This window comes from Amphiura filiformis, chromosome 7, assembly GCF_039555335.1.
Source record: "Amphiura filiformis chromosome 7, Afil_fr2py, whole genome shotgun sequence".
Lineage (NCBI taxonomy): Eukaryota > Metazoa > Echinodermata > Ophiuroidea > Amphilepidida > Amphiuridae > Amphiura > Amphiura filiformis.
The window spans coordinates 1,426,135-1,570,313 of record NC_092634.1 but is presented as its reverse complement, the minus strand read 5'-3'; the positions used below and the strand labels follow the sequence as shown (position 1 = coordinate 1,570,313).

The following is a 144,179-nucleotide window of genomic DNA, read 5'->3' as shown; positions in this document are numbered from 1 at the left end:
TCTCTAGGTTGAAATCGGGTTGAAATCAGGTTAGGTTAGATTTCGACGTTGTATCAACGTTGATACAACGTCGAAATCCTAACCTGTGCCCACTGGGATAATAATATTGCCTATAATGTTACACACCATACCTATTGGGGTCAGTGAATTAAAATGTTTATGTTTCGTATTATGAAATAGCACATCTGGGGAAGGTCAGGTATGTCATCCCTACTTAAAACGGAGTAGAAGTATTGCTTGGGGAGAGAAAGAAAAAGAGAGACATGACAGTTGTATTCCTCGTTTGTAGATCATACCCAATTTAAGCTATAGTAAAGTATAAGATTTGAAATGAACTGCACTCTTATTTCAAGAGATTGCAAAATAAATATCAAATAGTCAATGAGCAATCAGATTTAATTTTGTAAATTTATGTCTCTAAGATTTAAACTTAAATCCAAAAGTATACACGTCGCACTGAAGTGTCATCAAAAACATACACCCAGGTCTCCTCACAACACTGACTTATTTTCATTTTTGACGAAAATGAGATTTTGTTTTAACAAATATATTTTTCATAGAATAGTAGCAACAAAGACTTATCAAGCCACAAACCAATGAAGCATAGCCTAAACTTCATAGTAAAATTCTTAATTAAGAAATTCTTAATAATTAAAACCATGGTATAATATCTAAAGTAAAATAATTATAAATATCAATATCAATAAAGCCCGCGGGCACTCCCACTTTTGAGGTGACACGTATGTAAGGCTATTAAGACCCCCTTTTCCAGCGTCGCTGTCACCTAAAGACCCCATATTTTTACGAACAAATGCTCTGTCACCCGAAAAACCCCTATTTTTCCATTAAAAGATCTATCACCCAAAGACCTTACAAGTTCAATATGAACAGGAACTTTCATTTATCACTGATTTTGTTACTTATTTTGAAAAAACAAAAAATTTGAAGCCATTTAGAACTAGCAATTCGATGTCCGAGGTTTTTGTAGCGCTGTTTCGGCTCTCACCCAAAGGTTTCATTAAAAAAAAATTTAAGGTCATGTTCTCACCCAATGACCCCATATTTTTTACATTTAGCTCTCACCGAATGCCAAAAATCATGCTCTCATCCAATGACCCCATATTTTGTACATTTTGCTCTCACCGAATGCCCCTTACTGCGAAAGTGCCACCCCTACACCTATATCCATTTCATATTGTAGTGCCCCTGGGCAATAAAGTAGATAGGCATTCTCGACGGAAATTCATAATACGTAATTTCTACAAGTACGGGGTACGCCGTCGGTTATCATAGTACTGGTGCACCCGGTCCCTGTGTGAGTGGTCGCACTTTCGTCAGATTTGTCATTGACTTCATCATGACCTCATCAGTCCCGGTGAAGTCAGATACACGTCTGACGAAAGCTCGATCACTCACTCAGGGACCAGTACAGTGGCAAGTGACGGCGTACTAGTAGAGATTCCATAACATAATTATAATACGTATTGGATAATGATTATTTTGAGGTGATAACCTGTTCGATACCAAAGCAATTATGAACCAAATGCCTATCATTCTGTGGTTTTATTAACGTGTTTTATGTATCCATAAACTCACATCCAATCAATTATACAAATTGGTTCACTGAATCTGTTACCTTTATTCTTTACCAGATTGTGCGCAATTGAATAAAAATTACCTCTATAAGAAATGTTTCTTTGATTAGAAAGTAGAAAAATTTAATCTGAAACTTTTAATTTATTAAAAACTGATTAGCAATTTGTTGGGGTTTTTCAATAACCCCTATTTTGAATATTACAATACGCAATATAACTACAATAACCAAAGTTACGATAATTTTAAGTATAAGTAAATAATTCCGATTTAAGTATTTCAAATTGCAACAGAGTATATTATGACATCTGTTATAGAGGTTATCCGTGTTCTATAAGCTGCATATCCTATCAACGACTGCTATACCTTGTTTAGGACTTTCAAAAGAAGTACCTGCCTGAGCAACCATGACTGTTTCGAGCCCGGCCAAAGTCACGCAGGTAACTCCGAGGTCATGCATTGAATTGGTTTGAATGAGGAATACTACGGGAACCATCGCCTTTTGTTCGAAATCACACATGAGTAAAGTGGATAACCTCTATTGTTAATTTTTTGTGTGTTCACTTTACTCATTAATTGATGATTGTGACTTATACACTTTCTTTGATAAAGTAAACTTCCAATTAAAAAAACTAAATCTAAAACTTTTTCTTGGTCACTTATAAGCAAGTTGTGGTTTTCAATACGCAATATATAATAACCCAAGTTTAAGTAAATAATTATGATTTAAATACTACAAATTTCCATAGGGTACATTTTAATGACATCCATTGTTATTGATTCTTAGTGTGTTCACCTTCCTAATAAAAAGCGACTTACAATAATGTATTTTTGTTGTAAATTGCCTTGGAGCAATGTTATCGTACTGTGCCCCTCATACTAATTACCACACCAAACACAAGTATGTTTTTAAAACGTTTTAAAACAAACTTTCAAACATTTAATAACATTAAATGTCGCGCTATTTTAAGACTAATATCAGCAGCAGATGGTTACTTCGTCCAGGCTAATATCAGCAGAAATGGCTATATATACTTCGTCCAGACTGATATCAGCAGCAGACTACTTCGGCCAGATTAATATATCCTGCAGCTGCCTGCTTAGTCCAAACTAATACCAGCAGTAGATGACTACTTCTACCAGACTAATATCAGCAGTAGATGACTACTTCTACCAGACTAATATCAGCAGTAGATGACTACTTCTACCAGACTAATATCAGCAGTAGATGACTACTTCTACCAGACTAATATCAGCAGTAGATGACTACTTCTACCAGACTAATATCAGCAGTAGATGACTACTTCTACCAGACTAATATCAGCAGTAGATGACTACTTCTACCAGACTAATATCAGCAGTAGATGACTACTTCTACCAGACTAATATCAGCAGTAGATGACTCACGGTATCTCGATTGCAGAAAAAAGATCGCCGGCGCTCATCGCTATCTGGGAGTTTCCACCGTTGGTGGCGCTATACGCACAGTGTCATCATTGAAATCGCAACGCTCCTTCGCCTCCGAAGGAGGCTAGAACGGCTTGTTATAGCGCGTTGGTGGGTACGCAGTGAAGTCGAAGGAATTTGTTTTGGTCTTTGCGTACTGAAATCAACAATTGCGACTTCGCATTGCACACGCATTGTTGTACGCCATGAGTGCTTTCTCCAGAGCGTACTGAAGCTAAACGCACTCAACTTACGTGTTGCCAGTGAAATTTGCCAAGTAATTTGATTGATATGTAGGCCCTAGGCTAGACCGTGTTTTGTTTGTTTGTTTTATTGTGGTTATTGGTTTTGGTTTATGTTTATGTTTGTTTCCTTGCTTGTTTTTGCTTTTTTACACAGCCGTGACGTTAGTCACGGCTGTGTCTTTTTTCTTACAGGTTCTTTACACAGCCGTGACGTTAGTCACGGCTGTGTCTTTTTTCTTACAGGATCTTCTTCTTACACAGCCGTGACGATAGTCACGGCTGTGTCTTTTTTCTTACAGGTTCTTCTTCTTTCTTCTTTCTTCTTCTTCTTCTGTCAACCATTACATTTGCTCTAGCACTCACATGCTTACATCGATTTTGACCTAACTTGGTCACAATGATCATTGACCGTGCCCCTACATGTCACATGAAACTCGTGGGGTCAAAGGTCACGCAGGGGTCACAGGGTCAAAATGTGATTTCAACTAAAATGCATCTTCTCCTACAACTTACGTAGGACAGCAACCCCACTTGCACACATGCATTGTTATTACCAAGTGTCTATGTGGTGTACACAGATTTGTGGTCAAAGGTCATTAAGGGGTCACTTCCGGTATAAAACGAAAAACCTTCAAACATTTTTATTAGCTAAGTAAAACATAGCACAGTAACGGTATGTTCACATATGATCTGCAGTCACCCAATGTATATGTGGTATTTTTTTACTTGGGGTCAAAGCTCATTAAGGGGTCACTTCCGGTACGAAAAGAAATACCTTAAAAATGCGTCTTCTGCCACAAATTATGTGGAACAGAGACGCCACTTGCACACATGTATTGTTATTACCCAGTGTCTATGGGGTGTACACAGATTTGGGGTCAAAGGTCATGAAGGGGTCACTTCCGGTAAAAACGAAATATCCTAAAAAAATTTATAAGCTAAGCAAAACATGGGACAGTAACGGTATGTTCACACGTGATCTGCAGTCACCCAATGTATATGTGGTATTTTTTTATTTGGGGTCAAATCTCATTAAGAGGTCACTTCCGGTATAAAACGAAATACCTTTAAAATGCATCTTCTTCCACAGATTCTGTAGGACAGTGACGCCACTTGCACACATGCATTGTTATTACCCAGTGTCTATGGGGTGTACACAGATTTTGGGTCAAAGGTCATTAAGGGGTCACTTCCGGTATTAAACGAAAAACCTTCGAAATTTTGTATTTGCTAAGATAAACATAGGACAGTAACGGTATGTTCACACATGAATTGTGGTTACCCAATTCATATGTGGTATTTTTTTTTTATTTGGGGTCAAATGTCATTAAGGGGTCACTTCCGGTCTGAGACGAAAAACCTTCAAAATGCCCTTCTGCCACAAATAACATGGCAAAGTGATGCCACGTGCACACATACATTGACATTAGCCAATGTCTATGGGGTTTTCATATATTTTGGGGTCAAAGGTCATTAAGGGGTAACAACACGGCTGTGTTCGTGGTCTTAGACCACAGCTAATTTCTGCTTCTTTCTTCTGGCAACAAATTTCAAAATGCTTTTTCTCCTACATGTTACATCCTACAGTGACGTCACTTGCACATATGCATCGGCTATATCTAGTGCCTATAAATTATTCACAAATTTGGGGTCAAAGGTCATTAAGGGTCATTTCCGGTATAAACCCAAATATCTTCAAAATGCTTCTTCTGCCACAAATTACATAGTACGATGATGTCACTTACACATATGCATCGGCTATATCCAGTGCCTATAAATTATTCACAGAATTTGGGTCAAAGGTCATTAAGGGGTCATTTCCGGTCTGAAAGCTAAAAATATTCAAAAAATCACTGTTTTACAAATTACATAGCAGAGTGTTGTCATTAGCACACATGCATTGCTACCAACCAGGGTCTTTGGGGCGTCTACAGTTTCGGGGTCAAAGGTCATTAAGGGTCGCTTCCGGTCAAAAACCAAAATCATCAAATATGTTCATTTTTTAAATCTCAAAACGTAACCAGACCAGAGTGACATAAACTTCATATATGCATTAGTGTTACCCGATGTATGCACGGTATTTTTATTTTTTTTGTTCAAAGGTCATTTAGACGTCATTTCCGGTTTTAAGCTAAATAACTTCAAGAATTTTTATCTCCATAACTAAGCATAGTAGATTTTTTTAATTTAAACTGTAACAATGCATTTTCGCGGTGTATATGAGGTTTTTTTTGTATTAGGGTCAAAGGTCATTAAGGAGGTCAAAACGTCAAATTTGCAAACAAATGTTTAAAATTACGGTAAAGTAGCCGTATCTTAGCCTATGGAAGACGGAAAAGCCCCTACATGCTACAGTGATGCACCATTAATGGTGTGAGATGTCCATAAACTTTAAGACTGGCATTTCCGGCCCCGGCTAGGTCCAGATCTGTAACCAGATCTAGTTCTTTCTTTCTTTCTTCTTTCTTCTGTCGACCATTAAATTTGCTCTAGCACTCACATGCTTACATCGATTTTGACCTAACTTGGTCACAATGATCATTGACCGTGCCCCTACATGTCACATGAAACTCGTGGGGTCAAAGGTCACGCAGGGGTCACAGAGGTCAAAAACGTGATTTTAGCTCAAAATGCATCTTCTCCTACAAATTACGTAGGACAGTGACGCCACTTGCACACATGCATTATAATTACCCAGTGTCTATGTGGTGTACACAGATTTGGGGTCAAAGGTCATTAAGGGGTCACTTCCGGCATAAAACGGAATACCTTCAAATTTTTTTATTAGCTAAGGAAAACATAGGACAGTAACGGTATGTTCACATATGAGTTGCAGTTACCCAATGTATATGTGGTATTTTTTTATTTGGGGTCAAAAGGTCATTAAGGGGTCACTTCCGGTATAAAACAAAATACCTTTAAAATGCATCTTCTCCCACAAATTACGTAGGACAGTGACACCACTTGCACACATGCATTGTTGTTACCCAGTGTCAATGTGGTGTACACAGATTTTGGGTCATAGGTCATTAATGGGTCACTTCCGGTATAAATTGAAATATCTTCAAAACATTTTATTAGCTAAGAAAACCACAGGAGAGTGATGGTATGTTCACACATGAATTGTGTTTACCCAATGTATATATGGTATTTTTTTATTTGGGGTCAAAGGTCATTAAGGGGTCATTTCCGGTATAAAATGAAAAACCTTTAAAATGCATCTTCTCCCACAAATTACGTAGGACAGTGATGCCACTTACACACATGCATTGTTGTTACCCAGTGTCTATGGGGTGTACACAGATTTGGGGTCAAAGGTCATTAAGGTGTCACTTCCGGTATAAATCGAAATATCTTCAAAATTTTATTAGCTAAGAAAAACATAGGAGAGTGATGGTATGTTCACACATGAATTGTGTTTACCCAATGTATATATGGTATTTTTTTATTTGGGGTCAAAGGTCATTAAGGGGTCATTTCCGGTATAAAACGAAATACTTTTAAAATGCACCTTCTCCCACAAATTACGTAGGGCAGTGATGCCACTTACACACATGCATTGTTATTACCCAGTGTCTATGGGGTGTACACAGATTTGGGGTCAAAGGTCATTAAGGGGTCACTTCCGGTCTGATACGAAAAACCTTCAAAATGCCCCTTCTGCCATAAATAACATGGCAAAGTAATGCCACGTGCACGCATACATTGACATTAGCCAATGTCTATGGGGTTTTCATATATTTTTGGGTCAACGGTCATTAAGGGGTCAAAACACGGCTGTGTTCGTGGTCTTAGACCACAGCTAAGTCTAGTTCTTCTTCTGTCAACCATTACATTTGCTCTAGCACTCACATGCTTACATCGATTTTGACCTAACTTGGTCACAATGATCATTGACCATGCCCCTACATGTCATATGAAACTCGCGGGGTCAAAGGTCACGCAGGGGTCACAAACGTGATTTCAACTAAAATGCATCTTCTCCTACAACTTACGTAGGACAGCGACCCCACTTGCACACATGCATTGTTATTACCCAGTGTCTATGTGGTGTACACAGATTTGTGGTCAAAGGTCATTAAGGGGTCACTTCCGGTATAAAACGAAAAACCTTCAAAAATTTTTATTAGCTAAATAAAACATAGCACAGTAACGGTATGTTCACATATGATCTGCATTCACCCAATGTATATGTGGTATTTTTTTATTTGGGGTCAAAGCTCATTAAGGGGTCACTTCCGGTATAAAACGAAATACCTTTAAAATGCATCTTCTTCCACAGATTCTGTAGGACAGTGACGCCACTTGCACACATGCATTGTTATTACCCAGTGTCTATGGGGTGTACACAGATTTGGGGTCAAAGGTCATTAAGGGGTCACTTCCGGTATAAAACGAAATAACTTCAAAAAATTTTATTAGCTAAGAAATACATAGGAGAGTGATGGTGTGCTCACACATGAATTGTGTTTACCCAATGTATATATGGTATTTTTTTATTTGGGGTCAAAGGTCATTAAGGGGTCATTTCCAGTATAAAACGAAATACCTTTAAAATGCATCTTCTCCCACAAATTACGTAGGACAGTGATGCCACTTGCACACATGCATTGTTATTACCCAGTGTCTATGGGGTGTACACAGATTTGGGGTCAAAGGTCATTAAGGGGTCACTTCCGGTATAAAACGAAATAACTTCAAAAAAAATTATCAGCCAAGAAAAATATAGCACAGATACGGTACATTCACACATAAATTGATGTTACTCAGTGTATACGTGGTATTTTTTTTATTTGCGGTGAAAGGTTATTTCCGGTCTGAGACAAAAACACTTCAAAATGCCCTTCTGCCACAAATAACATGGCAAAGTGATGCCATGTGCACACATACATTGACATTAGCCAATGTCTATGGGGTTTTCATATATTTTGGGGTCAAAGGTCATTAAGGGGTCACAACACGGCTGTGTTCGTGGTCTTAGACCACAGCTAAGTCTAGTTACACAGCCGTGACTAACGTCACGGCTGTGTCTTTTTTCTTACAGGTTCTTCTTTCTTTCTTTCTTCTTCTTCTGTCAACCATTACATTTGCTCTAGCACTCACATGCTTACATCGATTTTGACCTAACTTGGTCACAATGATCATTGACCATGCCCCTACATGTCACATGAAACTCGTGGGGTCAAAGGTCACGCAGAAGTCACAGGGGTCAAAAACGTGATTTCAACTAAAATGCATCTTCTCCTACAACTTACGTAGGACAGCGACCCCACTTGCACACATGCATTGTTATTACCCAGTGTCTATGTGGTGTACACAAATTTGGGGTCAAAGGTCATTAAGGGTCACTTCCGGTATAAAACGAAATATCTTAAAAAATTTGTATAAGCTAAGTAAAACATAGCACAGTAACGGTATGTTCACATATGATCTGCAGTCACCCAATGTATATGTGGTATTTTTTTTTCTTGGGGTCAAAGCTCATTAAGGGGTCACTTCCGGTATAAAAAGAAATACCTTTAAAATGCATCTTCTTCCACAAATTATGTGCGACAGAGACGCCACTTGCACACATGTATTGATATTACCCAGTGTCTATGGGGTGTACACAAATTTGGGGTCAAAGGTCATTAAGGGGTCACTTCCGGTAAAAAAACGAAATATTTTTAAAAATTTGTATAAGCTAAGTAAAACATGAGACAGTAACGGTATGTTCACACGTGATCTGCAGTCACCCAATGTATATGTGGTATTTTTTTTATTTGGGGTCAAATCTCATTAAGGGGTCACTTCCGGTATAAAACGAAATACCTTCAAAAATTTTTATTAGATAAGTAAAACATGGGACAGTAACGGTATGTTCACACATGATCTGCAGTCACCCAATGTATATGTGGTATTTTTTTATTTGGGGTCAAATCTCATTAAGGGTCACTTCCGGTATAAAACGAAATACCTTTAAAATGCATCTTCTTCCACAGATTCTGTAGGACAGTGACGCCACTTGCACACATGCATTGTTATTATCCAGTGTCAATGGGGTGTACACAGATTTGGGGTCAAAGGTCATTAAGGGGTCACTTCCGGTATAAAACGAAAATCTTTAAAATGCTTCTTCTTCCACTAATTACGTAGGACAGTGACGCCACTTGCACACATGCATTGTTATAACACAGTGTCTATATGGTGTACACATATTTGGGGTTAAAGGTCAGTAAGGGGTTACTTCCGGTATAAAACGATATACCTTCAAAATATCCCTTCTGCCACAAAAAGCATAGCAAAGTGATGCCACGTGGACACGTGCATTGACATTAACCAATGTCTATGGGGTTTTCATATATTTTGGGGTCAAAGGTGATTAAGGGGTCACAACACGGCTGTGTTCGTGGTCTTAGACCACAGCTAAGTCTAGTTCTTTCTTCTTCTTCTTCTGTCAACCATTACATTTGCTCTAGCACTCACATGCTTACATCGATTTTGACCTAACTTGGTCACAATGATCATTGACCGTGCCCCTACATGTCACATGAAACTTGTTGGGTCAAAGGTCACGCAGGGGTCACAGGGGTCAAAAACGTGATTTCAGCTCAAAATGCACCTTCTCCTACTAATTACGTAGGACAGAGACGCCACTTGCACACATGCATTGTAATTACCCAGTGTCTATAAGGTGTACACAGATTTGGGGTCAAAGGTCATTAAGGGTCACTTCCGGCATAAAACGAAAAACCTTCAAAAATTTTTATTAGCTCAGTAAAACATGGGACAGTAACGGTATGTTCACATATGATCTGCAGTCACCCAATGTATATGTGGTATTTTTTTTATTTGGGGTCAAAACTCATTAAGGGGTCATTTCCGGTATAAAAAGAAATACATTTAAAATGCATCTTCTTCCACAAATTATGTAGGACAGAGACGCCACTTGCACACATGCATTGTTATTACCCAGTGTCTATGGGGTGTACACAGATTTGGGGTCAAAGGTCATTAAGGGGTCACTTCCGGTATAAAACGAAATACCTGAAAAAATTCTATTAGCTAAGAAAAATATAGGAGAGTGATGGTATGTTCACACATGAATTATGTCTACCCAATGTATATATGGTATTTTTTTATTTGCGGTCAAAGGTCATTAAGGGGTAATTTCCGGTATAAAACGAAATACCTTTAAAATACATCTTCTCCCACAAATTACGTAGGACAGTGATGCCACTTGCACACATGTATTGTTATTACCCAGTGTCAATGGGGTGTACACAGATTTGGGGTCAAAGGTCATTAAGGGGTCATTTCCGGTATTAATCGAAATGTCTTCGAAAAATTTTGTTACCTAAGAAAAACATATGAGAGTGATGGTATGTTCACACATGAATTGTTATACCCAATGTATCATGTGGTATTTTTTATGGGGTTAAAGGTAATTTAGGAGTCACTTCCGGTATAAAATGATGATAGACATGTTACGCCATTTCATCTACCACAGTGGTGCTCCTCTTGAAAACGGGCTCTCCTTTCAAGCACATGATAAAATGGCAGCCTACTTGGAAAGTACGTACCGACAATGGAAGGTATAACCGGGAGGTATAAACATTGTTAAAGGACCCAAGCCTGGTGGTGAGTGTTGACTAAAACACATTAGTAATATTTTAAGGTCACATACATGTATAATATTGAGAACCGATTGCTAATTGTAGAGGTTTATACATGTATAGACGCGTAAAAAAGTTAGCAATGTGAATCACAATTATTCACATGCAGTGCATGCGGTAAGCGTTGGATTCCTGCACTTAGAAGGAGGTCATGAATATTTCTTTTTCTTTTGGTTAAGTCGGTAATTAAGGTGCACAATGTGCATATCACACCAACTGAAATGACCTGGTGACTCGCGTGAAGATTTAGTGACTTGCGAAATGCTTTGTTGCGTTGACTTTGAAGGCTTCCACTGTTTATGTTTACGTTTTCAATAACATTGGAAAACTTAAGCTTCTTACATTAGCTCAACTTAAAGCCATATTATAACATTTCTTTAAAAATAAATTAGTATTCATTTTCAATAAAATGTTAGCATTTACTGTCAGTAGGTATCTCAGGTAAACCTTAGTTAACACATTTGCTAGTCAGCGAAATTCGCCGAGACCGGGACCCAAACACAATGCATATTTACATAGAAATTTGAATTTTTTTCAAGAATAGGTCGGTGAAGGAAACCTACATAGATATGTTTTCTATAATTCACTTGGCCCAAATATATGATTTTTTATGGTGATAATCAAGTCGCACATGGAATTTTAGAGGGATTTTGATAGCAGTTCCATTAAAAAAAGCTGCTATCGCCATGAGACTAAGATCTAGAAACACCCCTAAATGCCGTTTTGGGAATTTTGCTATCTGAATCTTTTTGATGAAAGTCAATCTTTATGACAAGATGTAACTTTGTTACGGAAAGTGCTATGACAAAAATGTTTTCAGTTTTGGCTTTCTTTACTCAAGGGCTTTAATTTGATATGTAAAATGGTGCAGTTTGATGGCAAATTTGAATTCACCTACATGTAGCATACCTACTGTCAGATATCACGTTTTCAATAACATTGGAAAACTTAAGCTTAGCTCAACTTAAAGCCATTTATTATAACATTTCTTTAAAAATAAATTAGTATTCATTTTCAATAAAATGTTAGCATTTACTGTCAGATATCACTGAGATATGTCGACCCTTTTAATTTTGAGCCGAACAAGTGAGGTAAAGCAAAGAAAATCGAATTTAGTACTACGGTACAGCCGGTACTAGCGCCAATGCATGTTACTCCGGCGGTTGTAATATGGTACGATCCTCTGGCATGTGTGTGTGTCCCGCACGCCGTGTACGTAGTACTGTGTTGACATCGAATACACGTTCGATTCGAGTAATATTTCCATCGTGGTTCATTCAAAATCTCGGATTTTGACAAAACTACAGCACCTGCATGTGAAGTCTTTTTTGCAGAGAATCTTTGTTTACTAAAGTACATTACAATCGTGCAAAAGGGCGTTCTTCTCTGCAAATGTTATAATATGGCTTTAACTAAATCTTAAATAAATCTTCGAAAGTCTTGACAAAATTGTGGCCTCTGTTATATATATATCATATCAGCCCACCCCCACAAATTACTCATCATACAGAAATGTTTGCAGCCGATGCTCAGAACCAGGACAGTGATGTTAACTGATGTAGTGTATCAATATTCATTACCTCCTTCTAAGTGCAGGAATCCAACGCTTACCTGTGCATGCAGCATGTATGTAGGTATGCCAGGCAAACCTTGCCACATGCTACATGTAGTCAGATTCGCCTAGAACACACCTGGGGGGGCACATCAAAAAAATTTTGGTGGGTATGCTCCCCCGGATATTTGAGGTGGTGGGTCTTGGGAGCTGACGCTTTTGGAGCTGTGAGCAGTCAAAATCTAGGGTCTTTCTTGGCTAAGTACAGGGTTCGGTTTTTGCCTGGTTTAAACCGGCAAAATGGCAAAAACTCTGTTTTTGCCAGTTTTTGCCTGGTTTAAACCAGCAAAAATGGCAAAAACTGACAAAAACTTATGTATAGTCACTCAAATGTTAACAAGTACGGTACCGTAACGGTATACAGAAAGCTCATAAACAGTAAACACTAGATTTCGCTTACTTGGCCGTAATCTGGAAACCCATCGTTCGCCTCTTCCAAGCCCTGTCCTGCTACCACATATGAGCCCCCCCCCTAAAGAATACCCTGGAAATAGCCATGTTCTGAGTAATAGGCCTCTGCACGTGTGTGTTGAAAATAGGCCTATTGATCCCATGAGAGCCACACTGTAATGTTTTCCGATGCTCGCACTGCGCCCGACGGTACTCCGCGCACTAAGCGATAGCGCACCGCGCGCACGTGATTCGCACCGCGAGCACGCGTTAGTGAGCAGCGCGCCGATAGCAGCGGACAGAGGACGACGACGGACGGACGGACACGCCATAATTAGTATTAAGATACAACTTTTAATGAATCATTCAACATATTTTTTGTCTCATCAAGTCCTAAAATGAAAAAGTTTTGAATTTGATATATATGCCAGATGTCAGTTAAATGCACTAAGTGAGCAATGAAAATGCATGACTTTAATTTCTTAATATATTATTTTTAATTACAAAATCTGGCCTTGTTACACTCCGGAAAATAATTTTTTAATTTAATAATTCATTATGCATGAGATCAAAAATCTGAACTTTAAATCACTTTTTTAGTTTTTGCCATTTTTGCCAGCAAAAACTGCGGTAAAAACCTGCCAACCCTGGCTACGTATAATATGACGGGCAAACCTTAGTAGTTAATACATTCTTATCTTATCTTATATTTTAGATATTTGAAAAAATAAAAGTACACACGCGTACAGCCATACGGCTACTCTACGCGTCCATATAGCGAGGCTATCTGCGTACAACTGCTTACTACTTATGTTCCACGATGTACACAAACTTGATAATTTTTCTATATTAGACTCATCATGATTTACACTTTGCTAATTCCAAAGTTCAATATTATTTAAAACCCCATTTCTTTTCAATTTTGCCTCATTTTAGGCAGTTACTTGGGTCCACCAAAATGGTTCGCGACCTTTTCACAAATCAAGTGGGACGGTCCATTCTCAACTTATTCAGCAAAAAAAATCTGTCCTGCCATTTCAATTGTTATACCGTTCCGGTTATTGGACAGGGTCCATAGGTGACCGGTTTTTGTTGCACCAAATTAGGTTAAGCTCTGTGACTGTGAGGTGTGTGCGATTACGTTTTACATTATTCCGAGCATTATTTGTATTTTTTCCTAAACAATGACATTAAAATTATGGATTTCGATCTTATTTCAACTGCTTTCATCAATACAATGTAATTGAGTTTTGTTTAGGGACCGTTCACAAACACTAAGGGGGCATGATGCAAAAAAATTAATTGCGAAATTTTTTTGCCCCCCCCCCCTTTTTTGAGATCTCAAAATTTCAGGCCCCCTTTCTGACATGAAAATTATGGGTCAACCCCATAAACTCAATTTTTCCCAGGAAAATTTGGTCATTTTTTTCTGGCCCCCCTCTTAGGAGGGTCAAAAATTTTCAGGGCCCCCCTTTTTGCATCAAGCCCCCCCTAACAAGTGTTTGCGAACGGTCCCTTAATACCACCATTCTTTCCCAAGAATATCAGGATTTGCTTGACATTTTCAGATAGTGTGACTTTACAAGAATTGTTTTCAGTTACCTAAGGGAGTGTTCATAAATACTTAGTGGGGGTTGTTGGGAATGTTGGAACCTTGGACATCAAAAATTTTGGAATGAATTTGCGCGAAGTACAACAAATTTGGCACGTATTAGGTTTAAAAATGGCCAAATTGCCCAAATCAGGGTTAATTTGGTCAGAAACCCATATAGGCCTACAGGCATCAACATTGGGGGATGATTGTATGGACCACCCCCCTCTTTCAAAATATTGGGTGGGAATTTACCCCCCTTCCCCCCCAGTATCTACGCCTATATGGTCATTAACTTATTACTCATTGCAGTCATAGTGATAATACACCAAAATACACCAAAAACATTTTGTTGATTTGAAGCTTGAGAGTAGGCCCCTACACAATTGAATGAATACTTAACAATAATGCACGAGGAGCGCACAAAAAATTTAGAATGCACGCATGCCTTCTACCTGATTAGATTTTCAGGTCATTTTGGGGTCATCCAGGGTCATCTGAGGTCAAATTACTAATAACTGTTGTATGGGCATGAAATTTGGTGGGTACAGTCAACATTTAGAGTCAAATTTTTTGGAAGGTCATTTTGGGGTCATCCAGGGGTCAGATGAGGTCAAATTACTAAAAACTATTGTATAGGCATGAAACTTAGTGGATTCAGCCAAGATTTACATGTAGAGCCAAATTTTTGGAAGGTCATTTAGAGGTCGATCTTCATGGGTTGTTATGGGTTCATTTACTTAAAAGTTATCGCGAAAGCAGGCGGTCACAAAAGCAGGCGAGACTCATGGTTCGAGAACCGCCTTGTTTCAGTTCTTGCAGAGAATTACATCTTCTTTGATGAGATGCTATTTAGAATCAGGTGACGTTGGAGTGTGGAAATTTAGGCATGTAAAAAGTTGAGAAAATAGGAAAATTTGAGCTTTGACCTCTGCTAACAGTATCTATGTGTGCCATCAAAATCCCAAAAACTTGTTGCTGCAAAATTAAACTTATCCCAAGTCCCGGCCCTTACGCAGGCGGGGTGCGGGGGGGGGTGCGACCGCACCTCCCCAAATTTGCAAAATTATACAAAAAGTCCCAAAATATAAGAATTTGCGAGAGTAGCAAGCAAAAAATCAGTTTTTTACGTTAAATTTGGAGAAGAAAGTCCACTTTTCACAAAATCGCCCACCCCCCAAAAAATCCTGCGTACGGGCCTGCCCAAGTCTGAACAAGTTTGAAATTAAAGACCTCCATGGTTATGATGCTTAGAAGTTTGCACGAGGGCAATTTTGATCAAAACATTGGATTTGCTAGGATTTTTGCGCTATCAAAGATCCCATTTTTTTCCCCTTGGTTTTTGTGATGTAATCATTTGGTACGGTACTTCAAAAATGCAAAATGCAGGTTGGGATGATGATGGCTCACAATGTTATACATGATGTACATTATGCACCTCCAAAGTTTATCATTTGTAAGTAAGGCTCAGAGAGGCTGAGATTTCATGATTTTTTAAGGTGAATGAGGGCGCTGTGCACGCTAATGTATGTGAGTTGTTGGTGTTAATATTTATTTACCAAAATAATTTTAAACTTTTTTGTATCACAGATGTGTACATAGTAAGTAAGATTGGCTCTTAAAATCTTATGAAATGTATCTTCCGTTCGTGAACTTCATGCACACATTTAATATGCGATCTTTAGTATGTGAACTTACGTGGTGATTACATGTGCTTGTTTGCGTGTTACTTAAACGGGACGCATAAGCGGATTATTTATGTGAGTGATTGGAACAATCACGTTTAAATTGTAATTTAATTTTTATTTTCCCTTCATTCACAGGCTAAAATATGTCTTTCCTTCAGCATCAGCAAAATTTGCAAAGGTGTTTATTTTTAGGATGTGTGGCAGAGATTTCCGTAGGCCTGGATCAAAGTTGCCTGGAACAAGTTTTGACAGTAAGGGTGTGGATAAGTTATCAAACATCACTTGGAATACAAAACTGTTGCAATACTGCAATGTTGACATTACACATAACAACATTCACCCACCACGGTTTTGTCATAAATGCCATCGATTTATGAGAACCTGTGAAAAGAAGGAAGCATGTAGAGAGACGTGGATATCAAGTCGCACATCATCAGCCTATAATGGTGAGTTGCTTGATAAGCCTACCTTCAAATACCAGTGGGCTATATCGAAGCCAAAATGACTTTTTTGGTTATTTTTGTTTCTAAACAGTTTTTGTTTGTCCTATATAATCTATCTTAACATGAAATGACAAAATGTTTGGCCTCGTGTCTGAGAAAAAAGTATGCAGCGCCCTCTTGTGTCACCATACCTCATCAAGGCCCAAGATAACAAAATCATTAAAATCCAAATGTAAACATGAACAGGGTATTTAACATACATGTATATGCGTAATGCATTGCAAAAAATCGCAATACTGATCTACCGAAAAACGATAGCTTTGGACTCTAGTCAAAACTATTGTGTGCAATTTTGAAGCTGCAGTTCTCGAGTAAAGTGAGTGTCTGCCATGTAAACGTCACACTGCATGCACATAGCACAAAGAAAGAATTTAAACTGGGCACCCATAACGGTCACGGATATCTGGTTTAGCAATATGCACAAGCATGTATGATGTAGTAAATGGTTCCAAAAAATTAAGTCCCCCCTGACATATTTGGGCATAACTAAAAAACTGTTAGGCCCCTTAAGTTGATTTAAAGTGTGAAATGTAGCCTGATTAGTTACACATTACATGTGCGGTACTTTTTTGTTCAACATTTTGTCATTATGGTTTAAATCATGGCTGAGTGGTTATTGTCAATTGAATGTGATTAGCCAGGTTTCGAATGCACTGCTGGTCCAGGTGATTCCATGGAGGAATTGACCGAGTGACTGTAGTGCACTGCCAAGCCCCAGACTGTAACCCCATTGGACATCTCTGAGACCATCTGAAGCAAGCTGGAAACAAGAATGTAAATGACAACACAACACTGCAAGGGTTGCTGAGAATACTGCAACGTGCATGGAGTCACCTGCACAGCAATGCATTCGAAACCTGGTCAATAGAATGCAGAATCGTTGCAATGAAGGTGGACCAACACATTACTTAAAAGGAAAACAAAACTTTCACATTGCACAAGTCACTTTGAACCTTTGTAATCTTTCACATCCAGGGTCAGAATTTTGTTTCACAGTGCGAGAATCAATCTTGATTCTTGCAGAATAAATTTGCGGTAATCATTTGATTCTTGCAAATCAACTTCTGTGTAAGCTACAAAAGTTTGTGAGAATTTACTTTGATTCATGCAAATCTGTTTGCCAGAATGTTTCCGAGAATCAATTCTCGCCAAAATTCTGACCCTGATTTCCCACTTCTGAATATTATGTTTGTGTTTGTTCATAATGTAGTATTATTATCTTTTGTTTTTATACAGACTGCCCAAGTTGACCAGACAAACCAGGACACTACATGTAGTCTCTATTATATTATGATACTCAGGAACCATTCTGACGTTCAGAAAATACTTTCCAGCATCAAACATTCCATATGAAGCAGATTATGTTTTGTGCATGGATTTGGTAATAGCATTTGCCAATATTGTTGATCAAAGAGGCAGCAGGATTCCAAAGGATCACAGCTGCTGTGTTGTGTTCACCTTTTTGTGAAACTGAACTGTTTGGATTTTAGATTTATTCTCTCAGTAAGCAGCATCTATAGAGAGTAGAGATTGATATTTTTGATCGCATTATTAAAGAAGCAACAGGATTCTCAAGGATGTCATCTCTTTGTGAAACTGAACTGTTTGGATTTTAGATTTATTCACTCAATAGCATGTACAGAAATTGCACCACCTTTGCCAGTCAATGGATCATGTAAAATATCTAGATAGAGATGCTGTAGTATAGCAGGCCATTGCAGCACATGCCTGCACCCTCAAACTATGCCTATGAAGGCTAGCTGACATGAATGAATTACATCAACAAAACAAATTAAGAACTTTATTAAGTGGCTAGCTCATTCATCATGTGATGCATTCAAAACCAGTAGTAACTACTTTTCAAACAAAGCAGTTGCTGCTGCTTACTCCAATAGTACTTTCAATATAGATTATCAGCACAATTGGCTGAGCAATGAAGTTTACAAGAAACTGAATGAATTCCAAATTTAAATTAGACTAAAATCATCAGAAGATAAATGTCTGTCTTTAAGTGGTGACATCAATACATTAAAGTCAGGCTTTCACTTTACTTATGGTACATTTAGAATCAGGTACATGAACCATGAAAGTACATACCTAAGCCATCGGTCATAAATGATCCTGTGTCATATACTGGGGTACCCAAAAAGGTGGCTTTGTTACATTTTGATGTGCAGCTTGGAATTCTAAACACTCTCTCTTGAGTATTCCTTCACTTAGAAGATTCAATTAGGTCTTAAATTGAGGCTAATTTATTCTAAATTACTTGTGTTTTTATCCTGTTTAAAGATATTTTTAATTAGTTTCTTATGACGTTTGGCATGAAATGTGCCAATGGTGGCTGAGGATTAGGGGGAGGAGGATTAGGGGGAGGGATTCATATCGTAAATTTGATTTAAAACCCCCATTAAAAATTTGAATGTAGTAAAAAAATGTCTAAATGGACTCCTAGACATCTAAACCAAGTGAATAAATACAGAAGTTCATTTAAAAGACCAATACTTGCTCAGAATGATTGTAAATGTGGAAAAAAGAGGTGGGATAACATCCTCCCTACTTTGTGATTGTTTTTGCCCGCACTCTCTCATTTTTTAACCGATTCCATAAAAAAAGGTGTCAAAATGCTCAGGATCGAGGATGAACCACTTGAAATGAGATATGTAGGTAAAATGTTTGAACCATTTAATTTTTTTACTATGTAACACAAAGGTACCCCAGGTTGTGACACAAGACCAAATACAATTAGTTATTTGTAGATGATCACACAGTTGAAAAGAGTAATGTGTTAACCATGATTGTCATAATCCGGCCTCTATTCACAATCTTAAGATCAGGCTGCACTCATGGATGAATTGAAGTGATTCTGATTTTCAATCAACAGCATCACTTTATTAGACGTCCATACATAAAAAGGCACATAATATCGAATGAATGAATGAATGCTTCGCCCGTTGTATTTTACCATGTACACCGCTCTGTTAGAACTTAGAAGACATAATAACGTCCCATGATGGTATAGAGCTGATGTTCTACGCTGATGATACACAACTGTTACATGATCTTCAATCAGTCAACTGCCATCTCCAATCTGGAACTGCCAGACTTCAACTGCCATCTCCAATCTGGAACACTGCATCCATGATGTGAAAAACTGGATGTATGCAGACAATTAGATGAAACTGAGAAGCAAGACCGAATTCCTGCATATTACTTCCAAGTTCTTACGTAAAAGTAATACTATTCCAAGCCTTCATATTCTCTCGGAATCTGTTCATGCAGTTTCTTCAGCACAGAACCTTAGTGTGACCATTGATAAACACCTTAGTATATCCGTTCATGTGCATAAAATCTGCAAAGCATCTAACTTCGCTCTACGCTAAATTGGTCAAGTTCGAAAGTACCTCGATCATGCATGCACGGAGAAACTCTTCCATGCCTTCGTGAGTTCACTCTTAGACAGCAGCTGCAATAGCATAATTCTTTATGGACTACCGCCCCGGACTACCGCATTATGAAATCGGTAACTACAGGAAGTGAGAACACTGCAGCTAGGATGGTACCTCGTGTGAGAAAGTATGAACATATAACACTGGTTCTGCAACAGCTTCTTTGGTTACCAGTACGGAAGCGTATTATTATACATAAGATCTTGCTAATAACTTACAAATCACTAAATGGGTTTGCACCGGACTATATCTCTTAGTTGAGTGTGGAATACAAGTCCACTCGCTCGCTCAGGTCCGGTGCCAAATTCTTACTCCAGTGAAGACATTTAAATTGTATGGAAGCTGGTATTTCGCTGCTACAGCACAGCACTAATGCTGTGGAATGAACTGCCTTTACAAATCAAATGTTCTATGTCAATGACTAGTTTTAAAGCATCTTTAAATTAAAAACATACTTGTTTTCATTTTAATTATGTGTTTCAGTGTTTTTACCTGCTATGTATTGGCTATTGAACTGTGCTGTTTCATATGATTGTTTTACTTGCTGAGTTGTTGTATTTTTCATGTTATGCTTTTTATTACTCATGTACCGGAATCAGACTGGCTCCCTGGAATCATGTCAGTCCTAAGCTTCCCCTGATGCTACTGATTGTGTGTGCTTGAGAGAGGTCACACTTTGTGCAATGTTTTTTGTATTTAAAGAATGTATTATGTGTTACTTTGTATGTGAGGTACACCGACTGTCCCATCATCAGTGCTCAGTTGGTGGGCTTCTCATACATGATCATATTTTTACTGCCCTTTATAAGAAATATTTTCTTATAAATGTCTTCATTGCTATATTGTGTATAAATTTACTCGATTTGGTCCTGCGCCATGAGTTGGGATACCTAATTTGGCGGTGGAATAACACTTTTCCACTTTAAGTGATGATTATGTCATATTTTCCATAATACTAGTTATACAATAATAAAGTTTGTGTCATTTTAAAGAGTAATCTATACTCTTTCCATAGCAATAAATAAATGCTTAAGAAAACAAGCCATTGTAATGTTCAAAATTTCCCATGTGTTACCGAAAGGGGTCCCAACTTATGACACATGACCATTTATTAATTTTGTAATTATTGTTTGATGAATGGGGGCTATGCGAGGTGCACTGTTTCTGCTTTCTTGGAGTTGTGATAGTGGGCCTCTCATTTCATGATTGTTGGACTCACACAATTACTTCCTAGCAGCTATGTTGGGAAATGGTTGTGTGAACTCAGAATTGTTTCTGCTCTGTTCTGAAGTAATGTTTTTATTTGTTTCTCACATTTTGTAATTGTTGTTGCACTTATCTATTGATTGTTATTATTTGTACACATGTTGTGTGGGATGCATAGCTGTAGCTCTCAGGAGCCATATCTGTGCATCTAGCACTCATGGTATAATGGTGTTTGGGGGTATGTATGCGCGGTTGTATGCTGACGTGTCCCAGCCCTTTGTTTGGATACGGTCGTGTGCATTTCACCACTCTGTTATGATCATTGATATGATTGTATGTTTTGTGTATAATTGATCTGGTTTGAATGACTTTGTAATTGCTTATTTATTATTATTAATGAACAAGGCCATATAAGACAACTGCAATTGCAATTTGCAATTTCATATTATTAGATGTCAAATTCATGTAAGTTTTTGACATCAAATTATAATTGGTCATATCCTTACTTTGTCAAATGAATGGAGAATATCTGTAACAATTTCTGCATGTACATGTAGATTTATACCCGCATATCACAAAAAACAGCATTTTGAGAAAATTGCATTTGGAAATTTTCCCATTTATGTAGATTCACTGGAAATCACTAAAATCAACGTCAATCCAACATTGACCGAACTCTTAGTCCAAAAAAAAAGTTTGTCTCCGGACCACACACGTATAGCTTTTAAAATGAGATTTAGCACAATGTGCCAGTGCATTTTTTTAAAATGATAAAATCATTGAAGTTTCCAAGAAAATTAACATTTTGGGCACAAAACAATTTCCAATCATTTCAGACAAAATGTCAAAAATAAATACTCCAAAAACTGTATCATCGTTCGCTCTGAATATCGATCTATTGAAAGAGCATACAAGTCTTGGCTCTGTGAACGAAATAGAGGGAGAATCAACTCTACTTATAATAGATCTCCGCCTTGTATAACACCATCAATTTTTTACTGCTCGATTGATATTGGTATACCAGAGGAAAGATCACCTTTTCACTCATTTTCATGTCATGCTGAGTAAATATTAGGGTTTCCTCAACACATAAAATGCAACTTTTGTACTCCTACTTCGGTAATGTTTTAATATAGAATAAAATAACAGTAAATTAGTGTCGCACATCAACATTTGGGGTGCTGAATTTTGCACCATTGACATTACATTGTCACGTTGTTTGATCTTGATTTTTCAGAACTTTGCAAGTTTTTAAGGGTTTGAATTATTAAATGTTTGAATTATTTAGCAGATGTGTAGTTTTAGGTCAGGGTTACGGTTTAGTGAGCATAGGTTTGGGGTTTAGAAGTGACAGTTAGAATAGGCAAACTACATTTTCGTAGTAAGGCAATGTGTTCTAGCTTCTTGCTAAACAAAAAGCCCTAAAACAGGATTGCAAAAAAAAATCACATAGGACAGCTTTTTAGCCAAAAGGTTGAGACAAACTTTTTTTGGCCTATACATAATTTGTGGGCCAACATTATTAATCCATCCATTGACCCGAGTTGATCCAACCGTTAGCCAACGTTGACCCAACCATTAGCAAACCAGCTCAATGAGACAAAAATCTTTTTTTTTTTAAATGAGTTATTAGTGTATACTATGCTTACATTTAGTGTTATATTACCTGGTTCTCTATTTTACAACAAAGACAAATTATTGATTACCGTACCTTAATTTTATACAAGTCATTGAGCTAATGGGGTGTTTATAGTTGAAGAAGTGTTTTTAATATAAGATATATTTTAATGACTATTAACCACCCAAGTCCATCTTTTTAGGGATATTGATCAAAGTTTCTGTAAATATTGGTAACATTTACTATAAATGTTGATTTTTTTTCTTAAAAAGTAATATAAAATAGAATTCTCATTTTAAGGTTGGCACAACAACGTTAGTATGCCGACTGTCATTTTAAGATTGGCTGGCTACATTGGCTCGATGTAATGGGCATACTGACCATCATCTAAGGTTGGCACAACAACCTTGGCATGCCAACTGTCATGTTAAGATTGGCTGACTATGTTGGCATACCGACCATATTATAAGGTTAGCATAACAGCATTGACCCAACGTTGGCCAGATGTTCCCAATCTAGTCATTATTTAAGGTTGGCATGTCAACGTTGGTTTAACATAGGCTTGGCATCGGCTTACCGACTGACCATGACCATACCGACCATTGTCAACGTTGGGCCAATGTTGTCTTGATATCAAACTTGAATTGATGCTGACCGTCAGTGGCGTAGTGTGGGGGCACAAGCTGTGTCTTGGCAATTTTCCTATGGGATTTTCTAAATTGTGAGTGGACGCGGCGAATCAGCCGTAAACTCGGCAAATTGTATTTTGAGTTAAAGTGTCAAATGTATGTGAAGGTCTTATTCATAGGTGTATCAATTCGTTGCGACAAGTATCTTATCAAACGCTGTTTAAATCAATCAATAATACTACTGCTGAAGAGGATAATAAGCTTCTACCTATTTCTATAGAATAGTTCTTGTCTTTGTTTGCTTTGGCTAAATCCTGTTCAAGTGGTAGATAACAAAGCATTGTATTTTATCTAGGTATGTATAATCAACAATGAACAATGAGAGGATATTTCTGAACCTCGTTGACTTGGGTATTATTTGAAATGACCGCCAATTATGACTGTTGGATATTTATTACCAGAAATTTAGAAAAAAAGACACATGTAGAACCGATAAAAAATACAATTTTGTCGAAGGAACAGATCATAACCCCGCTTTTGGATATCGTTTGAAGTCAAATGATATACCATTTTAAAGCTTATGGTGTATATTTTCTAAACACGAAATAAAACAAACTTGACCGGGGGCGACTTTACGGCTGATTCGCCGCGTCCAGTCACAATTTTGCAATCGACGGAGGGGGGGGGGGGCACTTGCCCTATGACGCTACATCACTGCTGACTGTCATTTTAAGGATGGCTGCTTGACGTTAACATACCGACCATAATGTAAGGTTGGAATAACAACGTTGACCCAATGTTAGGCTGACGTTCCCATTGCAACCATAATTTAACAATGGTCTAACATTGTCTTGGTGTCAGCTTACCGACCGTGACCATGCTGAACATTGTTAATGTTGTCTTGCTATCTTGGGAGTTGCCTATTGTTCCTGATTTGTAGATAATCTCTTTGACAAGGGAGTTTCGTCGGAGGGGGGGCACTCAACTTTGGAAGTGACGGTGATGTCCGGATAGGTTTTAGAAAAAAGGGTCTTTCGGTGAGAGCCTAGACACCGAAAAAGTGGGTGGGGTCTTTCATTGGGAAGGTCCCAAAAATGGGAGTCTTTCCATGAGACTGGAAATTTGTGATAAATATGACCAAAACAGGAGGTTAATCAGTGAGACTAGGATAAACTTTGGGACATGATTCATGTATATAAAATTATATACAAAATTTTCAAAAATTCATCAAAATTTGAAAAAGTTGCTGGGACAGCATTCAAAATTTGACTTACTTATGGCGGACACACGTGTGAAAAAAATATTTCAGGGTGAAAACAGTCAAAATTATTGATTACCTGGTACTTAAATGTTTCTAGGGGTAAAATGTCACATATTTTCAGATTTTGGCACTTAAATCCCCTTATTTTCACTGATTTTGAGAAAAAAAATAATTTTTGGTCCAATTTTGGCCGAAAATGGCCGATTTAGGGTGATAAAAATGTTCACATGCTAATTTCCTGTGAGTGTATGAACATGAAAACTACTGAGTAGTACCTAATTGTTTATGCTAATTATGTGACAAGGGCACATTTGTGATATTCAAATCATTAAATGGAATAAATCAATTTCTTTATTTTTGTAACAGGGTTAGAAAGTTGGGGGTCAGGGTGACCATTGATTTGAGAAAAAATGCAAGAGAGTCCCAGTTTTGAAGGACTTATTTTTTTTGCGACAAGTTCCGCTCAAATTTGAGGACTTCGGGCAGAAATATGCCTGTACAGTACTATGGGGAAAATTTTCAAGTTGATAATTATGCATTTTTTTTATGTCAGATTCCGTTTCTACACAAAATTTCACCCTAGAAAATGTTCCTTTAAGAAGGATATCTTTCACTTCAAGTTCCCACCATTCTGACCACCAAACGTAAGTCAAAAGCTTGAACGCTGTCCTAGATCAGCGACAATTTCATTCATGTTATGTTTGTGTTTGTTATTGTTATATGTGACATGGTTACCTGCAGGCCATTGTGTTGTTTTTGTCCTCGTTATATGTCACGATTGCAGACGAACCACAGAGTTACCTATTGTTCTTGAATTGTAGGTAATCTCTTCGACAAGGGAGTTCTGGGGTCCGTCGGACTAGAGCTGGAACTGGACCTTGCACCCAACATAGATATACACGAATTGAGACTAAATGAGACGAATTGAGACTAAATGAGACGAATTGAGACTAAATGAGACGAATTGAGACTAAATGAGACGAATTGACACGAATTGAATTGAAGTGAAACGAAATCGAAGCGCATTGAATTGAAATGAAACATAAGTTGAACTGAATTGATAATGAACATGGCGAATGGAACTACCCAATTTATTCCATTACAATGTAAGTACATGTAATTTTAAATTACAATGATGTACCAAAGCATCATCTCAGGTAGGTAAACAAATAGACAAATAATTAGCAAAGCACAGTCAATCATAGGTCTACCATGTATAGCCAAAAATACCCAAGTAAGGCCTCGTAAATATTTATTAACATATTGATAATTTGAATTTCGTAATTTTTACATGGGACAGTTACCAAACACATAATGAATATGAAAAATTAAACGTAAACTAGCTTTTTGATTGCATAACAATAATATTTAAGAAGATTTTAATTACAGTATGATATAGCCAAGTCAAGGATAGTAAAATAGCTAAAGATGATTAAGCATAGGCCTACCCAAGCAATCTCGTAATTCTTACATTCATGAAACATTAACCAAAAACCTAATAATCAACATGGACAATGAAACAATATAAGTACATGTAAATTTTAATAACAATGATATACCAAAGCGTCGCCAAAGAATCAGGTTGGCCTAAACAAATTCAAGGAAAGGAAAATAATATATAGCAAAGCACAGTCAGTCATAGGACTATCCATACATAGCTAAAAATACGCAAGTGAAGCCCCGTTATGAGTAACCTTGATCATTTGCCTCTCGTAATTCTTACATGGGATAGTTACCAAAAACCTAATGAATATAGATAATTAAACGTAAACTGGTTTTTTTAGGATAGTAAATCATAGTCGAAGATGATTAAGTATAGGCGTACCCAAGCAATACACAATAACCCTGTTAATATACATTATTATAAGTCTATTATAATTCTAATGCATCTTGTGATTCTTTCATGCTTACACCAATGGATATGGATTATTAGTCATGTAATACCAGATTTAATTAACTAAAATGCGTAGTTATATTTTCTGTACAAATTTAGTGTTTATTATCAGATGTACATCATGATGTGTTTTCAAATATTAATTGTATCTCATGTATTTGATCTAATTTGTTGTACCAGCAATTAAAAAATAAATTCTCATCCAGAACGTCTCTTTTGCCTCTTGTGAGTACATCGTAATACAGGGAAAACAACGTCACTAAATTTATTGAAGTCGGGCGTAAAGAATCCGTTGTTTCAAATCAATACGGCATGATAGAAAACAATCCATGCACATGCTCGAGCTCGTTTTGTAACAAGTCAATCTGGACTTTGATAAATACAAATGGCGTTATTGAAGAATTCAAGCACCCTGGAAGTAGATTTGATTAGCAACACGAATAACATTAGGATTCGTAACGTACTATCTGCTACTATGTATTATAGGCCTACATGTGTTTCGCTTGACAAAGTTGACCCTAGATTGAAAATATCGGCTGAGTTCTTTTACAGTGCACCAAATTCGATTATACTCAATTATCATTGATTCAGAGCTTATGCAACAATATTTCACATCTCAGAAAGGTGAAAGACATTATCGCCGTTCATATTTCAAGAATTGCTTACTAATTTACCGAACGCATGTAAATAAGGCACATGGCATAAATTAGTTAATTGAGATATTTACAGTTTCATAATTATAAAGCAGTAAGTGTGGATTAAAATGATACCTTTGGGATATGTAGTTACAAAGTTATTATCAGTCAAAGGTCATGGAACTTGAATACAAAATACAGAGAAACAAGCCTTTAAAGTTGCAGCATATGTAGAAAAAAAAAGACATTCGCTGTTTTGAACATGTTAACATGGATTTCAGAAGATAAAATATGGTTTGAAAGAGATATCAAGGTATTTTCGGCCAAAAAAATGAATTTTTGAACACCTTAATGACGATTTATGGAAGTACAGTAAATTTTACATTTGCCAACATCAGCCTCAACACAGTATCTTCGACTGGAATAACAATGTTAAACTTTTTCTTCAAAAAAAAAGATCAATGAACATAATTATTATAGAATTTACGTTCTGTATTGGGAGTTAAAACCGAATTTGAAATGTGACTTTGAGAATAAACCAAAACTCAGGCCTAATTATGAAACTATTTTAAAACAAATGCAAGTACAACAATAATGTGAACAACACGGTTCTATTTATTGTCTATGGGGTCTGTAGATTGGTTCCGTATGATATAAAACAATTTGTAATAAGCGTACAACCGACCCTGGGTAATGCTAAAATCTACATTCGTACTTGACACGGAAATTGAATATCTAATACTAAACGTTAACTAGCGTTCTGTCTAAACTAGTGTTCTGTTCAAACATAAAAGTAACAATAAACGGATAGACCTTTTCTTGAGTCTTGACTCTTCGTGCAGTCCCGTTAAAGTAAGAATTTTACAGAATCATAAACGTTAACGACACGAATACGAATCTCTTTTGTAGAGCCGAATTACTTCAAAAACCAGTAGCTCAAAGTATATGTTGGACAATTTAAATTGTTTCATCATAAAGTAGTCCGATATTTGGGAATTTCCTTTTGTATATCAGTTTAAGCGTTAAGCGTTATTAACAATTCCTAGTTTTTATAGTGTTCTATTTATTATATACATAAACTTGTTTGTTTAAAAGTTACCTTTCATTGTTATAATTGTTGTATTCTTGTAGTTATAATTTTCTACTTTTTACGTATTTTAATAGATATCGTAAATATTTTTGCCGTTATATAGTATTAAAAGTTTCATTGTTTGTGTTTATTAAACTTACACTAATTAGCCTAAACGCTATTTATCACTTTTTATTCAATCACATTACTTCTTTGAAAATGCCTAAGCGTTCTAATAAAGCACGTGCCAAATTGGCATTTCACCAGAAATTACAGGATGATAATAATCATGATAATCCAGAAAGTAAAATCAAATGCAGCAAATCTGTTAGCTCATTTGACAAAAAAACGGATGTAACGAAGCCTACTGATGGCATTAGATTAATACGTGCCAAATTGGCATTACGCAAGAAATTACAGGATGATAATAAACATGATAATCCAGAAAGTAAAATCAAATGCAGCAAATCTGTTAGCTCAATTGACAAAAAACCGGATGTAACGAAGCCTACTGATGGCATTAGATTAACACGTGCCAAATTGGCATTACACAAGAAATTACAGGATGATAATAAACATGATAATCCAGAAAGTAATATCAAGTGCAGCAAATCTGTGAGCTCAATTGACAAAAAACCGGATGTAACGAAGCCTACGGGTGGCATTAGATTAACACGTGCCAAATTGGCATTACACAAGAAATTACAGGATGATAATAATCATGATAATTCAGAAAGTAAAATCAAATGCAGCAAATCTGTTAGCTCAATTGACAAAAAACCGGATGTAACGAAGCCTACTGGTGGCATTAGATTAACACGTGCCAAATTGGCATTACACAAGAAATTACAGGATGATAATAGTCGTGATAATCCAGAAAGTAAAATCAAATGCAGCAAATCTGTTAGCTCAATTGACAAAAAACCGGATGTAACGAAGCCTACTGGTGGCATTAGATTAACCTATACAAACAGAGTTTTGGCAAATTTTCATCAAGGAGATGTCCAATTCAGCGAAGAATCAAGGGCTGTACAATGTTCATGTAATGCATTAGTAATGTTATGCTACATACCGATTATTTCCCACAAATTGACATCCAATGATTTAGACCAAATTCTGATATATGGCGATGAATTGTACAAGATTACATCTCGGGAACTAAATGCAAATGGCCAACTTGATCGTAACAAGTATCTAGATAGTGAACAATTGCCGACGATTTGTACCTTTGCCAATTCATCTTTCCCGATTCGATATCTGATTCAAAGATGTGGAAGATTAGACGCTACTCCAGACAGTGCATTAGGACCACTTGATGTTGAATTACAGGACGCATTCAGTGTATCAAATTGTAACATTTTGATATTTGAACCTTACATGATGGCGATTTATAAGGACATTACATCCGGACAATATGTATTTTTTGATTCTCATTCTCGAGATGAATTCGGTTTTCCAACATCAGAAGGAACTGCGGTGGCATTGTATTTTGAAAACTTCGAAAACCTTCACAACTTCCTCGTTTTATTGGCTGAGAAATTGAATCTAAGATACAAAACGTTTGTCATTCAACCATTATCTATGAAAATCGATATATCTGTGACTGAAACCGACATTAGAGATACCAAGACTGTTAAAGTTGGCGTCGAAAATGAACCAGGATGTTCGACATGGACTGAACAAAATATCAAACCATGTAGAAGTAGCCACGATAGTTCCAGTTTGCCCAAACCAAGACAAAAACTAACGAAACATCAAAAATGGTTACAAAATCAACCAATAGAAGTACAAAATGAAATTCGTGCACAAAAAAGGAAAAGATCAAAGGAACAGTACTCATCACCTGAATACGCCCAAAGAAAACGACAAAAAGCGTGGGAGCAATATCAAAACCCTGAAAAGGCCGACATAAAACGACAACAAGCACGACTTCAGTATGAAGACCCTGAAAAGGCTGACATAAAACGACAACAAGCACGACTTCAGTATGATGACCCTGAAAAGGCCAACATAAAACGACAACAAGCACGACTTCAGTATGAAGACCCTGAAAAGGCTGACATAAAACGACAACAAGCACGACTTCAGTCTCGACTTCAGTATGAAGACCCTGAAAAGGCTGACATAAAACGACAACAAGCACGACTTCAGTCTCGACTTCAGTATGAAGACCCTGAAAAGGCCAACATAAAGCGACAACGTGTTCAGTCTAATAGATTAAAGAAGTCATCAGATATCGATACTGTTATTGCAAATTTCAAAAGATCGTGCAAAGAAGACCAACAACTGATATACATATGTCAAATATGCCAGCGAATCCTTTTCAAGCAACAGGTTAGAACATTATATCGAGACAAATATAATGAACGTATCCTACTCAAGAGTATACCAGCAAGTGTTGCAATTGCAGAATTACCTCTTACAACAGATAATGATAAGCAAAACAAATGGATATGTGAAGCCTGTCATAGAAATATGTTATCAAATTCTGTTCCTAGATTAGCAACAGTAAATAAGCTTAGCTTACATGACCAGCCACCTGAACTGGCTCAGTTAAATATGCTGGAAAGACATCTCATTTCGCCTGCCATACTATTCATGAAGATGATTTCACTTATAAAGGGTGCTCAAAAAGGAATCAATGGACAGGTTGTATGCGTCAAAACTAATGTCGATAATACTGCTCGATGTTTACCAAGACTGCCAACGGAACAAAGTCTAATCAGAGTGAAACTGAAAAAGAAATTAGAGTACAAAGGACATCACATGTGTCAGGACGTAAATCCAACAAAAGTAAGGCAAGCTCTTGTCTGGTTAAAACAAAACAATCCAGAGTATGAAAGTATTGATATAAATTTCGACGAGTTTGACACTATGTTAGACGATCAATTACTTCGCAATGAAGAACATCAGGCACAAAACGATGAGTTGGAAGAAACAATGTCGGAATCAAGTCACCACACTGATGCTTCTGATGAACCTTTCCATGTAACCTCGCAGAATGATGATGATCCATTCATACAAAATACCAACTATGACGGAAGCTCTAGTGAATGTTACGATGACCACGTTATTAATGAGAACAATGATCATGACTTCCATGATGATGATCTGGCCATTAGATTAACCTATGCAAACAGAATATTGGCAAATTTTCATCAAGGAGATGTCCAATTCAGCGAAGAATCAAGAGCTGTACAATGTTCGTGTAATGCATTAGTAATGTTATGCTATATACCGAGTATTTCCCACAAATTGACATCCGATGATTTAGACCAAATTCTGATATATGGCGATGAATTGTACAAGACAACATCTCAGGAACTAAATGCAAATGGCCAACTCGATCGTAGCAAGTATCTAGATAGTGAACAATTGCCGACGACTTGTACCTTTGGCAATTCATCTTTCCCGATTCGATATCTGATTCAAAGATGTGGAAGATTAGACGCTACTCCAGACAGTGCGTTAAGACCACTTGATGTTGAATTACAGGACGCATTCCATGTATCAAATTTTAACATTTTGATATTTGAACCTTACATGATGGCCATTTATAAGGACATTACATCAGGACAATATGTATTTTTTGATTCTCATTCACGAGATGAATTCGGTTTTCCAACATCAGAAGGAACTGCAGTTGCATTGTATTTTGAAAACTTTGAAAACCTTCACGACTATCTGCTTCTCTTGTCTGAGGAATTGCATCTAAGATACAAAACGTTTGTCATTCAACCACTAGCCATAGAAGTCGATACATATATGGTCGAATCCAACCAAAAGTGTCCACGGGCCAAAAATAAAAGTCCGAAATAAAAATGTCTCCACAATTTTTTCATTTTGCCCATTGATTGATGACATATTGGCCTTATAGGAACCAAAAGTGCCATTACTAATCTTGAAAAATAAATCCAGGACGTGTGATAGTAAATGTGATATCAAAACCCAATGTTACCTACGAATACCACTAGGATATTTTCACTATCGCAATACTAATCAACCTAAAACAAATGGAATATTCCCATTAACGCTTTTTACGTGTAATGTAGACCACAGGGTGTCAGGAAAATGCTAACTCAACCAGAAAATATTTGTTTTTATTTTTATAACGCGATCAATATGATCTTAGTCAATTTATGCTAGTTTATTTTTGAAAATGAAGTTTAGGTCAGTTTCTGTATTTTATTTGTCAAATGAGTATGAATCAATTTACACATTGTATAAGAACGAGTATGATATATGTTTTCAAGAATATCAGGAATTATACGCATACACCTAACGCTTTATACAATCAAAAGGTGAAGACACCCGGGTATTCGTAGGTAACATGAGCGATTTAACAATATCTATATTGAGTTTATAGGTTTAAATGTTGCTATTATGGTAATGAATTAATAAAATGGTAATTTTTAGATCCCTTTCAGATGGTACGTCCAAATGAATAAATGCTATTACCTTAGATCAAACATTTTTGATGCTTTTAGCAAGATTTTGACCACTTCATTTTGATATACAAGTAGTTAATCAGCAATTTTACATAACAAATAATTGTTGAATGAATCCGTATATGGGTAATAATAGTGTCCCGGGTACTGCTTAAAGTTTTTGACAATTAATTTCCATTGGTAGGGACACTTCATTACACATGTCATGTATTATGCTGTATTCGGAAGTAACATTTCAGTATTTGTAGGTAAGAATTAGACTTTTGGTGGATATCGCAATCAAAACTTCATTTTATAAAGCACTTTGAATGTATTATTTTCTTCATGTGCGTTTATTGATACTTTAGACCCTATCATGTATTAATAATGTCGGTTCACAGCGGTTGAAAGGGGATTGAAGTAAGAAACAAAGGCACTAAAGTGACTTTAATTTGCTTAATTGCACACAAATTGCTTAAAACCGTTATTGCAGACTTGTGAAGTCCATCTTGGAGTCAGTTACGTCTTGTGGCCTTTCGTTTGAGGGCAACTACAATTAGCTTTATACCAGGGTCCATCACTGTGTTGTCTAGATCATGAGACAATGAGAACAGTCATTTTTCCATGGTATTCGAAGGGTAACCTTAGCGAAAACGTCAAAAGTTACCTTCGAATAAATCAATTTGGACATAAATTACTAAGAAACCAGAAGGTCGGTAAACATTTAAAATGAAGCACACATGACAAGTTGACAAATCCAAGTATTTATCCCTTCTAATCTTCTTTGAATCTGATTTTTCTTTCAAATGAGCAGGCCGTCGTCTATTTCAGTACATATTTTCAACAATTGAGCCGTATTCAGTTTTGCATGGTGGGCATGTATGTGAATTCGCAACTTTCATTGACATATGATTTGATAGCAAACATACAGGCCTTCGTTATGTACCAATATGGGCATTGGCATGAATGGCGGTGTTTCACAATACTGTCATGATGTCAAAAGTGTATTCGTAGGTAACATTCGGTTACCGAAATTTACCTACGAATACTTGCTTTTATTGTTGACATCTCAGAAATATTTAAACGCAGGTTATTGAAACTTGGTAGAAATAAAGAGTGTATTACCCTGCACCTATTGCTTAACTATTGTTTACTATTCTCTCACTTTGTGGAAATGGCACAGCTTTTAACATGTATTCGGAGGTAATGCATATTTTTACCAAACCTACCTTTGTGCCATTTAGAATTTCTGGCAGCTAAACACAATAATAAAGATGTCCGAATGCAATGCATTTCAGTATTGGACATATCAAAGCTTCTATCAATTGCGCATTTATTAGTGATTTCCATTTTTTACAGATATATCTAGTGCTATGAAAAATTGTATTCGTAGGTAATGTAAAAAAATACCACTCAAAAAATTATCACAAAAAATTCATAATTATGTACAAATATGTGAAAAATTGACCAGGCAATCTTTGAATACACACCTTTCAGGAAATCAATTTAGATTCAATCCAATGACATCTTTTCATTACTGATTTAGATGTTTTTAAAAATACTTTAAGAAATATTTTGAAAAAATTGGTAAAAATAGCATGTTTTGGGGTCTCTGTGTCTAAGTTTTTCACAGAAGGGGTCTTATTATATATGGCGCGAAGCGTATGATCAAGGCGAATAAACACAATACAAAAACGAATGCCAATTGATTAATACTTTTAAGTTATGGCCCTGAACATGCCGTGTACACTTTTCGTTGGATTCGACCATATATCTGTGAGTGAAACAACAAACATTAGGTCTACCGATGTCAACCAAAATGAATCAGAATGTTCCAGTCAGCTGGCCAGTGACAATATGAGTAATGTTGAAGATCAACACAAAGATGATATTGCAAATAAAGATAGCCAAGCTACTAAAGACAATTCTGATATAGATCCTATGATGATAGATGAGCCTTTCAAATATAACCCTCCAGATGTATCAGAAAATAATGCGGAAACTGACTATGTTACAAATACCTCAGCACCACTTTTTTTTTTTTTTTTTCCAGTAGATTTTGCTCAATATGTTGCAGACAAACATGATGAATCAATAATGTGTCTTGCTCCTGGCGAAGGAAATATACCTGAAAAGGTTTTGGAAATGGAATCAAAGAGTTTTCCAACTGAATTTCCTGATGGCAAAAATACCTACATGGAAAAGAGAGAGAAAAGATATCACCTTCACGATACTTTAATGCTCGCTTGTGTTTTCAATGGACAACAGATTTGTCAGGAATCCGGAATATATATTTTTTGCTTTGTATGCAACAGAGGTTCACCAAATTCACACCGGTATTTCTATCGCAATTAGAGTAGGTAATACTAAGACAGCAGGAGGTAGAAAGATAACTGCATCTATGTTGCGAGACAAGGAACAAGTAAAAACCTACTCAAAAGGGACGAAGGATATAGATTCCTGACACAAATAAGAGGAACACCTGCTTATTGGGAAAGATCAAAGCGAGATCTGTTTGCAATGATACGTCAATTAGGAATCCCAACATTTTTCATGTCATTTAGTGCTGCAGACAGACGCTGGATCGAAATAACCAATGGTATCCTAATATCACAAGGCAAACCACCAATGACTGAAGAGCAACATAAGAACATGACGTGGGAAGATCACTGTACTATCATCATGTCTAATCCTGCAGCAGCAGCCAGAATGTTTGAACGAAGAGTGCACACTTTAATTAAAGATGTAATGTGCTCATCAGCTAACCCAATTGGTAAAGTTGAGGACTATTACTACAGGACAGAGTTCCAACAAAGAGGTTGGCCACACATTCACATGATGGTATGGATTAAAGATGCACCGAATTTTGATGAAGATTCCAATGAAGATATTACAGAGTTTGTTGACAAGTATATATCTTGTGAACTGCCCCCTGAGACTGATGAAGAATTACACGAACTAGTGACCAATGTGCAACTACACAGTAAAAGTCATTCGAAATCATGTCGGAAAACTGGAAAAGTATGTCGGTTTAATTTTCCAAAACCACCATCCAACAGAACATTTATCTCCAGACCAGTTGAAGGGATAGAAGGAAATGAAGAAGATCTCGAATATCAAGAAGCTCTTGAACATAGAAAAGAAGATGAGACAAAGGCAAAGGAAACTTTAAAGAAGATTTGGGAACTTGTCGAAGGTAACACTGACGCAGATTTTGAACAAATACTCCGTACCGCACAAGTTACACAATCTGAATTTGAAGAGTACTTAGCATTGGTTACAAGAAAAACACAATAAACCTGAAACGACGTATCCAAGATCAATGGATCAACAATTACAACCCACACTTGATTCGATGCTGGAATGGAAATATGGACATACAGTTCGTGTTAGATCCATTTGGTGCCGCCATGTACATGCTTTCCTACATTACCAAATCTGAAAGAGAAATGGGTGATTTGTTAAGAAATGCACAGAGAGAAGCAAGGGAATTAGGAAATGATGATGCTGTTTCGCAATTGAGAAAACTTGGAAGTGTTTATTTGCAACATAGAGAAATCAGTGTCATGGGCGCCATTTACCTAATCTGTAGCATGCCTCTACGAAATAGTACCAGAAAGGTCATCTTTGTTCAAACTGATTTGGACGGACACAAAATATCATTGCCATTGAAAGAGGTACAAGCAAACGCAGGAAATCTGAACAAGTTTGGAAAACATCCCAAATTGAAAAGTATATAGGTAGACCAAGAACCTCAAAGTATAATAACATGTGCATGGCTAAATTTTTCTCCAGTCATTATCAAGTATCAGGCAAATCAGATAATATCAATGCCAGTCCAGATGAATTAATTGATGACGAAACAGACAATGAAGAAGATAACGAAACAGATGCTGGAGATATTGAGCAAACTGAACCCGAGAATGAACAAGATGTACGTAATGACGAAACAAACAATGAAGCAGATAACGAAACAGATATTGAGCACACTGAATCAGAGAATGAACAAGATGTAGGTGATGAAGCAAGTAATGAGAAACAAGCAAAATCTTGCCAACGAAATAAACCAATCGAACTGCAAAATTGCTCCATCAAGATGAAAGAACGTACAAGAGGAAAGCCAGCTGTTATTCGTTACCCAAGAGTATCAGTTAAGAAAGATAGTGAGCGTTATCATATGAACATGCTACGCTTATATTTGCCACACAGAAATGAACAAATCAAGCCAAATGCCTTTACCAAATATGAAGATTATCATATGAAGGGTAATGTGAATATCAATGGCAAAAAGAGCACGAGTCAAAGATATAGTTAAAGAAAATATGCAAGAGTTTGAACCAGCAACTGATCAACTAGATGAAGCATGGGATGCGATTCAACATGTTGCAGACCTTCAAGATGCATGGGCAGCAATCAATCCACAAGGTGAACAACAACGTCTGGATGACCAATTAGACCGCAATTTAGTTCAAGATTCAGATGATGAATTTGCCGAAATGGAAGTTCCTGAACTGCAGTCACGACAAAATATACATCAGGGAGATCAACCTAGATGTGCGATTGAAACATGCGATCCTGAAATAACCGAAGAACAAGCACAACACATGATGCGCCAACTGAACGAAAAGCAACGTCAGGTATTTAATCATGTTTCAAAATGGTGTGACGATAAAGCAAGAGATCAGAGTGTCGACCCATTTCAAATGTTTCTTACTGGAGGTGCAGGAACCGGAAAGTCGCATGTTATCAAATGCATTCAATACTATGCAAAAAAAGTATTTGCACGCATGACAGAATCCGCCGAAGATATGACAGTCTTGTCACTTGCTCACCTTGGAACAGCTGCATTCAATATTTGTGGTCAAACAATCTGCTCCGGATTAAAAATTAATCCTAAATCTCAAAAAGAATACAAACCACTTGGTGAAGAATCACTAAACACTTTACGAGTCAAATATCGGCATTTGCAATTAGTAATTATAGACGAAATTTCAATGGTTAGTACAACTCAGCTGACATATATATTCGGACGGTTGCAGCAGATTAAAGGAACATATACTGACTTTGGCAATGTGTCAATCCTAGCAGTGGGAGATTTCTATCAATTGCCACCAATTAGCCCACCTACACCATTATGCTTTCCACACGACGAAATTTTGAAAGATATATGGAACCCACTCTTTCAAATAGTTGAGCTCAAAGAAATCATGCGCCAAAAAGATGATGCTATCTTTGCTCAAATGCTTAATCGGCTACGTGAACGGAAAAAGAAGCAACCACTGCAAAAGACAGACAAAGAATTGCTCGAATCACGAAGAGTTGAGGAAAATAATCTAACAGCGCCTCCTGATGCATTGCATTTGTTTTACCTTAACAAAGATGTCGATAGCCACAATGAAAGAAAACTTGCGTCACTGAACACTGAAATGTTCACCATTAAAGCTAATGACGTTGACCAAAGAGGTGGACGAATTATCCAAGTGCATGAAACGCCACATAGAACAACACGTGCAGATGATACTTCTTTAGCATCTTACCTGAAATTAGCAGTAGATGCTCGAGTTATGCTCATAGCAAATGTAGATGTTTCAGATGGACTATGTAACGGAGTTCCTGGCATAGTGAAAGGAATCGAGTTCTGCAATTCTCAAAATATGCCAATTGTTGTATATGTCAAATTTGACAGTGATCGAGTTGGAGCAAAAACACGAACTACCCAGTTTATTCCACCACACTATGCAGGATGTGTACCAATAAAGCCACGTAAAGAATCGTTCAAGGTTCGAGGTAGAACATTCACTACGACAAGAGAACAGATGCCATTGAAACTTGCATGGGCTGTTACTGTTCATAAAGTGCAGGGCCAAACGACAGATCAGGCAGTGATTTCTATGAAAGGTCTAAGAAAATCGATGGCTTACGTGGCACTCAGTCGAGTCACTCATCTTGAAGGAATGTATTTGATGGATTATGATGAATCCCGCATCTTTTGTAATGAAGATATCGAAGCAAACGTCGCCAAAATGCCTACATGTGATCTTTCCAAAGCAAACCCTTTGACAGAAATCGACCACAACACAAATTTTGTAATCGCTCATCACAACATACAGAGTTTACATCGACACATAGATGATCTCAAAAGAACCCAGAAATAAGAAAGGCCCATGTGATCTGTTTGTCTGAAACATGGCTTACCGACGACAGTAACCTCGACTCTGTTTCAATTGAAGGATACACATTGGAAGTAGTTAACTCTGGAAATGGTAGAGGTGTCGCTATGTATATTCAGAACGGCATCCGTTATACAGTAGTACCACTTTTCAGTAATGAATGTGATATACTTGCCATACGAACAAGTGGAAAAACAAACGTGCTGGTTGCGACAATATACAAGCCTATGGCAACAAGTACAAGCACGTTTAGCACAGAAATGAACAATATCACAGCCCAAATGGAAGTACTAGATACAGATTACAAAGTACTCGTCGGAGATTTCAATCGCAACTTGTTCAAAGAAACCATTTTACCCGCTTTCAGACAATACCATCAGGTCATCTCCAATTCTACCACCGCTAAAGGAACTCTGCTAGATCACATTTATGTCAAGCCCAAGCCCAAGCAATACCAAGCATCTGTAATGACAACATATTACAGCTACCATCAGCCAACATTTATTGCCATAACGTATTAGCAATTCTTTTCAGTTAAACATTTAGATTTACAAACAAAGACGATTCCCTTGTACTGAAACATTATATGCAAAAGCAAGTTTAAGAGCAGGATAACTGTTAACTTATGTCGAAATTAATATAAACCATGCACTTAGTAATGTCTTGCATAAGAATCTAAATTTTATATATCTTTTTTAAAAAGAATTGAGCTCAGTGAAACATCTTTATGTTAATCCAAGTATTTTGTTATACGCAATAATTGTGACATAGCAGATGTTAATTAATATCTATATAACATTGTTTAATTGTACAATGATCTATGAATGTTTCATGAATCGGATTATTTAAATATTGTGTTTTTCCTGCATATTTTATACTCGTCTTTAACAGTTTCAATACCTCATTTATCAAAAATAACATACATGAATCATGTCAATCAATTACCGAATTTCATCATACTATAACTTATATAATATAACGAACATCGTCATTCCATTGAACTACTTTTCAACATGTTCATATTCAAAGTGTAAAAAAATGCATTTTCATAATTTGTTAATGGTTCAGAGAATTGGTACACATATATGCCTCTATCTTAGTATAACTTTTAGAAAATGCAACGGGGCCTACAATAAAAATTATAAGCCTGCGTATTTCTGTGACATAACCTCGATAATTATGTTGTAATTCTATTTATGCTTTCACATTGTCCGGCCTATTATACATGACATCATTATATCAGATAATATTGTAGTCGCTTTTTATTCACTTTTTTGTAAATTATATATATACCTTCACTTTGTGCAATATCAATAAAATATTCTGTTTATATTTTAATAATGTATTAATGTCACTCTGTATATAGCCTACTTAAAATAATTTGTCATGAATCATAATAAATTATTTGCAATTATTGTATATACTATATGCTACATGCTAACCAATAATTATAATTGAGTCTTAGTTAAGACTCGTATGCCCAGGGTAGGGCAATTTGTGCGTAAGTTAGAAATGGGGCAACTTTGTCTTCTCTGCAGACAAAGTACACTGTTCTGGACCCCTTTCTATCTACAACAAAAATTGCACTAGTCAGAAACGAGTCTTAGTCTCCTACTTTGTCTTCTCTTGATTTGACAAAGTACAGTCTTGCGGGTCCTGGGCACTGAGGACGAATCCGCAAATCTCTTGCTGCTTCAAATTGTTTAGGAATATCATCATTTGCATAGCTGAACCACGTGGCTTCAGCAGAGTTGTGTTCGGAAAAACACGAACATCTATGCCCGTGACCCTACTTATCTCCTTTCCCTGCCCACAAACACAAATTTGGTAACCAACATTGCAACATGCCCCTTCTGCCACAAATAACATGGCAAAGTGATGCCACGTGCACACATACATTGACATTAGCCAATGTATACGGGGTTTTCATATATTTTGGGGTCAAAGGTCATTAAAAGCTATTAAAGGTTCACAACACGGCTGTGATCGTGGTCTTAGACCACAGCTAAGTCTAGTTTGTTTTGATTCCGAAGCATAATTGGGGGGAAAGATGCATTTAACATTTTGAAATTTAACACATCTTTTTTTTTTTATCTGTTTAGCCTAGGCAGTGTTTTGTTTGGTTGGGGTTGTTGCTGTTTTTTATTTTCTTTATTTTATTTTATTCTTTTGTTTGTGTGTGTTTTGGTGATTTTTTGTTTTGTTTTTATTTGTTTCCTTATTTTGTTATTTGTTTTTGTATGCTTGTTTGGTTGCTTGTTTTCGTTTGGCGAATGCGAAAAGCATTAAACGTTTAAAACCAAATTTATTTTTTTCCTTGAATACAACATTGTGTTTTGAAGTTGTGCGTCAAAAAAAATGAACGAGAACATTTAAATCCAAATACAAACAAATCACGAGCTGCATACAATTATTTCAATCGGACTTTTGAATTAGCATGATTTAAAGGCCATGATGCTAATGATGTGTGTCATAGCAATCATTAATTTTGTACTTAATTTAGGCCTATAGCCTACCGGTATATCATGTAGGCCTATTATAGAATTTATATTTAAACAATTACAGGCCGCAAGACAGTTTTGACATTATTTACCGGTAATAACAATAAATTCAAACAGTTATAAAGTAAAATGATGTTAGTGTATATTCATTCAGGAATTTGATATTTTTACTGCAAGTTTTTCACACTTTGGCCATTGATATTAGTAGAATATACATTTCAAATTTAATCCCCCCGAAAAAAAAATAATGAAATAAAATTAATTTCATATAATATAATAATAATATTTTCCTACTCATAGGTCGATGTAAGTATTATCATGTTCCTCTAACATGTCAAGTTCGTTCATGAGTTCGTTACATTTTTATTTACAACTTATACATATGAATCGGGATATATAAAACAGAGAAAAAATAGTATGGGCCTAACGTATCGATAAAACTGAAGAAATAATTATGAATAAAGAGCGTAGGCCAGAACGAAAACAAAGAAACGTGATGATTTTAACACTTGATAAAAGATCAAGAAATTATGCCTAAACTCTCGCAGAAACTCAATAGGCCTACATTAATCGGTAGGTGAAATTCTTTTAATGTCAATATATTGGATATTTCAAATAAAGTGCATATTCGTCGTGTAAGTCTAATTCGTCTAATTCGTCCACGCAAAAAGGACCCATTCATATACCAAAATAGGCTTTGAACAGGGCGGCTGCAGTTTTGCCATTATTTTGACACACCAGCGCGAGAAATACTTCGCGAATTCCGCTAACACCGTGTTGGCTAAACGCAAGCCACTACGCGAACGTTTCCGCGGACATTACGCACTCATCTGAGCTGGGTACTTTTTGGTACCCAGCTGCCAAGGACGTTTTTCGTCATAAGGGCGTAACGGATAGTTTGACCAATCTTTTGTTTCTTGCCAATTTTGTGTTCAAATCATAATGATTGCCTAAAAACAGCATGTATCTGTAAGAATAACATCCCAACAAAAAAGGAAATGCCTTTGAAATTTGGATTAAGACACAAAAACCTATGAAAATCTGCCATAAATGCGGACAAAACAACTGAAAATTGATGGCACTTTGTACCTTTTTGGGTGAGAGAAGTGTCACGACGCGGAGGAGCGCGCCTAACTTCATCAAATAAGCGTACTTTCCGATCTACGCTACGCTTAAATATCTATGCAGTGTCATAATGTAAACAAAACGTAATAAATCCTCTCGCGTAAATGTTGACAAGGTCCATTTAGTGAACTGTAAAATCAAATCTATGAGTTGTATACTGTTTGTGATGGTTTGAAATAAAATTGTATTGTTATTTGAGTTTATTTGGAAGGTTTTTGCTGCATTTTGACTCGTTTTTTTTCTTTTTTAAACTTTTAGAAAATGTGGCCGGTTCGATGTATGTGACTCATATTCCGCGGTGTCATATATACTTGAAGGCTTTAAAACATGCTGTTATCAGTTGTTATATTTTTTAAAGTCCAGATAATCATTTATTTATTAATATTTCACTTGATAAATATACTTTTTTCTTTCGAAAAACGTGAAAAACAGTGTATTGCCATGAAGTTCAAATAAAATATGCCTCACGTGAGGTACCGTCCTCTTAACTACGTCATCTTGTTGCCACACTCCACTTTGTATTGATTAGCGCCCAAAGGTGACGTATTGCTATACTTTTTGGGTGCTTTTTTTCATAGATCGGTTAGATTCATTCTGTGTTTACGAGAATTGGGCGTAGAAACGTAATTTGTGTACCAGTAAACCACCTAATCATGCTAATTGGGCGACAATACAACCCGGAATACAATCAATGAATGACGCTTTATTTATAGCAGCCAAGATTTGACGTTTAATTTGATGTTTAGCAATAAAAAATTAATAAAACACTAAAGGCGATGTAATAATATTTCGCCAAGTATGGTCGTTTTAAATAAAATAAATGCTTCTTTTAATAGTAGAATAAAGCCGACTTATTGTTTAGGAAGTCTTTATTTGATTACTTCACCTGGTAGTATTAGTAAAAAGGGATTCCCCATGACGTTGTTTATACCCGGGCTCGGTCATGTCTGGCCTTGAAAACAACAGGTGCGCGTACATTGTATACATGACGGTGAACGCAAACCACCTGTGACATGCATCGTGTACGAGTAGACATACTGTACACGTGAAGCATGCTCTTGTCGTCTGACCAGTTTGAACATCAAACGAACGAAGAGCTAGGAATGAGAGCAAAAAGTAGGAAGTCTCCACGGTACTTTCCATGGAAACTTTTACCAAACCGACAAAGTCTCCACGGAAGAAAAATCTAAAATCATAAAGTCACCACGGATATCGATCGTGAAGGACGCTATGGTGTCTTTTGAAATGTCCACGGAAACTATTACCAAACAGGCAAAGTCACCACGCTGATCGATCGCTATTTGCATAACAATGAAACAGGAAACGAGGGTGCTGGATGTAATGAGCTGAGCTTTGACTGTTGTGTGTTGTCACAAACAATCGTTGTTTTGAACTGAAAGCCGAAAAGTGCGCTACCGTCTAACATTAGATTTTTGTAAAATATACTCTCGAAATTTGTTTATAATATAAAGAAAGAAGCAATCAAGCATGCCTTTGACTCTGCCTACCCTGCATGCATGCAAATAAACGAAAAAGACTCGTATGTCATGGCGAGCTGCAAGCTTTTTGTTGTTTTTTGTTTTGTTTTATTTCTGTTTGCTTTTGTTTGTCTTTTTATGTTTTTTTTTTTTGTTGCAAAATACGGCACTTTTAAAATAGTATTTTGTTTAGAATGTTTGCATCAAGTTTTTAAAAAACTACCCAACAAACAGACTTTTACAAAAACGTTTAAATGTCTGGTTTTATAAAGGGTATAAAATCGTTTTTAGGGGTATGAACGTTTGGACAGTATTTATTGTGGGACATTAGAGCACATCAGACATATCGAATTGCATTCTGAATACGAAGAATGGCCTTCTGATATCAAATAATTTAGATTTTTGAAATTCGCAATGTAATACACATTTTATGGCAAATCATTAAAATTGATATTTAACAGTACTCGAAGTAAACTTTATAAATCTGATGATTTCTACCAAAGTGTATGTAGGTGGGATGAAAAGCCGACGATCAATTGAAAAATATGGATTTTTTCCCAAAAAGACCTAATTTTTTTTGGTGTTTTGGGGAAAAAAATCCATATCTTCAATACGTAAGGTCAAAATTTTAAATTGATCGTCGGCTTTTCCTCCCAGCTACATATACACTTTAAGACTATATCATTAAATTTATAAAAATTTACGTCGAGGACTGTTATATTTCAAAATGTGAAAAATATCAAATTTTAATAATTTGTCATAAAATTTGTATTATATCGTGAATTTCATGAAATAAAATTATATTCCATTATCAAGTTATGTTAGGTTCATTGGGGTTTTTTTCTAATGATTTAGTAATGTCCACATCTCACTTTGTATAACCTTTTCTATTATATTATAAGTTTTCTCGGTTAATTTAACACATATTTCGTTATATTTAATATCCCGTTAAGTTTGAATTCGTCCATAAAATTTTGAAGTGTCTATTTGTAAACTTAAATTTCGTCTTTGGTCAAATATATTCATATTTTGATCAAACATATTCATACAATGTTCATTTAATTTCGTCCAAATGTATTTAAATTTCGTCCAATGTTGGGGTTATCAACTTAATGTGTAAATATATTTCGTCTTTGGTTTTAAACTTTTGATATTCGGGTCATTTAATTTCGTCTTTAACATAAAGCATGTATAAGTAGGCCTGCATAATTATAGGTTTTCTCAGTTAATTTAACACATATTTCGTTATATTTAATATCCCGTTAAGTTTGAATTCGTCCATAAAATTTTGAAGTGTCTATTTTGTAAACATAATTTCGTCTTTGGTCAAATACATTCATATTTTGATCAAACATATTCGTACAATGTTCATTTAATTTCGTCCAAATGTATTTAAATTTCGTCCAATGTTGGGGTTATCAACTTAATGTGTAAATATATTTCGTCTTTGGTTTTAAACTTTTGATATTCGGGTCATTTAATTTCGTCTTTAACATAAAGCATGTAGAAGTAGGCCTGCATAATTATAGGTTTTCTCAGTTAATTTAACACATTTTTCGGTATATTTAATATCCCGTTAAGTTTGAATTCGTCCATAAAAATGGCTATTTTCACATCTGACTTACTTCGCATGCAAACTGACTTTATAATTTAATGATAAAACGAGAATGATAAGTAGATCGAACCAAGTTGTCCCAGCAAACACAAAAAACGTTAAAACGTTTAAAACATACGGGTTTTGATTTAAGTAAATTAAACGTCGGGTTATATAAAGGTTATGAAGTAGAGAAGAATTGAATTGAAATTGCATCAAAATGATTTTATATAATAAGAAAGTGAATCTGAATTGAATTGAAATTCATTTTCTGAATCGAAATAACACTAGTGAGAACTCTATACCAGTGGTTGAAATCTAAGATGTAATTAATGAAGGCCTACAATGCATTATGGAGGACGAATTGCTTTGATCAAAGCATGAAAATTAATGAACAAAGACGAGTTATATTTGTGCAAGTACTGTCTATGCAGCAGGTGAGACGATTTCAATGCTCTCTAGGACGAAATCAAATGAACATTGTATGAATCTTTTTGATCAAAATATGAATTTATTTGACCAAAGACGAAATTTAAGTTTACAAAATAGACACTTCCGATTTTTTAGGACAAATTCAAACTTAACGGGATACTAAATATAACGAAAAATATGTTAAATTAACTGAGAAAACCTATATTATTATATTATATTATATTATATTATATTATATTATATTATATTATATTATATTATATTATATTATATTATCTTATATCAGTAGGCCTACAGTTGTAATAGTATTATAATTATTCTTATATGTCTATTATAGCCTATGGAGGATAAAGTGGTCGGTGGTCAGAATCAAGAAAGTGTGACGTGATTCAGTAGGCCTATGCAAATTTTATATTGTATATGCATAAACAATAGCAACAATAGGAGGATATAATTTGATTATCAATAATATATATTGTTTGGTTCATATCTACTGATATAAGAGCTTTTAACTATAGAGTATCATGATTTGAAGTGGTCGGAAACCAGGAAATTTGATCAACTTGACCAAGGTAGGCCTAATCAGCTCATATGCAAATGCCGTACTATATGCATAAACAATAGCGGGGATATAATTCGATTATCAATAATATTCAATAATATTGTTTGGTTCATATCTACTGAAATAAAAACTTATGACTAAATAATAGAGGATAATTATTTGAAGTGGTCGGAATCCAGGAAATGTGATCAACTTGACCAATGTGATCAGCTCATATGCAAATGTCCTATTGTACACGCAAACAATGGGAACAATTGGGGGATATAATTCAATGAAGATAATTAGGCCTAGATATGAGAATATGCAAAATATAGGATAGGCTTTTACGACATCTAATTATTAAAATATGCACTGCATACATGAATAGAAAAAAATGATTTACAATATCTTGGTGTAGATTATTCATCCAGTAGTTCAAAACATTATTTTATATATTCAATCTAATAATAATACCGGGAACTAAAATTTGCAACTCACTTTGCTACGTTGCGTTCGATCAGATGCCTGATGAAATCCGTTTTCGGACGCAACACGAGCAAAGTGAGTTGCAAATTTTATAGTTCCAGTATTAGATTGAATTTATAAAATAATGATTTACAATCTTATAAGATGTAGTGTATCTTTAATGAATGAAGGAATGAATGAATTGTTGAATGAATGAATTGTTGAACGAGCGGATGGATGAATGAATGAACTTTGTGATGTGCCCTGAGTAATTTGATTTAATTTAATTATTTAACTTTGTTTACAAGCTGAAAGTATTTCATGAGATGGGAAACCCCCTTGTATTTTGGAATTCCCCCAAATTATTGTAAACAAATTCAGATCTATGTTTGGAACTTGGAAAGCCCCAGTTCATTGTTGCACCATCAGGAAAACCCCCAGGAAGTGATGTAATGTGAATGTAGTATAATTAATCTTGGGAAATCCCAAGATTGCAGTAATGTTGTGAAAATGTGATTGAAGTAATGGTTTATTAATAGATGATGGGTTTTTTGCATGAGTACTGCTATAAAAAGCTGGAGGCTTTTGTTGGGACTTTACAGAATGCCATGGGAGATTGAAAACTCCACATGTGTGTGATGGTCTTCGTGCTTCAAAAAAGAAGTACATTTTAACCAGTTTATATAGCCAATAATTGAGCTAATTTTAATACAGCAACGAAGAAGACAGCGAGCACACAAAAGTGCTCTTCCTCATCAAAGGATTAAAAGTTCTTCTGTCAAATTGCTGGAGTTTGCTGGGTTTGTGAAGGCCACGCATCTGTCAAGAAACAGTGGAGCTGTAGAAACCTGTTCCCTGGAAAAAGAGTGATTGGTGAAAGAAACACCATTTTTGGAGAAAGCAGCGCAAGGAGATATATTTGAGGAGAAAGCAGCGCAAGGAGATATATTTGTGGAGATAACAGCGCAAAGGAGATTGGAGAAAGCATCGTCATTTTCGTATGAGGATTTTATACGCAAGGATTTATAAGCGCAAGTGTACACTGGACTTCGCAGGACAAGCGAATAAGGATATATTACATCAGTCGTCCAGAACATTGCAAGAACTCTAGGATCACCAACAAGAAGACAGCTGGTTAAGTAGTCATAGAGTAAAACTGTCATTGTGTGATTTTATTGTATATGCGATATTGTTATTATATGTACCAATCATACTCTGTTCTCAATTAAAGACTTAGATTTTGTTAGCTTAAATAAACAGTGTATTTGTGTTGTGCATTCGTGTGAGTTCGAGTAAAAGGTGATTTTGGCCTTGAGTCAAGTACGACTCGTAACAACTTATATAATGAATGATAGACTATCACCACACCACCCCCCCCCCCAAAAAAAACCCAAACACCCCACCACCAAACACCAACAACATTATAAACAGCAATGATAAAATATAATGCATATTTATCGCACAAAACAGTATTATTCTTGAGGATTCGAATCCAGCATTACGATTTTCAACAAGCGTTTCAAAGCGACTGGATTGATAGACTATCGTGGTTACTTTTACAAAAATAGGGAAGTCACCATGTCTACTTTTACCAAAATGACAAAGTCACCATGGGTGTAAAATAATGTAAAGTGAGCTCAAACTCTATTTTTCTGAATTCTGCGCTCAAAATCAAAAGCTAATTAGGCCCTACATTAAAGATAATAGTTGATGAACGTGGGGTTCTGCAGGTATACATGTGTGGGATGTGTGGGTGTTTGTTGTTAGTGTGAATATATGCTTTATTATGCTTACTCCAAAAAAGTTAAGACCATTGTATACCGTACCACCAGAAACCCTCATCAGTGCTATCTACTGTAGATAGCATGCTATAGGCCTACACACACAATCTTACATACATGTGCTTTATAGGAAATTATACAAATGTGTATATTATGCCCTGGTCCCAGTATCTACAGCATGCAGTTCAATTTCGGTACCTCAGATTCGTATATAATTAATTTATAGGTTTTTTGGTGTCAAGTTGATCGCTAATCATAAGGGGCACTTCATATCAACATCATCATTCCCCATCATCATCTTGCTCCAAGGCCAAAAATGGTATATGATCTCACACCACCAAATCAGAGTCCCATAGAGATATGTGCTAAATTTGCCTTAAGAAAACGTCATTTTTTTCTTCACAGGAGCGACTCAGTTTTAAGCGACAGCTATGATGGTTGAAATCAGCCCTTGCCTGATCCCTCTGGCTGGGAAAAAATATAGGTTGACCGTCATTAGGCCAAGTAAAAAATAAAACATGTTTCACGTCCGGGTTTTCGAAAAAAAGGAGGAGGAGGGGGCTTTTTATTTTCTATTTTTTATCGCAAAATTGGTGTAAATACCCATACTTAGAGCTGTTTTAGCGTATATAATAATGCCTGGAAAAAGGAGGAGGCCCTTCACGGTTGTTTGATGTGATCATTTATTAGTTTTTCAAGCAAAACATTATGTACAACCCAATTTTAGGCTTAAACAGCTCAAAGCGATATCATGCTAATGTATACAGATACTTTTGAGTCATTCTCAACTTTAATTTGCCCTCGTTTACAAAATTATTCACTTTTAAAGCATTTTTAAAGCTTTTTTGGATATAAATGTATCTATTTATGACAAAAATTGGTGGCGCTATTTAGTTTCAGGAAATTACTCTTTCAAGCTTTTAATGTCAATAATTCCTTTTATTTTTTTGATGAAATGTATTTATAAAATTTCTTTATTGCTTGTTCCACCTATTCCATCTGCTTTAATAGCAGTATTGATCACCTACCTCTTGTAAATTAAGAAATATGATTTAGGATAAAATAGCGCCGCCTATAGTTTGCATTTAGTTAATAATGAAACCAATTCTATATACATCAAACAACCGTGCCTTTTTTATTTGTTGTTCTGAGAGTTACACCCCCTCCAAAGATATAGGGCGAACATGCCCCATCCTCAAAAGGGCGAACGTGCCCCTTGTGCACATTTTTGTATTTCCTTAAGGGTATGCAAAATACAAATCGAATAAGGAGTTTATAACTGCATTTAATCTTTGACAAATCCCATATGTTCCCAATACAGATTTCCATTAAAACCATCTGTATTTAGATGACACTCTAAACAAGGACGAGGGGGCCTACTCACTCAACAACATCTTTGACCAACTCATCACGCCCTCTATAGCGGTTCCTGTTGCCTATAAAAGGAAGCAGTCAGATGTGATGAGTTGCCAGTCTGATGAAACCACTAGTGTAGTGGTGAAACGTCACTAAAATGTGAGTTTAACATCTTCATTTTTATTGGATTTGTACAAAAAGAAATATGTCAACAGTGAAATCTAACAATCCAAATGAACTTGTTCAAAGACATCTGTATTTATGTATCAATGATAATACAACATTATTAATGCAAGAAAAAGTTACGTTTTGGTGTAAATTTTTTGTTTTGGCTGCAGTTCGATGAACACGTCCCTGTAGCTAATATGAGAAGTTTATAATGACCTTTGCCATCACCAAATTCCCCGATAGCCGTAGTGCTGAGAAACAAGGGGTGGGCGAACCTACCCCTAGGCCTAGGGCGAACACTCCCCGCTCTCCCCTATCATGGTATGGTATGTACTATAGAGACTTACTATCATGCTTATAGAAAATTAGGCTATAGGCCTAATATGTGAATGTATTGGTCCTAGACCCAGTGTTCACGTCACAGCATGCATTTTAAGTGTTCAATTGCGGTAGGCCTATCACTCTAGTCTAAGTTCACTGTATGATTTATTGGTCTTTTGGTGTCAAGTTTAATCTTAAAGGGGCACTTCGTAATCACTGACATCATCCCCCACCCATCTTGCTCCACAAAACTTATAATTTTATACCATCAGAAATCTATGAGTCATAGTTTTGTGCATGGACACGTGTAGCACAGTCATGACAGTACTTTGAGTACGGTACATCTTTGTAAAAGCGATCTGCTAGACACTAGGCGGCATACAGTAACTGCATGCGGTATGATAATATTAATCATTAGGCCTACTAGGCGGTTAGCCATATTTGGCGGTTCTCGGCCGGGCGCGATTACCTGGCTGATGGTGACTGTACCCACTAAGTTTCATGCCCAATATAATATGACAGTTTTTACAGATCTCAGAGACCCCTGGTGACCCCAAAATGACCTTCCAGAAATTTGGCTCTAAATGTTGACTGTAGGGCCTACCCACCAAGTTCCATGCCCATACGACAGTTTTTATTAATTTGACCTCAGATGACCCCTGGGTGACCTCGAATGACTCCAAAATGACCTTTTGACATTTTGGCTCTAAATGTTGTAGGCCTACCCACCACCTTTCACGCCCATACGACAGAATTTCCTAATTTGACCTCAGATGACCCGTGGTTGATCTCGGATGACCCCCAAATGACCTTCCAAAAATGTGGCTTTAAATGTTGATTGTACCTACCAAGTCTCATACCCATACGCCACTTTTTAGTAATTTGACCTGAGATGACCCCTGGGAGGGGGCTAGACTTGATCCACCAGTCCTTCAACTGCTTACCACATAATAGGCCTCGCCTGATTGGTTTGTCGCTTCGATGCGATGTTTAATTAATGTTGGTATATTTCTGCAGAATAGGCCTACTTGGCACAGGCGAAAGGCCTACAGTTTGTCATATCGCGAATTTCAAAAAAATCTAACTGATTTGATCAGAAGGCTGTTCTTCGTATTCAGAATGCAATTTGGCCGTCTGATGGCTCCACACCATACAAACGTTGTTGTCCAGTTAGCTCCAATTCCTTAAGCCTATTTCAATATTATACATACCATGTGGCCCTACTTTATATTCGGTTTATTATAAAACAAGTCTTGTCATGCTATATCACGCATCTTCCAACGTAGGCCTATTATAATTAGGGGAAGGTGGGGGCATAACGGACCCGCGGGGCAAAACGGAACCACCTGGGAAAATAGGCCTTCGCAATACTGCCGTCTATGCAAATTATATTGAGGAACACAAGTATGGCTACGAGGATTTACAACAAAAATTTTATCTGAAACAATCCACTGACATTCGAGCAAGAAAAAGTCAAAAAATTACTACCCGTCTGGTGTAAGATATGTAGATGTTTAATGCGCTGAAATTTTACTTCATTAATATCGGATTCCCAAATAATTGTGTATATTGTAAACACGAAGGTACTAGCCATGAGCTGTATTAAGTGCATGGCCTATATGCTACGATGTATTATGCATGCAACCTATTTCTAAAAAATCGGGTATGGGGCAAAACGGAACCCTGGGTGTGGGGCATAACGGAACAGGGTTCCGTTTTGCCCCGGGCGTTTTGTCCCACAGATGGGTTCCGTTTTGCCCCAATTGGACATAACTTGTCTTCACTCAAGGAAATGTAGGCGTTATCGAGGGGCCTACTCGAACATGGTAAACACTTCGCTGAAACATAGACATATAACTAGACCTACAGATAGAATTAATGATTAAAAGTTAACCACTTTAATACTCCACAGAGATGGTAGGCCTACTGAATATTTCTTTCTGATCAAATATTGGTCATACATATTATAGGCCTACTAGGCCTATAAGAAGTTAACCACTCACTCCACAGAGATGGTAGGCCCACTTAATATTGTAACTGAATATAGGCCTACATATAACTAGGCCTAGGGCCTACCGATGGAACAACTGATATAAGTTAACACCCAGGGTGCCGTTTTGCCCCATAGGGGGGTTCCGTTTTTTTTTTTTTGAAAATATTTCTTCATTTTTATAAAAAATTGTAAGATTCAAGTTATATTGGTTAATGGTATATTAAAGGTAAATACAAACTTCAACTGAACATATAATTTTTACAGTCATATTACTTATGGTGACGTCACAGAGCATCCTCAAAGTTAAGTGTTCCGTTATGCCCCACCTTCCCCTATTAGGCGTATTATAGCACTAACTGATTCATCACGAAGACAAAGCATAAGGATAATTATAGTGAAGTACCGGTATATCATGCAAATATCATTAATTGTATGCAATGTAAACGACAGGAGGATAAAATTCGATTGTCAATATAATAATTATATATTGTTCGCTTCATACTCAAATAAGAGTATATCCGTCCCTTTTAAGTTGAAAAATGTTGTCAAATCAATATTAAGTCCCTTCAGATTATACATGTATTTCTTAACAATTTTTGTCAATGATGTGTTACTATTTATCTTCAGGCCAGACTATTTTTTAATAACACATTATTTTCTTGAATGTTGAAGACTATATGAGCAACCAGTATTACGATTTTAATACGTTTTAAGCGACTGGGTCAATAGACTACCGTGTCTACTTTTACAAAAATGACAAAGTCACCATGGCGTAAAATAAAATGGACTTGTTATACCGCCCTCATACGCGATCACTCTCGTGGCGACTTAGCTATTTCTGTAGGAGTTTCCATGGCGTCTTTGCCATTTCTGTTTTATATTCCGTGGAAGCTTTTATGGAGACTATGTCATTTTAGTTAAATTTACTACCTGGAGCGAATGCATTCGATTTTACGGTCCAATTTTGCTGTACAATTAAAGGATAAAATGCTAGAATACATCAGTGACACCCGGCAGTCGGGCCGGCAGTGACATCAATGGTCATGGCAGTGATGCCGGCAAACTGTACCGCCGACGAGTGGAAATAATTCAAAGATCCACAATTGTCTCACAACCATGAAACATGCACAAATTCTCTGATCACCAGATTTTGCACACGTAATATTATGAGAATATCAAGAAATGAAGGAGATGTATATGATACAGACAGTATAAAAAGTAAGTTCCACTTCCATGTATATCTTAGTTTAAAACTTTAGTTTCAGCTCTCTCAACATGCTCAAGTCAAGTTTTAACATGTCAAAATAACGTTTACAAATGTAGTAAGCTTACAATTACATGTACATGCTCAAGCAATTGAATGAGGGGTGGTGCAATAATTATTTAGGGGGCTGGCATTTTCTTCGGAAGGGGGTCACAAATATGTCGGTGACCGAGTCAATTTTTTATGACCCCCCTATCGCGGGCAAATTTTTTTTACGACCCCCCCTATCGCGGATCGAAAAATTTTATGACCCCCCCCCCCCCCCCCTTCCAACTACACAGACTCAAGAAAAATTATTCATTGGCTGGAAGTTTTGACGCGAAGCGCATCAAAACTTAAAAGTGAAGAAAGTGTGTGGAGCGCGGTAAAATTTTTATTGTAAGTGTAAAGAAGGCGCGGAGCGTGTAAAAATTTTGCATATATATTACGCACATTTCGACTCGAAGGTTATATTTTAAGTCACCAGTCCTTGATAATTCTATAACCCCCCTATTTTGGGTGTTAAAACAATTATAAACCCCCCTATTTTTGGTCTGAAAATTCTATGAACCCCCTGTATTTTTGGGACCCCCCCTTCCGAAGAAAATGCCAGCCCCCTTATGTGTACCCGGGTGGTGAATTCCATTGGTCTGCCAAAATTGCCCCCCTTTTCGCCGTGCCAAAAATCTTTACCCCCGCCCTTTTGACGTGCCAAAAAACCTTTGCCTCCCTTTTGATGTGACAAAAAAAATGAGCCACCCCCCCCGGAGTAAAATTTCCAAACGGCTTGCCAAAAATCGCTTGCCCCCTCTCGCCCGCCAAAAATTGCTTGCCCCCTCCAAAAATTCTTCCCCTTGAACATGCCAAATTTTTTGGGATCCCAAATTGCAAACCTTAAATGGTCTAGATATATGTACATGTATGTTGCGAGTGCAGTGAGCAGGAAAATTTGCATATTTAGCCTAAGCCTTTTTTATTAATTAGAGCATTTTATTAAAAAGGTGTCCCATGAATGCGTGCCAAGAATTGCTTGCCCCCTCTCGGCTTGCCAAAATTGCTCCCCCCTTTCGGCTCGCCAAAAATTTCTTGCCCCCCCCAATTTCATTCTCCCCCAGGGCGAGCAGGAAATTTTGCATATTTTAACGTATTCATAACAATAATATAGGAATGGTGTCCAAAATATTTGTGCTAAAAATCACTTGCCCACCCCCACCCCTTTAGACCTGCCAAAAATCGCTTGACCCCCCCTTTCGACCTGCCAAATAATGCTTTCCCCCGCCCCTGCCTCTTTTGGCCCGCCAAAAAATCTTTGTCCCCCCCTATAATTCACCACCCGGGGTGTACACATTATTATTGCACCACCCCTAAATAGCTACAAAATCTACCATACGGGTGCACCATTTGATATGCTGGGGCATTGAGAGTGTTTTGAAAAAAAAAAAAATCGCTAGGGCGAAAAAAAAAAAAAAAGCCTGTTCTACGGGCTGAATCGACCCAGATTTTCCAAAATTTGCAAATTTTCCTTACAAATGAATGCAGACCCAAATTTCAAAAAAATCAGGAACATTTTTTTTTTGTAATTCCCCAAATTGCAAAATATTACAGATTTTGTTGATTTTTGGTGCCGGTCATTTTGCAAAAAAAAGCCAGACCGAACGACCTTACTTGAAAGGTCCATCTGCCCATAGAACAAGATTTTTTTTTTTCTGTAGCCTTACTACCGGTATATCATTTTCCATGCAGCCATATCACGGTTAAAAATGGTATAGTGAGACAAACTTATACAAATTTGACCACTGCTGAGTAAAAAAAGAAAAAAAATCCCCCACCCAACTCTGCATTTATAAAGATTATACGGTATTTAAATTGAAAAAAAAAAAAAAATGCCACCCTAGGCGGCGCAAAAAAAAAAAAAATTGTAGCCGCCATACCAAGCTCCCATGCACCCCCAAAATAATTTAGCTCAATAATCCTTTTGGCTATTTGCACTTGTTGCCTTGTTTTTTTTTTTTTTTTTTTTTTTTTTTTTTTTTTGTTTTCTCTGCCACAACACTTCCTGGTAATTCTAATAAAAAAAATAAATAAATAAATAAATGTAGATATTTATATAGCGCTTTATGCATAAACAGCCTCAAAGCACTTTTACATTTATTCCGCCGTTATTAGAATATGTCGGAACCACGCTTGCTGCCTACAAATGGCGCAGGGTTCATCAGTACAACGACTGTGACTACCCCTAACAGCTTCCCATTGCACCTGGGTGGGGTGAAGCAAGCGAGACAAAGCGCCTTGCCCAAGGGCGCAACACGGTGGCAGTGACGGGGCTCGAACCCACGCACGTAAAGCAAGCTCTCAGATTATGAGTCCAAGGTCAGAACCACTGAGCTACCGTGCCTCTAAATACTGTAAAACCATTTAATTTCGCTACAGGCCTTAATTCGTGAAATTAAATACCCGCAAATTTGGCATATTTACATTGAATTGTAATATGAATTCCTGGATTACCCTTGTAGCAAAATTAGATTCCCATGAAAATGGTGATCATTACTGCAATTAGCTAAATTAAGTACTAGCAAATTACCCATAAACCCATTAAAGGGGCACTCTTATGATTTACAGCATGCACTCAGTGATTTCAACTAGATTTTTGAATGCAATGGTCTCTAGCCTTTAAGTTAGCAAATTCGTGGCTAGACTAACTTTTTGAGCAATCATGTCCTGTATTTACAGAGATGGAAACTAGTTGCCAGGGTACCAGAGAGCCAGTCATACAATTGAAAGCCGCATTAATGTTGATGAGGTACCGTACGCGTAACAACAACAAAGAGTGTACATTTTTTGCACTTTTATTTACAGTATATGCTCCATTTGCCTTATTGTTATTTTCAGGTGTCATCCAATAATGGAAAGTTATAGTCGCCATACCAGAAGAGGCCTACTGCAAATTGATGGAGTATGATTAATACGTTTATGATACCGGTATGTAAATGCAAGTTAAAATTAGCAATGTGTTGCAATCTTTTTGAAACAATAATTTTAGACAACAAAAAAAACCCTGTTCTACTGGCCCAACGGTCCCATCAGATTTTTTAGGGTGAGAAATTATATAAAATCCTGACAGACCAACCCTTAGACCACGACCAAGGCCTAATTACGCAGTAGAGCAGGGTTTTTTTGGTCGCCTTACATTTTTCGGGAGGGTAATCGGGTACCTGAAATTGAATAAGTGTGTCCCTATCTAGAGCTAAATGCCAGGATCATTCATGGCTGATGACTTACCCCCCCAGAAAAAAATGTACCCCCCAAAAAGTTCAATGCATTTTGCATGTTAAAAGAGTACGATGAACACAAATTATCACTTTGCATATTATAAAACACTAACATTTTTTTGGTAAGTCAACCACGAATGAGCGTAGCATTTTAGCAACTACATGTAAGTCACTTGGGAAACTCACTGCGGGCCGGGATTTAGTCTATGACTTGCCATTCGATGATGTCCTGCTCTGCGTAGAAGTTGACAGGGCCTAGCGGTGGATTTGTAAATTTTCAAAATTGACCCTGTCCAGGTCCCTGTAGCCCAGGGAACAATGCAGTGTTACAATAAATTGAGAAGGTGCATTATACAATGTACATGGGACAATTTTCAGTCGGTACCCATAGCTAGGGAATAGAGATTCATTAATGAAACTTATATTGCATTGGTTAGATATGTTTGGGTTCTTACAGTATTGGTTTACATGTACAAGAAATTTACTAATTTCCATTTTTATCCTTTTCATTTACACATGATGCAGGTGTCCAGAAGTTGATATTGATTCAGCATGAGTGTGGCTCGACATCTCTGTATTCCTGACACCATTGGGCGCTGGTCTGGTCTGTTACCAATATGAGACTTGTTTGGTCTTAACTCGCAATACACATGATACAAGCAGCAAGCACAGTCAATTACAGTCATGGATGTACCATCGATAGCTGCAAATATGAACTACAGATACATGTACCATATTCGCTCCATTAACAGCCCATGCCCCTATATAAGTATATAATCCTTTATCATTATGTGCATGATGCATGCAACTACTTGTGTATCCAACACATGCAGAGCTTTCTACACACAAGGTCCATATTCTGGGCTATTTTTTACATATTCATGTAATTATGTAAACAATGTAAAAAATAAGGGCACGCCCAAAATGACTTTGTCAAGTACCGTGTGTGGTTAATGGAATGAATACGGTAGGAGAAAATTGTGCACAGTGGATTATGTTGAAAATTTTCAAATATTCCTATTTTCAAAGGAAAAATATTATCAACTTTTAAAATTCAGTAACAAGTTAGACATTCTTCCTTCAGTTCAAGTTTATGTCGCTCACCCAGTTGTGACCAAGTATACATTGTATACTGCCCTATGCATGTGTGTATTGACACCGTCAGCTATGGGGCCTATTTTGCGAATTCAACAACCATACATTTAGCGGCTACAGGAACATAAGAAAGAATAGATGAGAAGACAACAAACCAATTTTATTTGAGAACATTTCAGGAGAGATAATGCAATATACGATATACCCGGTATACTTGAAAAATGAATGTGAAGCAATGTACAATGCATTTTAAAACTCATTTTATATAAAATTGGAAGACAAGCATATTGTGTTTTGTATTTTAAATTATGTAGTGATTATAATTAATATGAAGGATACAATCTTAATAATAAATATATTGAACAGTCTAAAAGCCTGCCCCATGTTTACTCTGCTTGGCTTATAATTATTGGTATTTACTTATTTTGAGATATTAACAGTACGGATTGATATAGCAAGGCATGCATACCTGTACGCAGTCTGGCAAAGCATTTTTGCTATTCAATACAAATAATTTTACCAATTATTATTAGCCACACAAATAACACGCTGTAATACTTATAAACACTATACCAATTTCACACTGATGTGGCAGTGACGCTAGTGCGCATTTCTTTGTGTGCAGCCTCAAACCGCTAGTGGTTGTTCAAAGGGCTGGTGCACACAAGCACGCACTTAAAGATAACGCATATTAGTAAGCGAAACAGCTGCTTTAACACATTGACGCCACTGCCATATCAGGGTGAAAAAAAGTATATACATGTATATCCCAGAAAGCTTTACGAGGCCCAAAATCTTTAGAAAACTTGTGATGTCAATGTTCCGTAGCTTTTGCGGATCATTAAATGGATTTTTTTATCGAGATTTTAGGCTTCATAAAATTTTGCTATATACTAGGCCTAAAATCTCGATAAAATGGAAATTGAGACTTTTATTGCGATTTTAGGCCTTATAAAGCTTTTTACAAGGTTTTAAATCTTGATTAATTTGACCTTGATCAATTTCAATGTTCCATAGTTTTTATACAAAACTTTACAAGGCCAAAAATCTTGATAAAATCCTTAATTTCAATGTGCCTTGGCTTTTACGGAACATTGAAATCGAATTTTATTGAGATTGTAGGCCCCGTAAGCTTCACGAGGTCCACAATCTTGATTAAATTCTTGGTTTTAATGTTCCGTAGCTTTTATGCAAAGCTTTACAAGGCCTAAAATCTTGATAAAACTCTTGATGTCAATGTTCCGTAGCTTGTAGGGAGCATTGGAATCAAAACTTTTATCATAATTTTAGGCCTCGTAAATCTTTACTAGGCCTAAAATCTTGATAAATTGAAATTAAGAATCTTTTTGAGACTTTAGACTTCGGTAAGCTTTACAAGGTATAACATTGTGAGAAAATTCTTAATTTCAATGTTCCGTAGCTTTTACGCAAGCTTAACAACACCTAAAATCTCGATACAATTCTATGATTTCAATGTTCCATAATTATTTACGAACATAATTTCAATCATTGAAAATTGATTTCAATGTTCCGCAGCTTTAACGCAAAGCTTTACGAGGCCAAAAATATTGATAAAACCATTGATTTAAATGTGCCGTAGCTTTTACGGTACATTGAAATTGAGAATTTTAATTGATTTCAATGTCCCAGTAGTTGTTTATGAGGCCTGAAATCTCGATAAAATCCTTGATTTCAATGTGCCATACCTTTACAGAACATTGAAATAGAGAATTTTATCAATATTTCAGGGCTCGTAAAGCTTTACAAGGACTAAAATCTTGATATACCGGTAATTGAAATTGAGAATTTTAACTGATTTCAATGTTTTGTAGCTTTTACGAGGCCTAAAATCTCGATAAAATCCCTGATCGTAGCTTTTACGGAACATTGAAATAGAGAATTTTATCAAAATTTTGGGCCTCGTAAAGTTTTACGAGACCTAAAATCTCGATAAAATTGGCATATTGAGAATTTTAATTGATTTCGATGTTCCGTAGCTTTTACGCAAAAGTTTACGAGGCCTAAAATCTCGATAAAATCCCTGATTTCAATGTGCCGTAGCTTTTACGGAACATTGAAATAAAGAATTTTATCAAGGTTTTGGGCCTCATAAAGTTTTACAAGGCCTAAAATCTCCATGAAATTGACATTGAGAATTCTAATTGATTTCAATGTTCTTTATTTTTTCCAAAAGTTTACGAGGCCTAAAATCTCGATAAAATCCCTGATTTCAATGTGCCGTAGCTTTTACGGAACATTGAAATAGAGAATTTTATCAAGATTTTGGGCCTCGTAAAGTTTTACGAGACCTAAAATCTCGATAAAATTGACATATTGAGAATTTTAATTGATTTCAATGTTCTTTAGCTTTTACGCAGCTTTTACGCAAAGCTTGACGAGGCCTAAAATCTCGATAAAATCCCTGATTTCAATGTGCCGTAGCTATTACGGAACATTGAAATAAAGAATTTTATCAAGATTTTGGGCCTCGTAACGTTTTACGAGACCTAAAATCTCGATAAAATTGACATATTGAGAATTTTAATCGATTTCAATGTTCCGTAGCTTTTACGCTAAAAGTTTACGAGGCCTAAAATCTCGATAAAATCCCTGATTTCAATGTGCCGTAGCTTTTACGGAACATTGAAATAAAGAATTTTATCAAGATTTTGGGCCTCAGAACGCTTTACTGAGACCTAAAATCTCGATAAAATTGACATATTGAGAATTTAATTGATTTCAATGTTCCGTAGCTTTTACGCAAAAGTTTACGAGGCCTAAAATCTCGATAAAAACCCTGATTTCAATGTGCCGTAGCTTTTACTGGAACATTGAAATAGAGAATTTTATCAAGATTTTGGGCCTCAATAACGCTTTTACTGAGACCTAAAATCTCGATAAAATTGACATATTGAGAATTTTAATTGATTTCAATGTTCCGCAGCTTTTACGCAAAGCTTGACGAGGCCTAAAATCTCGATAAAATCCCTGATTTCAATGTGCCGTAGCTATTACGGAACATTGAAATAAAGAATTATATCAAGATTTTGGGCCTCAGTAACGCTTTACTGAGACCTAAAATCTCGATAAAATTGACATATTGAGAATTTTAATTGATTTCAATGTTCCGTAGCTTTTACGCAAAAGTTTACGAGGCCTAAAATCTCGATAAAATCCCTGATTTCAATGTGCCGTAGCTTTTACTGGAACATTGAAATAGAGAATTTTATCAAGATTTTGGGCCTCAAATAACGCTTCTACGAGACCTAAAATCTCGATAAAATTGACATATTGAGAATTTTAATTGATTTCAATGTTCGCAGCTTTTACGCAAAGCTTGACGAGGCCTAAAATCTCGATAAAATCCCTGATTTCAATGTGCAGTAGCTATTACGAACATTGAAATAAAGAATTATATCAAGATTTTGGGCCTCAGAACGCTTTTACTGAGACCTAAAATCTCGATAAAATTGACATATTGAGAATTTTAATTGATTTCAATGTTCCGTAGCTTTTACGCAAAAGTTTACGAGGCCTAAAATCTCGATAAAATCCCTGATTACAATGTGCCGTAGCTTTTACGGAACATTGAAATTAAGAATTTTATCAAGATTTTGGGCCTCAGAACGCTTTTACCTAAAATCTCGATAAAATTGACATATTGAGAATTTAATTGATTTCAATGTTCCGTAGCTTTTACGCAAAAGTTTACGAGGCCTAAAATCTCGATAAAATCCCTGATTTCAATGTGCCGTAGCTTTTACTGGAACATTGAAATAGAGAATTTTATCAAGATTTTGGGCCTCAGTAACGCTTTTTACTGAGACCTAAAATCTCGATAAAATTGACATATTGAGAATTTTAATTGATTTCAATGTTCCGCAGCTTTTACGCAAAGCTTGACGAGGCCTAAAATCTCGATAAAATCCCTGATTTCAATGTGCCGTAGCTATTACGGAACATTGAAATAAAGAATTATATCAAGATTTTGGGCCTCGTAACGTTTTACGAGACCTAAAATCTCGATAAAATTGACATATTGAGAATTTTAATTGATTTCAATGTTCCGTAGCTTTTACGCAAAAGTTTACGAGGCCTAAAATCTCGATAAAATCCCTGATTTCAATGTGCCGTAGCTTTTACTGGAACATTGAAATAGAGAATTTTATCAAGATTTTGGGCCTCGTAACGTTTTACGAGACCTAAAATCTCGATAAAATTGACATATTGAGAATTTTAATTGATTTCAATGTTCCGCAGCTTTTACGCAAAGCTTGACGAGGCCTAAAATCTCATTAAAATCCCTGATTTCAATGTGCGTAGCTATTACGGAACATTGAAATAAAGAATTATATCAAGATTTTGGGCCTCAGAACGCTTTTACTTAGACCTAAAATCTCGATAAAATTGACATATTGAGAATTTTAATTGATTTCAATGTTCCGTAGCTTTTACGCAAAAGTTTACGAGGCCTAAAATCTCGATAAAATCCCTGATTTCAATGTGTCGTAGCTTTTACGGAACATTGAAATTAAGAATTTTATCAAGATTTTGGGCCTCGTAACCTTTTACGAGACCTAAAATCTCGATAAAATTGACATATTGAGAATTTAATTGATTTCAATGTTCCGTAGCTTTTACGCAAAAGTTTACGAGGCCTAAAATCTCGATAAAATCCCTGATTTCAATGTGCCGTAGCTTTTACTGGAACATTGAAATAAAATTTTATCAAGATTTTGGGCCTCATAACGTTTTACGAGACCTAAAATCTCGATAAAATTGACATATTGAGAATTTTAATTGATTTCAATGTTCCGTAGCTTTTACGCAAAATTTTACGAGGCCTAAAATCTCGATAAAATCCCTGATTTCAATGTGCCGTAGCTTTTACGGAACATTGAAATAAAGCATTTTATCAAGATTTTGGGCCTCGTACCGTTTTACGAGACCTAAAATCTCGATAAAATTGACATATTGAGAATTTTAATTGATTTCAATGTTCCGTAGCTTTTACGCAAAAGTTTACGAGGCCTAAAATCTCGATAAAATCCCTGATTTCAATGTGCAGTAGCTTTTACGGAACATTGAAATAAAGAATTTTATCAAGATTTTGGGCCTCAGAACGCTTTTACGAGACCTAAAATCTCGATAAAATTGACATATTGAGAATTTTAATTGATTTCAATGTTCCGTAGCTTTTACGCAAAAGTTTACGAGACCTAAAATCTCGATAAAATCCCTGATTTCAATGTGTCAGAAGCTTTTACGGAACATTGAAATAGAGAATTTTAATTGATTTCAATGTTCCGTAGCTTTTACGCAAAAGTTTACGAGGCTTAAAATCTCGATAAAATCCCTGATTTCAATGTGCCGTAGCCTTTACGGAACATTGAAATAGAGAATTTTATCAAGATTTTAGGCCTCGAAGGTTTTATAAGGTCTAAAATCGCGACAAAATCCTTGATTTCAATGTGCCGTAGCTTTTAGCTTGTAGTATCATTCGATAATAATTTAGCTTTCTTTGTAGAAATATATGCCCTACAAACTCTGCACAGATGATCCAGTACCTTTGTGTGAGTTTCCATTTATCATAATAACATCTAAAACGTTGTAATTATAAATAAAAATGTCAAAAATAATGCGTGAAACACGAATATATCACCCTCTTTAAAGACGCCATTGTCCCAGCACGCGCCCGGTGCCTCAGCGCAACCGAGTGCACAGTGAGCGCCGTACGGCTCCCGCATGCATTGCGCCGTAGCACCGAGTTACTATGCATTACACGGTAAACACCGCAAAAACAGTGCGAATAAAATCACTGAAAATAAGAAAAATACTGAAGGCAAGTTTATTATATTATAATTTTTTTTTTTTTTTATATATTATCTTTTATTACGTTAACTTCGATTTTACTTTTGCCCTAACCTTTTCGTGCAACATGGGGTCATTTTTTGGTGATTTTTGATTTCGAAATTTTATCGCGGTAATGGCGCGATAACCGGTGAAAAATAATTATCGGACTGGACAGTATGACTCAATTACCGCTTATATTTTCGGTATTTTTCAAGTGTCATTGGTATTTACTAGTAAAATAAACCATTTTACAACTAATAAGAGACGAAGAATACTTTCACTGTGTTTTTTAATTGAGTTTTATTGAGTTTTCTATCTCCATTTTTTACAATCGTCTATGTGCGAGTGCAGTGTTTACATGTCAGTCTCTGTGACGTCACGACAAGGGGGAATCCCGCACTGGAGGAAAGAATTACCAACCGATAAACAATAATACTTTATTCTCAGAAATACACGCGATCGAGATACCGTGGACTACTTCTACCAGACTAATATCAGCAGTAGATTACTACTTAGTACAAACTGATATCAGCAGTTAGATAGATAGATAGATTTATTATTATTTGTTCACTTATTACAAGAATAATATATAAGAATAGTACATTTTAAAGATATAAATAATAATACATATATAATAAACTATGGAACTGCATAATACAACGAGTGAAGGAATTACAGTTGAGGTCCAGAGGCCTGTAACTCTGTAACCCCTTGATACAGGTATATGGTATTTATTTGACATGACAGCAGGTTGGTAGACAACAAAAAGAAAAACAAAAACAAAATGCAAATGTCAAAATCTAATTATTGAAAGTAAATTAATGAAATTAGTAACCAAAATATTGACGAGGTACACAAGATAGAAAGAGTATATGCCCACTTAGTCCAGACTAATATCAGCAGTTGATGACTACGTCCACACTAATATCAGCAGTAGATGACTGCTTCTACCAGACGAATATCAGCAGTAGATGACTCCTTCTTCCAGACTAATATCAGCAGTTGATAACTACGTCCACACTAATATCAACCACTGTCAACGGTAGATAACTACTTCGCCCAGACTAAAATCATCAGTAGATGACTACTTCGTTCGCACTCAGCAGCAGATGACTACTTTGTAGATTACTACTCCGTCGAGATTTATATCAGCATTCAACAACTCCTCCTATACCTTTGTACAGGAGTCAACCGTTGTTAATCCGTGATGAACCCACACTTTTACTGTAGCGTATACGCGAACGCGAGCGAGACCACGCGTTACGCGAGAGCGCGTAAAATTCGTCATGCCTGGAACCTGTGTGCGTACGCAAGCTTTACAAGTTGAATTCATTCATTTTTCAGGTAGCGGCTAAACATGCAGTTTTATTCTGTGGTTTTATTGCGGATATCAACAGAGAAATCATCGACGTTTTTGCAAGGCTGAGTGACAATGATTAACTGACACTCCTCATAAAAATAATCATGTGAATTTACGATCTTTAGCTTCTTTTCGTTGTTGAAAGGGATTCAATCATGTTTCACAGTTGTTCATCACGGTTTAACAACTCGCGTCCGGCGCGTCTGCGTGGTTTACTTCGCTCGGGCAGCTAAAGCTAAAGCTGCCCTCGCGAAGTAAACCACGCAGACGACGCGGCCGCATCGTTGTTAAACGGTGATGAACAACTGTGAAACATGATTGAATCAGGCTAGCGGCACTCTGTACAAATTGCCTATACCGATTCCAAAGACAAAACCTGTGGCACAGTCGCATCCCCTGCTTGTACGTGTTTATCTAGGTCGACGTGACAAACAGTCAGGGTCAAAGAACAGCGCAATCTGTCTGCTGCCAAGATCCGTAATATATTTCTATTAGTCACCTTTTTGTACCGTTCGCAGAGAGCGTGATGTCTGCCCAACAACAACAATATGGGCATATTTTATTTTATTTATTTATTTGAACGGACACTTTTAGGCCTATATCAGTGGCACACGCCTTAATTGGCGGTGCGTTCATATAAAAGACAAAAAAACAAACATTTAAAACAACAACAATAACTCATAGGAAAATGAACCACATACATCCAATGACAGCGCCTTTTCGTAGCTACGTCACATTATAGCTCATTCATATCATTACATATATTCAAAATCACCTTTCAGGATTTGTGGCGTGACGAACAGACTCTTATACAGGTATCGAGCTCACGCTGTCCTCACTTGAGCGATCGATGTAGCGCCTCTCTTAATTCAGTACTCTCAGATTGAATCCCTAAGTAGATGACTATTCGTACAGACTGATATCAGCAGTAGAGAACTGCTTCGTCCAGACTACTATCAGCAGAAAACGATTACTCGATCCGTCCAGACTAATAATATCAGATCAGTAGTAGATGACTACTTCGTTCAGACTAATATCAGCAGTAGGTGACTACTTCGTTCAAACTAATATCAGCAGTAGATGACTACTTCGTTCAAACCAATATCAGCAGTAGAGAACTGCTTCGTCCAGACTACTATCAGCAGTAAACGATTACTCGATCCGTCCAGACTAATAATATCAGATCAGTAGTAGATGACTACTTCGTTCAGACTAATACCAGCAGTAGAGGACTGTTTCGTCAAGACTAATCAGCAATCGTAAACGATTACTTGATCCGTCCAGACTAATATCAGATCACAAGACAGCAGTAGATGACTACTTCGTCCAGAATTATATAATTCCAATGTTCCCAATGGGCACCGTATTTGACATGGATTTTCGACACTTACATGTATATTGTTTAGTGGACATTTTATAGAAGTATTGCGTATTTATATTTGAATGCCCCGACTAGTATATTTGGTAGTTTACTCTACCGAAAAATATAAACCATTTCATGACTATTGCTGAAACGTTGGAAAAATTTGCGGTAACAATGCAAAAGTAAACAATATAAATATAAATATAAATATAAATATAAATATAAATAAAAATATAAATATAAATATAAATATAAATATACTACCTGCAGACGTTACAATACAGTCGTATTTTGAAGCAAAAAATGAATAGAAGAGAGGACCTTTTTCTTTTTCTCATATATTTCATTTAGCCTATAATTTTCATTAAACTTGTACTTTTCATATCTAACCTACACTGCACTGATTTGAAAATAAATATTTGTGACTTGCGGCACGCATTACCATATATCCTGAATCTAAAAATAAACAAAATAAATAAAAACGTATTTCGCATTTAGGTTTTCAGGTCACCTACAGGATACATGGGTTTAAATATAAAAGCAAAATATACATGTATAGTCAATGCATAAGAATGGAAGAAAGGAAATGAAAAGCAAATGAAAGCTAAACAAAAAGGTTCTAATTGTCATTGTCCGGTTCGTTGAAAAAACAGGAAGTAAAGAGGTTATTTAAAAGCAAGTACGGCACCCAAACATCAACTTGATATCACTTTCTCAGTCAGGCTCCCAGTCTCATCATTGTGTGATAATTTTATTTTGTGTCCATTCATATTAGTTAAGAAAACCTTTTATAACACCTTCTGAAGCCACACTGTTGTGTAACAAATTTCCAATCGGGTAATTAACTTTTCAAAGTAACCATCATGGCCGCCTATATAGTGCCAAACAATTTTAAGGTACACCCCTGCATTTCACACTGCAGACCTAGCTACAGGGTGTCCCAAAAAGAAAAGAGGCCCCTCATTGTGCCCTCTTTTTCTCCTATTTCTGAAAAGTTGATTAAATATATTTTGGTTTGTAAAGAAACCTTTAATCGTTAGCTTTAATAAACCAAAACAATTATTTCAATCGGCTCACAACTTTTGAAGATATGCCCTTTTGAATAAAAGTACCTGTTTTTCACTCTTGTCCCGCGGCCTGCACGATCACCAGACCTCACACCACTTGATTTTTTCCTTTGTGGAAAAATCGATGATCTTCGCAAACGTATTAGTGAATGCATTCGTATCCGGCGCACAAGGATGGTATGCAACGTAATTGATGCAACGAGGACCAGGGCTGAAACCTGTATTCGCCAAGGAGGCAACCAGGTAGAGGGCAGAGCAGCACAGTAAACTCACTTCAGAAGAACCAAAGACAAACCGAACAGCCTTTTAGGGCTACCTTTTATCCTAAAAAGGGAAATGACTTATGTTGTAAAAAAAAAGAAAGAAAGAAAGCAAGCAAGAAACAACAAAGTAAGAAACATAATAAAAAAAAGGCATAAATAGCCAAGAAAAAATAAGTAACTGCAAGTAAAGCAAAAGAAGTCCCATTCGGCATCCATTTTACCCACAAATTAATGACACTATTAACAAAATCCATTGCCCATAACCCACCGGTAAAGTCCATTCCATAAATAAAGGTATTAAAGTTATCATTGAGAGGAATGTTTGATATTCATACATGGTATGTGAACTCCTTTTCAATCTTTGAAGTAGCAAACCTTCTCCGTGCACAGAGTGAAAAACGGGTACATTTCTTTAAAAGGGCATATCTTCAAAAGTTGTGAGCCGATTGAAATAATTGTTTTGGTTTATTAAAGCTAACAATTAAAGGTTTCTTTACATACCAAAATATATTTGATCAACTTTTCAAAAATAGGCGAAAAAGAGGGCGCAATGAGGGTCCTCTTTTTTTGGGGACACCCTGTAGAATACCTTACCACCTTTGGGCAGGTATATTGTATTTGATCTGTGTAGTCTGTCCACATAGAAGTACAAAGTAAATAGACCTCGGAAACTGGAGGTATGAGAATAATTAATTCAGTGTAATTGCTTCTTTGGCGCGCCAACTGCTGCGCGATGTGTACTTGCCGAGCGTACCACGCTCTTTACGCGTCGCGTCGCGTTCGCGTGTGACGCAAAGCATCGACCCCCGATGCCACAGATTTGGTTGGTACTTCTATGTGGACAGACTTCATTTCGGCAGGTTATTCAAAAGTTATGTAGCGAACTAGCGATTATAATAAATTAGGCATGTATTAATTATGACGTCTCTACACTGAATAAAACACTACACTGAGTAAAAAGGTCACAACTCAACAGTTGAGTAAAACAATTACTCATATAGGTCACAACTCAACAAATAAGTAAACATTTAGCTCATCATGTTGAGTTTACTCATTTGACTCATTTGTTGAGTTGTGACCTATATGAGCTCAATGTTGAGGTTTTTTCTCAACTGTTGAGTTATGACCTTTTTACTCAATTTTGAGTAAAATATTTTTTGCAGTGTTTGTTATCGTGAAATGTACATGAACACATCTATAGAGTGTTACTCCATTATGGTTGAAGCCTTAGCTACTTAATTCGGACGAAAAATGTATTTTATAAACAAGTTTGTTTTGAAACAATCTTTATTGATAATTGGTAATATCCTTCTTTCAGAAAGGGTTCCAAAGCAATAAATTTACATTTCCTTGTGATCCATATGATGACATATGAAACATTTTATTTATGACAAAAGATCATCTTGTTGTAATACAAATCAAGAAAGCAAAAACACATTTTGAGTCAGCGTCAAATCGGCGACCAAAACCTTTTAACCTAAAGAGTATCTCTGTCTGCAAATGGAAATGTTGAACACTTCAGTTCACAACGGTATGTATGCCATTCTGTGTAAACATATAGTCTTACAGGTCTGAGGTGAGACCATTTAATATCCTTAAAACATGGTTTTGACACCTGATATGATAAAATATAAAAAGTCAATGAAATCATGATATTTAACAGCAATTCCCGTATTAACGGTGAAAACGTTGAAAAAACAAACGAAAAGTACTCTGATTATCTTAGTAAACCTGATGTTTTGCTATCTAATTTTGGCTTTTGATGGACTTTGCTTCTTGAGACATTATACTGATAAACTACTTGGTTATTTTTTCAACAAATAATAATTATTAGTAATAACTGTGTAGGATGAGTCGAGGTAAACGTGTTCAATGGGCATTGACCTTTTAGAGACTATTTTTAATTGATAATCTTGAGAAACCAAATTTTAAAAAAATGAGTGTTTGCTTGCATACCTTTAGACATTTAGCTTAAAAATCAGCAATGCAAATACAACAATTAAATCTAATCAAAGGTCTTAATTAGCAGTATCTTATAGAATAGGGTTTACTTTATTTGCATATTAGTATGTGATAAGATTTAATTTTTATCAGTTTAGGTGAATTTCTTCAGTCGGGTTTACACTAAGCGTGCTTATGCATAAAAAGTAGAAATTCTGCAACTGAAGCGTTTAATAATTCATTGAAAAATAAAATAGGATAGCTGAAATGATTCGGATCATTTTCATGCGATAATGAAATGATTCATACGCAAAACATCCTTTTAAGGGCTGGGGTATGAACGTTTGGACAGTATTTATTTTGGGACATTAGAGCATCAGACATATCGAATTGCATTCTGAATACGAAGAATGTCATTCTGATATCAAATAATTTTGAATTTTGAAATTCGCAATTTAATACACATTTTATGGCAAATCATTGAAAATTGATATTTTGATATTTAACAGTACTTGAAGTAAACTTTATAAATCTGATGATTTATACTTAAAGTGTATGTAGGTGGGTTGAAAAGCCGACGATCAATTGAAAATTTTGACCTTTCATATTGAAGCTATGGATTTTTTTCCCAAAACACCAAAAAAATTAGGTCGTTTTGGGAAAAAAATCCATAGCTTCAATATGAAAGGTCAAAATTTTCAATTGACCGTCGGCTTTTCCTCCCTGCTACATACACTTTAAGAATATATCATTAGATTTATATAATTTACTTCGAGGACTGTTATATATCAAAAATTCGAAAAATATCAAATTTTTATAATTTGTCATAAAATTTGTACTATATTATGATTTTCAAAAAATGAAAATTATTTGATATCAGAAAGACATGCTTCGTATTCAGAATACAATTCGATAGGTCTGAGGTGCTTCTCATGTGCCACAAAAAATACTGTCGAAACGCAATAAACGCTCATTTTGACGTTGATGTAAGCATCATGTCACAACGGTATTTTCTAATTGCCAAAGAGGGCGCTTTTCACTTGCACAATTGTTTTTGAGACAGACTGTATATTGAAAGAAATACACAGAATTGAAGATAAAGAATAAGGAAAAGAAGGACGCTTCCAACAACTTATGTGAACTATTTTACTGGTAGCCTTAAGTAAAGATAATCAGAGGTAAGCATGGTAAGAGAGAGAGACCATTCTTAATCAGACCTCACCGGAAAAAATTGCTTGTTGTTGTCCCCTTGCGCGTAAACCCTGGCATTCCCTGTAAAGTGTGCTGAGGCTTGTGGAACAACGTCTAGGCGTTGTGCCTTTGCGTAGCGCACTATAAATCACTGCGCTTTTTTTTCTTTTCTTTTTTATATATAAAATGTACGTACACTTGGTTTGAGAACACATAGAAATAAAAGACTTCATCTTATACGAAAGTAGTTTACGCACTACCATTGTTCAGTACTCACACTCCTGCAATTCACGTTATCAACAAAACGTCATGCAGGCAGATAGACAGACATGTGGCAGGTAGAGAGAGAGAGTGGTGCAGAGGAAAAAGAGAATATTCGGTTACACATAAACGCACACACCCCACCAGTCTTATATACACGCCACACAGTTTATATCAAAGATTCAAATTAAAAGTCCATAGTAATACAAACACCTTCGAATGTTTTTGTAAAGGATTATCCATCGCTTATAACAGGGCAACTCATTACTTGAATTTTACATGAACTAACCATTCGTCTTTCATTGTTTTCAACATTTACATTGCAGATTTGTTATATTGCTTCTTATTTTAATCAAATAATGAAATGTTTGCTATATGAACGAATACGACATTCCCCTTGTAATAAAATGTTTGCTATAATGAACAGATACGACCTTCCCCTTGTGTAAAATGTAATTATGATTCTTTGGTGTAATGTCATTTAAATTGTTTCTAATAGTAATGAGGCGAAGAATTAATGAGAAGTAAATTCCATAGAATTTCGTTAGTAAAATCTCTGAAACAACGTTTACACGCTTGAAATGTGTATACTATTGTTTGTATCTCATGTATCTACTACTAACGACTAAAAACATAATGATATTTTCACTAATTGCAAAATGGCAAACATAAATGGCTTTACGTCAATACATTTCATTGTTATCAATGTTGAATTATTGAACTTCAAAATAATGCCCAAAAGCAACGGTGATTTACAGAATAGAAAGCCTCAACACTATCCTTTGTGCTTCAAGCTTCCTAAAACAAATTAAAATACCATTAAAAGCAATTATCACAGACTAAGAATACTTTTATATATCCGACCATTCTCACATTATACCATAGTCACCGCTATCTAAAGGCTGTTACCATTCAGCACAGTGTTGTTATGTGATCGTGGAAATCACTCACTACGCAAGCGCTGTTTGTATCTAACAAGTTGCGTATGCACAGGATCCCTCACCAGTGTTTACATGAAGCATTTATTCTTATTCGCCAGTGCTACGTTAGTTTAACTCAACCCGTGAAGGAAAGCTATAAAAGAGGGACAAAGTTCATTAAGGATGGAATTTGAACCCCGATATCATCGGCTGCTTGTTACCACAAATGTTCTACGCAAATACATGACAATAGATCAACAGTGTTCGATTTGGCGAGTATATTTGGTGACACACACTAGGACTGACAATCACAAGTGTGCGAGGTGTGTTTGTCAAGTATCAGTACTTCAAACCGTCATTTGTTATCCAGTTTTACGTCTACTTCAATTCATTTTTATACTGTGCTGTGCTAGGACAATATATGTTGTGACATACTTGGACTTTGCAAAATGTAATTACCTTGGTACAAATGTTAAGCAACTAAAATACGACTTGGAGCCATACATCATACGGGTTTAAGTGGGGATTCCTGCAATTGGTGGTGTCGCATACTAGGCCAAAGGGCGGTGATTGGACATTGCACCGAGGTGGTCTCCGTATTATAACAGCCGGTATGATACCTCAATAACAATCAATCAGATACGTATATAACAATATTTTACACGAGATGGCTTGCTTGATCTAGTAACTACTATATCTGTAATCGAACAAAATGCCTACGATAAGCAATTATTAATCTCTGTGCTACACAAGCGGTAACTACAAATACTTGATTTCGTTTGATATCACATAGCAAAGAATCCGTCGTTATAAATTGAAGAAGCGTCAGCATTAACATCATCAAGGTTCCGGTCGATTTGTGAAACCTATCAAATTCATCATCATCTATCTGATCCTTCGCAGAAACGCCATTATTTCATTCTTAATGAGAATGGCACGAGCTGGTGATATACTGTCTTGTTCAGCAAGTGTAATTCGTTTGTTAATAGCACTACACTACTCAAGAGCAATCTTGTACTTGCTAATTACATCGTTAGTTTCAATTAATTTGTGTTCATCGCAGTTAAGTGGTGTAAATTACACAGTAACAGGACACATTAACTTAGGTGGTATCATACCTTTACACACATATGATGAGGATATGCAAGTATGTGGCGCCATTCGAAGTATTAACTCATTGAAGAAAGTAGAAGCAATGGTATATTCTATACAACAAGTGAACCAGAACTCTACTTTATTACCAAATATTACACTTGGGTTTGAAATATACGATACATGCTCATACAATGCAGTAACATTAGGTGAATGCTTAAACTTTATTCCATCATCCAGAGAAAGTGGTTATTGTTGCGAAGATAATGTAACGTGCTCAGAGGACAAGCCTCCTATTATTGGAGTCGTCGGTGCACAAAGAAGTTCATCTAGCGTCCAGGCAGCAATCCTACTAGGATTATACCATATACCACAAGTGTCATACCTCTCTACCAGTGATGAACTTAGCAACAATCTTAGATATCCATATTTCCTCAGAACAGTTGGTCCAGATAGTTACCAAGTGAAGGCAATGATAGATATTCTTCTTCACTACCATTGGACCTATGTTTCTTTTGTTAATTCAGATGATACTTATGGTAAGAGCGCGCAACAGCAGTTTAACTCTTTAGCTGCGGCAAATGATATATGTATAGGAATAACAAGAACTATCTCCTTGTTTGCCAATGATGATAGTTATGACGAGGTGGTGGAGGAGTTGTTGGATATTCAGGATAACTCTCATGCCGCAGTAGTGATACTATTTGTCCAGTTGGAGATGTCACAGCAGATCTTCTCAGCAGCAGCACGATTAGATGCCCAGAGAAAGTTTATATGGATTGGTAGTGATGGTTGGGGTAACTATGGGGAAGATGCCACGTTAGGAAAAGAGGAAGTTGCCCTTGGTAAGTAAAACATTTTTATGCGTTTAAAAAGTATCAAATGCTTTGAATCAAATGAAAATGTAATGCTCAGACATAAATTCTCAGGAACACAAGATATCGACAGGTTTCCTCGCATTTATAGCCCTTGAACTGAAAAGTTCATAAATCACCACATATTCATCAAATATATTCCACATCAGCTTTGTTATCCAATCTATAATACAAAAACAAAAAAAGGTAAATATCCAGTAATGCACGTCATTCCGTTCAATTGATGGATCGTATTATGATTATTTAGTTTAATATTTCAATTTGTCCGCCATAACAAATAACAACATACAAAGATAATACTATAGTAAACAAGTGGGTGCCCAATTAGTAAACTAGTCCTAAATGTTCCACGGCGAACGATACAGGATAAAACAATTAATGTGTGATATTACAAAACACACCAAATTTGAATAGTATACAAAAATACGAAGATACTCTCACATGAAGTAATATGATAAATGAATATTGGCATGATTGGACACTTTTTATGGAATTGTGGAATAAAGTATGATGTGAAGAAATTACGTCTCGATACAATCTCTCCAGGGGCTTGCACTAACTGAACTATGATGAAATCCTTTCAAACCATACGTAATTACCATCACCACGGTGCACAACAAGATCTTTACTGTATCATTCGTGATTGCTTAAGGGTAGGATATTGGACAACTTGATGCAATTATGTAAGTCACAATTACGAACAAAAAGCTTTAGTTGACACAGAAAATTCCGTAGTGACGCAAGAAATCCGGTCATTTTGAAAACAAAAATGTTTTCCTGCCAGTCACTGACCGACAGCAGCTGATATTTGAGACCATCGGTCATGTCAGTTCAAAAGTCTTTAGATTCACCTGGATATTATAGTAGTGCGTTTTAGCAAAACGTTGTAATACAACTGCAGTCCGTATTAAACCATAATTTTCGTACTTTAAATCTAGATGTTTCTTGAAAGCAAGGAATAGTTACATCACACTAATACTAAATAGGGTGGTTTGCTTACATAATGCAGAGCAATTTGAGTGTGGTTATATTTTTCATGTTTCATAACTGCGTATTCATTTTTAAATATTTGATCCTACAAGATCTAAGGTTTATAATGTGTTAACAGTATTCCGTAAAAGGAGTTTTGTTAGCAAAATGACACCGAAGCACTCACTAATAATTCCTAATTTGGATCATAAATTTACTTGATTGAACACACTCTATCAGCGGCTTTCCTACTTAATGAATGAATATTAACAGAAACTGTGACACATTTCATTAAATATAAAAAAATGTTGCCACTTATTAAGTCATTGATGTTTTTATTACTTGCAATTTATCATTTCAAAATAATATTGATTGTGTGCATTTTTAATGTATTAGTTTTCATTGGGACATGTTATTTACACGCAGAAAAACAAGTTTGACAAAATCGTGTTTTACAATGAAATGTTTCAATGTCCCTTGATTAGGATTATTATTATATTACAGCTATGGACAAAAGTTTGGAATATTATTCTCTTTCTATCTTGCCATGTTTCTGTATTTTTAATTATTTTCGTACGTTTTCAAAAAGAAACCACCATATTTTTACAAAAAATTAAGATATCGTTCTGTTTTTCTGGTGTTTCTGACAAAGACGTGTTTCTATTCCGATATCTTTGCACGTATCAATGCAGGTCCTCCCTTTGTGGTTGTACCACCGTAAGACTGCTTTATTTTCAATATAACCTTTCAAAACTTTTCACTGTCAAAATATTGGAATGGCTTCCCAAGAAAAATGCAGCATATGTTTGAAAAGGAGTATTCCCATTTTTTTTTGGACTGTATTATAGTCCTCCTTAAAGTTGTTTTCATAAGATTGCTAGATTATCTATTTCTCACGTCTATCTATCTAGCGTCTATGTAACAATACTTAGCCTATACTATACAGGTTACGTCTGCGACTTGCGTAACACCATCTAATGCTTGGAATTTTGAAACCGAATCATTCCTCATGAATATAATTTTTTTCCTGTAAACATATTCGCTTAAGAAATAGAATCAGTAATTGAACGAAATTGGCGAAATTGGAGATGCAGACATCAGCAGACAGTCTGCGGGAAATGTTGGTGTTTTATATTTTTGTTTGTTTTTTAGCTCTCGGGACTTTAAGTCAACTCCTGTGCTTTGGGATTGTTTAAATTCATAATCCGATTACGTATCAAATTAAAATGCTAAAAATAAAAACAAATTTTGAGAATGGTGATATAAGCAAACATTTTGATACGATAATTACATTATGTACGCTTGAAATCCTTTCCTAGAGAAGTCCATTTCATACGTTAAGAGTTATTTCACGAAAGGTATTCAATTTATTTATCCTCTGAGAAGAAGCTTTTTCTTCTTCAATGTTTTTACTTAAAAAACATTATGGTTTTTCAATTTAAAAATTTGTTTCTAAATAAGCACTCAAAATGATGTAGTTTAGCACTTTGTACCTTGGATATCCTTCCAATCCCAAAATTATATCTTTGTAACATAGATGTATTTGACTCTCTATCATTCCATTCAATCATGTCTCTATCTCCTTCCAAAAGAAATATATTTGATGACATTCCCACAACATGTGATCAATTGTATCTTTAATATGACATAAATTACAGTTTTCGTTCTCTTTAACATGTTTAGGATTAACTAGCTATAAATAACTATATTGTTTGGACTTATTTGATTTTATATTGAAAATATCTCATTCTTTCGTCAGCTGTAATTTGAACAGGTAATGTCCAAAATTATTCCCAATTTAGATTACCCAGATGATTAAACAAGCAATCATAATAATTCTGATTAGTTGGTTTTGTGGATTGTGACATGTTTAAAAATCGTTTAGATACATTAAGTTGTTAACTTATTTACCGGGCTTATTTACCTCTAACTTAATGATTTTTCAATGCTTTTAAGTTTTCGGATATCTGTATCAGAGAGTGTCGTTATTTCCCGTTTTCATACCCTTTGTAAACTATTTATAATACCGTAATATGTTACAAAATCGATACTTCTTTCATATTTTTCACAAAGCTTTTCGTATGAATAAAATGCACCTGTATCATCTTATAATATATATTTAATCCTCGTCATAGTTAGTCGTGCACGAGCTCTATCAAGACTCATCACATGGGGGGGGGGGGGGGGCACCGACCATGATTGGGGGGCACCGGGTCTGATGGGGGCACAAGCCGTTTTTCGGCAATATTCCTATGGGATTTTCTAATTTTTTAATCGATTGGGGGAACGTGCCCCCCCATGCCCATATGACGCTACAAATATGCCCAATATTTTTAACAGGTTCCTTGGTTGTTTATTACACAACTTTTAATATAAAAACATTTTACCCATGACAGCAGGTTTGAACCAACATTATTTTTTTCCATAAGAAAACTCCATTCAACGGAATCAAAAGCTTTCTCGAAATCGGCCTAAAGAAACATATCAGAAATATGTTTATAATTTGTATACTGTAGCATATTTTCAACTAAACGAATGGGGTTTTTTTCAACATATCTAAGTCCGTTTGATGATTACCTATACTTGGTAGTACACTTTCCATTCGTTTAGCAATTGCCTTTGTACCTATTTTATCATCAATATTTAATAATAATATTGGACGCCAATTTTTGATTAGCTTTGGGTCTTTTACAGGGTTAGATAGAAGAGAAATTACGTTGAGAGTACTATATATTCAAAGGCAACTGCACAATATAGATGATCTTGTGTAGTAGCCTCAACAGGAATAAGATAGCAGCATGACCCAATGGTTAAGGTCTTTGACTCTGGCGCAAGATGTCCCGGTTCAAATCCCGGTGGAAGAAAATATCAAATATTTATTACCCACTCTCTATATTATTGCATTTGAATTGTGGAGAAGATGAGTGAACGACAAAGACCTCGTATCTAATTCTGATCAGGTTGCCTGTGCACCCTTCCTGGGCATGGGGGAATAGTGTCTGACATTGGATGATTGCCGCAGGTGGAATAAAATTTGAAAAAAATAAGTGCTGTCAAATGACAAATTCGTCTCACATGGCTAAACTGCTCTTTATGTCAATACAATCATCGAAAGCTTAGCTGTTCGATATTGGATTTTTGGAAGTATAAATTCCTACTGATAAATGTCCAAACTTGTTGACGATGTCCCAGGTTAAAAACAGAGTCATATATTACATGGATTGGAGTCTGCTATACATCTCAGACGTCGGCTCTTCGTCATGTTTGTGATTGACCAACACACATTGCATCAGTGCTTGGTCTAAATTAACCTGATACCGATAATTAAAACAAAGCATCATTGTTTTTAAATATTTGACAGTATACAGGGGAAAGAAGAATTACGCATCGCACACTAGCACAATTAAACATGAATTTACAAATGGAAACATTACACGCATAGGCAGATATACCAGAGTAAAAACTCCGGACATACCTGCCTGTGCGGGGACTCGAACCCCAGACCTCTCGCTTGTCGGGCGAGCGCTCTTACCACTGAGCTACACAGACTGTCCCTGATAAACAGGACTCAAGTCTGGTACTTATGGATATGAGCAGTCATGCGGGGTAAACAGTACAAACAACACATTACATACCAGTGTACGAGATCAATTAATGATGCTTACCCGCCGGCCTAATATAATCATGCAAACAAGGGAAGAGGCCTACGCATCATACACTGGAACATGGAAACATTCAAACATTACAAACTAGCGCACGAGATCAAATTAATGATGCTTAATCGTATTCTTAATATATCAATATACTGGGGAAAGAAGAATTACGCATCGCACACTAGCACAATTAAACATGAATTTACAAATGGAAACATTACACGCATAGGCAGATATACCAGAGTAAAACTCCGGACATACCTGCCTGTGCGGGACTCGAACCCCAGACCTCTCGCTTGTCGGGCGAGCGCTCTTACCACTGAGCTACACAGACTGTCCCTGATAAACAGGACTCAAGTCTGGTACTTATGGATATGAGCAGTCATGCGGGGTAAACAGTACAAACAACACATTACATACCAGTGTACGAGATCAATTAATGATGCTTACCCGCCGGCCTAATATAATCATGCAAACAAGGGAAGAGGCCTACGCATCATACACTGGAACATGGAAACATTCAAACATTACAAACTAGCGCACGAGATCAAATTAATGATGCTTAATCGTATTCTTAATATATCAATATACAGGGAAAGAAGAATTACGCATCGCACACTAGCACAATTAAACATGAATTTACAAATGGAAACATTACACGCATAGGCAGATATACCAGAGTAAAAACTCCGGACATACCTGCCTGTGCGGGGACTCGAACCCCAGACCTCTCGCTTGTCGGGCGAGCGCTCTTACCACTGAGCTACACAGACTGTCCCTGATAAACAGGACTCAAGTCTGGTACTTATGGATATGAGCAGTCATGCAGGGTAAACAGTACAAACAACACATTACATACCAGTGTACGAGATCAATTAATGATGCTTACCCGCCGGCCTAATATAATCATGCAAACAAGGGAAGAGGCCTACGCATCATACACTGGAACATGGAAACATTCAAACATTACAAACTAGCGCACGAGATCAAATTAATGATGCTTAATCGTATTCTTAATATATCAATATACAGGGGAAAGAAGAATTACGCATCGCACACTAGCACAATTAAACATGAATTTACAAATGGAAACATTACACGCATAGGCAGATATACCAGAGTAAAAACTCCGGACATACCTGCCTGTGCGGGGACTCGAACCCCAGACCTCTCGCTTGTCGGGCGAGCGCTCTTACCACTGAGCTACACAGACTGTCCCTGATAAACAGGACTCAAGTCTGGTACTTATGGATATGAGCAGTCATGCAGGGTAAACAGTACAAACAACACATTACATACCAGTGTACGAGATCAATTAATGATGCTTACCCGCCGGCCTAATATAATCATGCAAACAAGGGAAGAGGCCTACGCATCATACACTGGAACATGGAAACATTCAAACTATTTGACAGTAGTTTAGTATTCAATTGTATTAGAGATGTGAAGGAATACATGAATATATATATTTGTGACCATCCAGCACAACTGAGCCCGGATGTCGCCAGTGCCACTATTGAGATATGCTCCATTGAACTTAACAATAAACAATAGGAAACAAAGGATTTGTTGACTGTTTTATTGATTTTTCACTACTTAAATGTCAAGTACTATAGACATGATATACATCATTTTAAAGCTAATTTCAAGCAGAATATTTTGGTTGAATATCTCAAAAATGATGATTGGCGACTTCAGGGCTCAGTTGTGCTGGATGGTCACATTTTATGCTTATGAGCCAGCCGATACTTGTGTAGTACCCACAACATTCACAGAGCCATTACTTGGCGGGGACAATAGACAATAATTGAACACAATGTTCGCGATTAAGTTAAATGAGCAGTCGTGTGTCGCATGGTGATGATATCAATCGGATTTTTGTAAGAATATAATTGCCATTTCAACGGGTTACAATGTGTGCTAAAACGCCATAAATTAAACATATACACTGTAGAAAATATTGCCCGTTCAAGTAGTTTTGTAAAGAGTGTCTTAAATATTAAAACTTAAAACAATAGAAACATATGCCTTGGATGAAGACATGAGTTGAGACGCATACATGTAAGCTCAATTGCAAGATGTGTCTTAAATTGTCACGTCTTGCATTTTGGACGGGTTGTGCATACAAACATAACTTTGTGCCTTAAATTTGTGATCCGTCACAATGAAGGCACTGTACCATAATGGATTGTATCTCCACTCTAATTTTGTACTATTCACTTTTTGAATAGAATCCCTGATCAAAATATTTTGATAGAAATAATCGTTTTGTTGATATACGGTATTCAGTCCATTTTAGTTAGGTTTGTCATCATTTTGATCCTGACCATAAATCGAATGGTTAGTTTCCGATGCATTCATATTGACCAGATCTCCTAATCGTTATCAAATGTGTTTAGTTCTAGTTGTTTTTACCAAAGTATATTAATTATATTCTTAATTTAGAATACCACTGTGTGATGTGCCCTGAGTAATTTAATTTGATGATTTATCTTTGTTTACAAAGTTACATGAGTGATGACATTTTAGGGGAATTCCCCTCTCAAATTGAGCAAAACAAGCTGAATCATATCTAATTTGGAATATTTGGAAACCCCCTGAAAATGATGTAATGGGATTTCCCCTCAGGAAGTGATGTAATGGGATTTCCCTCAGGAAGTGATGTAATGAGAAAGGTTAATGTTATAAGTAAGACTTGGGAATTTCCCAGATTGAGCATAGTGTGAAGGCAGTAAATGGCCGAGAATAGAATGGGGTTTTTCCCAAGCTTGGTATATAATAAGAAAATGTAAACAATGATTCACAGTTGATAGTGTTGATCTGGGCTATGCTTACAGTCCAATTCCTTGAAAGAAAGGAAATTACAAACCAGAAATATTTTATGTAGTCAAAGTGCTACTATTTACCAGTGTTGTCGGAGAAGATCTAGAATACGTCAAAGAACGTTATTCTTCCAAGAAAGGAAATATATTCTTCTGTCGACTTGCTGAAGTCTGGTATTTTGATTCAACGCAACTGTCAAAATAAGTGGGGACAACTGCATCGCAGTCCTGCTTCCTGAAGATATTGTGTGAAAGGTGGAAATAGCACCAAGTTTGGAGAAAGCAGCGCAAGGAGTTAAATTTGGAGAACTGCGCAAGGAGTTTAGCATAGGAGAACGGCGCAAGGAGTTTAGCATAGGAGGACGGCGCAAGGAGTTTAGTATAGGAGAATTGCGCAAGGAGTTGTAAACGTGTTTGGAGAACACCATTTTCGTGTAAGGATTTTATACGCAAGGAGTTATCAATGCAAGTGTACAAAGGACTTCGCTGATTGTCGCAGGACAAGTGAATAGGGATATATTACATCAGTCGTCCAGAACATTACAAGAACTTTATGATCACCAAGAAGAAGAATGCTGGCTAAGTACAAAATAGATAAAGAGTGATTATATTTGATTAATGTATATGTGCATTTGTAGTCATTATATTGTACCAAACGAAACTTGCTTTCAATTAAAGACTTAGATTTTGTTAGCTTAAACAAACAGTGTATTTGTGTTGTGCATTCGTGTGAGTTCGGGTAAAAGGTGATTTTGGCCTTGAGTCAAGTACGACTCGTAACAACTGTCATTTTAACTAGTAAAATTTGATGATTTTCTAGTCATATTGATCAGAATATCCGCGTAATTATGACCAGAAATCTGTTATGTCGCCCTGATAATGAAAATGACTAGATCGTTTTAAGAGTGGATAGTGGTTGTGTCTATTCCAGCGTAGAGACGTGACTTTTTGTTAGGCACCTTTGTTCCATAACCATTAAGGTATAGGACATTTTTTGTTTTTGCTATAGCCCCTAATGAAATGTATTTAATTTTGTTTGTACTCACTCAGGTAGCATTGTGTGTGCATTTTACATCCAAACTAAGTGCTATTCTTTTTTTATGGGCATTTTAGTGTCTAAAATGGCCCAAAATGAGGGTTTTTCAATATTGCCGTCCATTTCTAATCGTCACCCCCATAGACTTTACATGTAAAATAAAAAGGCTCATAAAAATTTAATAGCACTTAGTTCGGATGTAAAATTCACACAAAATGCTTTTTGAGTGATTACAAAGATAATTAAATACTTTTCATTCGGGGGCTATGTGGATTTTTGTTTAATGTATTCCTTGTACAATGACATTTCACAATAAAATGTCCATTGGAAACAAAGGTGTAGGAAAGTCTCCCAAAACCAGCTTCACGTAGATTGTGTTTTCAGCCAAGAAGCATAATTACACTTCATTTCTTGTCTATTGTTGAAAATTTTCACTAAAACACAATTTTTGCAGTGTACGGTTCCTGATTTATAAATAGTTTGGTCTTACATACAAACATGGAATGCAAAGCAGAGCAATATTTTTTCGATCGTACATGTACCCAGTGGGCACAATGTTAATTCTGACGTCAATATTGTATTTTGGTTATTGGTTGGTAGCGACGTAAATACAACCAAATTTCAGCTTCATCATTGGTTATATTTTGGTTGTCCAAATAACTAACCTAAATACAACCTTAATATTATGTTTGTTTTCTGACGGTAATAATAATAATAATAATAATAATACTAATAATAATAATAATAATAATAATAATAATTAATAATAATAATAATAATAATAATAATAATAATACTAATAATAATAATAGTAATAATAATAATAATAATAATAATAATAATAATAATAATAATAATAATACTGATTGATTATTGATTAATAAGTATGATTAGTTACACAAAATAGTGCACATTTTATTTTTGTTGTTTGTTTGTTCTGATCCTTCCTAAAGTAAATTCGCAATAAATAGACAAAGCTACATTTCACTAAGCTGGTATAACCAGTGAAACAATGAAATTTAACATCTAGGAAAATCAACCGCATGCCCCGATATGATAGCTTGATTACTTAGACAAAACAAATAATTTGCTCTGGGCTTTAATTTCAGAAACAAGAAATTACATCTAGATGATCTAGCTCCTATTAGATATAAAAGCCTTTCGATGCATATAAAATTCCCTTTCAAAACAATTTAAAGCTAATGATCTCATTAGCACTATTACAATTGATCCGAAAAGTAACAAATGTCCGAAACTTATTTATTAAAAAGCAAGGTAGTTCTAATAATATAAAGTGCGTAGAATCTGGAATATGTCTTTTTAGCGAGACCTCAGAACTAAACGGGGTTAAGTCTCATGTTCAGTACATTGCGAGATAAGTTTCAAAGAAGGGTGACATGATCAAGAGGAATGAGTCGGATATCGCTGATATGGTTTTGAAATATTGCCAAAAACAGTGTTCAAATTCTTTTGTTTTATATTGTTTTCAGCCATTGATAAATTGCTCATAACTCGATAACCAGATATCCGATTGTGATGGGGTTTGCATCAAACTGTAGCATTCATAACCTGCCAGCAAACGATATAAAAAACTTCTGATTGAAAATTGCCGACATGTGACTCATTCCCCTTGATCATTAGGTTGTTATGTTCATTTAGTTTCAATGCAATGATGTGGTTTTAGTACTCTATAACATTATTTTACTATGATATTTACACAGCGGGTGTAGATATCTCCCTTGAAGTAGAAACCGGCACTATTAAATAATTTTTCATGATTTTGTGACTTAACCTCCTTATAGCTCTGAGATCTTCAAATGTAGTGCAGTGGTCTGAGTATGCCCATCCATTTTTGGGGTGAAATTGTAAACAGAACTTTAAATATAGATCAATTCCAAAATCAGGCGTCCGCAGGTTCATTCTTGGTGTAAAACTATTGAAATATAAAATAAGATTCCATACCCAATCCGAAAAGGACACTCTACTCTACTAAACCAAGTCCAGCTACCTCTCTCATCACCAACTCTTTATTTCAAAAATTAAAACCCACATTTAATTCACACTTTTATCTAATACGAGTTTCATATCAGCTCATCAGCTTTGTTTTTATCTTTATAATCATCTGAAACAACTCACAATATGGTCGTCATAATCATATTCAATAATATGTGAAAAAAACAAAAGCTATTGACGATACAACGATGAACCAGCTTGCGCCAAGTATTATTGTCCTGAATTATCTCCCACGATAAACAATAGGCCAATTCAAAATTATTTCAATTTGTACCAGGCACCACAAATGACATATAAAGATCCATTCAGTACAGTAATCCCAGCGCACGTGTAAAAAAAAAAAAATAATATTGTTTATAAATTGCTTAAGGGTACAGGCTATAGGAATAAAGACCAATCGAACATATTCTTGTTTATGCCATAATATTGTAGTCTTTCAACCCTTTCATAACTTCAGCTGTGTAACTTACGAAAATTCCCGCTAAAAAGTGGTTCTTTTAATTTTTGAAAATACATTAAAAATCGGTCTGGATTTTTCGTACTGATTATACTATAATGATCACCAGACTATATTGTTCTGATCACACTATATACTGGATTGACATGAGACGTCAATTGATTATTTGGCTGTGCCCAATACGTGGATTTAGGGTTTCTCTACCGGAAGTCAATTTGTGCCGAAATTCCTTCACACAATGCAATAGGCGTATTACATAACAAAGGAGAGTGATTAACCTGCGAACTGTATCTATTGTTATGCAATACGCCTATTGCATTGTAGGGAGGAATTTCGGCACAAATTAACTTCCGGTAGAGAAACCCTGAATCCGTGTATAAAATGCTCACTGTACTGACATCACTACCACATCAGGCCTGGTGAAAAATGGTATAGCATATCGCAAACCAGCCAAATTTGTCATAGGTTTGAATTGCTAGTAGAAAAACCGTGAATATAGGGTCTCAAACTCTGAAACATCTGAGAAGAACCTTGTCCTTTTTACTGGTTTAACGTGAGTCGGTAGTCTTCGCCATTTTTGGGAATATACTACAACATTCTCTGGGCAAACATCGGGTCAAATGTAAGTAAATAGTTAAAATCGTCTAAATACAATAATACCAAACAGCCACGGACATTAAGTCAAGGCTACGTAAGAAGTTTGTGGTAGGTCAAGCATTTCCTTGTTATAAAAAACAGCCAAAATGATGTCAAAAATTCCATCTTTTTTTCACAACGCGATATATTACGAAACATCATTTTCAGAGGGCCTACGCTGGTTCTTTCAATTCTAGTTTAAAATCTGTTCGTCACCTGCAGAACTAATGTGGACAGTTGTTTTGTTATAAAAAACGGATACTGTTAAAAATATCAGTATTTACGCGAGCGACATTTTGAGTGTGTAAAATGCATTGAAATTGTCGGCTGAAGAGTGCATAAATTAAAATCGCGAACATTCCAAGCGGAAACGCTTTTCAAAAACATACCACCTTTTTTGGGGCAATCGCTGAAACCGAAATATGCAATTCCTAGGCCATCTGTAAAAAAGTGCGTGAGCTTTAATGACTATGAACTTGGGACGCCGAAACATTAATGTTTATATTGGTTGTCAGGCCTTTTGTAATGATACGATAATTAGGCCCCAAATAGTGGCTTTCATTTTAACCGTCATTTGTTAAACTCAGATTTTTACTTTTTGAGAAATTAATGAATTTATCGAAAAACTTTTCGGAGAATGCCTACTTAATGCTCAGTACCCTTAAAGTGAAGAATAATTGTCATTTTGGTATTTTTGAAATGAAAACTTTGGCAAAAAACAACGAAGCGAACAGCAGTATTGACGAAGTTGAAACCCCATTCAAATACATGTAGCTAATTTGTATACTGTCAGTATATAAATTGCTGATTCATGTAAAAATGCCTTACTTTGTCTTAAATACAGGGCTTTCGGTTGAACCACTAGTAGGCTATGTTTGCACTTCTATGACAATATTAAAAAATAAACGAAGGTACCAAAATTCTGGATGAGCAAATAACTGAATCTGCCTTTAATTGGTGTAATATGCGGTTATGCGTATGTAATATATACAACAGGGAATTAAATTGCGCAGAAATGCAAAATTGGACGCTATTAAATCTTTTATCTCAAAAAGACATAGTTACGACAAAGAAACTTAATAATGTGCACTTTTAATTAAATATTTATAGTTTGATTGAGGAGTTATAGGTACTCAAGAATTATAACAGTACATTATCTTTCTCTTTTTAATTGGAGTACTAGTCAAACTTGATAAAGATGTCTTGTACATTATCGTGTTTTGCATGCAGATGTTGGCGTACCACGTATTTAGAAATGATATGAGTGATTAGTGATGTTTGTGAACAAGCTCGTTTTGATTTAAGGGTAGACTAGGTCTTGTTGGTCGAAGCAGCCGAAAAATCGATTTTCATTATCTAAATCAATATATTATTGAAAAAAAAACACTTTGATATTTTGCAAATAACTCAAGAACCACAGGACCTACAAAAGTATATCTGTGATATTTGAATTCTTCTACACACTCACAATGAAATGATCAATGCAATTTTTGCACAAGCTTACTACCATTCGCAGGATGCTGTGAACTACCAAATCGCAACAGTTTAAAATAGTTGCTAACCTTAAATGAATGTTTCTACATTCACATATTTTTAGACAAAATTGAATTGAATTGAATTACATTTGATTCTTTTCTTCTCTTCACTTTTTCTTCTCAGGTGAAACATACTTTCACATTGTAAACAATCAATAATCAATTTAATTATTTATTCATTTAATTATGAACTGATGATTGCACAATATAAATCTATTTCGAAGTGAGTAATGACATAATATTACATGTGAAATAGAAATAAATGAAAACATCATTAATGAAAAAGTGTAAGCCTATACATTATCAAACTTTATCAAGGAAATTACAAAAAGTAAATCTTTCTTATAAAGTGGTTTTGCTTTACATGTTTTCATGAATTTTAATTTTCCTCGAGCAATGCCAGCAATGTTTATAACAAAACACAAAAACGTCTCAAGTTGCTTATTGGTAATATACAGTCAAGGTTATGTTGGCAAATGCACATAAGTACATCGGTACGAGCAGGTGCATCTGCAAACGCACTAAGAAGATTAACCACTTCTTGCATGTATTTCATTGTCATCACCATGACTTGTAATGTTACGGTATGAGGCATGTGATGTGATATACAACACATTTGATACCTCTGAATATGCTTACAACTTCTCGTATTTTTGTAACAACAAGAATTGCGAATTGCATATTTATTATGCACAAACAATGGTATAAGTGTTCTCCGTTAATAGCAGCACTTATAGGAGCGTATGTGAAGTAATGTACATGAATAAATCAGTAACCAGAGATAAACCCTAATTACTGCATGTGTAAATACAAAGGTCTTATGTATAATTCTTCAAGGTCATTACTCAGTGTAACTTAGGTTTCGGGAAACTGGGCACCTTCGACACAAAGTTGGATTCCAAATCGTCAAAGGTCAATTCTAAAAACAAACTGCGTTCAACATCAGAATAAATGGCAATGGCCTCTTGACTGAGCTTTTGAGCTTTTTTATGAAGCATTTACAATATAAAGTAGCAATAATGGTTCCGTAAACATTACACTTTACAGTGTCTGAGTGTCGAATGAAGAAGGCCAAAAATATTTGACCAGGTGATTTGCAAAAATAAAATAAGCTTTAGAGTGCTCCATAATAACGAATTGCCATTTTAAAAGTTTTGAAGCGTGCGTTAATGGAGCTTTCGTGTCTTTGTATTAGTTAAATTTGTTTGTAAGTTGTGATGACCTATCAAGAACATACCATCTACATAATGTAACTATTGCTACATACACGTTTTACATAGTAGTACTTATAAGATAAGAAATAATGAACACGAATAAAGCATAAACGAGTAACCAGGGAAACTTTATTATTGAATTGTCATGAACTTTCCAAGTGGCAATTTCGAAATTTGAGTTCATCCTGTAATGATGTTTTTAATTGCTCTTCATTCTACACGTACTCTTTGTAAATGAAGAATAAGTTTTACTTTCACGGTAGGAATATAAGCTTGGCATAGAACAGAAAGTTTTTAGTCGGAATAGAAGCTTTATGCACACTGCTCAAGTATTTCACAAATCAAATGGCGTTGCCCCCATTTACACACTGAGTATTGTATCTTATGTATATATCAGTAGTATGAAAAACTCATGAGTTATCGTATGATCAAATAGCTTTTTATAACATGGATTTCAAATATTAAAGATCTATTTAAAATATCTTATTAAAAATCTTATTATAAATATCTTATTTTATTAACAACCTTTTTTTCTTCAAAAAGTGACAAAGTGAGGTATTGTTGTTAAAGAAACATCCTCCCACGCTTACTTCGCTGATCGTATCATATGTATTAAACGACATCTTTTTAGATTGTAAAATATAATGTGTCAAGTTTAAAACCTAGAGTATACCCCGGAACATAATTTTACCTAAGCCAACACCATGGATTAATAATGGATTTTAAGCTACGCAAGCAAATGCAACGTTGTCTTCATTAAAACCTGTAAGAAGTAAGAACAGACTTCATTTAATCCCGACTTCAATAAAATATATTCAAATTCCAGCAAGTCCTAGTTTAATGCAAACAGGTCCAATTACGTGACTAAGTTTTGACTCTAATATTGTATGCTTTTGTAACCTAAGTTTGCCAGCTCTGTAGCACACTCTGATTCACTCTATGCCAGTTTTATCCCTTACATCCATCTCTAGGTCTTGTGATATTATATTTTTTTTATTGTCTAGAGCAAAATATGCTTGTATCAAGCATGCGCATGGGTCCACCTGTCATAATGTAAAATGTTTCTTAATCATTACACATTATACATGTTTCATATGCATTTTTCAGTAGTTACTACCACTAGATATTTAAGTTTGAGCATCGTCTTTTCATATTTGTGCTTGTCCGCTTTTGTCTTGTCTTGTCCCTCTATTGTTATTATATTTATTGATAAAAAATAAAATTTGCATTATTTACTAAATCGTGTGAATAAATTAGAAAATACTAATCTGTTTCAGACATGATATGAATGATTGACATCTACTTGATAATTTTATGAACAACTGTTTCAGAAAGCTTTCTATAAATGGGTGGGTTTGGTTATATTGTTGAAGGAATAAACCAACTTCTGAATGCTGATAATATAACTGAATAAACAACAAACAAACAAAACTATCATCAGGCTACATTGCATAATAGTAAACTATATATTCACATCATCCGCGTTAACAATATAAAGCATTCCCCCACTTAATTGATCGTAATGGTGAAACATGGTATGGCCTATAGGGGCTTTTAGTTTACTTAATTAAAGTCGTGTGTTTTATTGCATAATGAATTGAGAGCTGTTGGCAATGTATTTCTTTAGTATGCGACATCCAGCATTTGATTCCGATTTACACTTAAGTGCAAAAAGGATAGAATGGAACCCAACATTTGTTTTTTAAATATCTTACTTTTGGATATGCTTCTTTTTCATGTAAAAAAATGTAGCATCCGCCGACGCGTTAATGAGGTGATTAAATTAACTCCTTAGGAAAAAAATGGTACTTAAATATATTCATAGACACGCATACAAAACAATTAAAAACAATTAAGTAAATTATTAACCCTTTAAAAACAGACAACGAAGCATTCTATTTTTTACGTACTACAGTACGATATTTCCTACCCCAGCAAACACAAAACGTTTTCGACATCATTCGCAAAAGGTTATAAAAGGTTGTCAGAAAACGTTTAAATGTCGGGTTATATAAAGGGTATATAAAGGGTATAAAACGTTTTCATAACATTAAGAATCATTTTTTGATAATCTACTGCTCAGCAAACAAAAAATGTTTTACAGAAAACGTTTAAATGTCGGGTTATATAAAGGGTATAAAAGCGTTTTAATAACATTCCAAAAACATTTTTGAAAACTTTATTCAAAACATTCTAAACAGAATGTTATTTTGGAGTTGAAAAAATATTTTGCGAAAAATGTTTGCCCAAAATATTTGCAATAACGTTTTAAAAACGTTTTCATGACCTTTATATAACCCGACATTTAAATGTTATTAAAACGTTTTGAAAAAAACATTTCAAGAACATTTCTGTGTTTGCTGGGTGCAGATATTTTAACATAATGTTATTTTAGTGTTGACAAAATATTTGGCAAAATATGTTTGCAAAAATAGTTTACAATAACATTTTTGAAAACATTTTAAAAATATTGTTGTAGTGTGTTTTCATACAAAACGTTTTAAAACGTTTTCATGACCTTTATATAACCCGACATTTTAATGTTATTAAAACGTTTCTATGTAAACCAAAAGCCAAAATATAACTTATTAAAAACGTTTTTAAAACGGTTTTGTATTTGCTGGGACAACTATAAAAATGAATTAAATAATTGTTAAAATACAAGAATACCAAATAAAATGCTACAATTATGGTCAATTTTGATAAATTAACAACAAGTTCAGTGCCAGAGTCTAGGAGGTGTTTGAATGATTTAATGATGATGTTTAATGATGATATGATGTGAAGAAACTGATGTCACAATACAAAATTTCCAGGGACTCGCACTTGTTGTACTAATGTATTATGAAATCACGTCAGCACAATGCAAAACAAGATCTTTGCTGTATCATTCGTGATTGCTTAAGGGTAGGATATTTGACAACTTGTTAAGTCACAATTATGAACAAAAAGCTTTAGTTGACAAATATAATTCCGTAGTGACAAAAGAGATCTGGTCATTTTGAAACCAATCCAGTCACTGACCGACAGTATTCAAATGTTTATGAGTTCAGTGGTATATAAGAATACATTCATGAGGTGATGGACTGTTCTATAATTCAACGAGGCTAGTTGAATGGAACAGTTCATATTTCACCGAATGGAAATATTCTTCCCATTGCTGCACGAATAAAAACATTCAATATTCGTTTTATATAAGTCATAAGTTCCCTTACTTCCACTTACTTATATAAATCACCAGGAAAACAAAATAAATCAAACGATATCCAAATGCATATTATTTTAGAAGCAACACCCGTACCTATAATTCTCGCTATTCGCAATAAGGGCGCCGCCAGCGGTTTGCGATGTAATCGTGATGTATCATGGGAAAAGGTCGACATCCAAGTCCGCGCAATACGAATATTACCATGCTATTACATAGGAACACGTGACAATATTTTTTAGTTTGTCAAAATAAAGGTGTTACACGCGAATCGATACTCAATAATACTTAATAATGTGATTTGAAATGTGCACAATTAATTTTTTCTCTATCGATTTGCGTGTAATATCGTTATATTGACAAACTAAAAAATATTGTCACGTGTTCCGATGTAATAGCATGGTAATATTCGTATTGCGCGGACTTGGATGTCGACCTTTTCCCATGATACATCACGATTTTCCCATGATACATCACGATTACATCGCAAACCGCTGGCGGCGCCCTTATTGCGAATAGCGAGAATTGGCGGTAGAGGATTGTAAAAACAAAAATTCCTATCGTTTATTCTCTAAATATAGTACAGGTTACGTCTGCGACTTGTGTAACACCATCTACTGCTCGGGATTTCGAAACCAAATCATTCCTCATGAATATAAATGTTTTCCTGAAAACATATCGCCTTTAGAAATAGAATCAGTAATTGAGCGAAATTGAAGATACAGACATCAGCAGACAGTCTGGGGGAAATGTTGGTGTTTTATATTTTGGTTTATCTTTCAGCTGTCTGGTACTTTAAGAACGTTTTAACTTATGTTCCGGGAAACTGGGTATCTTCGACACAAAGTGTACTCCAAATCGTCAAAGGCCAACTTTAGGGAAAAAACTGCGTTCAACATCAGAATGAATGCCAATGGGCTCTTGACTAAGCTTTTAAGCTTTTTTATGAAGCATTTATAATCTAAAGTAGAGTGTCTGAGTGTCGAGTAAAGAAGGCCGAAAATATTTGACCAAGTGATTTGAAAAAATAAATAAATAAAAGTAAGCTTTAGAGTGCTCCAAAATAACGAATTGCCATTTTACATGTTTTAAAGCTTACACAAAGGAGGCTCTCGTGTCTTTGTATTAGTCAAATTTGTTTGTAAGTTGCGATGACCTATCAAGAACATTCCATCTAGATAATATAACTAACACTGGTATTGCTACATACATGTTTTACATAGTAGTACCTATAAGATGAGAAGTAATGAACATGAATAAAGCATAAACGGGTAATCAGGGAAACTTTATTATTGAATTGCCGTGAACTTTCCAAGTGGCAATTTCGTAATGTGATGGTTTAAAGATAGCGAAATTTGAGTTCATCATGTAATGATGTTTTTAAATAGCTCTTCATTCCACACGTTCTATTTGTAAATGAATTTTACTTTCCCGGTAGAAATATAAGCTTGGCATAGACCAGAAAGGTTTTAGTCAGAATAGAAGCCTTATACATACTGCTCAAGTATTACACAAATCAAATGACATTGCCCCCATTTACACATGAAGTATTATATCTTATGTATCTATCAGTAGTATGAAAAACTCACGAGTTCTCGTAGCGTGATCAAATAGCTTTATAACATACCGTAAATGGATCTCAAATAATAAAGATCTTTATGCTCTTTAACTTCTCATTTTATTAACAACTTTTTTCTTCAAAAAGTGAGTTATTGTTGTTAAAGAAACGGTTCCTCCCACGCTTACTTCGCTGATCGTATCTTCTGTATTAAACGTCATCTTCCTTAGACTGTACAATATTATGTGTCAAGTTTAAAACCCAGATTATTTTTGATAAAGTTCACCTAAGCCAACATCATGGATTTCAAGCTACGCAAGCGACTTTCATTAAAACTTGTAAGAAATGAGAATTTGTATTTAAATTCCAACAAGTCCTATTTTAATGCAAACAGGTGCAATTACGTGACTAAGTTTTGACTCCGTGAGTGTGTGCTTTTGTAATATAAGTTTGCCAGCGCTATAGCACACTGTGATTGACTTTTGTGATCTGTTATTCGCTCTACATTATCTTTCTTTTTGTCTCAGCAAAATATGTATAATTGTCTCGTGTCATGCACACGGGATCACCTGTTTCACCAAATGTTTCTAAATCATTATGTTTCATATGCATTTTGCAGTAGTTGATACCACTAGATACTTCAGTTTGAACTATGTCTTTGCATATTTCTCCCTGTCCTGTTTCATGTAAAGTGGTTTCTGTACGGCCCCTAATACCGCTTTTTATCCGATTTAAATTGCATTATTCAATTTATCGTATTTAATCGTATGAATAAATTAGAAGATATTAATCTATTTCGGACATAATATGAATTATTGAAATTTACTTGATAACAACTTGACTTAACAACTGTTTCATAAGGATTGCTTTAATTAAATAGATGGGTTTGTTTATATTGTTAGAGGAAAGTAACAACTTATGAATATTGACAAGATAATTGAATAACAAACAAACATTTTTAATTTACTTATTTAAAGTCGTGTGTTTTATTACACAGTGAATTGAGAGCATTTGGCAATGTACTTCCTTAGTATGCAACACCCAACATTTGATTCCGATTTAAAGTTCCAGGATGGTATAATGGGACACAACATTTGGTTTTATAAATGTATAACTTTTGAATACGCTTCTTTTCATGCAAAAAGAGTTGAATTCGCCGACGCGTTAATAATATAATTAAGTCCCTAGGGGGAAATGGTGCTTTATTTTCATAGGCACGCATACAAAACAATTAATAACAATTAAATATATGATTAACCCTTGATATACAGATAACGAAGTATTTTATTTTTTTTGCGTACTATAGTACGATATTTCCTACGACTGTAAAAATGAATACAAAAATTGAGTCTCACTAACTAACTAACTCTTGGTAACATTAATGAATGCAAATTAAAATCACAATGTTAATGTTTACTATATGTTATATGGTTAAGTTTAAGTTTAAGTTCCATAGAATCTAGAATATGTAAGCAAGAGGCGTAGAAAATGACACCTTATACATGTTATATTTGCTTAAAAAATTACCTCATTTTTGCTGAAAACAATGTTTGAAAATAAAACAATGAATTGTCTCTTTTTTATTGCGGATATGTTGTTTTATGGTCGTTTATGTGTGGTATAAATGTTATCCTATAATTCGGTCAGGAAAGGAGGATGGATCTGAGGTTGGGTCCTATGCTATACCCGCCACCTTGCACACAAACGGGAGTGCAGGCGCAATCATTCAAACAAACTACCTCGTATTAGCCGTAACTTTAAAAGTTACTATTACGACCGTTTTGTATATGATGCAAAGAAAAGTTGAGATTGACTTTTCATAAAATGTTAAAATGTCGTTAGCAAAATTTCGCAAACAAAGATTTAAGTATTTAATTCCTTGTTAGAAATCAAAATTTATCTATTTAGTTTCTTTTCCATATTTTTTCCATTTTGTCTTTTGGAATTTGAACCCGGATATTTTGTGTGATGCTTGTATATAAGTTGTACCCACAATATTCTACACATATCACTCTCTGGGTTACAAGGGTTCGATTTGGCGCGAGTCTTAGGTGATACATAGGGGATGCGTTTGTATCAGAACTTCATAAAGTAATTGGTTATCTGTCTCATGTCTACTGCAATTCGCAATTCATGTGCCATGACTGTATGTTGTGACATAGTTGGACATTGCACAATGGAGGCATTATACATTATATGGCTTGTTTGTCGGTTTGAATTGAAGTCAGTTTTGTGAAACCTATCAAATTCATCATCTAGCTGATCCATCGAGGAAACGCATTATTTGCAGGGTATTCATTCTAAATATGATAATGGCAAGAGCTGGCGAATTACTACTTTGTTCAGCAATTGAAAAACGCCTATTAACAGCACTGCACTACTCCAGAATAATTCAAGTTTTATCCTTGCTAATTCCGTCCTTAGGCTCAACAACTTTGTGCTCAGCAGAATTAAGTGGTGTAAGTTACACAGTAGCAGGAGATATTAACTTAGGTGGCCTCGTACCATTACATGTCTTCGGGGAGGAGGATATACAAACATGTGGTGCCATTCGAAGTATTAACTCATTGAAGAAAGTAGAAGCGATGGTATATTCCATACAACAAGTGAACCAGAACTCTACTTTATTACCAAATATTACACTTGGGTTTGAAATATACGATACATGCTCATACAATGCAGTAACATTAGGCGAATGCTTAAACTTTATTCCTTCATCCAGAGAAACTGGTTATTGTTGCGAAGATAATGTAACGTGCTCAGAGGACAAGCCTCCTATTATTGGAGTCGTCGGTGCACAAAGAAGTTCATCTAGCGTCCAAGCAGCAATCCTACTAGGTTTATACCACATACCACAAGTGTCATACCTCTCTACCAGTGATGAACTCAGTCAAACTCATTTATATCCATACTTTCTCAGAACTGTTGGTCCTGATAGTTACCAAGTAAAGGCAATGATAGATATTCTTCTTCATTACCAATGGACTTATGTTTCTTTCATCAACTCATATGATACTTATGGAAAGAGCGCTCAACAGACATTTGGCTCTTTAGCTCCAGAGAACGACATATGTATAGGAATAACAAGAACTATCTCCTTGTTCGCCGATGATGATCGTTATGATGAAGTAGTGGAGGATTTGCTTGATATTCAGGAAAGCCATAACTCTCATGCCCCAGTGGTAATACTATTTGTCCAGTTGGAGATGGCTCAGCAGATCTTCTCAGCAGCAGCAAGATTAAATGCCCAGAGAAGGTTTATATGGATTGGTAGTGATGGTTGGGGTAACTATGGGGAAGATGCCACGTTGGGGAAAGAAGAAGTTGCCCTTGGTAAGAAGAAATATTTCAGTGGTTTTAATTACCTAAAAGTCTGTGACACAAATTCATTTGTTTATATAGGCTAGGTCAAATATACATTTTACATAATGTTCCGAAAGGAATTCCTAATGAAATTTCCGATAACAACACAAAAATAATATTATCTTAATGTAATATCGTACGGTCATGTGTTTAAGAAAATAAATCACTAATGCCGCTTTAGTAATATTGTCCAATCTACAATTCAAAATAAAAACAGTAATGCAAGTCTTTCAAACGAACAAGCATGACAAGTAGCCAGCACATTTGATGGATAGTATATGATGGGATGACGTGAAGACAACGCAATTTCCAAGGAGTTGCATTTAAAGTACTATTATTAAATCATTTCAAACCATACGTTTTATATGATGTCATAATGCATAACAAGATATTCGAGTACTTTATCATTCGTGATTGCTTAAGGGTACGATAATGACAAATTGAACGAAATATGTATATTAAAAGAGCTTTAGTTGACAAATATAATTCCGTAGTCACTATCGGTTATGTCGGCTCTAAAGGTCTACGTGTCACGTAAGTTACATTGGTGGTGCTTTTGAAGCTTAACCTTGCAATGGGCTATTCCATTTGAAATTCACACTACCCCTGTGGAAGATTTTGGAAATATCTTCTGTAGAGGGAGTATGAATTTCAAATGGAATTAACATATTAGGCAGCTTCATTTGAAACTCACCCTTCCTGTGTAGAAGATTCAGTTTGAATCTTTCTCAGAGGATGTATGAAATTCAAATGGAGCTACCAAATGTGCTAATTCCATTTAAAATTCATACTCCGTCTGTGGCACATATTTCCAAAATCTTCCACAGGGGTAGTGTGAATTTCAAATGGAATAGCCCAATGCACCTGTAGTCTGTAGACGACAACTCGTTGTCGTTGGTTGTATCTAAATATTTCTTACAAAACAGGTGCACGCAGCATAAGGCGAAAAGCGCTTTCTTTAAAAATAAATAGATAATATAAGACGTGAGGTACTTAAGGGGGTACTACACCCCTGCCCAATTTTGTGCCTATTTTTACATTTTTCTCCAAAATTATAACGCATTGGGGACAAGTAAGATATGTATATTATAGGGGCAAGGACTACAACTACTGCACTGGAAATTGTATTTCAGCACAGACAACAGTTGTGGAGTTACAGTCAAAAATGAGGGAAAACCAATATTTGATCAATAAATCAATAACTACTTGCTTTGAGTTGCTGAATTTTTAGTACAGTAGTTGTAGTCATTGCCCCTATAATATACATATCTTACTTGTCACCAATGTGCTATAGTTTTTGAGAAAAATGTAAAAATAGGCACAAAACTGACCAGGGGTGTAGTACCCCCTTAACTAAAGATCATTATGATTCATTCAGTTGATTGAAATACACTGTGATAGTTACATTCTTACTTAATTAATCAAACTTAAAACTATAAGGTAAATTAGGCAACAAAATATGACCAAATATTGATTTTTATATTTCAACATTATACTGGTTTTGTGCAATGAAATTAAATGAGAAACTTCTATTGCTTCATATTATACAGAAAAAAAGTTTGTGCAGAATCACGTTTTACAATGCAATACTTCTATATCCTTTGATTGTATTGTTATGATAGTATTTGTTTTATTCCTAAAAGTTTTCACCCATCAATCTATTTCTCACATCTATTTATCTAAAGTCTCTGTAACTATGGTAACAACATAATACACGTTACGAATATCTATGACTAACACCATCTACTGCATGGGACTTGTAAACCAAATCACCCCTCGTAAATATAAATGTTTTCCAGTAAACATTTCCCCTTAAGAAATAGAATCTGCAATTGAACGAAATTGGAGATGCAGGCATCAGTAGATAGTCTGTGGGAAAGGTGTTCAATATTATTTTTGTTGGGAAAGTACTTGTCATTTACTTCTCGCGTACTAAAGTTCTCAAGTCAACCTCAATGCTTATAGCTTAAAGGGCCATTCAGTGATTTGCTCATCCGGAAGATCGTAAAAATCATCAAAATTCAGATTTTGGTACCTTTGTCATTGTCATAGATGTGCTAACATAGCCTGGGAGTGGTTCAGCCGAAAACCTTGTATTTAAGACAAAATAAGACATTTTAAACGAATCTGTAATTTAGATACTGACAGTATCTAAATTAGCTACATGTATTTGAATGGGGCTTCAACTTCGTCAGTACTGCTGTTTTCTTTGTTTTTTGCCAAATTTGTCATTTCAAAAATACCAAATGACAATTTTAATTTAACTTCACTTTTAAGCAATTTATAAACAATTGTAATTTTTTTACACTTGCGCTGGGATCACTGAATGGGTCTTTAAATTCTGTTTTGCATGTTTCTATAATATCAATGGCTTGCATGCGGTTACGTATCAAATTCGAATTCTCAAAACTGAAAAACAACTTCGAAAATCTAATCACTTGTATAAAGAGGGCGGGTATAAGTAAATATTTGGTACGATAATTACATTATGTATGTCTTGAAACTACTGGGTACTGGAGGTCGGTAAACATGAGTGGGACTTAATCTTTTCCTAGAGCAGTCAATATCAGACGACTTAGCTCATGATACCCTAGCAGTTCCATCTTTAGGGCAATGAGACTACGTAAGACATGTAAGATATCGCAAGAAACACTAAGAGATCTGTCAAAATGACATATTCCTCTCGCATGGCTAAACTACTTCGATCGTCTGACACTTTCTGTCAATCAATTATCCATGTCGTTATCTTAGTTGCTCTGACGATGACACTCATTGGAGTATCGAAAGCTTATATAGCTTTCTAATATTGGTTTCTCTGGGGAAATATCAACTCTTACTGATGTCCAAACTTGTTTACTGTGTTCCATGTTAGAACCAATTCCAATATACTTAATGGATTGGAACTCTGCTATGTCATATTAGAAACAGGTGATGTATACTAGTAGCATCAATGCTAGCTTAACGTTAGCAACTATTTTAAACTGTTGCGATTTGGTAGTTCTGAGGGTCTTGCGAACGGTAGTGAGCTTTGGCAAAAATTACATTTCGTAGCGAGCGTGTAGAAGAATTCAAATATCACAGATATACTTTTGTAAGCCCTGTGGTTCTTGAGTTATGTTGTAAAGAGGGCTGAAACAACATAATTTGTGTAAAACGTATATATGATCTCACACCACCAAATCAGAGTCCCATAGAGATATGTGCTAAATTTGCCTTAAGAAAACGTCATTTTTTCTTCACAGGAGCGACTCAGTTTTAAGCGACAGCTATGATGGTTGAAATCAGCCCTTGCCTGATCCCTCTGGCTGGGAAAAAATATAGGTTGACCGTCATTATTTTTTACGACTGGCCCTCGAAGTCTACGATGTCTGGGAATTGCCTATTTTACAGGCAAAACCATGCCAGTGTTTCTGTAAAGAAAAGGCTGCTTAAAATCATTAAAAGTTATTTGATCTCGCCCATCTGTGGTATACTTGCAGGAAATAATATTACTAATCATGACCAATCCAAATTTGGCTAACATTATGCAAATTTCTGCTCATTTTAATACTTAAATTGAGAATACATGGGTTTTTCTAAGAAGTGAAATTAAGGGCGCACAACGATATAATTCTATTTGGTGGTGTGAAATCTGAATGATCCAACATGTTTCTGATTGTCCTTAATTTCAGACTATTTTAATCTAATTAACTTATTTTTAGCATAATTTGAGCAAGAAGCTGGTTAAAAAACAATTTCAAGCAGAATCATTGTGTCTCTGACATGTGCTATCTACTGAAGATAGCATTGTGATTACCAAGTTAAAAGTTCACCAAGACTTAGGCTTTCAGAAATTTACAGTCAAGAGGGACAAGAAGCCAGGCAGACACACAGAAACAAAGAAGAACATGTCCACAATGCCTGAATTATAAGTGTTGAATTATATGACCTATTAGTGAAATCTTAAGCCTACCCCCCCCATAAGCTTACCTGATCCATGGGCACATTTTATGAGCTCCAACCAGTGCCCTATAGCCCACGTGCCACCATATACTGATGTCTTCTCCATCTGGTACTGAGTCACTGCATACCATCATGATTGTAAACATTACATGGGTTACCAGTAGTGGAATCATAAGCTTAGCCTACCCCCCAACAGACACACACAAACCGTAAGCTTACCTGATCCAGGCGCCTATTTCATGAGTTCCGACCAGTACCCTAGCACCATACTGATGTCTTCTCTATCTGCCACTGTGTCATTACATGCCATTGATGATTTAAGCTTACCAAATATTATGATTGTAAACATTGCATGGGCCAAAGTCACTCTACGAAATGGAATCTTTCACTCAAACACACATTTCGGGTCAAAACTCACCTTAGAACTGGTATATTTGTAGCAAATGTTGCAGTTCTCTTCAATTTTAGCCTTTAATTACATAAATTCAGTCAATGCACTTCTTCGGTGGATGCAAACGCAAATTTGGAACAGGGCTAACTTGCTCAATCAAAAGTTGAGACTCACACTCACAGCTCCATTCAGATCTCACACCACCAAATCAGAGTCCCATAGAGATATGTGCTAAATTTGCCTTAAGAAAACGTCATTTTTTCTTCACAGGAGCGACTCAGTTTTAAGCGACAGCTATGATGGTTGAAATCAGCCCTTGCCTGATCCCTCTGGCTGGGAAAAAATATAGGTTGACCGTCATTATTTTTTACGACTGGCCCTCGAAGTCTACGATGTCTGGGAATTGCCTATTTTACAGGCAAAACCATGCCAGTGTTTCTGTAAAGAAAAGGCTGCTTAAAATCATTAAAAGTTATTTGATCTCGCCCATCTGTGGTATACTTGCAGGAAATAATATTACTAATCATGACCAATCCAAATTTGGCTAACATTATGCAAATTTCTGCTCATTTTAATGCTTAAATTGAGAATACATGGGTTTTTCTAAGAAGTGAAATTAAGGGCGCACAACGATATAATTCTATTTGGTGGTGTGAAATCATATACATTACTCATTAGCAACAATAAATCAAGTATATGATTTGTAGAATGAACTTTTCAAAATATCAAAGTGTTATTTTTTTAATAATCATGATAATGTATTGATTTAGATTATCAAAATCGATTTTTGTTTTGGCTGCTATGACCAACAATACCGAGTCTACCCTTAAATAACTCATTTCACCACGTTCACGGTGATAGAAATAAAAACTTGCGATTATTCTATTCGGTATTATCAATCCATGCACTGCAACATTGCTTAGCATTAATTAACTTGATACCGATAATTAATAACAAAGCATCATTATTTGTACAAACTTGATAGTAGTTTGGTATTTAAATGTAATTTAGAGGTGAATGAATTCATGAATATATTTTATTTTATGCCAGCCGACAGGTGTTATTTACTAGCACATTCTGTCTCGTCTCAAGTTGAGAATATTAAACGCCACGTAGGCATTACGCAGTGGCAGATTCCAATCACGAGACTGAATTAAAAAGACTAGTTTGTGTATGACGTCCTGTCAACCTGACCGAAAATGTCGTACTGCGCAGGTCTCCAACCAATCGCGTCGTGCTTCTGCCCTGACGTCAGAAGTAAACTAGTCTTTATAATCTAGTCTTTGATTATAACCGAATCCCAAGCGGGCGTATACACATGCGTAGAAGGGCAATATGTCCATACGCTGGCAACGCAACCGCGTAAACGCACTGATTCCAATCTGCTATTTAGAAATTCAACTTGAGACAAGACACACTAAAGTACAAAGCCGTTATTTATAACTAAATTTTTTTTAAAGATAATTTTTCCAATTCAACCGTTACACTGAAAACCCATAGATTGGTCCTATACGCTTAATAGCCTAGGAATCTATTTATCTTAACCCTCGAACTTCGAGGGGGTACCACCTGTCAGAAACAAACGCGCGTGTTTACACCCTAACTACTTAAGCTAGTCGTAGATCCATCCTTTAACAAAATTTTACCCCAGGACCTTACCAGGGGGTAGGACCGACCATCAAAGTTGACCATAGAGAGGGGTTGGTGAGGCCCACCATTCGTTTCTACAGTAAAATCCATTTTCATTTCGCTCTTGTAAAATTATCCAAAGACCAACTGACTTTTTACTTGTTAGTTATGTTGAAATAGTCACTGCCTTTAATATTAATGAGAACATTCGGTTAAAATCGCATGTTTGCAGATTGTTTAGCCGAAAATCAATTTTGCCTAACTTTTGTATAATTTCCACCCCTCACTTTATGATGTCATTATGTGGGGAATGTTTGTACTTATTTTGGTATCACTGGATAGAGGAGACCCGTAGCTATACATTGGTATTAAATGCATGTATAATGGTACCGTATATGACGTTTAAAATTGAAAATTAGGGGGTTGCAACAACTCTCCCCCCCCCCCCTTTCTTAGTCCAAGTTACAGAATATGGCTCAGTAGTATGTGATGTTTCAATCGTACCGTTAATCAGAATCAGTTTTAGCGACAAGAGACTTATTTATGATAGCAAAACATACGGTATGGATGATCATCAAGTAAAGCAAAATGTATTTAGATTGGTTTACATTAATTAGTTCACATTTCGATGCATAATCACACGCTCCTTTCAACACTATATTGATATCATTAGCATTCGGCAATTGATCCGGAAAGCGACAGGCCTCTTCCATAGTTAAATAGCACTGAATATAACACATTGTGGTACAGTGGCTCCGGCGTGCCCACAAGTTACATACGAGCGTAATTTAAAACAAAACAATAAGAATTGTAAATAACTAAAGCATAATTATTTTGAAATCTATAGGGTGAAGATTATTTTTAAATCAGTAATTTATTTTAAGTTTAGTTGTCCATTACTTCAAATTTTATTTCATGTTATTTACGAAGTTCAGACCTTGTAAAATGTGTAAAGAAATGTCTTGCAAAGCATTCTTCCATTTTTATCAACAATATTGTTAAACATAACAAACATGCCTTTAAATAGAAGTAAATTCTTAAGAACTATGGAAATTATCTATCCTAAATACCACTGTCAATTAATACTGAACTAAGTCCGGAAACCTATTTCGACAACCAATTCTTATTTTGAAATTGAAACCTATAATCTACACGTGTTATCTTGTGTGAGCGTCATAATCAGCTCATCAGCTTTGTGTTATCTTAATAAGCCTTACATCTTGTTTGGTTCTCAGAATGGAAAAGACCTATATCAATATCGGGAAATAATCTGAATCATATGTACTTTTGATGAAACATTCTGTTTTGATTACAATTTACTTGATTCTCGAGATTATGATTCAACATTCAACATTCAGCATCCTGTTTTTCATTGGAGTATACCGTAAAACCTCGTCTACAAGCATATGTAGTTTTTTAGATGAAATTAATACGAAACAAGTGTAAATATGCCAATACAATAGATTGGTCTTACAATAATACTTGTTTGTATATGCTTGGATCTGTAATTTATTTGTTCAAACTCCATAGTGGCGCCTGGATTCATTTAACTTTCATCAGAAGCACTCTATATGCTTGTAGACGAGGTTTTACGGTCAATGTACTAGTCAATGTGGTAAAGATGTCTTGCAGTATTATATTTTGCTTTCAGACGTTAGTGTACCGCGTATTTAGAAATGAAATGAATGATCAATATCAGTGATGTTTGGGAAAAACAAGATTTGAGTTATATGAATGTTGCACTAGCCACACACTTTTTGAAAAATGAAAATAAGCTTTAGAGTGCTTCCACAGTTGAATTGTGTCGTGGTGATTATCTAGTGGGCATTTCGTGTCTACTTTGTTTTGTTTTTTAGTCGCGATGATCTGTCAAGATATATTTGCATAATGTAATGGTTTTAAAGATATACAGAAATTTGAGTTCATCACGTGATGAATTTGATATCACTTGCTCTTCATGATCTTTATAAATAAAGAATGTGATTTTACTTTTCCAGTAAGAATAAGCTTGGCATGAGACAGAAAGTTAAGTCGGAATATAAGCTTTATACACGCTGAGTATTATATCTTGTGAATTTATCAGGAGTATGAAAACTCTTGAATTATTGTAGCATGATCAAAAGGCTTAACAGCTACATGTACGTATCTCAAAGAAGAAATTATTTTATGATCTTTTATATTATGTCATTACATATTAGTCCAAAAAGTCAGTCATTGCTGTAAAAGGTTCCTCCCACGTTTCTTTACTGATCACATCTACTGTATTAAACAATATCTTCTCAAGATTATACAATACAATATGCCACATTTAACCTTAAATAACAACTTAACCCAGAAATATTTTACAAAGTGGTTCATATATCTAATCCAATACCACAGATTTATGATGTCTTGCCAGCAAAATCATTTTTATTAAAACTTGTAAGAAATAAGACTTAAGATGCAACTACCTTCAAATGCCAACAAGCCCTTGTTTACAAGCCCTTGTTTTGTTTACTACAAAAGGTTCTAATTACTTTTAAGCTTAAATGAATGTTTGTAATCTACTTGATTTCTGTGAATTTTGTATCTCATATTCCTCTCTAGGTCTTTTAATTTTCTTTTCTGTCTATCTTTCTTTTTCCCCTCCAGTCAAAGTATGTATGCTGCCTTGCATGGTACCACCTGTCCTCATATTTTTACGTTATTTGTGTTTGGAACATATATATAGTATTTGTTATTTGTTTCGTTTCGGATGGTTTTTCAATAGTTGGTACACTATGTCTTGTGAATATACAGCAAGCCAAAGAATTACGGTACCAGTTATGTTCACCCCTGAATATCCTAAATAAAGACAAATATTTCAAAATTAAAACAGGCAGTCAATACCTGACCTTATTTGTTGAAATTGGTTGAGAATTAAAGAAACCTAATGTAGAAACGAAATCAAAAGTTGTGTTCTAATCAGTGAAAGCACGACACTAGTTTTAACGTGCTAATCAATGGAAGCACGGTGCTAGCTCTTGTTTGTGAACGCTTTGTGTACAAGTCAACTGCAACTTTTACATTGGTATCTTCCTTGGGTTTTGGAATCGCCGTGTCTTTGTTTCTTGAACAATTTCAACGAATGAGGTCTTAAATTCGAGCTAAAAGATGCAGCTATTGGCTGCAGGTTCCAATTATGACATATCTGTCTTTGTTTAGGATATACAGGAGATGAACATAACTGGTACCTTAAATTTTTGGCTTACTGTAGATAAGAAATAAGTGAATCTGTTTCAGATATATGACTTGAGATCTACTGCAAACTTTCTATAAGCAAATTAAATGGTTGGGTTTGGTCATGTTGGGAGAGAAAATACGTTCTCTGAATATTCACAAGGCAACTAAAGAAACAACAAATGAACAAAACCTTTCATCAGATAACGACTGTAATTGCAAGTTTTAGATTCATATTATCCCCCGTTTCGCTTTCTCATAATAGCGTACTTAATTGATGGCAGAAGTGACACATGCTAAGGGCTTTTATTTTACTTAATGAAAGTCATGTGCGTTATTGCATAATAAATTGAGAGCTGTTGGCAATGTATTTCCTTAGTTTATGCAACAATGGGAGAGCTTACACCACGTTTACTGCACTGGAAATTTAATTTCAGCACAGACAACAGTTGTGGAGTTACAGTCAAAAATGAGGGAAAATAAATCAATAACTACTTGCTTTGAGTTGATGAATTTCCAGTGCAGTAGTTGTAGTCCTTGTCCCTATAATATACACTATACAAGTCCTTCTGCAGACCTTGATGAACTCCAGAGACGCGTTATTGCAGAAGTTGACATTCTTGGGCAGGATATGCCTATCATTAGTGGTGGTTATGTTATGGTGAGCTGAAATCTGCATACAGGGGAATGGTGGCTATGTGGAAGACTGTCAATTACAAAGAAAAGAAAGTGGTGAAACATGTGGTTTTTATGTTGCTTTGATTTAAATTGACTTTGCACAACTATATTTTTACTTGGTCACAATAAATAGCTACTGAGTCCATATTAATGGTAACATGCAAGTGATTTTACAGGACAAGATTTCGCCAAGCTATTACCTAAAACATTTTGACCGAATATCTCGTACTTTTTAATCTAGTGACACAAGTGTTTACTTGATTTAGACATGCCCTGAATAGCAGTTTGGGTTTCACGACATGGATCCCTTTAAATCACACCTGAGACAAGTCTACCTGTCTGCAGGTTAACTAATCACTTTTTCCTGTTCCACTATCGAAACGAAATCGTGTTGGGATGAGCAATCCGCCTCAGGCACCGTCCAGCTTGTGTTTACCTATTCTCATAATAGATTAACTGAGCTATTAAATTACCACTTCATTGTGTGCTTTGAATCATCAATTGATGTACATCCAAGTCAATTGATTAAAACGATTTGGAATTTTCATGTAGTCATTCCTATTGAAAATGAGAACAAAATGCTCACTTTAATTAATGGTGTCAAAATGTTGACACTTGAACAAGTATTTTCAATGATCAAGTCTACCGAAGAGGGGGTTGCTGTAAGCCCTCCGCTTAATGTTCTGTACTAAACATTATTATCTTGTTGTGTTTGATATCGAGGTAATAGTTATGGGTCTCTTCTATACATTGATACCAAAATAAGTACAACAGTCTCCACAATATGTCATTATGACGTCATTTTGTGAGTATGCCCTCAAAAATATGGAAAATCCCATTTGTTCACAAAATACGAGGCGAAATAAGGTGGTACATTATCAATTGTTGTTTCGCTAAAATGAGTGCACAGGGTAGTACAACAATTTACCAATGTCGTTTGGCGATACATTTTGACATTTTAGTGTGCCGGAAAAAATCCGATGGGTTCATCCCGGGATCCCCCTCCTCTTTTATTCGGTGGACAAGGGTTTGGATTTTAATAGGACTGTACATAAAGAGTACGACTCGGAAATTATGCCTATAGTTTATAATGAAATCTTTTTAATCTACGAGTTAATTTCACCATTACCAACTTAAATTGAAGATTACTTACACTTTTGCACATATTCGTACATTGCACGAGACAGATACATGGAAACTATTGACAAAACCTTGACCGTTCGACAACGTTTATTGCCAAAAGCAAATCAAATAGATAGTTAATTACAGGGTACGTTAAAGCTGCATTTTCTATCAAATCGTTATTTTCAAATTTGTGCTTGTGAAATGTTTCCTCGTTAAGCAAAAATGTAAAACGCGCTTTTAATTTTAATTTTCATATTAGCAAACCAAATGCATGAATGGAATTCGTAAAATAAACAACAGATTTTATGTTTCAAGGGCAGGTTATCCTACACAATGGCTATATTATAGCTTTAAGCCTCTAATGCTTATAGTACGACCTCTTCTCAGAAATCATCCTAAAGTAATGATCAACTGATAGAGAAAAATATTGTTTAATAGGAATAAAATTAGTCTAGTGAACCAAACGTGACAAAATAAGGCCTAGAGGAGGGAAGATGTAATTCAACGATTCAACGGTAAAGGATATTGTGGTGAATTGTTAAACTGAATAATGTGTGATTTGCTACACAGCAACGGCCTCAATAATGTTTTCTACTTTTTGCACCATTCTAATTGCCATTAGTGTACATAAATGCCCTGTGAAAGACAAAGCCTGAACTGCTTTAATTACAGTAAAATTTTACATTTATAATAAAACTGGGTATCCCTGGTTTTATTCTGAGCTCACCGATCGAGTGCTGAATAATTACTTCTTCGCCTGCGTGTGTATATTGAATTATTGAATCAGTGACGTACCGTATGAACTGTATGCATATCGCTATGATAATAATAATCGGCGAGCTAAATACACGCATTGTATGCGCTGGAATGAAATACCAATTTTCTTCGTTTTACCTCATTTGTTTGGCTCGAAATTAAAAGGGGACAATGTGATCAGTAGCTATCAGTGAAAACTAACATTTAAATAGGAATCTATTTTTATGCAAATCACACATTATTGCTTTAAGTTGGATTTTTGTCAAACAAAGAAACGTCGTAGAAAAGAACCTGCTGTTGCAGCTTAATAGCATTTCAAGGGCAGGGAGCCCTATACAAATATAGCAAAAGTAAATCCCTAATGCTTATGAGCTTTCTCTGTAATCAAGCGATTTCTCATCCGGAAATGATGATCAATTTGCCCATTGACCAAGATAACTGACCATTAAATGGAGCTTGATTTCGTTTAATAGCAATCAGACGAATCTTGTGAGCCAAGGATGAAAATAAGAATGAAAATGTTTTCATTGTAGGCTTGGAAGAGTGAAGGAGTAATGGATTATTTCACTTGAAATCCATTCACCCCATGGAAGACATGATCTGAACCTTTTCCACACACGGAGTGTGAATCTTAAATGGGATTACTGACTCCATTTGAAATCTAAACCCCTTGGTAGGAGATTAAGACCATGTGGTGTGTGTGCATTTCGACTGGAATAGTTCAATTTGACCATGGTATTGCCATTAAGTGGTAAACTTATATTATCATCGAGTTTGATTTTCATGTAAATAGCAGATTGAGTAAACTGCAATCATGATGTTAATTTTTTTTTCTTGGTGTGTGTGACGATGGGTGGGGTATATGGGGTTTGTGGGGTGGGGAGAGTGGGATGTGGAGGGAGTTGTGGGACTGTGGGGTGTGTGAGTGTTTTATTGTATGAGAGGTGACAGAAAATATTGTACGTCTGTGTCCCACTTGATCCCGGGCAATTGATATACTGTGGAATACTGCGTTCTTACCTTTGCAATGTGGACAAATCTAGAGTCGATAAATTAATTCAATCGGCATAATGTTGTTACAATCAAACATTATCGTGTTTGACTTGGTCAATAAAGTGCGCATGGTTTGTTACTTCGTATCATTTTGACAATTAATAATTGGTCAAATCCGGCGATTTCTACCCATGAATAGCTAATTGATATATTCGATGACTTTTATTTCTACCATTGTCATCCCTTGCAATATGTGATGCGATCAAGCAAAATCAGTCGGAACTCGGAAATATTGATTTTGAGATATAGCCATACAAAGGAAGTATTTCCTTTTGTTTCCTTTTGTTTTGGAAACTCTTTAATTGCTCATATCTTTGGAACTGGTTGTTCAATTTCAATGTGGTTTTCTGCAAAATCGAGATTTGTAAATGCTTTTACTATCCTATAAGAAACTGAAAATTCAATATTTCCGAGTTCCGACTGATTTTGCTTGATCGCATCACATATGTTGCAGCCTTGTTGACCAGAATGATCTGAACCAGATACGTCAATTGTCGTAATTCTTTGTGAATGATTACCGTCTGTTCGTCTTATCCTATCATTCAAACTCTGACATGGATACGGCTATTGATGTGATACGATAAACCTTACCTTAATTAAACTATATCGGATACTCTCTACGCATTGATTCTGTAGCATCTTCTACCAATCCTCGGAGGTATCATAGCCCATGCAAAGAAATTTCCAATTTAAATATACTGATTGAAAAATTTACTGATTGCAATTAAACTTTACTGATTGAAATAGTGATGATGTAAAAAAATATAGAAAGATGTTGGAGGCGAAAGTAAAAATGGCCGTGAAGAAGCGAGAGCAATAGAAAGGGACTAAAAGGGGGAATGCTGAAGTAAAAGGAAAATATTAAAGAAAGGAACATGATGAATCAAGCATGGAATAACAAAAGAGATGTCTCACACACTTTAGCTTATCCCGGTTAAGAGTTAGCTATGCTCTTCATGATCTCCACCATACCACTTTGTACATGTTGTAGGTAACTTTGTGTGCTAGTTTTGCTTGTTTGTTTGTTGTTTACATTTTTAACAAGACAGGCATATACATAGACCTGTCCATTTGAGTGAAGTGAATAATTCATGGGATACAAAATATCTATAAAGTAACTTGGGACGATTATCTTGAAAATCCTTGTATAAAATATTTAGGGCAAATTACTCTCTTCTTTTATGGTAGTAAGTCTTTAACTTTGAGTACGATTCTCGCTGGCAATAGGTAATAGCATCAATAGTATCGGTGACGTTAATAAATTTTGAAAAAGAGTTGTAGCTGTTCCTTATTGTCTGAAGGTTTGTATGTCATCTCATATTGCATTAGATAAATAATGTACAACATAAATCCTGTTTATCGTGAGCAGTGGGGCTTTATACTTTTAACTATAATTTATCTTGTAAAGAAACAAACGGGGAAATATAATCATGACTCAAAAAACACTAATTGTTGATTTTAATCTGCAAAAATAATACATATATTGTTTCACCTCTTTGAAATTATATTCAAGAAAATAATCAAATTGTAATAGCAATCCTAGTTACCTGTTTTCAAACTTTGCAGTTTCCATTGCCATGACTTCTTGATCGAAATTAAGATCGCTTTTTCTTTTAATCGCAACAATCTCGTCATTGTTTCTATCGATTGATAAGATACTTCATCTTTTGACAAATAAATTTACTCATAAGCCGTTTATTGTTCATGTTGTTTAGTTTGAAAATTATGTGCTCATTTTGTGCGTAGCCTTTAAGACTTGGTGTAATCTATATGTATATTGCTGTACAAGGTACCTTATTCTAGAGGCGATCTTTTAGAGCCTCACTGGGTCTCTATGGTATTGGGAGGTTATTACTTTCTACCAACTGTTATAGACTGCTATAATGGTACTCTTTTACCCAACATAAAACTGGAGTAATCATTTTCTTTACGATCAGAGACTGCCGGATTGTCGGGTTGCTTGCTATAACGGCACGTAAATGGCCTCTCACAGTTTGTTGAGATACAATGTATTATGGGTTGATGGTAATACACCCTGTGGTTTATGATGGGCAAATCTTTATTTTCATCATCTCTGAAATCTTACTGTGTGACGTATGTGTCTGCCGTCTAATATTATACGGTCGATTTTAATCTCTGACAAAACGTTACAGGTCTTCACAATTATTAAAACAATGATCGGCAGTAGTAATAATTAACGTTTAAAGGCAAAATGATAATTCATGTAGTTGTCAATAGTGATATTGCTTGGCAAGTGTGCAATTAAGTTCCTCCAAACCGGAATTATTTTCTCACCAGGACCTCTTTCGTCTTTACCGTCTATCAAAATTGCGTTTGAACTGACTACACTTAACGTCAAACTTTATTATAGCATATATATGCTACTGTCTGTTCAATTAGCTTTGATTATTGTATTGTATATGCTTACTCTATAGTTACTTATTACGCATACTCGCGTGGTGATAACAATACAAGATGAATCAAAATGATTGGTACCCGTTAATTTTAAATGTGTATTGTAGAGTCTGCTTCTTGCAAATACAACATACATCCTCTAATAATGACGATAATTTACCAATCAGCTGGATGATATTGTGATGTGGTATTCCTTCATCACTGGCAACTGATGGGTAGCAATTATTTGGACACAGTCTGCAGTATAATATGTATAATTACAGTGTAAAGTGTATTTGTAATATTGATGAGCAAAAGAGAGGGCTAAAATATTAAACGACATTTATAATTCATTATCAAAATAATAGCATTCTAAAATGATAAAGTTGAGCCGACTATTCTCTTTAAATACTCATTTAAATTTACTATAAGGCAACGAGTAACTCGTGAGATATATCAGCTTGTATAAAGGTGCATTCGACCACTCCATAATAATTGTGACATAATGAAAGTGAACCTTTTCATTGTTTATATCAGTGATTGTTCGATGGTGATACCGCTTGTTTTATCCATACATCCTAGACGTTTATTTTGAGTCCGGAATTGGAACATATGTGATCCAGGGCAGCAATCGCACACGATTGTGACTTATTTTAATACTTGTAATAACAGACCTCATAAAATGTAATAACAGACCTCATAAAATGTAATAACAGACCTCATAAAATGTTTAAGTGAAGTTCAGTAGTCCTTTCTGCAAAGTAATGGTAGTTTTCTGCCTTCCCTTGCAAAAAACAAATAACTTAAAGCCTTAATGTACGATCTTTTTAAATTTTTAGATTTTTCTTTTTTTCTTCTAAAATGATAATATGCAATCATTGTGAAAGTTCCCAATACATTTGGACGCGAAAAACATTGGGAATTTGCAAAGAAACAACATCATAAACTTCACCTCTATCACTCGAAACATCTCGCACTATTTAGATTAGGACAGCGAGTGCGGCCTCAGAGTTAGTCTCCTACGCGGCCAGTTTGGTTACGCTCCCTCCATATGTGGAGAGAGCGTAACCAAGCTAGTTTTGTACGAGACTACGGTTTGCGATCGTGGCCGACATAAAGTCATAATCTAAAATTATGACTTTATGTCGGACCAACAGAAAATCGTCCCGTTTTACTACAAATAGGACGAATTTGACAGTTTGCTCATAGATTTAAGTAAGAACATGTGTAAGTATTACAAATATGCCAAAAAATCGGTTTTGAAAAAAATAAAGGTAAATTCTGAAAAAAGATAGTACATTATGACTTTAACTGAACTTTTCTTCAATGGTTTTAAAAGGCCCCTTGATTTGCTATTATGTTTGTTCGATTCGATTTATTCTATTCTAGTTTCATTTAATTTTCTCACCAAGTTTATTCGGTTAATTAAACATATAGAAATATATATGATAACAAAAGATAGTAGAAACATTCATCCTGAATATGTCGTTCTGAGAAATATAATCATGATAATATTAATTTTCAAATCGAGTAGGTTAATACTAGAATAGGCCTCGTATTGGAAGCCATTGATTGTCCCCTTGATTTTCGGATAGATTGCTGTAACAGGATACCCCAGCCTCTCAAATGTATTATATAGCTTTACGTTCAAGTTCACAATATCTGCAGGACAATATATGATTGTCCTCCATGAATACCAAGACGCTATATATCGTCTGGCATTGATTGCCTTGATTATCAAGAGACACTGGGATAAAATAGCCCTCGATATGCCATGATTCCAGGGAGAGGTGATTCCTTTACTATGTTTACATGAATTTCTGTACCCTAGGTATAGTACAGCATCTCATTTCGTTCTGTTCTCTCTCGCTCTCTCTCGCTCTCTTCTGCCTTTCGAATCTGTCTGTCTGTCTGTGTGTCGTGGTGTCTATCTGTATGTCGGGGTGGATGGGGTGTGTCTGTCTGTGTGTCGGGGTGTCTGGTCTGTCTGTCTGTCTCTGACGCTCTCTTTCTCTTTCTCTCTCTTTCTCTTTCTCACACACAATTTGTACTGATCAGAGAATAGTCTATAGATTGATTTGAAGATTATAACACAATAGTAGTGCAAGAAGTTATAATTCCAAATGTCAACTTCATTTGATGACAAATGGCGATCTGTTTTGAATGTCATTCATTGTCTCTTTTTCAAATCAATAGTATCTAAGATCCTAAGTAATATAAAATATCTTGAGATGACATAGGACCATTACATGATCTATTTTCAATGTCACCTGTTCTAGCAAATACTGGCTATAGCATTGATATAATGTCTTTCAAATTTCGTTGACCTCGTTCGGTCGCTTCCAAAGTACAAACCTATGTCAACAAATTAAAAGGCTAACAGAACAGCTCGTTACAAATGGGTAATTTTTAAAGTCTTGTAATAAAATCCAATTTCTTGTAATAATAAGTCCTAATGTATGTTATGAAATGAATGACGATTGGAGTATTGGCAGAACGTTATATGAAAAGTATTGTTCATAATAGTGATGTGTCTCTATTGTTTTCTATATTGACACATTAGCTATTAGTTATGACACGTCACGACACAACGTGTTTAGAAGTATGTCTAATAATATTGTAGCGAATTTACTTGTGAGGGGAATGCACGGGGGAGACCTTTAACATTATGTGCATGAATGGTATATTCATATGCAATATCCCTTGTTTCTGATTTCTTTCCTTCCTCAAGTGTTGAAATGAATAAAATAAATTTCAAATCAATGCTTCATTTTTACAAACTTCACTTCTCACTCTGAGGATGTTGAACTCTTTTCTATTCCTTTAATTTGATAACATTCAGCACCAGAAGGAAAAGTGGATTTTTACAAATTATGAACAAAATGGAAGGTTCTTCGACCATAAAGGAAAACACAATAGAATTTTCTTATATTATTTTTCTACTTCCTAAATTAATAAACTGAATTAGTACACGGTATGTACATATGGAAATCAATATCTTATATAGATTCTGGAAATATACACGATTTCAATTTAAAATATCTCATTGTCAAACTCGGAAAATGTGTTTTTACTTCAATGGAAACAAAATCAATACACACAAGAGGAATACCACAATCACATTGTAAATATCAATGGACGATTCATATCGATAAATGAAATAATCTGGTGCTGTGATTTATTTAACCCTCTCCACCAAAATGGTCGACTGCAGATCCGTCGGGTAACGCGTTTTCAATTGGAAATGAACTTTGCTGCTTGAATGCTGTCACGATGAGGTTAGCATGTATTCCGTATTGAAAAGCGTGTCTCACGCACGGGTGTCGACTGCAGACGACAACTACAAAATTTTCTTGAAAAAGTCAAAAATTTCAGAATTGCACAAATGCATAACAATGCCAAGTATTGGTTCAGTGGTTCTTGAGATATCACTTGATATTTTTTGGAAATATCTCAAAATTTGGATTTTTAATATTGAAGCCTATGGCTGTAGCACGCAGAGCATTAAACAACAAAGACACAATCTCGTTGCAAATATGTGTGCACTGACGAACAGATTCTTTCTACAAAGTCACTGAAATTGCCTAATTCCCGTTGCGTGACATTGCATTGTGTAGTACTGTAAAAGAATGCTGAGATATTAACTCGGAAGCGTTCAGTTTTTTCCACATTAGATTCAGCGGTAATCTATATAAATTAAAATAGACTAAGCATGTCTGTGTATTTGAGTTTTAAGGCAAGATCCCAAAGACCGTTGACATTCAATATTGTCACGGAATATTGATCGCTTTAACCCAGTCTGTGTTATGTAAACTGTTGTACCCCCGGGTTGTGCCAGATGATTCCATGTCCTTATAACACCGATTAGTATATCGCCAACCTGTTACGATAATTGCGTCATAGTCATTTTTTGTAATTTTTAGAACAAAGTACAAAATGTTGTTCACGCATGCATTAGTTACGTAATCACTCTAATTATTGCTGATTATTCTCTTTAATTTGTCTCATTATCATTTGTTCTTGTGCACAAAATTACAACAATAACGATATGGAATATCACAGTGTGAAGGAATATAGAATAAACTCATTGCAAGCATTGTTACCCATTTAGCAACATTTGCAGTTTCATTATAGGATAGTAGAAAAAACTTCTTATACTCGTACAATGGGCAAACAGTGTTGGGAAATAATATTCTTCCATGTAAATAAAAAGCAGCCTCTTTGTTAATCAATTGCAGTTTCTACGCTTATTTTCTCTTCGGATCACCTCATTAAAGTATACGTTTCGGGTATAACTATGCAGTAACTTTAAAACTATTGCAAAAATTGTAATAAATAATAATGAATGCTTTCACCAGATCAGTGCCCATTACCAATCTCATTATACATTTTCAAGTGCAATAGATTTTCAATCTAAATAATGGTCACCATTGCGTCATCTCTCCTCGAAGCACCACCACTTTAGCGTCTTCTACGTAAACTTCTGTTTTCTTTTCATTTGTTTACCAATAATGCCTTCGTAACGTTATCGCTTACAGCTCTTGTTACGACAAAAAGTGCTTTCCAAGTGCGTGGGTTACAGAACACTATCATGATATGTCTTGTCAAGATACAATACTCTGGCTTGAATTACAAATAAAAGTTGTTATTTTAACAGCAGTGTGTTTTCTTTCTTAGCCCGAGAAACAGAGAAATGGGGAATTTCATTTCCTCCACTCAAGAGACACAGCGTACATGGCGCAAAGACAAGAATGGATGTTTCAAGGACCTTACATGATGTTACAAATACAATGCGAACGGTATGTGTTCGCATGGAAATTTCCATAAAGAGAAGACGTATATATACAGATATATATAATATACTAGTGTTAAAAAACACTGATTTTTCCAAAAACCTCTGAACATTGACGAGAAAACTGAACAAATAAACAAACAAATCCTTTCATCAGGTTAAGACTCATCACCCAAGTACTAGTAATCCACGTTAAGAAATATAAAGCGTTTCGTCGCCTTCTCATAGTAGAACACTTAATTGATGGCAGAAGTGAAACATGCTAAGGGCTTTTAGTTTATTAATAATTACAGTCATGTGCTTTATTGCATAATGCATTTAGAACTGTTGGCGATGTATCTCCATAGTATGGAACAATAGGGCTGTGTACACCACGTTTTTGAGTCCGATTTAATCTGCGTTCATAAGTATGATTCAATTCGATCTGACAATAATGGATACTAAGATTGCCCAGAACGTGCCCACAAGATTGGCGCTGCAAACCAAGACCATGCACGTGATATTTTACGTTACGATCTTTGATTGACACCAATCCTGACATTGACTTCGAGAAAGTTAAAAGTGAAAGCGCTATCGAGAAAAACACTTTTGAGGGAAAATTTCATTTCACTTTCAACCAGAGAGTGAGAGAAAGGGTTCTTTAACAAGCCATAATTAATTTGGATTCCATTGCACCATTTTCATACTTAAAACATTTTCCAGAAATAATCTAATAGAAAAGATATAAATTCCCTGACCAACTGAAGACAAACTAAAATAAGAATTCTCAGATGCATTACCTTTAAAAAAGATCAAAATGACAAATATTGCTAAAGATGAGACTCGTGATTACAATACAACGTGTGAAACCCCTCGTTTTCCCTTCATTAGTCGTCTTGTCAATAACAGTACATTGTAGAATATCCCCCAATGAGGGAAGTGCCATTGACTTGCCGAAACCAATGTATCGGTCATGGTCATGTTCACGTCTTCTAATTTCACCATGTTCACCGTCTATGATGATTCTACCATACGTTACAAATCGCTACGACAGCCAGAAAATTGTATAGCAGTTTGGGTTTCACGATATGGATTCCTTTAGATAGCACCTGAGACAAGTCTACTTGTCTGCAGGTTAACTATCTTTATTTTCGTCCGTTCACCACTATCATAACCTAAATCCTGGGATGAGCAGATTGAGCACTCAGGCAACGTCTAGCTTGTATTTACCTATTCTCCCAATAGATAAACTATGCTATTACATCAGCACTTCAACGTGTGCTTTGAATCATCGATTGGTGTCATCCAAGTAAATTAATTGAAACAATTTGGAATGTTTATGTAATCATTCTGATTGAAAATTTAAAAATAAATGCTCACTTTATCTAATGGTGTCAAATATTATTGCAATGAACAGTAAGTCAAGTTGAACAGATCTTTAATTTAGTCCAACTATAAAGCACAATAAGGTTTGGCATTAACCCTCGTAAACCGGATGCATTGTTTTGCAACACGGCTACCAAAGAGGGGAGTTGTTGCAACTCCTTCCTTAATTGTCTATAATTAAGGGATCGAATTAAACGTTTGCACAGTATTTTTGTGGGACCTGAGAGTACATCTGACACACCAAATACACCATTTTGAATGCGAGGAATGTCAAAAAATTTCAAAAATTTCAGAATTGTAGAAATGCATGAAAATAGTTGGAATCAGCATGAAAATGCAAAATGAGTACAACCAAGCCCGGTATTGGTTCAGTGATTTTTGAGATAGCACTTGATATTTTCGGACAATATCCCAAAACCTTTTTATATTGAAATATATGGCCAGCACGCAGAGCATTAAACAAAAAAGATACCGTTTCAATCTTGCAAATAATGTGTGCACTGACGAACAGGTTCTTTCTACAAAGAAACTGAAATTGCCTAATTCCCGTTGCGTGACAGTGCATTGTGTCGTACTGCAAAAGAATGCTGAGATATTAACTCGGAAGCGTTCAGTTTTTTTCACATAAGATTCAGCGGTAATCTATATAAATTAAAATAGACTAAGCTTGTCTGTGTATTTGAGTTGTAAGGCAAGATCGAAAAGACCGTTGACATTCAATATTGTCACGGAATATTGATCAATTTAACCCAGTCTGTGTTATGTAAACTGTTGTGCCCCCGGGTTGTTGGGCGCCAGATGATTCCATATCCTTATAACACCGATTTTAATTATTTGTATATAATATGTGTATAATTTCATTATTGGATAGTAGAAAAAATGTCTTTATATACCATGGGCAAACAGTGGTGGAAAATTATGTTCTTCCAAGTAAAAGCAGCCTCTTTCTTAATTACTGACAGTTTCTACGCTTCTCTTCTCTTCTGACAACATCATGCAAATACTTATACACCTCTCCGGTAACTATGCAGTAACTTTAAAACTATTGCAAAGATGTAATAAATAATAGTGAATGGTTTCACCAGATCAGTGCCCATTACAAATCTCATCCTACATTTTTCAAGTGCAATAGATTTTTAATCTAAATAATGGTCACCATGGCGTTATCTCTCCTCGAAGCACTACCGCTTTAGCGTCTTCTACGTAAACGCCTAAAGTATCCCGCTAGTATTCTTCTGTTTTCTTTTCATTTGTTTACCAATCATGCCTTCGTAACGTTATCGCTTACAGCTCTTGTTACGACAAAAAGTGCTTTCCAAGTGCGTGGGTTACAGAACACTATCATGATATGTCTTGTCAAGATACAATACTCTGGCTTGAGTTACAAATATAAGTTGTTATTTTAAAAGCAGTGTGTTTTCTCTTTTAGCCCGAGAAACAGAGAAATGGGGAATTTCATTGTACAGTGTACATTCTCAAGAGGTAGAATGTACACTGTGTAAGACTAGAATGGGTATTTCAAGGACATTACATGATGTTACAAATACAATGCAAACGATATGTGCTCTGATGGGAAATTTCCCAACCAAAAAAATTTAGACGCATACATACACAATAAAAACCACTCCTTTCATTCTTTTCAAAGATGTTGATACTGCATGATGTACGGGACCTTAAAGGCTAAGCATCTCTACTTGAAGTACTGAAGCACTGACGTATTTTTTTCTACAATTCACAGGTGCGAAAAGAAAACATTCTTTGCTTACGACTTTACGAAAAAAAACCACTAAACATCGTTGGAACTTTTTATCAATGCTTATATGACTATAAGTATGAGTGAGAAACAAAATGTGTAATTTCCGTGGAGTAGCTCAGTGCTGTGCAGTGATGCAGCTAAAGGATTTTATCTTCATCAGTTTTTAAATTAATTCTATACCTAGAATATAAAGGCCTTTATATCAATAGGATTGTCAGCCTGGCAACGAACCTGCGATTCAATGATTAGGGATTTCTACTTTTCCATAGTATGATTATGATTAACAATTATCGTTCTGCTCGAATTGCCCAGGTGTTTAGGAATAATAATTTGTGATTTAATTTTTCTGCTTCCTTTATCTCTTATTGTTTTTGCTTTTGTGACTAATTAAGACGTCTGCTTTTTTGTGTAAATGTATTTGTGTGTAATTCTTAATTCTAGTATTATAATAACTAGCCTATAATATTTCTTTCAATGTGGTGCGACGTTTAAATCAGACTGTACCCTTTTCTTGCAAGTTTCAAGTCGTGAAAGATAATAAATTATTTTGCTTTTTTGTGTTTGGAATTATAATTACGTAGTTATGCTTAGAAGGGAATTCAATCTTCTTTTGGAGTGCTTGTAAGTTCAATCACTCAACTTGACTTCAGCTTTTATAACACTTTATTGGCCTTCACTTTAATAACACGGTATGAATATTATTACTTTATTAGATAAATACCATCTCTTAAAATGGTAATGTTCTTTGTGAGGTTATGTTAAAATATCAAATCTAATATTTAAAGGTAAAAATTTGCCTATAATAAACAACACAAATATAATTACAACTGCACTTAGTTTTTTACAACTTAGCAAATAAAATATATTAAATATCTCGATTATTCAACTTGTAATCACCCATATTCAACCATGAATAACAAAGCCCCTATTTATTGCGTTTACATAGTTAACTGTGCAAACATGTACATTAGAATTATAGAGATAGAAGAGCCATTTCCAAACGTGCTTTCTGCCTTCCATTAAATCTCGGAAATAAATTGAAACGTATTAAATTGTTATGCTACTTTAATGTACTTCGAGGAACAATTTATCAGATAATTAATATTTTATTTTATCTACCTTAAGCTACTCTCTTATGTTAAATATCGTTTAATATTCTACACATATTGTGTAATGTGTAGATATTTAGCAGACGGATTCATTCCTCAGGCTGAGTTGCAAGATTTACGTAAATTTTCCTGGGAAAATGATCTGCAGAAAGAGCACCGTGTAATGAATGCCACATGAGGAGATAGTGAAACAGGTGCACTTGGTATAATTCATTACTAATTATAATATGCTTAAATTGGGTTGACCAAAACGATAACTGATTCGGTGCAGGATGACCAGTGACATTAATAATAGACATGAAATAATGTCATACAGGGTGTCCCCCCCCACCCCACCCCAAAAAAGAGAATCCTTTGTGTCTCCTCTTTTTCTCCTATTTTGGAAAATATTATCTTGGTATATTTGGTATGTAAAGAAACCTTTAATCGTTAGCTTTAATAAACCAAAACAGTTATTTCAATCGGCGCATAACTTTGGAAGATATACCCTTTTAAAGAAATGTACCTGTTTTTCACTTAGTCCACGGGATGGGTCATACTGTGGAGTGGCCTGCAAGATCACCAAGATCCTTTGGGGCAAAATCCAAAGCGACGTCTATGAGCGAGGACCACCAGCTAGCCTCCAAGATCTTCGCAATCATTATTACCGCTGCATTTGCAAGGTAAAATCTGGCGTACAAGGATGACACGCAACGCAATTGATGCAATGAGGACCAGGGCTGAAACCTGTATTCGTCAAGGAGGCAGCCAAGTATAGAGGGCAGAGCAGCACAATAAACTCAATTAGAAGAACCAAGGACAAACCAAACCGCCTTTTTCAGGGCTACCTTTTATCCTAAAAAGAGAACTGACTAATGTTGTAAATAAAAAGAAAGCAAGAAACAACAAAGTAAGAAAGTAAAAAACATAATAAAACAAAAAGGCATAAAATAACCAAGCAAAATAAGTAATTGCAAGTATAGCAAAAGAAGTCCCATCCCACATCAATTTTGCCCACAAATTATATTAATGACACAAAATCCATATCCCATCCGGAAAAGCCCATCATATTCCCCAATAAAGTTGTTATTTTATAAAGTTATCATTGAGGAATGTTTGATATTCATGCATGGAACAGTTTACCATTACATGTGAAAAACTCTCAGACTGTTAATCAGTTTAAAACATCTCTGAAAACTTATTTATTTAAAATTGCATACTAATGTTTATTTGTTATGTTTTTGTCTATGTATAATTTGTTTAAGCGCTTAGGGACTTTGGTGTAAAGCGCTATATAAGCATGGTTTATTATTATTATTATTATTATGGTACGCGTGTACTGCTTTTCAATCTTTGAAGTAGCCAAACCTCCTCCATAGCAGAATGAAAACGGGTACATTTCTTTAAAAGAGCATATCTTCAAAAGTTGTGAGCTGATTGGAATATTGTTTTCGGTTTATTAAAGCTAACGATTAAATGTTTCTATACATACCAAAATATATTTGAACAATTTTTCAGAAATAGGAGAAAAAGAGGACGCAATGAGGGTTCTCCTTTTTTGGGACACCCTGTACACCATCGGCTCAAATTCACACACAAAAACCTTTAATCTATTCTGAGACAAATGCCGTATATTCACATACATCTTACTACTAGAATATGTGACGACAGTATTAATATAGTAATGTCAAAGAGTACTCAATACCTAATTACTTAGATAAATGATAGTCATTATTCTCTCCAAAGGATTTATATTTACTTTGAGAAATGATTTATTTAGCATATGTGACATACACACATATAGTACACACGACACTCGTACCTTTAATGCATTAACAACACGCGGACTTGTACTACCAACGTTATTGAAATAAAAATATTTCCCCAAAATTACCTTTAACGTAGATTTTTAATTCAATATGCAAAATTCTGATATAGAGGACTTTAATATATTACGAAGCAAAATATTGGAAAAGACGGTGGGTTTATGATACATTTGGGAGTATTTCAAAGGGTGTTTCAATAAAAGAGACAAAAAAGCAGTTACAAACCGCTACTACTAGTCTTCTCATCGTGTATAAAGCGACTTATCAGTTATTACTTATACATGAATCTGAATTTGATTTTGAGCCATTATGCATAATCATGATGTTTTATGTTGTTATGGTCCAAATTCCACTAATCTGTCGGTAAGATTCAAAGCCAGGGTTCACCATGGCGTAAAAGTGTAGTTTTCTAAACAAATACGAGATTAGATAAAATAGGAAATAGGTCACTACAAGTCACTAAACTATTATGCATGAGATATGGTCAATAGCAATAATTATTTCATGTATTCAATTTTTTCCTGCAAGCTGAAAATTATTCACATTGTTCAAAAGTGCACATCACAATGGCAGCGGTGTGGTTCGAACATGGAACCTTGCAATCATGAGTGCAACGCGCACCGCTGTTCTGACATGTCCCCTCCCAGCGAACACACAACATTCTCAACATCATTCGCAAAAGGTTAGAAAAGGTTGCCAGAAAACGTTTAAATGTCGGGTTATATAAAGGGTAGAAGAGGTTTTCATAACATTAAAAAACGTTTTTTGATAACTTACTGCAAAAATATTCTAACATAATGTTATTTAAGTGCTGACAAAATATTTGGCAACAAATGTTTGCAAACAAATATTTTACAATAACAATTTGCAAACATTTGTAAAATATTTTTCTAGTGTATTTTCATACAAAACGTTTTAAAACGTTTTCATGACCTTTATATAACCCGACATTTAATGTTATTAAAACGTTTTAACCTTAACCAAAATTCCAAAATATAACCAGTTAAAAACGTTTTGTGTTTGCTGGCCTGTGTTTTTGCTGTATAAACGGCTGCAGTTACACTTTTAATTTAACAAGGACTTTTCAAATAGATTGTTCGACAAGTGATCAGTTTCGCTTGATCGTTTAACATATAAATTAGTTATAACAAACAGACTGCTAAAAATAACCCTTGTGTATAACCAGTGATAACACTACATTGTGACCGCAGATTGACTCTTAAAACACAGACAAACGTGCTAAGGATTAGAATCAATCATTTCTTGAAATGCAAATAATGTACAAGTACGTTTACATATTTTGTAAAAATAACCTTGTGATCTTAAAGAACCGTAAGCAAACAGTATGTTTTAATTAAGGACATCGCTACTTGTCTAAACCGAGTAATTGTAACAATCAATTACAAGGATTCAATAAAAGGCTTTTCCCGCGACGTCGGTAAAAGTAACTCGGTAACCATACAAACGCTGTCCCATTACAATTACCTACATAACATGAAACAAATATTATGATTTAGGGACCGATCGTTATTTACGGCAGGGGGGGAATGGGTGTTTTGGCAAAAATATCGACAAAAAATTTCGCGTTCCCCCCTCGCGTCCGCTCAAAATTTTCGCGTTCCCCCGTGTTTTCCCAATTTTCTCCATTTAAAATTTAACAATCCCCCTCCTGATTCAACTAAAATTTCAGGTTCCCCCCTCAAGACCACAAAAATTTTCGTGTTCCCCCTGAATTTACCCATTCCCCCCTGCTATAAATAACGATCGCTCCCTTAGAATAGAAAGGGGAAGCTTACATTATGTTCTGATTTTATATTGCTTACACTTTGAATTTGAAACACAGGTCGTACAATGCGGGCCTATAATAGATGGTGTACAGTGGCTGTAAATAAAAGTACTTATACTATGAATTATTTTAAAGAGGATTAACCAAGTTTTAATATAAAATTTATTACATCTCAATCGCTGGTTTAGAACAAACGATATGCTTCAGCAGACAAAAAGAGATCAACGGGAGGTTTCTGCATTCATCATGAATGGGGATTGTGCTTCCACTTCCTTCACTCAAGATATATAAAAGTCAGTATCCAATTTTGGAGAAAATTACAAAAACAAAACATTTTTTTAAACTGTGTAGACTCTCATTCATCTGTATGTTGAAATTCAGATTTAATTTAAATCTGGTCAACCAGACATACCTATTTTTGACGGACGAACCGACGTTGCGACTGAAACCTTCAGTCTTCAGCTGGGTTGTGATGCAAATTACCTTGAGTACCAGACACTTCCGGTATAGATGACAATCGTCATAAAGGACAATCAAGGACATGAAGTACATAAAGGACATGTAATGTCATAAAGGACATCCATACCGGAAGTGTCCGGTACTCAAGGCCCCTCCCTCACTTTGCCCCCTTGCCCACCTTCTGAAAAAGCTGGCTACGGCACTGGTGCATGGTTACTGAGATAACCCCTTTAAAAAACCTTTCAAAATAGTTTTATTATGTGCAAGATCATTTAAGGCATATTCAAGGTTTGTGCATTGGGTTACGATTTTATTCACACGACTCAAAGAAATGTAAGCAAGTGAGAGCATTCTTACAATTTGCCATTTTAGAATTTTCATTTGAATCGGTAACAGGTTATTTAATTGTTTCTTGTGTTTATGATTAACCGTCACATTGCGTGTCACGTCAAAACCAATGTCAATAATGACTGAATTAAATAAATACGTATTATGACAACCGATTGTTTTCACCTTCACATACATTCCCATTATACAATGCGCACAAAAAGTGTCGACGTTGTATTAATAAAAACGTAGAGGTAATTAAAAATAAGCATTGAATAATAATAATAATATAATTATTACTAATTAATGCATCTGTATAAAGTGTCTTTATAGTCTTGTGGGTATATACCTGTCCATAGCGCACTATAAATCATCCTTTCTTCCTTTTTTTTTTTGTAATGCACATCATATCAGTGCAAGCGGTCGATACTTATTGTACCGGTTATTGTACTCAACAATAGTCAATATAGTTCCAATTTTATTTGGGTTCAAATTTGTTTACGAACCCAGTGGACTTTCAAGCCATGCAAAATGTGATTCGTATCATTATATAAATAATACATTTTAATGCGCTATCAAAAACAGTGCTCTAATTTGATTAGCTATGTAAAGAAACAGATAAGTAAACCTCCCTCCGTAACAATTTGAATGTGAGTCAAATAATTGGGTTACAATAATACAATGTGACTGTTGATCCAGAAAAACGTCAACATCATGAACATTGAGGGAACAGAAACATGTTTGTATATAAATGTTACCTTAAAGAAATGTTTGAAAATAGATCGTAAAACTGCCTCGATTGATAAGACTAGCATACTTTTGCCTATTGCCTTTATATAATACGAATTTGGATTTGCTCTTAATAGCTACTCAAATTCGTAGTAAGTGTTGCTATTTGTCCCTTCTTTTTAACGATTGTTACCAATGCAGCAACATATAGAACTGTCAAAAATTTTAACCATCAAAAAACGATTTTAGTATAGATTTAAATACCAGCATTTTGTTCTGTTCGTGATCCCCTTTATCTGTATTTTCATTTTTCATTCGCATAATTATATCCTGTCAGGCAGCAAAATAGCATGACAATCAATCTTCCCAATAACAAAAATCATCTTTTGATTTATTTGGAAGAAATAATATGAATTATTTATTTTTGAGAATCAACACGACCGGGTTATGCAGCCTCTTTACACCTGCACTGTTATTTCGAATACTTTTACAAATCCCATAAATCAAAGACAGGTAATTTATATTCATTACAATCCAAATCTCTTTCCTATTGCAAACTAATTGTACATATATATAAAAAAAATCGAGCTCGTTAATGTCACATTGTAATATTTCCTGTATTATTCGATACCAGAAAAATTGGGTCATTGATTTATGTGACTTGTCCCAAATATAAAAATGGCAAATGAGTTTGACGTACCTTCACATAAATTCGCATAAATACACCTAAATAAACAAACATTGATAAATTGATACATTTGATCTCTATATATGCAACATTGAAAGCATCTTAATATTTTAATGCTTTAAACAATATTCTGTTGAAAGCAATGTTTATACAATGTCAAATGATGCAAAATGGGTTAATTAATTGAATGCGAATTGCTTACTATACACGCATTCATTATTTTCATTAATTTCATGAGGTTGTAGTAGCTGATAATACACTAGCTTTCACATGTTACAATCCTTTTAACATAATGTGTAGATATATGTTATAAACGTGGAGGATACCCAGTAAATTTGAGCCAAAGCTTAGTCTTTTCAATATGAAATAATCATTTGAAATTTTAAACTTGCTTGGAAAGAATTCATGTCAAGTTCTTGCTAGAGTTTCTCATGTCATCAGAATTGTTATGCGTATTAAAGACCCATTCAATGGATTGTAAAAATTAGCTGTTAAACACTACTTGGAAAATGACCTGTCTCCGACGTACATTTATTGAGTAAAAAGATCGAAGTTAAATTTTGGGCTCTACTGAGGACTACATTTGAAAAAGACATTGTGTTAATACAAGACAAGCCGCAGCTGATCTGCTGGCGCTACCACCATGTTCCAATGGCAATGATACTGATTACTTCAAGTCCTCATTTTCCTATAGTGGTGTTCAAGTATGGAACAAAATTAATCTTGACATCAGAAAGTCACCAAGTATTCAATGTTTTAAGCGCATGTACAATGTATGATCAAATGGTATATTTCCATGTAGTTTATTATGTACTTTTTGATGAACATAACATTTGTTGCTTTGGGACCAATATTGGTCTATTTTGCATTAAGAGTATATCGTATATTTTGGTTAATGTTTATGAATCTGATGGTTGTTATTTGTATCTTATTTTATGTTATTGTTAATTTATTTCATCATGGTTGATGCACACAAAACATCATGATAAACAGTATCTTCATTTTATGTTTGTATATAATTATGTGGGTGTGTGTGTGGGGGGTGAGTGTATAGGGTTTGACTTTTTACGTGAGGGGTGAAATAGTGTGGGATGTGTATGTGTTTGTACGGTAGTGGGGATATGAGGACGATAATGTTGCACGGGGATATTTGAGGGTGATAGGAGAATATATGAGTTCAATATGAGTTTGCTTTTGATTCGGATTTGTGCAATATATTTGCTTATAATTTTGTGCCATGTTGAGTTTCCAATATTAGTACTAGGCATACTTTGTAATGATTTGTTCTTAACATTGTATTAGTTTAAGTACTTAAAAATTGGTATACTCTATTTAAATTGTCATTTATATGTTTATGCTTTATTATAATACTCATGTATCTGTATGTTTTTTAATGTTATGCAGGGCCCCGTGTAAGAACAGCATTTTAGCTGATCGGGCCACCCTGGGTAAATATGATGCAATAAATAATAAATAAATAAATGCTCCGGATTTAAATTTGTGTCAAACTTGTGTCAAATTGTTCCTTTGGCAAAACTAAATCAACATTAGAATACTTGCATTGTTTTTAATTTTTTTAATAGCTAACATCACAAAATAGACCAAGGTTAAAAGGGCTTAATGGGCTTTGACTTTTACTCTGTTACCCAGGTAACAGGGTAACAAAACACCTTAGATGTGGTAAAATTTGACATCTGACCTTTTTACTATAAGACAAGAACTGTACATTCTGAAATCTTATGATATGAGAAATATATTGGTGTGACTTTAACCAGATTTCACCAACTTTGAAACTTAATTCTTGCATAAGCGGCCATTTTGGATTTATGCAAATTAATCACTGTTAGAATTACCGGGACTTATAATGTCTTTGAGTGTGAGTTTTGGGGAAATGGATGCATGTAAAATGGTGAGCTGTGGTGAGTGATTGTATAATGATTTAGAAAAGACGCTATAATACTTTTCTTTAGCAACAAAAACTAAAATGACATGGATAACGCTAAAACATCTTCATACAAATAACGACAATGAACAAGTAGGTCGAGTAAGAAATCTTAATTTAGCATCACATGTTTGCAAACTCTCATCCATTGTATTTTGAATTGGAAACTCTTATCCATTGTATTTTGAATAATATCGTGTCTGCGTTTTTAATCACATTATTAATGTTTATCAAAAAAATTGTCGCAGCATATAATATAGCTGTATTTAAGTCTTATTTTGATTTCCTATTGTCACGTAAATGCAACCTTGGCAACATTTTGAAAGCGAAGATGCAATTTATTAACACCTATATCGTGTATATCTTGCAGTATTGTATTTCTGGCGTTGAGCAGAATCTGTATCAAAAGCTATATCAAAGTGGTATCAGAAACATAAACATCCAAAGTTTTTCTTTCTTTAAAATCTGATTCTTACCAGGCTGTTAATTAACATGGTTATTGATATCGGATGGGTATAATCAATATGTTGTTAAATGCAATCACAGAACCAACCAAACTCGGTGTCAGTCTTCTGCAATGGAGAACATGAAAAATGTTTGAACAAATCATAATCTGCTGATTGAGCGAAAACAACGCAAATGTAACGCCGCTCGCGATGTTATTACAGACAAAGTGAAGGAGATGCGAGGTTCCACCGGCCTACTTGTTAACTTCTTATGTATTATGTTTCCTGGCTAGCAAAAAGCTGTCAAAACAACAACATTTCTAAAGCTTGACGATCCTGGTGGAACAGCAATATCACTGCCAGGAGCCAAGGGATTTTCGGCGTCTATAGTTATAAAAAGTCGTCTTTACTGCATACAGTCCTACTTCATGTGTGTGTGTGTGTGTGGGGGGGGTCTATTATTAATTTTTAAATATATGACAAATTAGAGTAGCTAAACGATACATGCACCCACTGACCCCACACATTCCAAAATGTTCAGGTACAAAGTAATTTCGCATAGGAGTTTTATCACCTCTTCATGCTTGCAAATCATCATGATAAACACTGGCCACAAGTATTGTAACATCACTGAAAAAAGAACCGTAAGTTGAACATTCATCCAATCACTTGTCGATTTCACATTATGTAGGCTACTAGGTAGTAAATATGTTGTTTGCTTGAATAAGTAAGATCAGACTAATCAATAGGGTGGACGCTCTCCACTGTGTTCACATGCGTGTATTCCAGTGCTAATACGTTTGAACGCAAAGACGAAGAAACTTAAGTCCACAATGTGTCCAGTTGCCTTTACAATGGTTGCCAAATGGTTTAGATGGTTTAATTCAGTAAGGTATCACACAGAATGGTGGTGGGAAAATGATTCAAGGATGTTTCAAGTTGAAGAACTTACCAGAGTTTTAGAAAACAAATGTCCTTGGTCTGGGGAACTTTAACGTTCTTTTAATATGCAGTAGCCACATGACCTTATTTTTGCAAATTATTGAAATGTCTGAGTTCTCCAAACCTTGTAAGACGCCGACCATCTTTGACTATCATTTTTGTCTATACACCTCTTCTGTGCGACCTTCCGTAACCATTTTCCTGATATCTTACCAAAAACCAATTAGCGACCATCTGAAGGCATCTGGACATTTTGTGGACTAAAGTTATTTCGTCTCTGCGTTCAAACGGATATCATTTGTTCCGCCATTGTATGCACTGCAATTAATACGCGTATGATATCAACACAGGTGACACCTTCCATATCATTGATTAAATAGCATAACCTTAATTATTTCATGCAAGGAACATTGTCTATTGGCCAGTGTGGGTAGAAAAACGCTAGCCAATTGGCACCCCTGCAATATTAATACTAGTACGTAATGTGAAATCGACAGCATACCGTATTGGATGAATGTTCAGCTTACAGTGTACCAAATTTTTCTGTTTCAGCGATATTACAATACTTTTCGCCAACATTACAGTTTAATACTCAATATTGCACAATCTTCGAAGCTCACTATAATGACTGCACTTTCGTCGAGTCATGTAACAATTTATAATCTAAATCATTTAATATCATTTCATTTCTTCCAGGAGTCTGCATTTTAGATGGAGTACGTAATCTCTGCATTGTGTATGAATACGGTAAAATGTCAGTAACACTTCATGTCCTTGAAAAATATCCTGAAAAATAGTGTCCTTGTAAGAAACATCCGAATATTTCTGAAGTTGTTTAAATTTTCCAGCTGCAAATCTAATAAAACAAATCAATTGACAAATGAAAGCAGCTTATGATTTACAGTGTAGTTATTTCTAAATGTCTTAAAAATTTTTTCACTCATTTCTTAATTATAATATAAATATGCACAATATCCATGTTTATGTTTCCATTATTCCATTAGCTTCTTCAATAAAACAACACACAAATCCAAAAAATAAAGACGTAAAGAAGAAGATTTTTGATTAGCATAATACAGAACATATTGAGACAAACAAACGTTGGTTTCACTCTCTTCCCAAACATAATCGTCAATATTGTATACAAGTCGGAACTAAAGTTCCACAAATGTCACAATTTACCTATGTGTGATAAAATCATTGTTTATCGACAACCGTGAATGTTTACAGTGTAATCATCAACGTATCACTTTCAGTATTATCGTTCTGTCATCAATATTTTCCTTCGAGTCTCGGATCGTAACGTATCACTTGCAATCGTAGATCTAGCGTAAGATGACTCTCTACGTGATATATATCACTAGAATTGGCTTTACTAGTGAATTATGCAGTTGTGAAATACATGTTTCATGTAAATGAGAATAAAACAAGAATGATTTTTACAAAATACCCTGCAAAGTACCACTTCTTCGTACTATTGTGTAAAGTATTAACCTCCCATCTTGTTTTAGGATAATCTGTAAAGCCATTTTGATCGTGCCATCCTGCATTTGCGGCACATACACGATCAATTTGATTGATCAATATCAAAGACAAGAGTGGATACAAAATCTACCATTTTGCACTTTACACACGAACATAATAGTGATTTTATTGTTCAACCGTCAATAAAATCAAACTAGATTAGATCTCTTCAATAATATTGAAGAGAAATATTATTTTGTATCCAGTCCTGCATCTAGGGTCCCCAATATTGATCAATCAACTTGATCGTGTATGGGCCGCATTATCATTATATTCGCTGTTTGACACTCATACAAGTTGATAGGAAGAAAGTAATTATTATCATGGTTGCATTCAATATCAAAGCAAAGGTTACTTTGTATTCTTTTTCATGGGCGGAAGATTTTTGGATAGATCTGACAATCATTGAGAAGCTAATGACAGTTACATGAAGACACAAGCTTCACCTTATTTTAGTTTTTAAATCGCTCAAATAGCAACAATGCTTCACTGATTTTTCTGAATATTGCCCAAGGGGTCATCTTTCATTACTCACTTAACCACATAATTATAGCGTCATTTTTGTGAACTTCCTTTATCGATATATCCAAAAACAAAACAAGTGGAAGTTGCTCAGACAGTTTTATCTTTTACATTTTTGTAAATAAATTATTTCGCTACCAGACACACAATTGACAAGTAACGACATTATCATGCTTGTTTTCATATCAACGAAAGTCTTTGAATTTTTGATTTTGCGCAGAAGATTTTTTGGATGATTGTCTAACAATTGACAGTAAAGAAAACACGCACTTGTCAACCGTACCTCGAAATGAAATGCTACTCAATTGCAAATACACATGTAGATATGAAGGTAAATTACAATTATACACCCAAGGTTGAGCAAACAAAACAAAACAATAGTTGCAGTCTATGGGAAAAAAGTTGTATGAACATCCAACTTCAATATTGATTGCCTTTCTTAAGATTTCCAGCCACTTTTAAATCAAAACTTCGTTATATATGTAGTTAGAGGATGGAATGACATGATGGTACATGGTGGTAGCTATGGTAGATTGGTAGAACAAGCTGTATCAAAATGATTGGAAATGGTAACCATCCGTTTTCATTGATAATGGATGTGTCTGACACATCAAATTCAACATAGGATCTAAATCATTAAATTAATTGTATAACAAGTCGTGAACTATACATTCTGAATACATTTGAAGAGTATTTAATGTTGTAGAGGCAGGCTTTTCAATAAATGTCACAATTGATAGATATTTATTATTTTGATACAACCTGTAAAAGGTTGTCTTATTGTCTAGCAGTGAATACACATCTAATTACGTTGTATCTCAAGTTAATAGTTTAAACAATGCAACAAACAGATGAATTATGAGAATGAGTTACTCACATTGTTACTCGTCCATATATCATGAACAACAAGTTGGCCCGAATCTATGAGAGTTCAATTTCTTTTACAACAAGGTTTAGTGTATCTTTAAGCTTAAGATAGTGCTACAGACCACCCTCTGATACTTATTTTAATTACAGTCTGACCAGAATGGATTGCAGCAATATTGTACACCGTATCTCTTTGCACTCGCTGTAAAACTCCGCAATACTTTATTTTTTAGCCTCGTCAATTTTTAGATCTTTAAGACCAAAGTTTCCTATTCAGGTTTAATTACCAACAAATAATGAAATTGTACATTGTAGTGCAGCACATTGCTCTTTTTTAGGAATGCTTTTTTAAAGCGTCAATTGTATGTATGTATGTAATAAAATACAATGCTCGAAGAGTGGTTGCTCTGTTTTCGACGGTATTTATTAACCAAAGGTACCAAGCGAGTAGGGTCTACAAGAGTTATTGATCTACAAGAGTTATTGAAAAGACTACCGCCTATAAACATTTCATCTAGGAACTAATTGAAATAAGCAGGGACTGTATTCACAAAGCTGTCATAAGATGAAGATGATCACATGTAGCAAGGAAGTATAATCTGTTTTATTAAGGCATATAAATTAATTTCAATTATATGTTTTTGCAGGACGTTCGCATCCAAAATATAATTATACTTCGTCGTAGATTTTAACCACTAGTACCCAATGAATAGAGTACCCAATAAGGCGTACCGGAAAAGCGCATGACCTAGTGGTGTTTGCACTAAAATATTGAGACAAATAAGCTGACACACAAGAGGAATGATCTGGGGTCTATAAAGAAGATCCTAAGGCTTGATATAAGGGGTATACGTGTCATTTCCGCCCCAAGGAAGGGGGTAAAACGCCCAAATTTTTTTTTGATATATTCGCCTTAGCTCAAGAACCACAGGACCTATATGGAAATATAAGTGCCCTTGATTGAAGTTTAAACTTTTGATCCAAACACAAGAAAGTTATTCCTACCTCGGATTTTCAGATGTACGTCTTGGCTTTCTTGACCCATTTTCTATTAAATCAATTTTTATAAGTAATAAGAATCACACTCGTTATTTAATTAAATGGCTAAAACTGGATATTTATTAATGCTGTCATACCACTCACTGTACACAGTGGATATTGTCTACCTGTAGACACACGCGTTGCATTATGTGATGTTGTAAATGTACACTCTCTTTATCTGCTATAAACTCAATGACAAAGTTGAATACTAAATCCGCGTAATATGATTGCCAACGGAAATATTAACAAGTCAGAAAGATGTTATTTGTCCCACGAGGTTTAAATTGAATAATCCGATAAAGATAACGTCAGTTTTTATCAAAACCATACACTATGCGACTGAACTATTTACATTGTTATAAAGAAACTCATCTTTGTCTCTTGTTAGAGAAAATTTCGAAAGCAACAATAAGACGCGTGTTAATATAGCCAATAACAAACTAATTGCCATTCTAGCCTAGCATTTCACTTATAGTGTCCAATATGTATTGAATTAATTGCGTTGGTAGTTCAATGAGTTTATTTACTAAAGTTCCTATGCTTATGTAATATTGAAAACGGCAAATATTATGCATGAAATGATGTCAATTATGTGCAAGCCTTTAGGTGCATTTTTCCTTTTGCGACGATCGAGGAGATGGTGCCGGCTCAATGCAGCGTGACAGATTAATTGTCTCTCGCTGTGCTCATAATTGACGTTGAAGTTGAGAGAAAAGTCTATGTAAATTTTAAAATGCTCTTCTTTGTCATTCAAGTTGGTGAAATAAGGTCGCATCGTGTAATTAAGGGGGTACTACACCCCTGTGGTAAATTTGTGACTATTTTTGCATTTTTCTCAAAATTAATAACACACTGGTAACAAAAGTTATGTATGTTATTGGGGCAAGGAATCCAATTACTACACTGAAATGTCAGTGACCCAAGACAAGCGGTTCCGTAGATATTATAGGAAATGAGGTACATCCTAGCCGTACCTCATTTTCTATCACAAGTATCGAACCGCTTGTCTTGGGTCACTGAAATTCCAGTGTAGTAATTGGATTCCTTGCCCCTATAATATACATAACTTTTGTTACCAGGGTGTTATTAGTTTTTGAGAAAAATGCAAAAATAGTCACAAATTTATTGAAGGGTGTAGTACCCCCTTAACACCTTAACAAGGTTAGGCAGGGTTTTAGTCGGAATAAATATAAACAAATATAACAACTTTTTACTCATGCCTAAACACCATGAAATGCTTTGGAGGGACTACCATCTGCCGATTTCATTTCAGGCATGAAACTCCGAGTATCGACTACTTATTCTGGAAGATCTATTCTTTGAATTTTTATATATCCGATATACATACTGACTCTGGGATAGACTTTGGCTGTGTTGACATCATGTCTGACGATTCCTTTTAGGCATGAAACTCAAAGTAACGACTACCTATTCAGGCAGAGCTTTAGTCCTAACTACATACATTATACCTCAACTACTTGCCACTCTATATCCCGCTTATTTCAGTCTATTGTTGCAAAAATAAATAGAGTGTTTCAGTTGGCTTTCGTCCTTATTGTAATTTGATAACAAGTTTTTGTTCAAGACACAAGTTTTCAAGTTTTTTATTTTTTCCATTTGGAGAGGGCCACTTTTGCCATTTCAGCAGAAATGATTGCTCTCACGTCGTATATTAAAAGTGTTTTAACTCTCAAGGAGTTTACCTGTACATTAACTGTTACGCAGACGTTAAGATAAAAATATCAACGTTTATCGGCAAGAATATACGAGATCCTATTAAATGTCTCCACGTCTCCGAGCCATCATTATTTTGTTCACAAATTGCTGGATTAATTCAACATTTCAAATTGATTCAGTTTTCAGCGATAGAGTTAATCATCTGTATCTGTGACTCGGGCATGATTTGGGTATTTCATGTTCCCTGGAGTAATGCTTAAGTTGATTAGCAAGACACATTGGAAGAGTAAGTCGCGGCTGCCAGCAATATTTGTGATAACATTATTTTGATATGTGAAGGAATGTTTCAATCGGGTGATGAAATGCCTAGTCACGTAACTCACGTATCAAAAGGTGTATCTGCACATGAAAACGAGATTTTTTTGTTTCATTAAAGATTTTGCTACCACAAAATGCTTATATTTGATAAATCTGCGTAAACAAGGATATCTCAGCCAGTGAATCACAAAATTATGGACATTCGAAGATTTCTAGGAATATTAATTTAAAAACCTGCAGATGCTCTCACGCGAAATTTGGTCGCATTTCAAAAACGGTTTAGAACTCCAGGCGTATGTTTATCATGTTTATCTAGAAAAAGTTGGAACTTGTTATTTTTGACAACATGTTTCACCTTTTAATCGGATAAACCAACGTTGCCACTGGAACCTTGTTAATCAACGGAGATTTAATGTCCTCATGGTGCAAGAGTTTACTCCTGACCACTGGTAATACGATTAATTGGATGTCCTAACATGATGCTCACTGACAAGCAGTGATAGGGAAGCAATGTCGAGTGCTGACAAACGAATATGCCATCGAAATGTTGATCATATCACACGTTGTAAAATGATTCTATCAATTACTATTTCGAAATGTAAATTTTCCGAATTGTTATGGAATCTCTGCGAAATGCTCAGATAAAACAATCGGAAATAACGACAATAATTAGTTCCACGTAACACAATAGGGCAAAGAAAAGGGCATACTATGAACTGGATACGTTAGCACCTCTCTTATTCCCATCAATCAAGGTGGAGAATATGAATAATCAATGGTTATTCATCAGCTAATAACAATGAAGTTCTCATCACAATTTATATTTTAGCTTTTTGTATTTCATTTGTCCTTACTAGCACTGCGGGGCTTTTCTAAAATTGGATCTACACTACAAGCAAGTTTCCACGCTCGTCGCTGTCGCTGCCTGGTGCTTGTTTTGAAAACAACCAAGACGATAATATAATGTTGCCAGTATTTATATAATGAAGAGTTTCTCAGCAGAACATTTTGTAATCTAATACTTTTCAATACATTTTCTTATCAAATAAATTGTGTCATTGATATGAGAATACATCTGAAGTAATGGTAAGTGCGATGTCAACATCTATGTATACTTGCCAAAATTACAAATAACAAAGTTTAATTCTTTCTGTGTTTTTGCATATCTCCTCTGCAGGTTCTTTTACTGTGGTCCCTTCCTCGGGCACGCTTCCGAAATTCAACGATTATTTCCGATCTTTGACGCCACTCAACAGTGACAACCCTTGGCTTCCTGAATTCCTACAGCATTACACCAATTGTACCTTTACAGACATCTCTGCATCAAGACCAGATTGTAACGCCCCGGGACTCATTGCGGGGCTAGACTCGGACGAATCGTCGCATGAAACACTTGTTATAGATAGTGTCTTGACATTTGCATATGCTCTAGATAGCATGCTCCGTGACCTTTGCCCTAATGGTACCACAGGATTGTGTCCTGCAATCGAATCAAACGGCACTGAACTTTTACTAGAATATTTGTTGACGACGTCGTTTATGAGTCCTGCCAATGGAAATGTTAGTTTTTTAGCAAATGGAGATTCACCAGGACGTTATTCGATCAAAACTTTCAACAAATTGGTGAAAATAATTACACATTTGTAACTGTTGGAAAATGGGATGAAAGTGAAAATAGTGAAACTGTTATCAAAGAAGACGTCCCATGGTACTTATATGATGAGCACCCTCGGGATAACCTGACGGGGATACCCAAATCGGTATGCAGTGATCCATGTGGCATTGGTGAAAGACGGAATGTGAACCCTGATAATCCGTGTTGCTGGACCTGTACGAAATGCAGCGATTATGAAATTGTGATAAATAATGGTACAGAATGTCAAACATGTCTAGAACCTGAGAATGAAATATATGGCTGGCCTAATGAAAACTATACTGAGTGTGTGCCCATTAATCCAGAATTCCGAGTCCAAGAAGAGGCATGGGCTATTGCCATCATTTGTTTTGCAACATTTGGTATAGTCGTGACATTGTTTATTATTGGCCTATACGTCCATAACCAGGAGACTCCACTTATCAAGGCTTCAAGTAGAGAACTGTCCTACATTATATTTGCTGGTAAGTTTCATTTGTAAATCATGCATTTAGATTAATCTTTATTTAAACGATTTTTTTTTCTTAATGTAGGCCTACAAATAAACCAAAATAAACGTTTTGCGTTGCCTCCAAAGACCGACATTTGACCAATCAACAACAACAACAGAAAAAGGCAGGGAAAGTATGTGTTATGTAATTTGAATGTGCCAAAAACAAATTGTTCAGAATGCCACTTTTGGGTAAAGCCAAATATTGATAATTCGGCACTAGACTGTACATTTTTATTATTTTCATTTTGTTTTGAAAAATTATTGAAGTACTCGTGAATTATTAGCTCTATCAGAGATATAGCAAAAGTCTTGCGCATTGTAAAAAAAACGTCTACTATGCTATCGCGTTTGCTTTAATTATGACATGCCATTGGGGATGATACAAAAATTACAAACTCTTAGAATGTTTCCATGCCGGTCTAGGACATTTGATAGTGACAGAGAATTGTAACTATAATCACAATAATATATACGTGGAAAGAAACTCATGTGGCACTAATTCAAGTTTATTAACATTCGTTTAATTATAAACTATTTTTAATATTTCTGTATATTTTGTGCTCAAGTTGTTTTTGAAAGGCTTTTCTTCACGTTTAGGCACCAGAAACAAATTAGTTCGGTCTTTTGATCGACCATCGATCCTTATTATTTGTTAAATCAATTAATTTATATTGTTAATTGTGATAATATAGTAATTTTTGCCTGTAGCAATATTGACCAATATAAATTTAGCATTAATTCTGATTGATTAGTTCATAAATAACAAGCATCGAAGCAGCATCAACATGATCAATGTTCGATCCAAAGATCAAACAAATTTTGTTTCTGGTGCCTTTGCAAATTTAAGTGTAAAACGATAAGTTATTCTTTTCTTACCTAAATTCTATTTTCATTAGTCTTTCATTTTGATACTTTACTACTTTATACTTTTTCTGAAACAATTACAGTGCCCTTTAAGTTAACTAAAGGTTATCATTCAGCACTTTGTTAACATTATTACTCCCCTTAATTAATGTTTTATTTGACTAAATTCGTTCTGCAATTATCTGTAATCGGGAGTAAGCAAATAGTGCGTGTTGTTAATCACAACATCAAGTTTCGCATGATTTTCGATTTTCAATCAAATGTTTCAATCCAACATTCCATTTAATCCTGTCTCAGTACAAATTTGGCTGAAGTGTGTTTTCTCTGCCGTATTACTTATCTGGTGGTTACTTAGAAGTATTGTTTTGATATGACTTTGCTAAATCCTAGAGTTTCTTACTTATTATACAGGGTATCTAAGTATGAAATGCTTGAATCCAGTGTAAGCGCATCTATGTGCGATGTATTCAACATCACACAACTATCACACAAGGTGCAGGTACATTTCAATCCAATGTATTGGCAAATGACAGGCCAAAATGCTTGAGGAAAGACAAGCCAACATCGAGAGACTATCGAGTGCCTTTTCCTGCTTAATCCCATACGACATACTTCTTCTGGCGGGCGCGTTAAGGTGTTTTTCTGTTCGCCTCGTTTTGGATGCTTCTTTAGATACGACTGTGTGTCAAGTATCATTTGCTGTACTGTAATACTTAACTAGGTTTTGTCAAGTTGCTGTTTTCAGTATATGGTAAATACATTTTAAACGGAGCACGCGGTAGTGCTTAAAAACCACAATTACTCCATTTCAATTGAGTATTTTATTTAGTTTGGGCTCGTAACACAACTTGATATAAAATAAATGTGACAAACTAATATTCAAAGTACAAAGGCAAAATGTATTTTGAGGGATATGTGAATGTTGCCTAAAATGCAAAGTATGCAGCAGACAGCACACATAAATATAAAAAATTTCTATCAATTGAAATTGAATACATGACTTGCGTTCCAAATCTTAATTTTAGCTGATTGATATGAAGCTTTATAACAGGGTAGTCTTTGTAGAAGGTGGGAAAGTTAAACCCCTCAAATAAATAGGTTTGCTAGTCACGCCAACCCCCCCCGCAAAAAAAAAAATCGCCCTCTTCCTCTCTTAAACAAAATTATAACCAACTTAAACCAAGTTTTTATTTCAAATATCAAGGCTGGACTTTGACAGCTACTCGTTTGTAATTGAAAGTTGTCAAGTATCGGCCAAGTTGCAACACGATTGTTACTTGCTGCAAATAATCTTCTCTCAGATTTGAATGTAAGTAAACTTAATTAATGCAAGTTCAAATTAAGCCGGCATATATACATGACCATACCAGTATAACCCTGGTACTCGCAGGAGGCGCTGTACATCTCTGAGGTTTTTCATCCAGGACAAAAACACGTTTGTGTTTACGCCCAAACGACTTCAGCTAAGTAGTAGATCCATTCCGTGGGTCGACCATCAAAAACGACAATGTACTTATTTTGGTATCACTGGATAGAGAAGGTCCATAGAAATTGGAGGGTTGCAACAACCCCCCTTTTCGGTGTTTGCATTCCAAAAACGGCTCAGTAGGACGAGTATTAAAGGATGGCATAAAACTATTATTAACGCCTAAGGCATCAATTATGCTCCTCTTCTTTTCAAGTAAATCAACATCATTAGTTGTCATAATACCCTCATCTTCAAATAATCCACTTTCATTTCTAATATTTCTTTCAATTACTTAACCTTAAACAAACTAACAACATACACCATAATCTATATTCTTCTAATTTTATTTAATATTCTCTCTTTTAAGAGACCATTATGTTTACTTATTATTCTCTTGTTTCAGGTATTATGATGTCATACATCACGGCATTGCTCTTCGGTGTATCTCCAAGTACCGGAGTCTGCGTAATGCGTCGCCTCGGCCAACCAATTGCTACATCTCTTATTTACGTTTCCTTGGCAACAAAGACAGTTCGTCTTTTCAGGATCTTCCGGGCTAGCATGAAGACAGCAAGGAGGCCTAAGTTTATAAGCTCGACATTTCAAGTAGTTGTTACTCTAGCCATTACAGGAATACCGGTAAATCTAGGGTTACTCACATTACTATAAAGATAAACAGAATAAGTGTAGTAGTAGTAGTAAGAGAAAAATATAGGGGTGGTACTTAACGCGTTTGGTTATCGGCTATAGTTACCATTCTGGGTTACCATTAAAGATGTACTACAGAGCTACTGCTCAATACAACATGAATTTTTCATACTCCAGGTTATAAACTAGTATAGAATGTTTTTGCAACTTCTAGTCGAAAGAGAACGGATTATTCGTATTCTTGATGCGTAGAACATAATGGAACACAATCTAAGTACTACATACTACATAACAAGCTCAATCATAGATATTGTTTTCAAAGGTCCGGACATGACTGCTGTATGTGGCATGATGATTTGGTACGACTTGTTCACAGTGTGACATAATAATTTTACCCCTCACCTAAAATTACCAACTACTTTCTTTTAGTTTGTTATGGATGTGAATTTTACTAACTATAGCTCTAACTAGAACCAGACTAAGAGTAGACAGAGTTCACTATCACTTTACCTTGTCGTAGTTCACCATGGAAAATTGCAGCGTACGTCGCTCCACAAAAACACACTAAAAACGTCGGACTATTATTATCCTTACCATTACATAGGCAAGAAGAGACTTATGTACAAATAGCTTACCTAGCTACTCTGAGTGTCCCCTTTACCTATAAAATTAACTGGTTTGACAAAATGATGCAATAAATATCGGAGCCAGAGATTAAAAAAAAAATACTAGTTTGCGTATGACGTCTCAAGTTTGCCTTGTAATGTATCGTACCTTTTCGTCATTTTCTGCTATTCCTTTCCTTTATGAAGGCACCAGATGAATCAACCCTCTTTTTACGAGCCACTAACCAATCACAGGCTGTGGGGCGTTAAACGTCATACACGGACTAGTATTCTTATCTTTTAAAAACTACATTCTAATACATGTGTCCAATAGTTCAAATTCTGTACTCTTTATTATTTCAGATCTTTTGGACAACAATCTTTATGATACTTGAGCCGCCACAAGTCAAGATACAAAGCCCACAAGAAAACACCAGAAACCTACAGCTTACTTGCAATCTAAGTGACGCAGAAACTATTGGCATTATGGTATGGAACATCGTCATCGTCTCTATATGCTGTATATTTGCTTTTCTCACGAGGAAACTACCAGAAAATTACAACGAAACACGCTTCATCGCATTTTGTGCGTTTTGTACGTTTATTGTTTTCATGACGTTTTCGCCGATCTATTTTACGGCGCGTGAGGCGTATTACCAGGCGAGTTACTCCTCCCTTGGTTTAATCGTCAATGCATCTGTAACATTAGTCTGTCTATACATAGTCAAACTCTATGCAATATATTTTGTTGATTTGGATGAGATGAATATTTTTACACAAACTAGGATGAGAGCCAATACGGGTCGACTTTCTATGGCTGTCACACAAGAAATGACGGATGCGTATGGCAATGCAAATGCAGGTTTCACCCCTGAACCGGATGATGCCGTCCGTAACGCTACGAACAGTTCTTCCGGGGTACCTTCCAGTCCCCCTACTCATCAACAAGAACCTATTCCGGAGAAAACAGTAGCAAAAGAAACACTCAAAGCTCCTCAAAATCGATCTCGCGCTAGCTCAAATACAAGTGTTAGCAGCAGAAAGTCGGTCAGGAGCACTGGTAGTGTTATTGATAGATTTCGTGTGTCCAATAAAGTTGACGTGTGCGACAAAGATTCAGGACAGGGTGATTGCGATGATGAGTCGCCGCCTACAGAGCACAAAAATGTGCCTACTGATGAGAATTTGAACAAAAAAGTATATGGGAATGGAAAAGTTACTATGGTTGAAGCGCACATTGAGAGAGACTAGCATAGGGTTACATGAATGTGTTAAGTTTGTAGATAACTGTTTGTTCGGTATCTAATTATTTTGTTGTACACTTCACAAGACCTTTCGGACACTAGATGTGTTCCTTGCATTCATGCACAACATTCAGGACATTAGAGAAATCCGAAGAAAAACGTGCCAGTCATCAAATTTCAAAACCCGTCTATCAGTGTCCATATGGAGTCAGCATACTCCGATCAGAATCGCGATTGTGTGTACCTATAATTCGATCCACTTGGAAGACTTTCGCTCTACATGTTGAAGACAACAATTGTTAACGCAAACTTGTCATAAATTTTGTTGCCGGATTTATTTTCTGGGCCTGACAACATACCTGATTCTTCAAAGGAGAACAAAATAACCACAAAAGAAAAATTCTTTCTGCGAGTAAGTACTTGTTGTTGCTCCTTCTCTGATTCTGGTCGGAAAATTGGAAGTACGAGAGTATGAATAGTCAAGTTGCAGCAACCCTGTTCTTGACTATCTATATAATAAGCTGATGTGCTTTCGTTCGTCATAGCTTAAGGAATGATAAGGTACGATCAATACGATGCTCTCTATCGTTTAGAGATTGTACTCTCTATCTGGTGGATATGGATTTGGAGTCAAATAGAAGCGCCTGGTATGCAACTTATTGAGTGGTATGTGTGCCGTACCAATGAATAATACAGTGTTAATGAATGGTATATCAGATATTGCCGTTTTATTTGTGAGAACGGTACTTTTTTATTCAATATGCTATACACAAAACAATACAGTATCCATAAGTAAATGACACAATAATAGGTTTTTATTGGGACGTATATCGTTATCAGTTTGGCAGACGACCA

General features: G+C 35.5%; 2 protein-coding genes, 2 long non-coding RNA genes and 3 other non-coding genes across 7 annotated transcripts; 4 read left to right on the top strand and 3 right to left on the bottom strand.

Annotated features, from left to right (window-relative positions):
* The first annotated feature begins 10,822 nt into the window (after positions 1-10,822).
* On the top strand, positions 10,823-19,790 carry LOC140156611 (uncharacterized). The gene is made up of 3 exons (XR_011859567.1): positions 10,823-10,904; positions 16,356-16,666; positions 17,960-19,790. It is a non-coding gene; the product is annotated as an uncharacterized lncRNA (long non-coding RNA).
* A 17,440-nt stretch (positions 19,791-37,230) lies between these two features.
* On the top strand, positions 37,231-39,063 carry LOC140156546 (ATP-dependent DNA helicase PIF1-like). Its single transcript, XM_072179486.1, has one exon. It carries the CDS (start codon positions 37,231-37,233, stop codon positions 39,061-39,063), a length of 1,833 nt encoding a protein of 610 aa, XP_072035587.1.
* Positions 39,064-53,836: 14,773 nt separating this feature from the next.
* On the top strand, positions 53,837-58,278 carry LOC140156214 (uncharacterized). Its single transcript, XR_011859487.1, has 3 exons — positions 53,837-54,051; positions 56,966-57,055; positions 57,871-58,278. It is a non-coding gene; the product is annotated as an uncharacterized lncRNA (long non-coding RNA).
* A 15,312-nt stretch (positions 58,279-73,590) lies between these two features.
* On the top strand, positions 73,591-143,886 carry LOC140156545 (metabotropic glutamate receptor 2-like). The gene is given in 6 exon segments (XM_072179485.1): positions 73,591-74,596; positions 96,149-97,057; positions 137,526-137,953; positions 137,956-138,466; positions 141,231-141,466; positions 142,444-143,886. Coding segments are annotated over 6 exon segments (3,978 nt in total). The 3' UTR covers positions 143,332-143,886.
* Trnav-gac (transfer RNA valine (anticodon GAC)) lies at positions 79,072-79,144 on the bottom strand. The gene has a single exon. It is a non-coding gene; the product is annotated as a tRNA-Val (tRNA).
* Positions 79,949-80,021, bottom strand: Trnav-gac (transfer RNA valine (anticodon GAC)). Its single transcript has one exon. It is a non-coding gene; the product is annotated as a tRNA-Val (tRNA).
* Positions 80,389-80,461, bottom strand: Trnav-gac (transfer RNA valine (anticodon GAC)). Its single transcript has one exon. It is a non-coding gene; the product is annotated as a tRNA-Val (tRNA).
* Positions 143,887-144,179: the final 293 nt, after the last annotated feature.

Excerpts from the sequence above, each read along its gene's own strand:
- LOC140156546 (XM_072179486.1), top strand. The coding sequence starts at position 37,231 with ATGCAAGAGTTTGAACCAGCAACTGATCAACTAGATGAAGCATGGGAT.